This window comes from Macaca nemestrina, chromosome 1 (assembly GCF_043159975.1).
Source record: "Macaca nemestrina isolate mMacNem1 chromosome 1, mMacNem.hap1, whole genome shotgun sequence".
Classification (NCBI taxonomy): Eukaryota; Metazoa; Chordata; class Mammalia; order Primates; family Cercopithecidae; genus Macaca; species Macaca nemestrina.
This window is the reverse complement of record NC_092125.1, coordinates 66,049,643-66,167,442: the sequence shown is the minus strand read 5'-3', so window position 1 is coordinate 66,167,442 and position 117,800 is coordinate 66,049,643. Positions and strand designations below refer to the sequence as shown.

Genomic DNA, 117,800 nt, shown 5'->3' with positions numbered 1-117,800 from the left:
CACAATCTCACAGGGTTACCTTGATTGAGAAATCTTCTGGGAATAGAGCTGCAACTCTGAGAGCACAGTCAGTCACATTAGGAAAATCGAGTTGATTTCTCATGGTGGCTTGTGAAAGGCCTTTACTCTTTGAAAGGAATTTTAAGAATCAGCAAGTCTAGGAGGAACGTGGGTGTGATGTATAGTTAGGATGACCACACACCAAGTCAAGACTTATTCTGGGCTTCCCAGCTTGCCCTGTGGAGAAGTCTGACTCAGTCCTCTCAGAATGCCTTGGGGAGACTGTAGGGAAGGGGGATCCTGGGAAGATCCATGAAAGGAACACATTGGGACCCTGGCCACATATTTCCATACTGGGATTGGGACTTTTGGGAGATTCCCAGTGGAGAACGTATGCTATAAATATATCTGCCTGTATGGTTAAGAATAGCCAGTGACCAGGCCTGGTTTATGGAGAGGAAACAGAGAAAGTGAGAAAAGAAAAATGGAGGGTAGCAGAAGACAAAGAAGGGAGAGGAAAAGAAACCAGATGAAAGAGCCCACAGCAGCCACTGCGCCCTCAGGGCCCAGCAGCGCTACGTCCCTCATGAGTGAATGCATTTTACCACCTTTACTGAGTTCCTACTATGGCCTAGGCCCAGAAGATACAATGATGAACAAAATAGACATAGTTGCTGTTCTGTCCGAGTTCACCATAGTGAGGGTAACAGACATGGAATCAGTGCAATAAAGCTTGCAAGGGAGATGGCAGGTTATAAGGATGAAATTGTAAGACTAAAGATATTGAGGCCACCCCCACCAGCAAAGCAGGGTCTGGCTTGCATCCCTTCTGCAAGGGTACGTAGGTGGGGGAAAATGCACACCAAACCTAAGCCCTGGCTTTGGGCCACAGCCCATGAGTCTTGTGTCAACTGCTGCCCTGCTCGCAGACCCACCTCTCTCTTGGTGCTGTCCATCTCTCAGGATTTGGGTGTCTTTTATCTTGTCATTGCCTCTTCCTCTGTCCACTCAGACTCTTTGGAAATGTCAAGGGTACAATAAAAATCCAACAGCTGGTGTTTGCCATGGGTTTGGAAAAGAGCAGTATCCTCTAGTCTGGCTGACAGAAAGAAGAAAGAAGTATGTCCAACAGATCTCTACATGAAAGACATAGAGGGTCATTTGGTCTGAAATAGACTGAGGCCCAGCATCTGCTCCCACCTTAAACATCTCTTAATGGCCCTGTGCTCCCTTAAACCATGGGGGCTGACTCTCTGGGCTCGCTACAGGGAAGACTCTCAGCAAAGGAAGAAAATGGTAGCTGGGCAATCTGTAGCTCCAAGGTGGGCACTGACCTCAAGTCTACCCAGAGAACCCTACCTGTCTTAGGTTGGTGAGCTTCTTCCCAGCCTGCAGGGAGGCCGGCTATCAGCTCCTCCCCTTCCAGCATTTCAAAATTCCAGCATGGACCATTGAGGCAACTCTCAGTCCTTCCTTCCAGTTCTCAACCTACTTTTATAAGTGAGAGTGTCTTCCTGATGTCTGCCCTAGATCCCTCCTGCTGTTATTTCTTTTTATAATTATAAGCAAAGAGCTAGAGTTGCCCAAATGTCACAGATTCTGGACACGGCATAACACTGTAGCCACATGCCTGAAGGCACCCACTGATCACACTGGTCAGCTGAGGGTGAGGCATCTCAAGTATGACAGAGGGAAGCCAGGGTGGGGAGGGGTCCCCAGAGGCCCAGGCACCCCAAGAGTCGGGGGACGTATCCCAGTGGATATGTCTCCCGTAGCTGGAGCTCCACTGACAGGCCTTGTGAATGCACACCCAGATGAAAAGGATGAGCCCCACCCTGGGGAGATGCCCCCAGCACCAGTCCCGTCAGTGGTTAACCCAGAGCTCCTCTCCGGAGGCCCGGTGTCATGACTTCTCTGGCTCTTGCCTACCCACTTCCACCCAGAGCTTCAGCGTGCATGTGGAGTCATCTTTTAATTTTCTGCTTGGCTCGGTAGATTGCAGATGCTCTCTCCCCAGAGCTCTGGGCCTGTGCACAGCTTCCATTTGTATGTGGCAGTGATGCTCCCTTCTCTCCGCTTTTCCATGCTCAACGAGCACCAAACTCCAACCTCCCCATCAAACAAGTTTCCAGACACTCAGAGGCTGTGTAGTCCCTACTCCCCTGCCCTCCTAATCCCAAGGCTCCCTCCTTAACCCCCAATCCTGAGACTCACCAACGGGACAGCTTCTCAAGCCAAAAGGGGCAGAGAGGGAGCAGGAAGGGAGAGACTGGGAAATCAAAGCCGCGGCCCTCTCCACATCTGCCACCGCAATCACTGCACCCTCCCACCCAGAGCTGACAAAGCCCTTGTTAGAGCCAGTGGCTCCAATGCCAGGCAGCCCCTTGGAGCAATGACAGCCATGTGCTACATTTGCCCAATTCTGCAGCTGGGCTAATTACTGTGGTTCCCGAGCTTAAGGTCCAGCCCCAAACCAAACAAATTAGGACAAAAACCACAGGCTTCTTCATTCCCCTCATTCCCAGCCAGCAATTGCTGCAGGACCCCTATAATTGATGATAATGCAATAAAAAGCCCACCACCTGTCCTTTATCCCGAGGACTTGGCAGCCTGGCCGACAGCTCAGCACATCCTTCAGTGGCCACAGCCACATGGAATTTAGCACCACTGCATCTCTAAGTGCCGCATCACCCCAGGGACAACCTGAGACCTGTTATATCCAAAGACGTGGCCCAGACTGGAAGAAGCACCACAGCTGAATGACTGGATAGGCAGCCTAAGAGCAGGGAGGACTTGGGGCTAGAAGTGCGCACCCTGATAGGCCAGCCCGTAGAGACTGGAGCTGATGCTGGTGCTGAGGACTGTGCAGTCAGCAGATGCAGGAGTGTGGTGGAGAGAACGGCAGGAGCTGGTGGCCCAGGCCCTCCAGATGCACTTGGGAGGAGGCCACAAGGAACATCACAGTGGCTGGGAATCACCTCCCAGCCGGCCATGTTCAGAAATGTGGGGAAGCAGGACCTGGTATCAATGAAGTCTGGCCATCTGTAGAATCCTGTAGCACTCCGGCTCTAGCATCAAGGTTCAGGAATAGAAATTAAAACAAAGATCCAGTGATGTGTGAGGTCTGGGTGCAAGAGAGGACCCCGGTACCTGGAAGGAGGAAGAGGCAAGGAAAGAGGCCCAGTCAGGGATAGGGGACCAGATTTTGAGCCCAGGTGATGTGGACTCATTCTCCTCTAGCTGGAGTCTAAATTGAGAGGAAGCAGGTTCTTTGACAGGTCTGGCCAGGAAACAGCAGGCACCCCACTGCCAATGCTGGACAATGGGGGACAGACCAACAGCCCAAGGTCACCTCAGGGTGCAAGGATCGGTCAAGTCCAGGTAAAGGAAACAGAGAACACTTTGGAACTGGATACAAAGTGAGGGTCCTACCATGGCCACAAAAGTAGTTTTTCAGGAAGGTGCCAGAAGGGTTCACTTAAAGCAGTGATACCAGGACCAGCAGCATCGCATTACCCAATAAAGTGTTAGAAATGCAGATGATCAAGCCTCATCCCAGTTCGCCTGAATCAAAAACTCAGGATGGGGCCCAGCAATCTGTGTTTTATCAGCATTCTAGGCGAGTCTGACTCTAAAGCTTAAAAACAAAGTGCCAGCTCTCAAGGGAGGCATTCTTTTATTAATCAGTTTTTCTCAAACTCTACTTGAAGAGTTTGCTAAAACCCAGATTGCTGGACCCCAGCCCAATCGCTAATTCAGGAGGCCTGGGAAGATAGGGAGTGAGACTGAGAATTTGTATTTGTGACAAGTTCCCAGGTGAAGCTGATGCTGCTGGTCCAAGGACCACACTTGGACAACCACTGATTTAAATATCTGGAAACAAGATACAATCCTCAGGCTGAAAGATGGCTCGTCTCAAACCAAATTTCTGGACCCAGGGGGCAACAGGAAGCCAAAGGAGGAACAATTCCAAAAAGGCAGTTGTTTTAGTCTCTTCGGGCTGCTATCACAAAATACCATAGACTGGGCAGCTTAACAACAGAATTTATTCCTTACAGTTCTGAAGGCCGGGAAGTCCAAGAGCAAGATGTCAGCAGATTTGTTGCATGATGAGGGCCACTTCCTATTCCACCATAACCTCACATAGCAGAAGGGGTGAGGGAGCTCCTCTGGTTTCTTTTATAAGGACACAGATCCCATTCAAGAAGGCTCTACCCTCATGACCTAACACCTCCCAAAGACCTCTGTCTCCTATCATATTCATCAACATATGAATTTGGAGGAGGGGGTGCAAACATTCAATCTAAAGAAGTGATGTTATGGGCTAAAAGTTCATGTCCTCCCAAATATAATGTATTAAGAGACACGATCTGTGAGGAAGTAACACAAGTTAAATTAGGTCATAGCACGTGGCCCTAATCCAATAGTGCTGGTGCCTCTATAAGAAGACACCAGAGCTCTCTCTTTGCCACCTGAGGACACAGCAGGAAGGCAGCTGTCTGCCAGCCAAGAAGAGAGCCCTCACCAGGAACCAAACAGGTTGGCAGCTTGACCTCAGACTTCCCAGCCTTCAGAACTGTGAGAAATAAATTTGTGTTGTTAAAGCCACATAGTCTGAAGTAATTTGTTGTGGCAACCTATGCAAACTAAGACAGCAGATTCAGGGACGAAACAACCTGATTTAATAGTGAAATTAAAATAATAGTAATAATAGAAAGGTCTTCATTTATACCCCCCAAGGGGGCAACACAGATGACTCTCTTCTGGCCCCCAGCTCTTTCAGACCCACCCTCACCTTCTAATTGATCCTTCTTTGTTTTCATGCCCAGACAATCCTAATAAGGGTGCCTTGAAAATCTCTTTCTGATCCCTGCTCCTCTCTCTGTTTCTCCCACATAGTCCCAGCCAGCTCCATCACAGCCCTTCATCACATGCTCAAGTTACTGCCTGAGCCTTTGAGCAGCCCTTTCTGCCTCTGCATCCATCTCCTCTCACCTCTGCCCTCAGCCCGGGCCTGGATTAATCATCCAAAACCATAGTTAGGAGAAGCAGGGGTTGGGCAGATGAGGAGAGGATAGGCCCAGCCAATGAGTCCCTGCAGAGACAGCAGCCGCAGGTCAGGGAGGCTCAAAGATTTATTGGCTACTAAACTAGGCCAGAGAGGGTGGGCTAAGAAGGCAGCACATAATCAAAGTGATACTTTATGTTGCTCCATCTCGGGAAAATAATTGTTCCACTGGAACATCATTACACTATCATTTTTCTACTCCTGTGCCACTTACAGGGAAATAGAAACTCACTTTCTTCTTCATAATAAGCTGCAATTTCAATAACTCAAAAGACCTTATCTGAGATGGAGCCAATCTCCTACCCCCACCTCATCCTCTGATGATGCAGGGGAAGACAGGTGCCTCTTCCAGACTCTAGGCTGAGAGAAAGGCCTCACTGGTTCCTGAGCATGACTATCCCTTCTTAGTGCTCTTCCTGCCTGTCACTCAGGTGACCAACCATCATAGTTGTGTCCCAGGAGGCTGAACTTTCAGTGCTAAAACCAGACTAATATAAGGAAAACCAGGACAGTTGGTCACCCTACCTCCACCAGCTAGGGACAAGGGAGCAGCCCGTCATTCATGCATTTAACAAGGATTTGTTAAATACCTACAATGTTCCAGGCACTTTTCAGGTGCTAGGAATTAGCAGGTTACAAAGCAGACCAAAACATTGCCCTCGCTAGGTGCGGTGGCTCATGCCTTGTAATCCCAGTGCTTTGGGAGGCAGAGGTGGGAAGATCATTTGAGGTCGAGAGTTTGAGACCAGCTTGGACGACATAGTGAGACCCCAGTCTACAGAAAAAATTTAAAAAATTAGCCAGGCATGGTGGCTTGCACCTGTAGTTCCAGCTGCTTGAAGCAGGAAGATCACTTGAGCCCAGGAAGTCCAGGCCACAGTGAGCTATGATCATACCACCACACTGCAGCCCAGGTGATAGAGTGAGACCCTGTCTCAAAAAACAAAAAACAAAAAAGAAGAAGAAGAAGCAAAAGAAAAAAAATGTTTGCCCTCGGGGGCCTTACATTCTAGTGGAGGGAGCAAACAATACACATGATAAATAAGTGCATTGTATGATGTACTAGAAAATGACAAGTGCTGTGAAGAAACATGAAATGGGCAAGGAAGGTTGGTAATGAAGGGCAGGAGGTGTAATTTTAAATAGGGTGGTCAGGGTAGGCCTAACTAAGAAGGTGGCCTTTGAGCAGAAGTTTGAGGGAGGAGAAGGAAGAAGTCCTGAGGATACCTGGGGGAAGGGCATTCCAGGCAGAGTGCTCTGCCAGTGCCAAGGTTCAGAGACAGAGCTTGACTTGCATATTCAAAGAGCCCCCACAGGGAGGTCTGTGGGGCTGGAACACAGTGAGCAAAGAACAAGCAAAGGGGAGAAAAGTGCCAAAGTAGTCAGAGAGACCACATTGTGTAGGGGCTCTGTAGACTGTTGTAGGGTCAGTCAATGTTTTTTACCTGGAATGAGATGGAGGCAGGGACATGATCCAATTTATGTCCTAACAGGGTCACTGTGGCTGCTATGTTCAGAATAGACGATGTGGGGAGAGAGGGAGAGCACAGAGGTTGGAAGAGCAGCCAGGAGGCTATAGCAAGGGCACAAATAAGCAAGGATGGTCCCATAGACCAAGATGGTCACAGTGTAGGGAGTAGACGAAAGCTGGATTCTGGTAGAGCTGACAGGCTTTCCTGATGGGGCTTGGGTATAAGGCATGAGAAAAATAAGAAGAATCAGCATGGCTTCCAGTGCTTGAACCCAGAGAGGCCAGTATTAAATCCTCAGAATAAATTATATCCATTTCTAAGACCCATCCTACCCCAAAGGACGTGCACTTGAGATATTCCTGGATTTAAGTTAGAGACTAAGATGCACTTCAAATAGATCATTAAGACTCTGGAGTGTGGCCTTTACATGCAGAATAGATTTGCATTCATTCCTGGGCCTGGAGTGGGTGGATAACATGGCCACACAGGTCAGCTCTCTAGCCTGCTGACTCCAGATAGCCCATTAGTTAAGAAGGTCGGACCTGCGCTTAAACTCTCTGGAACTCAGTTTTCCAATGACTGGTGTGAGAATTAAGCAAGATCATCCTCATAAACCACTTAGCACAGAGCCAAAACCTTAGAAAGCGATTCGTTCCTGGTGAAGATAACATACCCATTGATTATACTCTTAGAACGCATGGCGTTGAAGCTGACAGTGACCAGCAGAGGGCGCCGTCAGTAGAAGACGGTGGAGCTGCACTGCTGGGGAGACTGGCTTATCTGCCTTGGATCCAACTAGCTTCACACAAATCAGGTATTGGGATTTACAGTTTTTCTGTCTCCCCTTTTTCCTCACCCCTTTTTGCTGAATTTATATGTCCTCTGGATTCTCCCCCTCATTGGAGAGATCTCCTGCTGTGCAAAATGGGTCTTCTGGTTTGAGGTCTCCCCTGCTCAAAACAGCCCCAAAGCCCTGGCATTAGAGGAAAATAACGTTAACTGTCTCCAGCATCGGTCAGCTCATACCTCTACCCCAAAGCCCTGCAGGATACCCAGAGACTGGATGACTCTTCCAGCACACTGGGCATGGGGGGATGGAGACAAGCAAAGATAAGGTTTGTCCAATTTGTTCTGGTCCCAGGAAATTCTGCTTCTTATCTCCTCTCCCATTGCTTCATCACATTGCCAAAATTACCTCGATAGTATATTTTTTAATTTAAGAATTCATTTTCACTTCAAGAAAGAGGAACATTGCAGCCAGATAAGAAACTCCATCTGTCTTCGAGAAAAAGGGTCGTGGATTTGGGTGTCACGAATCCTGTAATATCTTAAATTAAGGTGCCACTTCTGAATGCTTTCTTCATATTTATGAAATGATTATTCTACAGAGGTGCATTTAATATTGTTAAAATAACGATCATGCATGTTTAATACATCAATTTAAGTTATTATCTCCCATGCTATAAAATGCAGATAATTTCATAAATAATTATAAAGCATTTACAAATGGTGACTTAATGCAAAGTGTTCTTGCTAATCCTTTATCTTTCACAAACACAGAAATAACAATTAGATTCCTGGAATGAAAAAGGGAGGTTATGTTCTAGAATGTGTCACCTCCTCACTGAATGCAAATAAGAAGGCAAAAAAAAAAAAAAAAAAAGACAGACCTGGGTAGAAACAGTGCTTCTTTCCTCTTTTTTGACAGATGGCAGATTCCTGTCCACAGTGTCTTTACTCCAGGCTCAGGGACCCTTTTTCTGCAGAGACTGGGGTTGGGGCATTGACTCAGATACGAAGACTTCTTTGAACCTCTTTTGAGGAAGGCTAATTCTGCTTTCTGCTATTGCCTTTGGGGAAACAGAGAAGGTGCAGTACAGAGGCCTGGCCATGTGGTTAGACTAAGAAGCATTTTTCTCCATGCACCTGATATTCTCACAACACATACATAGACAAAGGATGGACAGGATAACCCTAGATTCCTAGCGGTAAGATCCAGACCTTCAACTCTTCCAGAGGATGAATGGAGTTATAAGTCACTAGGAATCAAAAAAGACTTTTTTTAAAAAGCACCATGCATATTCATTCTTCAGTCTGCCTGTAAATAACAGAATTAGAAAGACAAGGGATGCCCTCAAAGAGCTTACACCCTAGATGGGGAGTCTGAATGTTCACGTTCGAAACAATTTGGTACTACTTACAGCACAGGATCGAACTGCAGTTAAATTAGCTCTATTAAAATTAGGTTGATGTTAAGTTTATCAAGGAAAGCTTCTTGGAAGAGGTAAATTGGAGCCAGGTCAGATCAATGAAATAAAATAAATCAAAGATAGGCTGAAGATACTGAGACAATACATGGTTCCTATCATACACACACACACACACACACACACACACACATATATGAGGGGAGCACCGGCTGTGCACCTAAAGCAACTAGTGATTCCAGCAAAAGGGGTTCCTAACCAGCTCATGGGTCACCTTGCAGCTGATCCAAAGCTACCTCTGCAAAAACAAACAGCGTCCTAATTTCAGCGACTGTGTTTAAAGCTGAGATATGGAAAAACAAAATAGGAGAGGAAAAACCTCAAAGGTCCCAACGCTGGCCTATCAGCTTCCTGTCACAGTCTATTGCCAATAATTACATACCAGCAGGTCCAAAGTGAATCCCAGCTGTTGACTGACGCTTCAAATATGGGGAAGAGATGCAGCAGGGGGAGTTGATCAAGAACAGACCACGAGTCAGCGGACCAGCAAGTTGGGCTGTATGAAGCTGCAGCCCTAAAGAGGAAGCTGCTTATAGTTCCTGAATGGGCAAGGGGGCAGGCTCCCACTACAGGTCAGAGGTAAGGCCCTCAAAGAAGCCACAGGGCATCTCCTTCAACCCTGTCAGTCCCATAGCAAAGCAGGGAAAGCCATGGGACAAGGCGGCCTGAATCCTTATAGCTGACCAAGTTCCTGATCCCTCCTCTGCAAAAGATGGCCAAGAATTCATCACTAGAAACCAATGCTAATCGCACCTTACTCCTCCCATACCTGCACCCCCCACCTGTTCCACCAGCCCCATAGCTTCCTCTCTTCAGGGCCTCGCCAGGTTCTCAACACTCAGTTCTAGTCCCAGCTCTGGGAACAAGTTGCTAGGTGATAAGCCATAGGCAAAAAAAAAAGTTAACTTCTCTGGCTCTCACATATTTCTCTCATCCTGTGTCTCTCCCTCCCTCCTAAATATGTCCTCTGTCCTGTAGTCACAGCAAAATCAACTTACCTAATAATGAACCCATGAAAACAGGATATTTACATAGCCTCAAAGCATCTCCCCTCAAAATAGATATTAACTACTTGGTGATTTTAACATATCTCCATAAATTCTTTACTACTCTTTCCTCCAGGACTGGGAGTTTAATTTCCATCCCCTTGAGTATGGGCTGGACTTAGTGACTGGTGTCTAAACAAACAGAAGAAGGAAAAGGAAAATAGTAACTTTTCAGTGGAGAATCCAGACATGGCAAAGTATGCAGCTTTTCTTCCTTTTTTTAAAAAAATTATACTTTAAGTTTTGGGATACATGTGCAGAACGTGCAGGTTTGTTACATAGGTGTACATGTGCCATGGTGGTTTGCTGCACCTGTCAACCTGTCATCTAGGTTTTAAGCCCCACATGCATTAGGTATTTGTCCTAATTTTCTCCCTCCCCTTGGCCCCCACTCCCCAACAGGCCCCAGTGTGTGATGTTCCCCTCCCTGTGTCCATGTGTTCTCAGTGTTCAACTCCCACTTATGAGTTAGAACATAAGGTGTTTGGTTTTCAATTCTTGTATTAGTTTTCTGAGAATGATGGCTTCCAGCTTCATCCATGTACCTGCAAAGGATATGATCTCATTCTTTTTTATGGCTGAAATGTGCAGCTTTTCTAAAGCAAGAAATCTTTTCTAGTTTATCTAGATAATAAGGTACATCTTAGGCAGGAATGCTAGATTATTCTGGAAAATTAGGCTGAATCTGTACCAAGAGAGAACCTTGCAGAGCTGGCTTCTGCAGTCATGTCATGTGGATGTCATTGTGTCTCCTGATACGATAGAATGAGAAGGGCACTTCACCTCTGTCACATTCTTCCTAAAAAGTCATCACCTCACTCAAATCATAAGAAGACAATGGATAAGCCCAAACTAGGGACAGTCTACAAACTATCTGATTGGTGCTCCTCTGAACTGTCAAGATCATGAAAAACAAGGGAAGGCTGAGAACTGTCATAAACCAGAGGAGATGAAGGATGACTAAATGTAACATGGTATCCTGAATTGGAACCTGGAACAGGAAAAATAACATTAATGGGAGTACTAGAGAAATTAGCAGAAAGTCTAGAGTTTACATAATGGTATTGTACCAATGTTAATTTCTTCATTTTGATAAATGTACCATGGTTCTGCAAGATAGTAACCTTAGGGGAAGCTGGATGAAGGGTACATTGGAAGTCTGTCTTTGCAACTTTCTGTAAATCTAAAATAATTTCAAAATAAGTTTTTGGTTTTTAAAAAGAACTCATTGTTTTGCTCCCTCCTCATCAAAATAAAAAGTTTTTAAAAGCCCTCCCCACCCTAACATTATTGTTGATGCTGCTTTGTTTCACATAGTCAGCACTTGGAGCTATTTCCCTTTCCCCAACACAGCAGGCTCCCCTTGTCCTCTGGAGCTGAGCTCCTCCTGGCCCTCCTAGCTGTGGGCCTCCCTCTTAGCTGCCTTCCTGTTGACTCCACTACGCCAGCCTTTTGAGGCCAGCCCCAGGCTCACCTCAGTGGCTCTCCCACAGTCCACACTCCCTCCGATGGCTCTCTGGGCATTTATTGTCCACACTACTCGTTTGGATCTCAATAACCAGAGAGTCTTTTTGCAGGATTAACCCCCAACTTGGAAACATCCACCACACACCCTGCTTGCTGCTTGCCCCACCAACCCCTCAGATATTGCTCACGCCCAGCCCTGGGCTAAAACAGAGCAACAGTGCCTCCTGGTGACTGATCTGGAAATCTGTCTAACTCGGCGTTTCCTCCACATTCCCTAAGCTCCTGTCAGAGCCTGGGCTTCCAGGTCTCTGTCCCACACCCCTTCTCAGCAATCACCCCTCATGGCTCAGTTAATTTCACCTGGGACAATCTCATTCCCACATAAACATACATCCTTGTCCATGCTGGTTTTCTCCCTCGGCTCTCTCCTGTCCCAACAGCCCACCGTTTCTTTATTATTTTTGTTACGTGTGTGAACAAACTAACACCCTTAATTGAGACCAATAAGAGTTGGCCTTTTTCTACAGCAAAAAGGGAGTGGGAGGAGCAGCCTCGAGTTCTGAGCAGAACTTAGATCAAATAGAGAATCAGTCCCATCGGCTTCTAAAACCCTGGAAAATACTCAGAAATTCCATTCCGATTTTCCATTAGTCTCTCTCTACTTGCTCATCCTTTTGTAACCATTTTTCTTCAAAACTCCAATATTCTAAATGAAAAATTTTACCAATACTATCATACTTCTCTTCTAATTACTAGCCTTGCAAGAGTATTGTTTTCTACTATTTTTCATGGCAAATGCACAGTGTTTAATCTATACTATGGGTTAAATACGTTTCTGGCAGCCTGCCCAGGAGCCTTGCCAGCACTGATATCCTTGTTGTTATGAGAAAAAGCTTCAGACAACTAACTCAAATGAATTTTTGGAACTAAACCTATTTATAAGTCAGAAACTGCCTGTGCTGCCTTGGATGGTTATTTGATTGGTGTGGGGATGTACGTCTTTCTTGTTTCCCAAATGAATTCATTCAATATGCAACAAATACATATTAAGGTCTATTACAAGCAGGCCCTACACGAGGCCCAGGGGATGCTGTGGTACACAGGACCCAGTTTAGTTTCTGTCCTCACTTTCTAGTGAAGGAGATGGTCAGGAAAGCAGGAAAGTCTATGAGCAGATGCAATGGGATATGTATCCATCGGAGTTCATCAGAAAAACAGAACAAATACAGCTAGGTAGATCTTAAGGAACTGGCCCATGCAATTGTCAAGGCTGACAAGTATCAAATCTGTAGGCCAGGCCAAGAGTCAGAAACTCAGGTATGGTTTCTGTGTTTCAGTATTGATCCAGAATTCCTTCTTCAGGAAACCTTAGTCTTTGCTCTTAAGACCTTCAATGGATGAGGCCCACCCACATTATGGAGGGTAATCTGCTTTATTCAGTCTATTGGTTGTCAATCTAAAAATAATCTTCACAGGCCAGGCGTGGTGGCTCATGCCTGTAACTTTGAGAGGCTGAGGCAGGTGGATCACTTGAGATCGGGAGTTCGAGACCAGCCTGGCCAACATGATGAAACCCTGTCTCTACTAAAAATACAAAAATTAGCTGGGTATGGTGGCATGCACCTGTAATCCTAGGTACTTGAGACGCTAAGGCAGGAGAATCGCTTGAACCAGGGAGGTGGTGGTTGCCGTGAGCCAAGGTCACACCACTGCACTCCAACCTAGGCAACAGAGCAAGACTTTGCCTCAAAAAATAAAAGTAAAAATAAAAATAACCTTCAAAACAATATCTAGGCTTGTATTTGGCTAAATAACTGGGTATTGTAGCCTAGCCAAGTGAACACATAAAATTAACCATCACACAATAGAAGCTTAGTAAGCCTCAGAGCCCAGAGAAGAGGACTCCTAACCCAGTGTGTGTCTGTCTGTGTGTGTGTGAGAGTGTGTGTGTGTGTGTGTGTGTGTCTGTGTGTTGGCAGATGGGGTGTAATGTATAAGCTGGAGCCTGAAATAGGCTTTAGCTAGTAAATGGTAGCAGGGAGAACTAGCACATCCTTTCACATCCCCGGGTGGCCCGTTTTGTGACAGGGTCATAGAATACTATGCTGTATTTTACTCAGCCCCACTCTGCAACATGAACATGCCCCCCACTGCCTCAAGATCCTAGGAGGGGTCACAGCCTGCCTGTCTGCTCTGATTGCTATCGGCAAGTTCAGCTTTGATCCCTGGGGCATTGGCATCAGGCCAATCACCCAACTGGGCAATGGAGGAATGAACATCTCCCCCTTCCTCTCCTTCCAGTGGGACTGGGGGACTCCTTCCTGGCATCCACTTCACATTCACATTCAAGAATGTGAATCTCTCCATTTGACCCCTTGTGAACCCAGTCCAGACCGGCCCCATGTGCACCAGCCTGCCTGGTGGCCCCCCTGGCTGCCTCCTGGCCCTGTGGACCCCTCCCCGCCTGCCCCTGGCAGAGGGTGTGTGTGAGCATCTGGCGCTGCTGCCTGAGCAGTCCATCAGCCTTCACACCGCTGTCACCAGGAGACGTGGTGGAACGAAAACAAAAGACGTGACAAATTTGTCCTTTTCTCTTTATAATTAACCAAAATATCACAGCATGTAGCAAAGCACGGCTCCTAATTAACAGACAGGCGAGAGGCGATTAAGAAAAAAAGCCGTAGTCCCTTCTCATCACCCCTCCCATATGCGCTCCCCCCTCCCCCATGTGGCAGCCCACCCCCTACCCCCATATACTCAGCCCACCTCCCCTACCCCGTAATTATATTTGCAGGAGAGAATGATATTCTGGTCAGACACGACAGACAGAAAGAGCCCAGTCCCCAGTGAGGCAATTAATATTTCACACCTGCCAAGGCAAAGTGGCAACTGCAAGGGGAGGGAGAGACGCTGGAAGGCGACTCACATTGTCACCAGGCCGGGGTTTGCAAAAGCCAAGTAAGGACGGTCCTTCTGTTGCGCTACAGGAATGGGCAGGCCAGGCTGGCACAGAAAACAACTCTTTAGGGTCTGCGTAGAGAAGGGGCAGGGGAAGTCATTGAACAGAACAAAGAATCTGCGACTGTATGCGCTCCTACTTTGTTCCCTAACTCCCAGCTCACTTCCATACTCCGCACATTTTCCCAGCCCTACTGAGAGTGTAGCTTGTGCAACCCTAAGGGGATGGGGTGCAAGTGAATGCAGAGCAAGTGGGCATAAAACACCCACCTGCACCGCCACCCCAGCCCCACTCCCACTGATTCATCGGCCACCAGTCCGGCCTACCACCCACAGACCCTCACACCATCTCCCGTGCTCCCTATGGGGCACGCATGTGTTCACACACACTCTCATGCTTTTACACACTCACGCTTTTACACACTCCCATACAACCATCTCCAAGTCAAACAATCAGGTAAGAGTTACTGGATACTTATTAGGGTCAAGTTCGTGGAACCTTGAGAATCTAGCATTAGTTCTGGAAATAGAACTGCCTGAGATTTTACACAGAGGAACTAACAATACAGAGCCCTGACTGATAAGGGACACGTGTGTGGTCTAGTAGCTTCCTAGCATGCATCAAGCACTTACCAATTGTCAGCCATGCTCACCACCCACTTCACATGCCTACAAAACTAGTAAAGGACAGATTAGACCATTGTGTTTTATATCTAAAAAATCTGAGACTCCTGAAGGTTAGGCGTCTTACCCAAGTTAGAAAGTTAACAAAGCTGGGATTTAAACTCAGTTCTGTTTGATGCAAAATGTGTGTTCCCAACAGCCAAAGGTGGAAAAACCCAAGTGTTCCACCATGGATGAATGAATAAATAAACAAAATGGGACATATACATACAATGGAATATTATTCAGTCTTAAAAAAGAATGAAGTTATCACATATATTACAATGGAGATGATCAGGGCATTACACCAAGTGAAATAAGCCAGTCACAAAAGGAGAAATACTGTAAAGCACTGTATACTGCTTAGATGCAGTACCTAGAATAGCAAATTCATAAAGACAAAGTGGTTACCAATGGCTATAGGGAGGAGGGGATGGGGAGTTACTGTTTAATGGGTATAAAGTTACAGTTTGGCAAGATGAAAAGAGTTCTAGAGATGGATAGCAGTAATGGCTACACAACAGTGTCAATGTACTTAATGCCACAGAACTGTAGATGGCAAATTGTATGTGTTTTATCACAATATTTAATAAAACTTGTGTTGTTAACTATCATGCCAAAGGAACCGAGAAGGAAGAAAGATTCCTGTGTGCTTGGTGACCAGAGCAAGATGCTTGGAGGTGAGAGTTGAATGGGACCTTAAAGAGTGGGGGGATTTGAATAAAAGGAGTAAGGGTGGAGGAGGACAAAATAAACAAAATGCAAGAGAGACATTGATGTCTACTTGGAAGACGGAATCTGTGGAGACTGTTTCAATCCAGGGAAAATAATTTTTTTTTTAATTGAGATAGAGTCTCACTAGAGCTGGAGTGCAGTGATGCGATCTCAACTCACCGCAACCTCCACCTCCCAGGTTCAAACAATTTTTGTGCCTCAGCCTCCCAAGAAGCTGGGACAACAGGTGTGTGCCACCACACCTGGCTAACTTTTTTGTATTTTCAGTAGACATGGGGTTTTGCCATGTTGGCCAGGCTGGTCTCGAACTGCTGACCTCAGGAGATCCACCTGCCTTGGCCTCCCAAAGTGCTAGGATTACAGGCATGAGCCAACGTGCCCAGCCCAGGGAAAACACTTTTGTCAGAGATGGTTCTAGCAGGGATTCCTGAATCGGATGGGAGGCTGGATTAGGTGCCATTTGGGTATCTTCCAGAGTGACGAGTCTAAGATTCCATGACAACTGAGTCCTCTCTGAAGATGGAAGTGGGTAAATGAGTCTGCCCGAAGTGTAGGGGACCTGAGGAGGAACAAGGCCACCAAGGCTAGAAGAGTAGGAGTGGATGGGGAGAGCTTAGCTGAAGCTAAGCTGAAGAGCTTGGATTGTGTCTCTAAGCAATGGCAAGCCCTTGCAGGGCCTGAGCAGGGAGTGGCTGATGACCTGTGGCTTGAGGAGACGCTCCTACAGAGAGGGAGGAGAAGGTGGTGGGGAGTGGAGTAGGAATTGGAGCATGAAAAGGAAGGCAGCCTCACCCAGGAAGGAGCAATGCTCCTGGGGCTACACTGGACAAAAGAGAGGCAACAACAGACTCCAAGGCTTTACTCATGGACAAACAGCAGAGTGGCAGCACCAGGGACACTATCACCTTGAAACAAAGGTGCACAAATAATGGAAGGCATGTTTCACCTTGGAGTGTAGTCCAGCCCAAGGCCCCCAGTCAGGAATGATGACAATCACCCCTTAAGCTGGCAAACCTTGTTGATTCTGCCTCCAACACGTGTCTCAATCTCATGCCTTCTCTCTAACTCCACTGTCACCACCCCTGTCCCAGGCGCAGCCCTTCTGCTTCCCTCTGGCTACATTGAGGGATAGATGAGTACATCATCGTCCCCAGTTGACTGGGAAAGTAACACCAGTGAAGTGATATTACTCATTTAAAAGATCACACAACTATTACTGATGGACTCTATTCAGAAATCTGAGTCTCCTCTTTCAAAATCAGAGCAGTTCTGGTGTCCAAGGACCTGTTCAAATGTTAGCCATCATCCATTCTCACGGAGCTTACAATCAATTTGGGTTGATTGAAAATGCACATAGGTAGAGAAAAATAGTGCCCATGACTGTAGGATGAAGTAAGTTTATGCCAAGGCAATTTGGGGAGTAGAGAGAGTGTACCTTTTCGTGGCCCAAACTCATAGCTGGAATCTCAGTGTGCTTTCCACAGTGAGGCCATGAGATCACGATCCCATTACTTAGTAAGCCTCATGGATCTGCATAACGGCTACACATTCTTTCATTTATTCACTTCTTCCATTCGTTCATTCATTCATTCATTCAAAAGTAAACATTGAACAGATCCCATGAGCCAGGCATTGTGCTAGGCTCTGGAGATAGAGTCCGGAACATGACATGCAGGGTCTGCTCTCATAGAGCTTATATTCTGGTGGGTGGGAGGCTGAGAGACTAGAAAGAGGCCATGCTGTAGTAGAGGCAGGAGAGGACAGTGGCTTGGATTAGGGTGGTGGTCATGGAGACAGAGAGAGAGAATGAATGTAAGTTATGTATTGGAGGTAAGAATCAGCAGAGTTTGCTGAGAGATTGGATGTTAGAGCCAGAGGAAGAGAGGGGCAGAGGACAGTAACTCTTACTATGAGAATTAGAAGAGTTGGGCACAGTGGTTCACGCCTGTAATCCAAACACTTTGGGGGACTGAGGTGGGAAGATCACTTGAGCCCAGGAGTTCAAGACCTGTCTGGCCAATACAGTGAGACCTCGTCTCTCATTAAAAAGAGAAAAAAAAATTTAAGAGAATTAGAAGCAACACATGTAAGGTGGGCAGCATAGTACCTAGCACACAGTGGTTTTCAAAGATGGTCACTTCAAGTATTACGAACACTGAGGGAATTAGAAATTAATCACAGAGAGGTTTCTACAAGGGAGGACAGAGGGGAAGAGTAATGGAGAAAGATTTCTGGAAGGCATGAATTCTCAGCCAAGTCTAAAGCAGGGGAGGGAAGTGGATTGACAGGGGGTGGAAGAGGAGGGTGTCAGGAATTTCTGGTGGGAGGTAGGAAGGAATAGACCAAACACAGGCTTGAAGGGGGGAACTGTGAGTCATCAGACTTCAGAATCAATTAGGGTTGTGTGTATGAAGATTCTGCTTATAAACAAGAACACTTGACCCTTGAACAATGAGGGGTTTAGGGGCACCAATCCCCCCACAATTCAAAATCCATAGAAAAGACTACACATTGGGTACAGTGTATACTGCTTGGGGAATGGGTGCACCAAAATTTCAGAAATCACCACTAAAGAACTTATTCATGTAACCAAATATCACCTGTTCCCCAAAAACTTACTGAAATAAAAAAAAATCCATATATAACTTTTGACTCCTCAGAAACTTAACTACTAATAATCTACTGTTGACCAGAAGCCTTACCAATGTCTATTAACACATATTTTGTATGTTATATGTATGATATACTGCATTCTTACAATAAAGTAAGCTAGAGAAAAGAAAATGTTACTAAGAAAATCAGGAGGAAGAGAAAATATATTTACTATTCATTAGGCAGAAGTGGATCGTCATAAAGGTCTGCATCCTTGTCGTCTTCATGCTGAGTGGGCCAAGGAGGAGGAAGAGGAGGAAGAGAAGGGGTTGGTCTTGCTGTCTCAGGGCGGCAGGGGTAGGAAAAAGTCCTTGAATAAGTGGACCTGTGCAGTTCCAACCAGCTGTAATATGTATGTAAGATTTTACTGAATCCAGATCCTAAAATTAATTCCTGTCTCCTCTTCAGATCCACAAGCCTAGATTAGGAGATGACTTCCTCCACTTACAGAGTACCCCTTTCTATGCATCTAACGGAGGAAATGAAAGCTCCGAGAAGCTGAGGGGTGAAGGCTCTGGACCAGGCGGGCAGGGCTGGTGCCCTGAGCCACCTCAGCACACCTACAGCCTGTAGACTCCTGAGTGTCTTTTAAGAAAATAGCCCCCAACCCAGTGTCCATGCTGGGTTCCTCTTCCAGAAACTGCTGCCCCAGACAATCTCCCCTTCATTTTCAATCCCCACTCTCCACTGAGGCTGTGTCCTCTAACCTGCACAGGCTTCAAATGAATGGCCTGGACCCTGGCACACCCCCAAACCTGACACTGGCCCACGCCTGAGCATGCTGCCATCTGTGTGGGCAGCAAAAGCCCAGCCCCCATGAGGGACGTGGAGTAGAAGCTGGAAGCAGCTCCTCCGTCAGGTGGGCCTTGCGGTCCCCGGCCTCATGCCATCTACTCCTGATTTTCTCAGTGTGGCTGAAGACTCCAGGGTTCCCCGAGACACTTTCAGGGGACCATGAGGTCAAAACATGTTTATAATAGTATTAACACATGATTTGTCCTTTTCACGGTGCTGACATTTGCACTGGGGTGCAAAGGCATTGGTGGGTGAAACTGTTGACACCCACATCAACCAAGTGAGAGTACAAAGTCTAATAATAGTCATTTTATTTTCTCCTCACCACACACTCACAGTTTTCTAAAAGCCATTTCTATTTATGAATATTCTTTATAAAGCAGTAGAAATCACTAATTTTATTCCATCTCAACCCTTGAGTACACATCTTTTTAATATTCTGTGTGACTACCTTAGAAGTACACACACGGCATTTCTGCTGAAACGTGATGCTTGTCTCACGGAAGAAACACTTGTGCAATTGTTTGAGCTTTAAGCTGAGCTGGCCACTCCTTTTACAGAACACCATTCTTATTTGAAAAAACAACTGACATGCCACAGTTATTAGGACTTGTGTTTTTCGTAGAAATTGTCTTGAAAATGAACAAAGTGAGCCTGTCACTTTAAGGAAAACGATTGACAGATTTGTGGCCAATGATAAAATATGAGCTCTCACATGAAAATTAGAATTTCAGAAAATTTGTGTTCACCACCATGAACTTGATAGCATCTCAATACTTAAGATCTTTCCGGATGAGATCACTGGTAATAGTAACAAATCTGTTTTGGCTTAAAAAAAATTTTTGTATAATGAAATGTGTCAACATTTGGAACATCTACATAACTCAGTGAAATAATACTTTCCAAATGTCCAGTGCATGATTTACAAGATTATGCATGGATAAAAGAATCATTGGAAGCTGTAGAACCACCGGTGTATTTTCATGCATTTTGTACAGTACATAAAATCAAGTGTAAAAGTTCGTCGATATGGTTTCAAATTCCACATTGTAAATAATCTTTAAGAAACTACCATTTATTGAGTTTAAGTGCAGAATCAAAGACAAATAGCCACAATTATCTGAAACAACTATTAAAAACTCCTACCTTTTGCAACTACATATCTGGATGAGGCCAGATTTTCTTCCCATATTTCAACCAAAACAACATATCCCAACAGACTGATTGCAAAAGCAGGTGGTGGGAAAATTCTGCCAGACATTAGAGAGATTTGTAAAGATGTATAACAATGCCACTCATCTCACTGATGTTCTTTTGTTTTGGAAAATGTTACTTTTCATAAAAATATGTTATTTATATTAGCATCTAATAAATTTATTATTTTCTTTTATTTTTGAGACAGGATCTCACTGTGTTACCCAGGCTGGAGCGCAATGGTGCAATCACGACCCACTGCAGTCTCAGCCTCCCGGGCTCAAGCAATTCTCCAACCTCAACCTGCTGCGTAACTGGGACTACAGGTGCACGCCACCAGGCCCAGATAATTTTTGTATTTTTTATAGAGATGAGGTCTCACCATGTTGCCCAGGTTTGTCTCGAAATCCTGGGCTCACGTGATTCTCCCACCTCAGCCTCCCAAAGTGCCGGGTTTACAGGCATGATCCACCACGCCCAGCAATTTTACGTCCTATTTTTTTAGTGACAGGGTCTTGCTCTATCACCCAAGCTGAAGTGCACTGGCAAGATCATGGCTCACTGCAACCTCAAACTCTTGGGCCCAAGCGATTCTCCTGCCTCAGCCTCCCGAGATTACAGGCATGCTCCGCCATGGCTAGTTTTTTCCATTTTTTGTGGAGACAAGTTCTCACTATGTTGCCCAGGCTGGTCTCTAACTCCTGGCCTCAAGTGATCCTCCTGCCTTGGCCTGTATTTTTTTCTTTTTTATTTTTTGGGAGGGATGGAGTCTCGCTCTGTCTCCCAGGCTGGAGTGCAGTGGTGCTATCTCCGCTCACTGCAAGCTCCGCCTCCCAGGTTCACACCATTCTCCTGTCTCAGCCTCCCGAGTAGCTGGGACTACAGGCCACCACATCCGGCTAATTTTCTTTTCTTTCTTTCTTTATTTTTGTTTGTTTGTTTGTTTGTTTTTGTTTTGTTTTGTATTTTTTAGTAGAGACGGGGTTTCACCGTATTAGCCAGGACTTTATTTTTAAATTAATGGAAAATAAGTATTTAAAATTTTGTTGTCTTAATGTCTAATACAGGAAATACTGTTTGAAATTCAACCCAGTTAACAAAAACTCTTTGGAGTCCTTCATAATTTTTAAGACTGTAAAGGGATCTTGAGACCAAAAGTTTGAGAGTCCCTGCTCTAGCTCACTGCTCCTCACCACTATCTCCTTTTTGGGGCCTGGAGCCCGAATGCTTCTCCTGTGTTCAAGTCCCAGCGTTAAGTTTCTGAGCCATAGCGCCAGGCCCAGACTATGCCAGCCCCCTCCAGGGATTCCATCTTGGGGTGGCCCATGAGAGCTTCAGTCTGCTGGTGTCCCACTGTCCTCACCACCTGCCCCTGCCCACACAGACACACACGTGCACACACACACAGAACAGTTGATCCTATATGGAGTGAAAATCAAAATCTTCCTAGTGGCAGGATTTTCACCCTGGGCAAATCAACCTTTTAGGGCTTATCTTCCTCACCAATAATACATGGTTGTTAATACTAAAGTCATCCTTGTTGGGCTGTTGTGAGATTGAAATGAGACATTGGGTGCGTACTAGATATTCTGCATCTGCCAGTCTCCTCTCCTCCCTTCCCCAACATGCTCTGGCTCCTTGAGGCTTCCAGTTGGGTCTGCCAGGAGACTCCAGAGGAAGATTAGAGGGCTGATCACCCTGCTGCATGCATGCATGTGTACACATGCGTACACACACACACACACACACACACACACACACACACACACACAGTTTGGCAATGCAACTAGGGGTTGAACAGTCCCGGTCTCATGCAGAGTAACTCCTCCATCCTTGGTCCCAGCATGCCCAGGGATGGAACTTTGCTTTTCCCAAGGTGCCTTACCCCACTTGTTGGTTTCCTTTAATAGCCACACCTTTGTAAATAGCAGTCCCTTAAATTATTCTCAATGGACTTGTCTAAGTATGTCATTTATTTCCTGCAGCAACCTTGACTGCTATAGGATCTGCAATATTATAATCTTGAATGTGTCTGTATCAATGAAAGACCTGTTTTTTTCTGAGTTAATGTCTTCTATGACCACTGGGCACCCCCACTTCTGAGGGATGCAGGAGAAGATGGAGATTTTATTCCACTCGGCGCAGTTTATTCTTAGCACCACTTACGTTCAAGGAACTATTCAGAGGGTTTGCAAAGATGCCCAAGGAACAATTCCTGCCCTGAAAGGGAACAAATGAACATCCTGCACTTTCCCATCTTTATGCCTTTGCTTACAGTGTTCCCTTCACCCTGAATGTTCTCTTTCCATCAGTCTAAACCCTCCACTATTACCTTCTTAAGAAACCATTCCATATCCCCAAACCATAAATAAAGTCTTTCTCCCCCAAACACTTCTTTTAAAGCACTTATCTCTTTTTAACTTGTATTATTCAATTTGGTTCAAAACACATTTATCTGGTGCTTATTTTATGCCAAGCCCTAGGCCAGATGCTGAGAAGTGCAAGGAAAAATATTATACAGTTTCCACCCTAAGAGAGCTCACTCTCTAGCTGGGGAGACAGAAACATAAATACTGATGATGCAAAGGGAGAGAGGTCGTAACAGAAGTTTATACAGAACTCTACAGGTTTTAGTTAAGGGAAACACTGTGGAAGCATCTATATAGATGTGGGGCAATTAAGAATATTAGAAGGATGGCACTACACTGTCAAGTGTAGGTTGGGGAGGCTGGAAGCTTCAGCTTAACAGAAGTCCATCACACAGGCACATCCAACCTGGCACAGAGCATACAAACAGCGATTGGGAAGGTGCTGGCTACATAAGCGAGCATGAGGCTGTGCTCTTGTTTCCCTGCTACATCTATTGATGGCCTGCAGGGGTGGTATAGGATCACCCATGCCCTGGTGCCTGGTGGGCCATGGACCAGCTGAAGCTTGATGCCTGATGAAAGGGTTCTAGCTGCTTCCCATCTAGAGTCACAGACCAGACCATAAACTCTGACAGTGGTGCCAGCATAATCCCCCAAACAACCAAACCTCCCAGGGTCATGGGGCCGAGCACAAGCCCAGATCGGCCATTCTGCAGGAGAAAGCTGGGCAATTTGACATGATGTAAATTCAAGATATCCTTCTCTCCACAGCTGCACAAGGTCTTGTAAACTCACTACCACAATGAAGAGGACCAGGGAGAGGGAGAAGACATTTCAAAGACTGAGCATTTACCCCCCCAAAAGAATGAGTCATTGTTTTCTGACAAGATGGCCAATGAGCATAGGCTACTGCCCCCCACCCCCTCCAAAATTAATCTTGGGGAAAACACAGCAGAGAAAATGTACCATGGATCTGACAATCCAAAGATAAAAGAGTGAGAAATTCCAGGAAGATCAAAGGCTTCTGAAGACGGAGATTCAGTGTGTGTGGAGGGGATGGGTGGGTGGATGAATGGGAATAGAAAAGGCAGAAGCCCCAGTGGGATATAAGTTGCTCTAAAGTTGTGGTCTTGTACCCCCTCTACACACACACACAAGCGCAAGGTGACCATTACCTATCTAGAACAAGCAGCATCAAAACCAAGTCCTCAGAGATTCCAAGAGTATAATCAGAGAAAACCAAAAACCCTATAAGGATAAGAGCTAATGGGACAAGAAATGGACTTCTGTCTGCCCTTGGGTATTCATTCATCCATCCTACATCCCCTGCTGCCCCTTTAACCCTGAAGGCTGCTGGATCTACTAAAGGGATGGCCACCTCCCAAGTCTGCTTCTTTGAAAGGAAAATACTGGAAAGAGGGGTTGCATAGTAAGAAAGTAGCATCTAAAAAGGATCCTAAATTGGGAAGGGGGATAGCAGGTTGTTGGAACATATCAAGAGGGTTTCTGTGGAACCAGGGGCTCTCTGGCTTGGAGCTCATTCCCTCCCCTCTTATTTAAATTCAGCAGGAAGTAATAGACTAAGATTTCAGACGCTCCTTCACTACACATTACTGCCCAGAATAACTGATAGCCCCAAGGGAACATAAGTTTATGGGCCAAATTAATTTGACCTCAAGGAATGAAACCACTTCAAAAGAAAGGCAACAAACTGAACAATACTCATCCCTTGAACCGGGATAATTGAGACAGATGCACCAAGATTTTAAATAAGCGTAATAAATATTCTCAACAAAAGAGATGATACTAAAATATGGAACAGGTAGAATAAATTATAAAAAGGAAACAAATAGAAATATTGTATATGAACGATTTGAAACAAACAGAAGGGATAAATAACTGGATGGACATGCCTGAAAGCAGAATTTCTAAGCTGAAAGATCATGTTGAGATGTTCTCCCGCAGGGCAGCAGCAGCAGATGAAAAGATAGAAAATATGAAAGAAAGTCTAAGAATGTTGTGGCTTACATTTACTTATAATATGGTTGTAAGTAAACTGAGGTGCTAATATCCAAACAATGAGATTCCCAGGAGATGAGGAAAAACATGGAGGGGAGGAAACATTTGAAGAAATAAGAATAAAAGACAAAAGACCTCAGATTGAAAGGACTTACACAGTGCCAAGAAGAACAAAGAAAAACCCACACCTAGAATACTTCAGTGAAACTAAGAATATTAAGCATACAGAAAAAGACCAGGAGCGGTGGCTCACTCCTGTAATACCAGAAGTTTGGGAGGCCGAGGCAGAGGGATCACTTGAGGACAGGAGGTCGAGACCAGCCTGACCAATATAGTGAAACCCCATCTCTACTAAAAGTACAAAAATTAGCTGAGTGTGGTGGCACATGCCTGTAATCCCAGCTGCTTGGGAGGTGGAGGCATGAGAATCACTTGAACCTGGGAGGCAGAGGTTGCAGTGAGCCGAGATCGAGCCATTGCACTCCAGCCTGGGCAACAGAGCAAGACTCTGTCTCAAAAAAAAAAAAAAAATCAGAAGAAAATTCTAAAAGTTGTCAGAAAGATAAAACAGTCACCTAAAGAAAAGTAAAGAGTCATAATTTATCAGATTTCTGAAGAGTACATTGGGCATAGGAAAACATGGAGAAAAATATGTTCCAAGTATTAAAGGAAAAAGAACGTTGAACCTGGAATTTCATCTCCAGCCAAACTGTCACTTACATGCAAGAATGCCGTGAAGATATTTCCAGGAATATGAGGCTTCAGAAAGTTTGCCACACAAAATCCCAATCTGAAAACACTCTTGGAAGAGTACCCGATAAAAAGAGACATAAATTCAGGAAAGTGCTGAGAGAGAAATATGATGGAAGAATGGTCAAATTACTTGGTAAAACTTATTGTGTTAAAAAAAAAGCAAGGATCAAACAAAATATAAGAGAAAAGCATATCCAAATGACAAAAAGAAAAAAAAAGAAACAGAAAAAGGCATATCTATAACCTCTCAAAACTAAAATTGTAGACATTATCAAGACAAATAAATATAATTGTAGGTTTTGGATTAAAGGCAGCCACCATAATAAAAAAGTAGAAGATAAAACTTTTAAATAAGCATAAGAAAATTTGATCTATCCAATAGAAACCATAAAGAAAACAAATAAAAAATAAAATAAATGTAGAATAAAAATAAAATATAAAATAACATAGCAGAAATAACTCCTCAATTAATAGAATTTCAATACCCATACAGGGACTTAGTGCATCAATTAAAACACAGCAGCTCTGTCCAAAATTAAAACAGTGTGGTACTGCTGCACTAATAGGCAGACTAATAAAGCAGGAGATAAAGAAATAGAGTAAGTCCATAAGAAACGTATTATATGAAAAAGGTATCATATCAAATCACTGGAGAAAAGATGAACTTTAAAATAAATAATGCTAAGGCAATTGGATAACTATTTGGAAAAGGATAAAATTGGAACAATACCTCACACCCTATCCAAGAATAAACTGCAAATAGATCAAATATGTGATGCATACAAGAAACCACGAAAGATTAAGGGAAAACAAGGTGCTATGGTTTGGATAGTTGACCCCTCCAAATCTCATATTAAAATCTGATCCTTGATGTTGGAGCGGGAGCTTACTGGAAGGTGTTTTGAGTCATGGAGGCAGATCTCTCATAAACGGCTTGATGCCTCCTCATCGTAATGAGTGAGTTATCACTCTATTAGTTCCTGAGATACCTGGTTGTTAACAAGAGCCTGGCCCCTTCCTCCTCCCTTGCTTTTCTCTCTTGCCTCCACTCTCATCATGTGATTTCTGCACAGGCTGGCTCGCCTCTGCCTTCTGCTGTGAGTGGACACAGCTTGAAGCTCTCACCAGAAGTAGATGCTGGCACCATGCTTCTCCTAAAAAGCCTGCAGAATCCTGAGCAAAATAAACCTCTATTCTTTATAAATTACCCAGCCTTGGTATTCCTGTATAGTAACACAGACTAGGACACAGGTGAGTTATCTTATAATCTGGTTGATTAAAAAGTCTCATTGTGACTCACAATTCAGAGTTAATAAAAGACAATATTCATTAATACAACTACATTAAAGAAAACTTTCACATGGCTGAAATCACCATAAACACAGTCAAAAGGCACATTATATACTGGGAAAATATTAGCAATTAGCAATGCATGTCACAGATAAAGGATTAACATCCCTATTACACAAACAACTCATAAAAATCAAGGGAACAAAAAAAGACATACAAATCATCTATAAATATGTAAAAAGACCATCAGAATAAGAGAAATGCTAATTAAAATCACATAGATACCATCTTGCAACTGCAAGTTTGGCAAAAGTTCAAAAGCTTCACAAAACATTCTGTTGACAGGATATGGAAAAATTGGCACTCAATTTCAATGCTGGTGGGAATGCAAAATGGTAGAACTCTACAGAAGGGATTTGGCAATATTTAATACAATATCTAATATTTGGCAGTATCTAACACAACTATGTATGGATTTAACCTTTCATCCAATAAATGATAATATATTAATTTACTTTGAAGAACCATATCCTAAAATATGAAACAAAATATGTACAACATCATTTATGGTACACGTTGAGTATTCCTTAGCTGAAATGCTTGGGAACAGAAGTGTTTCCAATTTCAGATATTTTTTGGATTTTGTAATATTTGCATATAAATAATGAACTATCTTGGGTGTCAGACCCAAGGCTAAATATAATATTCATTTATGTTTTATATAGATGCTATACATGTAGCCTGAAGGTAACTTTATACAATATTTTTAATAACTTTGTGCATGAAACAAGGTTTTGACTATGACCCATGAAACAAAGTCTGGCGTGAGATTTTCCACTCATGACATCAGGTCGGCACTCAAAAATTTTGGATTTTGGAGCATTTTGAATTTCTGATGTTTTAATTAAGATTCTCAACTTGTAGTATTATTTATAAGGACAAAATATTGGCAACAATCTGTTATGCATATATGAATGATAGATTGGTAGAATAAGTCATTGCATATCCATTCAAAGGCACAATACACAGCTATAAAAATGAGAAATAGCTCTGTAAATTGACGTGAAGTGATTGCCAGGATATTTTAAAGTAAAAATCATAGATAGTATGTTATAGTTTTGTATGAAAGAAAGTAAAATAAGAATATATGCCCATTTTTGCAAAAGAAACGTAGGAAGGATAAATCAGAAGCCAGGGAAATTGGTTTCTGGCAGGGAGTGAGTTGAAACAAGAAGAAAATGCTAAGAAAGAGGAACAGTTCTCTAAATGTACCTTTTGTTTAGTTTTACTTTTTGACCCACCAAATATTTTTACTACACATGAAAATAAAATTAAATCATCAAATGTTTTCCTCATGTTTGATGAGGAAAATTGTGTAAACAGAAACAAATGAATTTAATCTATATACCTTTGGTAGTTGACAAGGTGTCTATACAGAAGGGAAACATCAATCCAAGTAACTCTTGAACATAGTATTTGAACTGTACATTCTCAGGGGAACATGTTCTAAATAAAATAAGAACTGCAAAGAAAGTTTGAACTTTGTTTTGTTTTGGTAATGATATACAATAACGGTTCCCAAACTATTTTGGCAAATGACTGTATATGCTGATGTTGTTGAGAACCAGGGAGGCTAAGAACCTTTTGGAGAGAATCACTGTGGAAGAATGAGATACAAATAAGGAAAAGAAAAAGAAGAGGAAAACTCCTGCAGTATTAGATTGAAGTTAGAAGTAATAGTAAGTACTTGTTACTTTTTTTAGGCATTTATTTTTTTCCAATCTTACTGAGTTATAACTGAAGTACACTAAACTCCATATTTAAAATATAGTATTTGTTGAGTTTTGACAATCGTACATTCAAAAAAATTGCCATGATAAAGACAACAAACACTTCCATCACTTCCAAAAACGTATTTGTGTTCTTCAACATCCATGCCTGCCTCCACCTCCATTTCTAAGCAACCACTAATCTACTTTCTGTCACTATAAATTAGTGTGTATTTTCCAGAATTTTATATAAATGAAATTATATGGTATGTGTTATTTTTTGCCTGGCTTTTCTTTACTAAATACAATGATTTCAGATTCACCTACATTATGTATCAAAGTTCATTCCTTTTTAATGTTTTTATTTCCAGGATTGGAATGGCTCTGTTACTAGATTCATATACATTTATAATAGCTATGTCTTCTGGATGAACTGTCTCTTTTATGGTTATGAAATGTCCCTCTTAATCTCTAGTGATACTCTTTGTCTTGAAATCTATTTTAGCTGATTTAAAATAGCCATTCCAGGCTTTTTATGCTTATTATTTGCATGGTATATATTTACTTTAAACCTATCTGTGCCTTTGCATTTGAAGTGTGTCATTTGACGGCAGCATATAATAACGACTTGCCTTTTGATTCACTCTGTCAATCCCGGCCTTTTAACTGAAGGGTTTAGATCATCAGCATTTAATGTACTTATTCATATTGTTGGATTTAGTTCTACCGCTTTACTTTTTGATTTCCATTTGTCTCTTCTTTTTAATAGTTTTTCTTTTTTTGAGACAGTGTCTTGCTCCATCACCTGGACTGAAGTGCAGTGTCACCATCATAGCTCACTATAGCCTCGAACTCCTGGGCTCAAGTGATCATCCCCCCTCAGCCTCCTGAGTAGCTGGGACTACAAGCGCGTGTCATCATGCCTGGCTAATTTTTTTTCTTAATTTTTTCTAGAGATGGAGTCTCGCTATGTTGACCAGGCTGGTCTCAAACTCCTGGGCTCAAGCGATCCTCCTGCGTTGGCCTACCAAAGTCCTGGGATTATAGGCATGAACCACTGCACCCAGCCTCCCTCTATTTTCTTTCCTCTATGCCCCTTTTTCAGCCTTCTTTTGGATTACTTAAATAATTTTTAGTACTCTGTTTAAATTTATCATTAGCATTGTGGCTAAATCTGTTTGTATTTTTTTTTTAGTGGTTGCTTTAGAGATTACTATATATATATTTTTTTTTTCACATTCAAGTAAAATATAGAAGCTTTGCAACCACATAAAGGTCCTTTAATATTCCCTTCAAATGACCTATATGTTATAATTGTCATTTGACTAGATCCTCACACATTAAATACTCTACCAGCTAATGTTATAAATTTTGCTTCCAATGGTCATAGGCGTTTTTAAAAACTTTTTGTAGAAGTCTCTTATATTTACTGAGATATTTACCACTTCTGTTGCTCTTCCTTCATTCCCTAAAATCCAGCTTTCTTTTGTTATCATTATCTTTTAGCCTCTGATGAATTTCCTTTATCATTTATTACAGAAAATGTATTCTGGTAACAAATTATCTCACTTTTCCTGCATCTGAGAGTAGCTCTATTTTGACTTCACACCTGCAGGATATTTCTGCTGGATGTAGAATCCTGAGTTGACAGTTCCTTCGTTTAGTACTTTAGAGATGTTGATCCCATCTTCTGACCTTTATGGGACAAGAAGAAACCTGTAGCCCTCAGAACTTGTGTTCCCCTATATGTAATGTGTAGCTTTTCCTCTAGCAGCTTTAAGGAGTCTTTCTTTGCTTTGATTTTCACCATTTTGACTATGAGATTACATGAGGTTTTCCTTGAGTTTATCCTGCTTGTGGTTTACTGAACTTGAATCTTAAATCTACAAACATGGAATAATATTAAAATGCAAGAAGATGTTAATAGAAGCATGGAGCAGATACAGTGACTGCCCAAAGGAGGAGCAGTCACCGCTACCAAGGAGGGGAAGGGGAAGGGATGCCAGGAATGTATGAGACATAGAGTATGGGACAGGCCATCTAGGCACAGGGGACAATGTGAGAAAAACTATGAGATACGACAAATACAAAACCCAGTTCCCCATTCTCCACTTCTTTCTCATGTCACGTCACTTTTTTTTTTTAACAGCTGGTTTTGTTTTGTAACGTTCTTAATGACATCTTCTGGACAGGCACATTTTCTAACTCTGCCTTGTCTTTTTAAGGACAAAAATAGTATTCTCACTTTCCTTGTATCTTTTGAGGATGTCTAACACAAGGCTTTTCAAATTTAAAGAAACAAAAAACCGACAACCTCCTCTTTGGACAGCATGTGGGAGGCTAATGCTGGTTGTGGCTCTATGAAAATGAAGTGATAGAACCAAGAAACTCAGCTTTCACTGTTAAAAGAGCACAAAAGCTGCCTCTTTAGACAGAACAAGTTAATTGATTGAAGCAGTTTGAGACTCTCAAATAATAGGAAAAAGTTTCATTTTATTACCCAACCGTACACCTATTAAAATTAACCCTCCAAACCTTAAATGATCATCCAGAATTAATTACTACATTTAAGGGGCTAAAATTGAGTGCTTTGTTGGTTTCTCTAGATAATTTACATATCATTACTTTACAATTCATGTTGTAATAATTTTTATTAAAATTAGTAAATGAAAATGGAATGATATTACATCCAAGTTTATAGGACCCTAGAATCAGAGTCACTAATCTTTTTTCTCCTTTAAAATTATAATTGTCAATTTAAAATATATACATATGTAGAACTTAATCATTTATTTAAAAAAGAAAAGCATGAAACCAAAATGAGTTAGTATTTACAATTTCATTGAGATTGTATAAAACCCACAATCAATGCTGTAGAATGTAGAGAACAAGAGGAAAAAAAAAGGAAAAACAGAAAAAAGCGGAGAAAAATTAGCCAAAGTAGAGAAGAGATGGAAAGCAAAGAATACCAAAAAGTAAGTCAGGAGAAGAAGGGCTGTTTAATTTTGTTAACTCAGCAACTTCCAAATTTATTCAACTCTGGAACCCAAATAACAGTCCAAGCACCAACAGTGCTCCAAGAGCTACAGTCCAGTCTGGAAAACCTGGTTAGCGTCATCCTCAAACTTCAGCCAGGAGTAGCATGTACCATTGGTACAAAGAGCTGGGAGTTGCAAGACAAAGATTGGAACATTTGTTGGAAGTCCTCCTGTGTCTACCAATTCCCAGCAGAAACAAGTGGCCCTGGGAGCCCACACTTCAGTCCACAGCATTTCCTCCCACAGTCCACCTCTCTGGAAAAGCCTAACCAAAGGTAGTCTGCAGTCTGGGGGGTGGGTGTGAAGTGTTTGGTAAAACACAACCCACCTGTGAGATTCCTGCTATTTACTCAGACCCTGGGCACTCAGTGCACCTCCACACAAAATAGCGAGTGCGTCAGGAATGTGCCTTACTTTGGAGGCAGCACCCCCTCTCTCCTCCGGAGGAAACAAGGCAGTAGAGACTAAGGGAGCAGAGATCCCCAGACCCCAAAGCATTCCCATCCATGCTGGAGGCAGGAACTGCGAGCTCTTGCCATGGACTTCTGTATTTCTTTTATTCCATCTCTCAACATCCCTTTTTTCTGGCCCCTCGGCATTTTCCGGCGGTCTCCTCTGCCTGTCTTCCTCCCCCACGTTCATTTTTATTTTCTATTTATCTCATTGAGATCCTTCTGGAGAACAAGGTTCTTCTGGCCGGGTGGGGATCTTCCAGGACTTCCCCTGGCTCTCTCTCCCACTCTAAATAAATCCACCCACCCGCCATGCTCTCTTCATCTCCTCCTCAAGTCATCTCAAGCACAGTGACTGGAGGAGCCTTAGGAAATCCTCCAAACAGAGAGGGAGTGGAGCAGTGTTCATGTGTCCCTGTCAGTATCACCTCTGAGCTGGGAGGGGATGGTCAATTCTGGAGCAGAGTCTACCAGAAACCCTGACTCCACTGCATCCCTCCACAGGCAGGAATCGGCCCTTGGGACATTCCCTGACAGCTCTGACAGGCCTCAAGGAGATAATTAACACCTCACAGCTGCCTCTAACAGGAAAGGTGCTGGAAGACACGGGGGGGGGGAGGGGGGGGCGGGGGAACAGGGAGGGAACTGCGTAAATTTGCAAAAAGTTATAAAGCAACAGGAGAGATCAGGGAGGGAATTGAATGAGAATCTTACTGAACAAATTTGGCTTGGAATCTCCTCAAGGGCTGGTCCGAGGAAACCAAAGGCAAGCTTAGGAACACTGCAGAGCTGGGCTTGTGGACGTCTCTGCAATGGACATAACTTCTGGAAAGAAGACGAAAGCTGGAGAGAGGCCTGTCCCTGGCCTGGAATCCTGAGATGTGGGTCCTTGAACCTTGCTAGCTCCCACGCAGGACCAAGGGGCTGTCGAAGGTTACAGGTGCCCAGTTTCTGGGGCCAGGGAAGGGGAGGGCAGCTTCTGAAAAAGTGGTTTCTGACGAAAAGGCAGACAGACAGGGAGATGGAAGGGTCTCCTTTCCCAGACATCCCCACGATTGTCTGGGCAGACAGATGGGCCTTTCCTCCGGGCTTTATAGATTAATGCATCCTTCTTATCAATTATGGAGACAAGAAAGTGTAATTTTCTCCCCATGTTTATACTGTTCAGGATTAATCTGGCTGTAAATGGATAATCTGTCAGCTTTCTGAGACACTGAAGTGGGGAGGGGGTGGGGCGGGAAACAGGGAAGAGATTTACCAGCGGGTAATGCCATCTGCTTTATTAGGTTGTTTTATAAACCTGACATTCAATTTGTTCAGGAGGACTTCGTGACGGATTATTCTGCAAATTCCCAAATAATTACAATAACCAGAGAAAGGGAGAAAAGGGAAGAGGTAGGTGGGTTTGGGGGAGTAAGGGTGTGCAGCATGTTCGTGAGTAATGGTTCCAAGGGCAACATCCGTCCTCAGCTATTACCAAGGGTACTGAGAAAGGCTGGGCCTTAGAGGCAGGGGATTGACAAAAAGGGCCCTGACAGCCCTTCCACTCTGGGTCTCATATAATGTCCTTTTGTTTTCAAACCTTAAGACACCTTGCTCCCCTCGAGATGGTGAATTCAAGTGAGCAGGGATTGTGTTATCATATTTTTAGACTTAAATATGCATATCATATTCTTTCTCCTGTCCCTGAGTCTAAATCCTGCTCCTCTCCTTACTAGCATATGAACTTCGGTGTTACTTAAACTCTGCCTCGGTTTCTTTGACGGTCGAATTAGGACAATAATAGAACTTACCTCCTGTGGCTGCTGTGAGGATCAAATTAGTTCTTATATGTAAAGCACTTGAAATAGTGCTTGGCACACACTGAATGCTAGATAAACTATTTGCTGTATTCTCATTATTTGTATGTTTATTCCACAGTGGAGAGCCTAGTGCTGACGAGATAGACAGTACACTCTCAGCAGATCTCTGATGGTTGAATCTGAAAAATCATAATGGTAGAATCAGAATCTCAGAGCTGATGGGCCCTTGGCAATCACAGGACCTATCCCTCTTCTCCGTCCTCAGCTTAAACAAGGGGCTCCCTCTAACATCGATGCCTCATTCCATCATCGGACTTTTCCCATGACTCCTCAAATAATCCTCACAAAGCCAAAGCCTGCCCTTCCCTAGTGCAGCCCTCCCAAAGGGTTAAAGCTGCTGGCATCCTGGGTTTGCAAAGGGAGATGGGGAAGGCCCCTCCACTAAAGCATAGCCTCGATTATGGGCTCTGAGAGCTCATTTTTCAGCAGAATGCTATTCAATTACCCCATGCATGTTTATCTTTTACATTTCTGAATGCTGCCTTCTGTGGCTTTCTGTAATCTTATTTGTGATTGAGTTGGGACGGGGGTAGCTGGGGAAAAGAAGGCCACATAGTGCATGTCCCAAGACTCACCTACCTGACACCTGTCTTTGTGTCCTCAAGGACCATGCTATGAGCTACAAGCATGTGATCATGGCATCCCATGCATGGAGAAAGAAGGAGAGGGGTTGAGAATCCCTACTGCCTGCCTTTTTTTTTTTTTTTTTTTTTTGTGAGACCAAGTCTCACTCTGTTACTAGGCTGGAATGCAGTGGCATGATCTCAGCTCCCTGCAACCTCCACTTCCCGGGTTCAAGTGATTCTCCTTCCTTAACCTCCCAAGTAGCTGGGACCGCAGGTGCCTGCCACCATACCCAGCTAATTTTTGTATTTTTTAGTAGAGACAGGGTTTCACTATGTTGGCTAGGATGGTCTCGTTCTCTTAACCTCATGATCCGCCTGCCTCACCCTCCCAAAGTGCTGGGATTACAGGCAGGAGCCACTGCGCCCGGCCTGCGTGCTCTTTCTGGTGAGCTCTGAGCCTTTCCAAGGACAGTAATCTGTTACCCCAGTTGGCCACTGGGTATTGAGTCTCAGGGAATGGAGCCACTTACTCTGTGGCTTTCTACAAAGGAAATGTCTGTACCATGGGATCCAGTAATGGAATACCCCCTAACATCTCAGGGTGCATTCTTGACCATCGGCTTCATGCTATGCATTGTGTAATTATAACATAAATCAAAACTATGACCCCTCTTTCAGATGAAGAAACATGCATCATGAGGATAAGTCATTTGCTCCATACAGTCATACATGGAGTTAAGGCTTAGAGGATGTCATAGGCTGCAATTGTGCTGCCTGTCCAGAGCTGATCTCCCCACTTCTTCTAGTAAAAGATTTCTGTGGGGAATCCATTGCCAGTGGTCTGGATGGCATGGCCGCTGCCCCTTTTCAGGGATGCGCACAAGACCCTTGCCTGACCAATCAGAATACCTCATGCCCTTGGTCACAGTGATTGGGTTGGGGTGGTCATGTGACCCAAACCCAGATAATCAGATCTTCCTAGAGGACTTTTCTGCCAAAGCTGGTGGGGAAGGACCTTTATTCTTCCTGGGGTTGGTTGCTAACTGGTAGGATGTGAGTCTTATGCTACTACCCAGCCATGCCCAAAGCCACACCTACGCTCTGGACTTTCCACTTAGATTAGTCAAAATATTCCCTTCATGCTTGGTAATATGAGGCTAAAAGTATTTACTTTATAGCCTCATTAATATAGGCTATAATTGGCATCTCCTCCCCATCCTCAAACTTCATCTTGTAAATTCAAGGTGTTTATCAAGGAAGGACTGGGAGCTAGGGTGGTCTCCTGCATCTCAACAGACGCTGGATTATACAGCTTTGTAGGACCCTCTCAGTTTCCGGATGCTTCCCTTGTATGAAAACCCCCTTTCCTATTATTGTCCTTGTGTGTGCTGACAGGTGTGTTTGTAAAGTTTCTCCTATCCCCCGCCCCTCACCCCCTGTAAAGGCTTCTGTCTCTATCAGTAATTGTAAACTCCTGAGGGTAGGGCAAGCAATCATTCCTAGGTCGTCTTTGTCTCCATCAGTTCCTGGTCCAAGGCTCTCAGGTCTCTGATGTGGCTTCTGGTGGTTTGAGGGTATAGGAGTGTTTTATGTGTATATAAGTGTGTAATTGGAAAGATGGGGAAATGAAGAGGAAAGAACTGCCAAAAAGCATAAATGCTGCATGAGAGAGAGAGAAAGACAGAGAGAGAGAGAGAGAGAGAGAGAGAGAGAGAGAGAAAATAAAAATCTGAGCACAGAAGCCTCCTTGAGTTTGCAGCATCTGGGAGACTGCTCAGTAAGTTCAGTTGGCTTTATGTCATCATTTATTCAGGCCCCACCTTCTACCAAGAGAGAACTGAAGGAATCCACAACTGTGGCTACTGAGATACAGACAAGGATGACATAAATTCAGTGCTCACTTTCTTAATTGTGTCTTGCCCTCCCCAGGAAAATTTGACAGGCGTGGGAGTTGTTGGTTTTGTTTTTTATTTTTTGTTTTAAGGGACAGTGTCTCGCTGTGTGGCTCAGGCTGGACTCGAACTGCCAGACTCAAGCCATCCTCCGGCCTCAGCCTCCCAAATAGCAGGGATTACAGGTGCCTGCCACCAGGCCTGGCCTTCTCAGGAGAATGTACCCGCTGCCGCTGTCCCATCTGCACACTCACACCATGGCTGGCCCACAGAGCAACATTTCCCCACAATAGCACAGGCTTTGGCAGCTTAGAAGCAGACAAGGGCAAAAGACTGAATAGTGTATTCCCAAGATTGGAAACAAGGCTCAAATGTCTACCTTTTTAAAACATATATTTAATATACAACTGAGGTTCTACCTAGTGCAAGAAGGCAAGAGCAATAAGTGAAAAGCATAGGTTTTGGAAAAGAAGAAGTAATGTTGTGTATATTCACAGATGTTGTGATTTGTGTACACAGAAAATTCTAAGAAATCTAGAAAATACCACTAATGCATGAATTTAGCAAGCATACAGGAAACAAAACCAATATGTGAAAATCAATTGTATTTCTATATAGTGGCAAAAAACAATTGGCAACTGAAATTTTAAAAGCATTTTTTATTTTAAGTACTTTAAGAAAATATTTAAACATTTTATGTAAATCATTTATGTAAATCTTGACCACCCCTGACCCAATTACTGTGGTCCAGGGCATGAGGTATTCTGATTGGCCAGGCCGGGGTCTTGTGCACGTCCCTGAAGAAGAGCAGTGGCCATGCCCTCCAGACCACTGGCAATGGATTCTCCACAGAAATGAGAGTTGTTGTTGTTGTTGTTGTTTACCAAAGGCCCTGTGCACCCTGAATGTGGGCCTGATGTATACATCCAACATACCTGGGTGTCTTAGTTTCTAGGGCTATCACCATATAGCACCATGAACTGAGTATGAGATCACAGAAATTTATTCTCTTACACTTTCGGAGTTAGAAGTCCAAAGCCAAGGTGTTGCAGAGCCACGCTCCCTCCAAAGCCCATAGGGAAAGGATCCTTGTTTCTTCCAGCTTCTGGGAGCCCCAGGAGTTCCTTCCCTTGTGGCCACATAACTCCAATCTCTACCTCCATTCCCCTGTAGCCATCTCCCTTCTGTGTCTCTGTGTCCAAATTCCCTCTTTTTTCGAGGACACCAGTCACATTGAATTAGGGCTCTCCCACCCTATCCCAGCATGACTTACTTTTTTTTTTTTTATTGTTGCCATTACCTTTAGTTTAAAAAAATTTTTTTTATTTTATTATTTTTTATTATCTTAACCAGTTTACATCTGCAAAGACCCTATTTCCAAATAAGGTCTCAGTCACATGTACGGAAAGATGACTTCCAGTACACATATTCTGTGGGGGGACATAGTCTAACCCATAACATCAGGTCTCCGCCTACACTAAAATGTATCTGTGAGGATGTTTAGCTGTACACGTGTCCGGGCTTGCCATCACACGGGTCTGTGCGGTGCCCCTGCGGAGCACACCTCCACGCTCTGTCTGTGTGGACCTGTGCATTGGGTTTATATCAAACATGGAGGTTTCTTTGGTACTAGTCTGGTTTGCTCCCCGCTCTGTTCTAAGACTCCTCACCTGCCTACAGGGTGCTGTGCTCATATACAAAAGCAAGGGTTTTCAATGACTTTCCACAAGTAAAAAAGTTATTTCCTGACAGATTTCTTCCTCCAATTATATACTTACCTCTCCCAGTGGCTTAGCCAGGAGCAAAGACAAAAGGCTCAGGACTCAGGCTGACTCAGGGCATGCACACACACACACACACACACACACACACACACTTACTTTCACACGGACCCCACGGTTCTTCTTGAGTGAGATAAATATATGCAAAATGCCTCACAGCACCGCAACCACTAGGGTCTTCTGCTCTAGAACTGCATGTACATTTAAAGGCACAAACACTAATATCTGAAAATATTCTTTGCAGATAAAAATCCCAATAATAACTTATCCCCCCGCCCCTTCAAAATTACTCTAAGGTTGCCACTGATTTCCCCACTGGCAAGTGGGAGCAAGTAGGAGAAGGGAATAATATAGTCTTCTTGCCTGTCCTGATCCCAACACCCCCAAGAAATGGGGGTTCACAGACGGAGTTTGCAGACCCAGAATCATTGGGGCAATCATTCTGTCTGACCTAGAAGTAACTGGACAGGAACCTGAAAAGCAACAGATCCCCTCTGCCTCTTTTTGGTGAAATATGGTTTATCAAAGTGGGCAGAAAGTTTGAGGCCATATATCAACCTTCCCATTTTACAGATGGCGAGACTGAGGACATGGAAGTCATTCAGCATTGCCTACACCCACAGATCCAGTGTCTCCTGCCTCCTGGTGCAGTATTCTTTTCCCATCCCCTCCTGCCTCACCTCCTGCCCCTATCTTTTTAGACTTTGGGAACAGCAGTGGTGAAGAGGGAGGATAGAAGGAAGAGTATTTCATGTCCAAGGAAGGTTAGCAGGAGAGAGCCACAGAAGAGCATCTTGTAAGGTACTGAAATCCAGCTGAGGCTTCCTCCACAACCCAGACTTCTCCCCCCAAAAGTTCCATGACATCTGCTGACTGCCTGTCCTTCGCTGATCTGTTGAACCCAGAGACACTGTGATTGCTCATGTGCTTTGATCCTGCAGGCGCCGGCAGCTTTTTGTTCTATTATTCACTGCAGGGCGGATGCTGAGTTGTCTCTCCTTATTACAGGCAGTGGTTGGGCTGCCCACCGCCTCCCCAAGGCCACTGGATGATAGCCATCAATAAGTCAGTAGCAGCGGCTGGCTTTGAGATGCCTTTTGGGAAAGGAATTTGTACCATTTCAGAATCATCGTTTTCTACAAGCATCCTTTTTGGGAGAGATCTGGAGAGAAAAACAATTAGCATAAAAATTACAGAAATCCATGTAAAGATACTAAGAGGCATACCTTATCTGCCCAGCTGGTGGCAGCTTTTGAAGACAGACCCTGCCTTTATGTCTGTGTGCCCTGCACAACATCCGGCACATAGTGGGGCATCCTCTAATGTTTATTTAATGACCCAATGTGTGAGTGAACATCTCTTCTCAAGCCTCGAACCCATTCCCTTCAAAAACAAGAGGAAAAGAGGCACTGAGTATCATAAAAACTTTTAACCATGTGGCATTCTGGATAAATCTGTTTATTTGTTTATCCACAATCTCCACACATACACATTACAAGACACAGGCTCCATATAGGCACTTTATATATTCCTAGCACCTACAACAGTGCCTAGCATACAGTAAGTCCTCAGGAAACATGTGCAAAAAATGAATGAACTGGGTGTCAGGAGACCTGGGAATGAATTCCAGCTCAGTCACCAGCTGGCTGAGTGACCTGGGCCAGTCATTTCTCTCTGGATCTCAATTTGCCCCTCTGTGTGGCAAGAGCATCGTGCCAGATCTCTGATAGAATCAATCACCTAGTCTAGACATTTCTTGAAGAACATGGGACATTGTGTCACCCTACCAAGTCCATGCTGTGAGCCTTCCAGATCCATGTTCTGTCCCCAACTTCTTCTTCCACAGTCATGAGGTGCTTTGATAATCTATACAGATGCAATGTGACCGGGTCACACGGAAAAATCCAGGGGCCTGCAGCCAGAGGGAATGTGTGGAGGCTACGGAAAGGAATATCTTTGAACGGAATGCATGACTTCTGCGAGAGTCATAGCTTCATTTCTGCACTTGCTCTCCTCCCACCAATAATCCAGGCACAGAAACCCTCCCCCGCCCTCCTCCCCGCGGGGCACAGGATAATATCCATGGATGAGACGGAGTCTGGAGCTGAGAGCGCATGGAAAAGAGGGAAGCCCTGAAGAAGCCACCTCCCAGACCTTCTTGGGACATAGAAGTGGAATGATCGAGCAGCCGGCAAGCACTTCAGCAAGGGCACAGTGGTGTTTTTCATGACTAATCTTCAAACCCCGGACAAGAGGAAACACATTCCAAAGCGACTGCTTGAGACAAGAACAGGGTGGGACGCAAAAAGTTAACTCAGAATCAGGAGATAGGAGAAGCCTCAGGCACGCCCAGCTAGTGAAGATGAATTTAAAGAGAACTCTGCGTAGTGCGGCTCCCTGCGTGGAACAGGACACATGATTCTCGTGCCAGAGTGTGGGTTCACCCCTCTCACCTAACCCTTCCGTTGTGGGGTGTGCCCTTCACATAGTTATGCCTGGGTGGGCCCCGAGCAACCCCTCCACTTTCACGCCCCCACCCTTGCAGAAAGTTAGCCTCTCTGGAATGGTGACTTGTCGGGGTGTACGATGTCTTCCTGAGGTGGGAAGAAGGGGTGAATTCCCTGTTTGCAGCCCCTGGGGTGGCAGGCGTAGGTTGGGCCTAGCTGGCTCCTATTCCTGAGTCTTGACACCTCCCCCGCTGCCTGCCTCCTCCTCCTCCCTCTCCCCTGAGCCGCGGAGCTGTTTGGCTCGCGGTGCCGCGTTCAAAGTCAGGGCCAAGGCCAGGGGAGGGGGCAGGCGGTGGTTCCCAGCACTGCCCTCACCTGATATTTGCTTTCCAGGCTGTTGACTCCCAAACAATACAGTGCATGCCGATTTGCAGGGTACCTTCCGTCTACTTTCCCAGTAAACCACTCCCACCAAGTAAACACGCAGGGTTCCCCTGGCCCGCGTGGACCTGGAAAAACACAGCGCTTGGCTGGCCTCCCCGGCTGGCCGGTCCGGACCCGCAGCCTCCCGGCCAGCGCCCCTCCGCTGCGCGGAAGCAGCCGTACCATGGCGCCTCGCGGCCACGAGAGGGCAGCCACCGGCCGCAGAAATCCGACCGCGCCCGGCTTCCTCGCCCTGCGCCTGCGCAGACCCGGGGCGATCGCTGGCCCTGCGCCCGGCCAGCGCTTCCGGCTGCCCAGACTGCAGCTCTGAGCGTGCTGTGGCTCTGCGGTCCCGGGAGGGAACAAAAGGCGGATTTCAGGCCTCCTCCGGGCCGTGCAGCCTCCCTCTGAGGCCCGAGAGGCGCGATAGAGGGTGAGATGCGGCTGGAGCTGGGAACGAATTCCCCGGCCGGCGGGGAGGCCGCCCAGCCGGGGGCGCTGACCGCGCTCGCCCTGCCTTCATCCTTCGGGTCGCCTCTCGCACCCCGCAGCCGAAAGCCTCTCCGCTGGGTCACGTTTCTCCATCCCGCTGCAGTGTGAGCAAGGTCGTCTTCATCCTTTATAGACAGAAGTTCCAATACCCGGAGGCCCGGAACCTGGGAGAGGGCCATTGGGAACGTCGCGTTTGCAGAGCCCCAGTAACGGGACTGTGGACCGTCCTCTTGCTGCTTGAAGTTTCAGGCTCAGAGCAGGAAACGACTCGAGAGCTCAGGCAGGCACCGATGAGAAGAAAAACAGGAGAAGCACATTGCTCAGGGCCATGGAGCTTGCCAGTGAAGAGCAAACCAGGCCACGTTGGGCCCCTGCTTGGGACCCTGTCCTGGCACCCCCACTCTTGGAGAAAGTCCGCGCTCCCAAGGCCTCCAGGCCCTCCAGCGTAGTCTGGCCCTGATTGCCCTCCACTATACCCCACTCTCCACTGCAGCTCTTCCCCTTGTCCCAGCTGTGCACATCCGGCCCCATGATCCCAACCGCGCCCAGCTTCACTCTCTGCCTAGCAAACTCTTGCTTGTCTTCTAGGTGTTGGCTTAGAAAACATTCTCCCTGCAAAGTTTTCTAGGCGTTCCCTGCACCTCTCACACAACCCTAGGCAACACTGTATTCCAGGGTAGCCCATACAGAACCTCACCTATCTGACCCAGAATACGAAAGGCCCACACTAGCTCTTAATTAATATGTCCCCTACATCCGAGCTGCCCCGTCCGACTCCCCAATTTCTGGGCCCATGTACTTTTCACCGTGCTGCCCACTGGCCCTTTCACTATTGTAACTAAAATAAGCAGATTTATGGCCTAGAAGAGTCTATGCTTCTACCTCAGAACAAGAGCCTGCTCTTTTCCAATTCTTCGGAGAATATTATGACAATTCTTGCTTCTGAAGCCTGGAGAATAATTTTCAACATGACAGTCTCCCTACTTCTGTGGTCCAGAGGATACTTTCTAACTTGAGTTATTCTCGTTATTCCACAGTGTTAAACCATGCAGTAGGATTTACAGAGGTTGAGGGACTCCGTGAGTTCACTTGAACCAGAGCAGCACGATTTTTATTTTTTTATGTAGGAATTTCTTTTGGGGGGGGAAATAAGGAGCCAAGAATTCTATTAATGCTTTTAAAATGGTTTAAGTGGGAGGAGGGTGTAGGGACAGGGAACTCTACTTTCTGCTCAATATTGCTGTGAACTAAAATTTTTCTAAAAAATACAGTTTATTGATTTCTTTAAAAAAAAAAAAATGTTTTCGATATCTACTGCACCAAAGGATTATAAAGTAAAGCAGCTGAAGAGCTGTGGACAATTGTTAACAACTAATCATTTCCAAGGGCTCTACCTACATTCCCAGTGAAGCACATATTATAACTTCCCAACCTAGGGAGCCTTTCCCTACCCTTTTATGTGGAGTCTATTTGGTGTCACCTATTGTTTCTTCTTCCCTGACACCAGGGAGTCTGATTTTTTATGGGTGTAGTTAGGAACTGAAAGTTTTTTTTTTTTTTTTTTTTTTTTTTTTGTCTTTTTTTTCAGAATTTGTTACATTTATAGAAAAAGTTTCTGTGTTACTTCTTTGAAGAAGAAGAGTTGAACCTTTTATATTTCTCTTTTAAAAAATGTTTTGTTTGAGGCCCTAGGGTTTTTGGTTTTTTTTGATAAATGCTCCCTCCCCCTCCCTCCAGGTCCTAATCCCTGGAACCTGTGAAACTGCTGCCTTACAAAGCAAAAGGAACTTTAAAGATATAATTATATTAAGAGTCTTGAGATGGGGAGAAAAGAGTGTTAGGCAGAGAAGACATGTCCTCAGAAGCAGAGGTGGCAGTGATTCAATGTGAGAAAGACTCAGCTGGTCACTGATAGCTTTGAAGACGGAGAAGGGGCCACAGACCAAGGAATGCAAGTGGTCTCAAAAATCTGGAGAAGTCAAGGAAACAGAGTCTCCCCCAGTGCCTCCAGAAGGAACAGGGAACAGTCCTGCTGACACCTTGATTTTAGCCCGGTGAGACACATTTTGGACTTCTTACATACAGAACTGTAAGATAACAGAAGTGTTGTTTTAAGCCACTATGTGTGTGGTTATCTATCACAGCAGCAATAGGGAACTAATACAAACACACCCCAAAGGGAAAAAAAAATCCTGCCACAGATCACACAGGTGGTAAGAAGGAGGCTAATTGGAGAGGGGAGACAGATTGGCTAGAGCTATTGTGAAGAGAAGGAGTTCTTGCAATAGTAGTAGAGGTACCCAGATAGACCTGTGTCTATTCTTTGTTATTACAAAATCAGTATGAGTTGGCACCACGTGGGCATATTGGTGGAGCATTTGCATGCCCTGTTTTATATTTTAACTCTTTGTATAGCCATTCGTATTTCCCCTGCCAGCCTGAAAGATTCCAAGATGGCATTCATCTTTGTATTCCTGTTGCCTGCAGTGGCTTCTGCGAATAATACCACCTTATGTTTATGAGGCACTTCGCACTTCCCAGAGCACTGTGTGGCCATTATCCATTTTGAGTTCTTACTGCAACTCTTGTGGGGTCAGGCAAGACTGGTGGTGGCATTATCAATAGATTCCATTTTACAAAAGACTGGCACCCAAATTTCTCTGACACTCAGGCCCTCCTCTCCCCAAGAGTCCACCCATTTTCTCTGCAAAGTGAATTCTAAACACAGATAAGAAAGTTGAGGCACTGCTGGCCTCCTAAGAGCCCAAACTGGGCCCTAGGGGTCTCAAGTTACTGTACAGACCTTCTTGGTCTTCTTCCCACTCTGAGCACAGGAGAAAAATCCTCTTGTGCAACTGGTAGTGGAGGAGAAATGCCACAACAGTGACACCACCTTGTCTCTCAAGGACATTGAGCAGTGTGGGGTAGAAATGAGGATGGGAAGGGTCCAGGTGGGAGTGGCGGGCAAGGCTGACCCAGGGGTCCCCAGTCCCAGACCCTACCTCTTGCACTCTGACCCTCCTAGGGAAGCGTGGTTGAGGAGATAGGGAGAAAGAAAGGTCATGCTTTCAACCTGGACTTCAGGACCTGGCCTGAGGACAGGTCAGAAGAGAATGGTATCTGTCACCATCTTACAGTTTTAAAATTCTTTGTATGGCGTCAGTGTTCTCACTTACAGAGAAACTACAGTCTCTGGAGTTAGAGACAGGTTCAAGTCATAGGTCTCCACTTACCAGTGGTGTAACCTTGGCAAGTCATTTTCCCTGGCTGAGATCCCATTTCTCCATCAGCAGAATATGGCCTGCAAAATCGTTGGAAAGATAAAAATAACATATGTAAAGTACATGGAAAATAATAAGCATTCAAATGGTAGCTATAGTTATTTATAACCAAGAAACAGGGGGAGTGGATTTCTCCAGGTTGGACAGCTAATAATTAGTGGAACCAAGATTCCAAACTACCCCCAGAAGCTTCAGTTCCTTATCCCAAGGCCCCTCTGCTCCCCGGAAACTAAGTCTTATACTTCTGTAGCCAGGTGCGACCCTCCAAGGCAAATCTCTGCCCACGGACTCACAGAGAGGGAGCCCCCACCAAGAACCCGCTGGAAGCCTGGCACCACACAGCTGCACATATCTGGAACTTCGCGCTACTGCAGCCCTGTGGGGCGCGCCCAGACCCGAAATGGTTCAAGAGACTTGAGGACCGGCACGTCTCCTTTCTCCGGCCCCAATCCCCGACTCCCGCCCCAGCGCAGGGGGGCAGTGCCGGGGGAGGGGGAGAGCTGTGGGTCTGGGGCTCCGGCCTGGCCGGTGCCGCCCCAGGACCCATCCGCTTGGTGTTAAGGCAAGGGGTGCGGCACGAGGAGCACAGGGAGCCCGGAGTCCCAGGCGCAGACCCAGCTGCGGACCCCGCCGTGCAGTCCTGGTGTTGCAAGCGTGGACCGTGGACGTGAGGCCCCGGCGGGAGGCACTCAGCCCGGCCGCGGCCGGGTCTGCAAGTTCCTGGCGCGGCAGATCCCGGCCCGCCCTGGCCCGCGGCCCACAGGGTTCAGACGGGGCCGAGGCAGCCAAGCCCGGTTCGCTCTCGCCAGGCGCTGGAGCCAAGGCTGACGGGCGGTTCTGAATCATGTTTGGAGGAGCGGCGCGGCCCCCAGGGCTCCGCGAAGACGCGCTGCAGGGCGGCCCGGGCCCTCCCTCGGCGACGCGGCCACCAGTCCGCTCCGCGTCCTCAGCGGCGGCAAAAACTCCGAGTCCCGGGGCTCTCCCGGCCGCCGGCACTGGAGGGCATGAGATGCTGGCTTCCCCCGGGCTCATCACCTCGGGGTTCCACAGCACTTACGAGGGATGGGGACCCCGGAGTAGACCGCGGACGGAAAGTAACGGTGGTTTCATTCTCTGCAAAAGAAATCCTCGCGCGCACACTTGTGCCCGGGGCCAGGCAGACCTCCAGCAGAGGCCCCCAGGTGGGGCGTGCAGACCTGCTGAAAGTGGGCACCTGCTTTAGGAGGTTGGCAAGCACAGGGAGCCCAGAATCACCTGTGCCGAGCCCTAAAGGGGGGCTTCCCACAGCCCTGATGTGCCCCCTTACCGCGATTAAGGCTGTTTGCGAGTCCTAAAGTACTTTGCGTTATGCAGGGCACTTTCAACCAACCGTTCCTCTATGTACAGCGACCTGTGAAGCTGGCAGGACCAGTACCTTTATTTGTTTTACAGGTGAGAAAGCAAAGGGGTGGGAAAGCCCTAGGTTCTGTGCCCGGCTGCCTAGTCAGGCTCTGCCAACCAAAGATTGAAGTCCCTTCTTTCTCTCTCCTGCCAGGAGGCGAGGAAGTGTCCACCCTATCTATTGGGAGACCTCTAGTTTAAGAATTAAGCCAGGCAGTCGCTGCTGTGTGGAGGGGTGTTGACAGCAAGTGACAAGGAAGCAAGTCTTTATCGCAGGAAAAATTACTTAAGTGGATTCCTTAGCAGCCTCCCTTCCATTCGGAATGAAGATTAGCACCCCTAGCCCTAGAGCTGTGATTCTCAAAGTGTGGTGCCCAGACTAGCAGCAGAAGCATCACCTGGGAACTAGTAAGAAATGCATCTTAGCTGCCCCCTCCTAGGCCTACTGGATCAGAAGCTTTGAGGTAGAGCCAGCCCAGCAATATATATATATATATATATTGCTATATATATATATATATATATATAGCAATATATATATATATATTGCTATATATATATATATATATACATTCTAGATATATATATATCTAGAATGGATCAGAGAGAACAATCATCAAGGATATGGGTACCAGACACAGGGCAGAAGGTAGCCAGAAAAGTATGCCTTAGGGAAGTTAAGGACACTAGCCTCATTCCTACCTTGTTTCAATAGCTAGACCTAGCATAAATAGGTTACTTTTCCATTATTCTAGCTTCCTCTGCCCCGTCTAAAAACATGGCACAGCCGGCTTGCCTTGCAAGGCCTCAGCGGAAGGACCCCATTTACAGGCCAGTACAGCAGTATTAGGCTAACCAGAAGGATCTCATCCCCATATATGGTCTCATTCCAAGTCTATGGCCGAGTACCTTCATTGTTGTGTGCGAGATGGTTCCATCGCTTGAAAATATGGCTGCTTCAGCATAAAATAGTTAAATCTTTATAATGATCGATTATCTCACCCTACCCCCTTTTACACGCAGCTGAAAAATGACAGGCTAGGGACATAGAACATTGTGGACTTTATACCATTAGAATCGCTGCCCATTAAATGATCACTAGGTAATGGTCACTAAATTTACCAATTAAGGAAATTATCTATAGAATACTGCAAAGACACGGTAAAAAGACTGAAGTTGGCCCATTTCTGCTCAGGAAGTCCCTTCACTCCTAAGCTTCATATGTTGTCCTTTTGAGCCCAGCAATTTTTAAGGAGCCCTTTGAAGAGATTGTCTGATGCATGAAGAAGTTTTGAAAACCACTGTTCCAGAAAAGCCTATGTATCAGCTCAAAGCAAGCCCTGCATCAAAAGACAGAATGCCATCACTGCTTAGGAGGCCCAGGGAGGCAAGAAATGAACTGGGAAGCCCAGAGTTAGGAGTGGTGTGATAGGTTCATTCCTTAGAGTCTCTGTTGTGTGTGTTTGGGGCCCCATAAAATATTACAAAGCGATGGAAACTTTAGGGCTCCATATAATATTGTATTTACATGACCACTCAGCTCTCAACTACTGTCTAAGAGTACCTACTGAAGATCATGTCTTCAACTTGCTAAGTCTGATCTGGGTATTAGCCAACTCTCTGAGTTGAAGGAAACAGATGTAACCAGGTCATCTCATGAAATGGAGCTCTATTGTTCAGTAGATAGGGTAGTAAGTGGAGCAGGCACTGCTGTTTGCCTTCTCCCTAGCTAACAGAGGGCTGACATTGACTGGGTTAAAGGATAGAGCTACCCTGTGCTTCAGGCGGCTGCATTCCTCCCTGCTGGCACCAGTGATTGATTTAGGAATGGGTAGAGGGTGCAGTTCTGACCAATGAGATGTGGGAGAAGCTTGCTGGGGAGTTGGTGGGGCATTTTCCTTTTGCTTTAAAAGAGGCGCAGGAAAGGTGCATTCGCTTTTTTCCCTTTTTCATCTCTGGATGTCATTGCCTGGAACTTTTGCAGGCTTCTGATACCATGAGAAAAAGTAGGCTAGAAGGACAAGCAAAATAGAGGGTAATGAGAAGAAATTCAGGAAACATCTGGGATCTTCATGACATTGTTGAGCCACTAAATTAGCCAACCCAGGGAGTGGGGGAAATGCTTAGGATTGTCTTGTTAAGTGAGATGATTTATTTTTCTTATGAAGACTGCTTTTAGTTGGGTTTTGTGTTACTTGCAGCCCAAAGCATCCTAATTGATGTAATTAAAGAGACTAAAATCTCACTGTAATACCAGAGTAGAGACAAAAATCCAGCCAGGTGTCAGAGGGAGGTGTCAGGAGGACATTTGGGATCCCTGGCCGCTCTAAGCATTGAGCTGCCTCATCTCCCTGATCCATCTCAGGAGTTCCCAGTTTCGAGTGTTTCACCATGAATGTGGCCCCATTACTCTCATGTTGTCTCCCTTTTTGTGTCTGAGGTTTTCTCTTTCTGCCAGCTGCCTGTTCTCTCTATAATCTCCAATTGAGATTTCCAAGAATGAGAACTTGATTGGCCTAGTTAACCACACTGCATGTGGTAGGAAAGAGACTCCATGCCTGGCCACCTTACAGGTTGCTGGTCAGTCTATGGACTGGCTGTCCTTGAATCAGTTTCCTCCTTCTTGTCTAAGGTAAGAAGAGTAGATATAGGACCTGGCCAGCCCCACTCAGCCTGAGGCTCTGGCAGAGGCCAGGGGCTGGGAAGGTTCCCCTAGAAGAAAACAGTGCTCTTGGCAGGTGCTAAGACTGATTTGCCAGCAGAGCCTTTCTTAGAAACAGTGAAATGGCAGTGCCGAGTCTACCAGGGTCAGAACAAAGGAATCTACTCCTACCACAAGCCCTTTCTGTCGTAGATCTGTTCTCCCCAGAGTAAGAGGTGTTGGGCCAACATGTTTGCCTGGATACCTAAAGCTGCCCCCAAACACAGTCATACTACTCAGAAAATATCCCTGCCCCCAGTGCACCCACCCATGCATCCATACAGGAAGCAGACATTCTGCCGCTGCCCAAAATGTGCACGCCACACATGATGTTTGCATATGGCACTTTATGGGACACTTTTTAAGAGATGTTTTGTTGTTTGAGTCCCTGTGAAACCCTTCGCAGTGCAGCACTTTGTTGGGATGTGCGAGCAGCAGCCAGAGTGACGGAACCAGATGCAGAGTGAAGAAACGACTGCCGCAGAATGTTTCCTAAAACAAAGGTTTTAAAAAACACATGGGACCCAAGCGTCGAGGAGCCCAAGTGTGAGAGCACAACACCGCTTTCTTTCACTGTGTTCTTGGCATCCTCACAGTGTGTGTGATTCTCTAAGAACAAGTAGTCACGGGAGTGGAAGAGGTGCGAACTGTGCTGCTTCTGTCACTTATTAGTTCTATATCCTTAGGCAAGTGGTTTGAACTTCCTGAGCCTCAATTTCTTCATTGGTAAAATATGTCTAAAAATACTTCCCCTGTAGTATGGTCATAATCCTTGTATACAGTAAGTCAGCGAAGAAAATATTGAACATGTAATACAACATGTTAAAGCTGTCATTTTAAAAAATCCCATTCCCTGAGGCAGGTATTCTACCTTATTATTTAGAGGGAATCATGGTCAGAAGCACCAGACTATGATGTTGACCAGATCCTGTGATGTCTGTCACCCAGCTCAACAAATGAGGTTTCAGTGAGAATTCAGTGAGGTCCCATCAGAAATGGGAAATGGCTGGGAGGTGCTAAGTGGGTGGTGGGCAGTTGGGAGGATGACACTTTCATTAATGTTAATGTGTCCAGGATATGGAAAGAAAGTCACAGTAGCTTCCAGAGCCGAGCCCAAATATAATGCGTTATCGTATGCTACATAGAAAGTGTGATAGGACCCAGGCCTGATACTGGCTAGGACCCTAAAGAAAGACACTCAAGTTCCCCATGGAGCAGACACCACTGTTATCAGTTAGTGATTGCTGGCAAGCCACCCAGCACAGGAAGGGATGGGTCAGGAATGAGAGTAGGATTTTCAAGATTTGGGAGCCAAAGGACCTTTGGCAGCATGTAGAAAGGCAGATTTAAGAATTCTTGGGGCTAGAGTCAGGAGTGGTCTATTACACACCTGAGAGCACCTGAAAGTCCAGTGAGGCTGTCTGAGGCCTCACTCACAGAGGAAATCAACAATTAATGTTGGAGAGGTTTTAGGGATCCCTATAGGCCTTACTTAGGGGTTCTAGAGCCTGTGGTGTTACTTAAGATGGTAGAAAAAAAGCAGAGCCTGTGTCCCTCAAATAATATTTTCTCCAGAAGACAGAATTCTAAGATGTTTCCTCCCACTTCCCACACTGATCCCCGTGTACACACCCCACATAATCCCCAGGACTATGAATATGATGGGTTTTCGTCCCATCATCAGGTTGTATTAATTTGGCACAGTTAGCGTTAAGATAGATGATCTGGGTGAGCTGGACCTAATCATCTGAGCCTTTCAAAAGCAGAGAGCTTCTTTTACCTTGTTGCAGAAGAGAAAGTGGAGATCTGAAGCATGAGAGGGATTTCAGGCTCAACTGCTGGCTTGAAGATGGAGGGGAACGTGTGTTAAGAAATTTAGGTGGCTCTAGGAGTTGAAAGCAGCCTCTAGCTGACAGGCAGCAAGAAAACAGGAATCTCAGTCCTACAACCACAAGGAACTGAATTTTGCCAAGAATAAGAATGAGCTTGAAGTAGAGTTTTCCTCAGAGCTTCCAGATAAGAGGCCAGCCTAGTTAACACCTTCATTTTAACCTTGTGATACCCTGAGCAGGTAACGCAGCTATGCCATGCCAGATTCAAAACCTGCCTGGCCCACAGAACTGTGAGCTGATAAATGGGTGTTATTTTAAGCTTCTAAGTTTAGGGTGATTTCTTATGTGGTAAAAGAAAGTGAATACAAATCAGTAAAGAAATATGTGGTTCAGAGTTAGGGCTAGAAATGCGTCAGTCTTCATCAGATTTGTACTTTGTTTTTCCCCACATTTATTTCCTTTTTATTTTCCGTTAGCTTCTTTATACATTTTTTTTTTAAATTCACTATCTGATTACTAGGAATCAGAAAGAATTTGACTATGTCCAAGTGCTAAAAATAAAAATAAAAAAATAAGAAAAATATAAGGTCTGCATCCTGCATCTGCCACTTAGTTTGTCTGGTTTTGGGAAAATGACTTCACCTCCTTACATCTTAGTTCCTCATCTATAAGATAGAGATAATAATGTTTACTTACTGTATTTAAGTCAGACTCAAGTCAGATAATGTATTTCAATGTGCTTTATAAAATAGACACCTGCATATATTAATAAATAAATGTGAGCTACTATTTTTATTCAGATGGAATAACCAGCAAGATGCTCAGGGCAGCAGGTGAGCCAGAGGCAGTGAAAGTCCCAGCTTGAAAACCTAGAAACCCAATAGAGAGGAAAAAATTCGTAAGTAGAGCCCCTGAGAGAAGGCAATGGGGAATAGCTGCAAGGGCTAGTTCTCCTCTTGAGTGTGCTTTCATTATGCAAGTAAAAATGAAAAAGCAGACTGAGAAACATGCTAGACTAATTCTCAGCCTCATCGAGAACAGACTTTAAAATCCTAAGCAGACAAAAAGTAATATGACCCCCCAAATGGCCAACTAAATTGCTTAGAGAGCAAAAGAAAAAAGGAAGCCACAACAGAATACATTCTGTAATAAGGACATTACACAAAACGAATGAATGGAATCAAACACCCATAAAGCAGAGGAGAAGCAGAAGTCTTGCAGGAGATGTTATCATCGGCTCAAGATTAAATGTGCTTGTGCTTAAACAATGGTGTGTGAAATGTCTTAAACAGGAAAGGAATCCTCGGAAAGAAAGGCTGTCAGCACTACGAAGCGGCATTTGGAAATTCAATCTATAATATAACAAAGAAAATTGGACAAGAGATGAGTGACAAGCACACCCAAGAAAGACAAAAACCCACAGCATTCCAACTAAGAGGATGTTTACTGAGCATCAGATTACAGTAGCTCTACAGAGAAATACTTTGGGGAAAATTCAAAAAAGGGAAAACCAGCATCAATACCCAATAACAACAAAGTGTTTTGTTTCCTGTGTCTTCCATTGTTCACCGACAATGAAGGTGCATTTTAAAAATATGAACCCAGGTAATATGACAAAAACCCACAAATAAAAAAAGTAAAATACCAAATATAAAGAACTAATTAAACACTTTCACAAATACACAACATTTTGTACTCCATCTGCAGATGGACAAAACTAAGAGCCATTTCCAACATGTAAGACCAGGTATCCCCATGCCACAGAGCAGATCCACGCTTAGGGTCTTGAGTTAACTTGACAATAGGGACAGGCTTGAGTACAAAGCTCAGCTCCTCCATTTGCCATTTGTGAGATGCTGGGCATGTTATCTAGCCTCTCTGAGCATCAGTTTCTTGATCTATAAAACTAAAATAATGAACACGGCATAGGGTTTTGGAGAGGATTAAACAGGATAATGTATATAAAATGGCTACCATATATAGTCCAAGCTCAAAAAATGATAATTAATTTAAAATTAATTATCTCCCCAGTTGTATAGTAAAGGAACTAACAAAATTCTCTGCAGGATTCTTTCCATCTTTAAAGTTTTGTGGTTTTGCCAATATTCAGCTTGGTGATTCCTCAAAAGGTTACACACAGAATCGCCATATAACGCAGCAATTCCACTCCTAGGCGGTTATACAAAAGACTTGAAAGCAGGGACTCAAGTAGATATTTGTACACCAGTGTTCATTACAGCATTATTTACAATACCAAAAGGTGGAAAATACCCATGTCCATCAACAGATGAACGAATAAACAAAATGTGGTATGTGCATACAATGAAATCTCTTTCAGACGTAAAGGAAGTTCTGATACATGCTACCACACGAATAAACCTTAATGACATTGTTCCAGGCAAAGAAGCCAAACACAGAAGGATAAATATTGTGCAATTCCATTTACATGAAGTATCTAGAGTAGGCAAATTCATAGAGACAGAAAGTAGAGGTTACCATGAGCTAGGGAAGGAAGAATAGGGAGTTATTTCTTAATGGGTACCAAGTTTCTGTTTGGGCTGATGGAAAAGTTTTGGAGACATATAGTGGCGATAGCTACACAACAGTATGAATGTCATTAATGCCACTAAATTCTGCACTTAAAAATTGTTAAATAGCATATTTAATGTTCTCTACATGTAAAACATGTGGCTATGTTTATAAAACCACAAAAAGTTTTGTAGTTCTATCTCGGACTCTTTCCCTGCAATATGATAACATCCAAATTAAAGAAATGAAAGCTACCTGCATTTTTATATTTCCTGCAGTGATTAATGTGAGCTCTAGGATCAGTTTGCTTGGGTTCAGATCTACCCTCTGTCACTTACTACCGATGCCACCTGGGGCAAGGTACTCAAAGTTTTTGAGCCTAGTTGCCTCATCTGTAAAATGGATATAATAATACCAACAACACAGAGTTGTTAAGAAGAAGCTGTAAAATGCTTACATTGTGTCTGGTACAAAGCAAGTGCATACGAAAGACAGGTTATTGTTATTCCTTGATAAGCATGCTCAAGTGGTAGTGGAAGGTAGAGGGAGTCAGACAGTAGAGTGCCAAATGACACTGGGGCAAAATTTCCTATCACCCTTGACTCTGAGTTCCTAAGATGCTCCCACTGACATGATCCGAAGGTCTTGATGCTCTGACTCTAGCCCCAGATGATCATAGACAACAAAGTACTCCTTGAAGCTCTACCCAACCTACACCATCCTTCCAACTTAAGGCAGAGATATGGCTCTAATCCTTTAGTAAACAGCACACACTGCTCTTAGAATCAAGTCCAAATAGTTGAATAAGGCAAGGTGCTTTATGATCTGGCTTGTTTACATCTTTCATCCAAACTCTCACCTCACCTCATCCTTTATGCTCCAACCTTCCTGACTGCTTACAGCTCTGCCTGGAAGGCTCCTACCTCGCCACTTCACCTGGCCATCCCTTCTCCATCTTTAGGGTCTTCACTTGGATATCATCTCTTCCAGGCAGGTTTCTCTGACTCACCTGAGCTGAGTTAGATGCTCCTATGTGCTTGCATAATGCTGTCTTCTACTCCCCATCATTGCATACTGGTGTTAATGCCCATTTTCGTGTGTCTCTCCAATAAGACTACAAGCAACTTGCACTATTAGCCATTTCATCTCCAGTATCTAGCCTGCAGTGCCTGGCTCATAGAAACACCTGGTAGTTGTATATGAATGAACCTGAATGTATGGAAGAATTGATGGATGGATAACCTGGTATTGGTTCTATAAGTGGGATCAGGTTTTGAGATGGCAGTGTCAGCTCTTTTGCCTCCTTCAGACCTTTATCAGACTGTTAGGGAAATCTTGACATTGTGTCAATATTAATGGGGAATAGTAACTGACAGCATAGGTCCCAAACAAGGCAGGCAGGGTGTCTGCTAATTTTTTAGGACCTTTGCTGAACCCAACCATCTGCTTTCAAATAGATTTATATACAAGGTTCCTTACCCTCTACCATCCAAACCTATCTGGTTCTTACCTTTCCTACTGCTGCTGATTAAGGCATCACCTGAGCTGCTGAAATGTAAAATCCCTGTCCTTTTCATCTCTTTCTGTAGCCCCAAATCACTATGGTCCCTCAGTCCAGTAATTTGACTTCCTATCTACACCCACTTTTCTATTCCTACTGCTACTATTACAAAGTGCTTTGTATAGAAACAAAGCTCTATTAAAGAATAAGTTTCCTCCACATTGTGAAATCATCAAGGATAGCTGGGTAATGTAACATCATTTAATACATAATACAGACCCAGGCTAGCCTCCTGTTTCTTTAGCATCTCTAGGAAACCAGCAATGTTAGACGAGTCAGATTTTCATAGCAGATACAGAACCAATTTTAAATGGCCTGGCATGGGGCATTGACCTAACACTGCTTCTTTTTAAATCTTTCTAGTACTAAGAAAACTAATTTTGCTGGTGCATGTGTCTCTGCCATAGGAAACAGGAAGGCCAGCCTTTCTCCTTTGAACGAGGGGCATTGTTTTATTGTCTTTGTCAAGAGAGGTCTTAAGGAGCAATTGAATTTGTAGTTCAGCTATTGCCAGAAGGAACATTAATAATGTTAATTATGCCATAATTAAATCATAGAAACAAGTAATCATTCATCCACATTTAAAAGGGCAGTTTTAAACAATCTTCTGCAACTAGTTAAATTGAATTATTCTACTATTTAAGTTACTTTTTCACACTTTTACTTATTTGTGGTATCTAATAGAAGCCTTCTTCAGAAAAAAACCAACAGAACGGTAGAGAAGTTCTCTTTGAGAAGGTGTATACAGGTGGGAATGTCAAGGCCAATGACTTGTCAGACTAAAGTCACGTTTTCATAAGTAGTTTGGACTAGAATTCTTAGGCCTCTCTATCAATATTGTGCTCTGGGAAGAACAGTAGCTTTGAAGTCAGGCTACTTGGATAGGGCCTTTAATTTTCCAATTTCCTAAGCCTCTGTTTTCTCTTCTGAAAAATGTGGACAATATTTTCAAACAGTGCCTAGCATATAATTAAACTATTATTCCTACTCCACCCAGCCAGGGATGTTTTATGTAGATACATATCACGTAAGTGTAGGACCTGAAGTGGTCAGTCTGTCTGGTCAGGATTACAAATTGAGGTCTTAACTTTCCAACACACAATGACACATTTATTTCTTTGCTATCTTGTACCTAAAGCTTACAGCTCTCATAAACACTGGAAAAATCTGTATTGTTTAGGGGATTTCCTCATTATTTACAGGTATTTAGCATGTGACTAGTGATTGTTAAAGAATCTAGTATTTGAGAGAATTGCACATAAATTAGCCATCAGAGAATCTCCAAGTTCTAATCATGATTTTAGGTCTTAAAGGAAGCACAGCATTATGTTTTTACAGCCTTATAGAGATGATTTAACAAGTATCAGGTTAGTATGTAAGGGCATCTGCTCTTATTTAAGAACAATATGACAACAAAGTATCTGAATGACTCTTCTGTGTCTCATAAAACCTGGGTTAGATATTTTCCATGTTGTTGTTCAATTCCCTTTATTAAAGGCTCATGCAATCAATTCCTACTTAAGTTGTCTGCAGCTGAATTTTATCCATCTTATTGTCAGGAAACAAAAACTATGCAATCCAACATGTTTAGTTTTTGCTTTGGCTGCCAGAAAGCTTACAGTCAGTTTATTGCCCACGTGTGCCAATCAGTTTAATTTCAGTGCCTCATTGCCTACTCTCTCTTGTTCCTTCAGATGTAGTCTGCAGAACTTTACTGCTAATTATCTTATCTTGCCCTGTGTCTTAATCTTGAGTCATTTCTAAAGTAGGAGGCAGGACAATTTTTAAACCTCAAATGAAGAGAGTTAAATTAATTAAACAATAGCAACAACAACAAAAATATTGGATCAGCATTATAAGCAAATGTAAGTAAATCACTGTGTAGATATTTAAGATTTCAGAAAGGCTTAACAGTAAAAACTAATAATAATAATAATAATAGGGATTTTGTTTGTTTTCAGACAGTGTCTCACTCTGTTATTCAGGCTGGAGCACAGTGCCACAATCACTGTTCACTGCAGCCTTGACCTCTCAGGCTCAAGTGGTCCTCCCTCCTCAGCCTCCTGAGTAGCTGGGGCTACTGGTGCATGCCACCACACCCTACTAATTTTTGTAGAGACAGGGTTTCGCCATGTTGCCCAGGCTGGTCTTGAACTCCTGGACTCAAGAGATCCACCCACATCGGCCTCCCAAAGTGCTAGGATAACAGGCATGCGCCTAGCATATAATTAAACTATTATTCCTACTTCACCCAGCTAGGGATATTTTATATAGATACATATCACACACGTGTGTAAGAGCAAAGAAATCAAATCTAGAGTCAGACCTAGATTCAAATCTAGGTTTGAATCTTAACTCCACCCTTTACTAGTTGTGTATCCTTGGTAAAGTTATTTATCTTCTTGCTGCCCCTGGTTCATCGTCCCCAAATTGCAGATAAAAACAACCTCAATTAATTTTGCTTTGAGGATTAATGAGACATTTAGGATATGGTAAGCTCTCAATAAATACTGACTTTTACTCTTAAAACTTCCTTTTCCTCATTTACGATAACAATGTATCCTGACAATGTTTAGAAGTCCAGTATTCAAAAGTTGAATAGTAGACTTACCGATTTTAAGGTGGGATGAGGTATCCTCCCCAAATGTAAAATATTGGAAAATCCTTAATTTTGCTTCCTGTAGAGACTGCCTTACTCAAACTTCAGTAACCTAGAACATATAAAAATCTTTAATAGGCACAACTAGCCAGGGTAGAAACTGCTGCGATTATGGGAGACGGGCTTGAGGCTTCTCCTTAAGGTAAGGTCCTAAGGTAATCCTTAGGACCAGGGGAGTAAAGCTATGCAGCCTCTTCCCTTACCCTCTGTAGGACATTCCGATACACAGGGATTGGGGGCAGAGGAAGGAGATCTCCCTTCCTTATTTCTGAAAAAAACACCAAATGAAGACTTAGTCTGCTCTTCCCCACAAGCTTACCCTTGAGCAAGGCCCTCCACTCAGTGGCCAGCTTTCTCTATATATGTGGTCAGAGAAGAGGAGGCCTAGCAGGAGGATACCAGCTTAAGATGCTGAGTCCATGTGGTGAGCAAGCCCCAGACACCCTGGCAGTCAAGAGATGGGTTTATGGGTTGGGGGAGAGGTTGAGGGCGGAGACATCTGCTGTCTTAGAAGTCCAGTCTTGGCTCTCAACCATCAATCTCCCGGAGCAGCATCAATCCCCTCATCCCCAGCAGCAGCAACAAATGGACAACAGCACCACCCTCTTTTGGCTCAAAATCATCAGCAATCAGATGACAGAGCGAAAAAACAAATAAGCATGTGAATTCTTATGTTCCAGACATTGTGCTTCGTGGTTTACATGGAAATCTTATTTGATATACCATGTTATAAAAAAATGTAGAAAGTAAGAAAGCTAGATTTCTGCAAGTTGAGTTTTATTCTTAGTTTATATTGCAATTTTATTACATCCTTATTTAGAGGAGTCACAATAAATAATAGCTTAATCATGTTTTTAAAATATCTGTTCATGTGTGTTTTTAAATATTCACTCAAGGAAACGGAATCAAAATTCTTTTAAAAAGGGCTTTTTAGACTGAGTTAGGTGCCTACCAGGTCTAGTTACCACATAATTAGAGGCTGCAGTATCCAATATGGTAAACACTAGCTACCATATGGCTATTGAGCACTTGAAATATGGCTAGTTCCATTGTGGTACTAAATTTTTTTATTTTACGTAATTGTAATTAATTTACATTTAAAAGCTGAAACTGCGTAAACTAGTTTTCCAATAACATAGCTTGATCCCTTTGTAGGTTACCATTTCACTTTATTTCTCACGTAAGATGTTATTGTATTATAGTGTATATGTAAAGCTCATGCCTTGTTTCTAGTACTACATGTAAATGCATCATTAATTTAGTTCATGTCCACATAGTGATCCAGTTTAAATAATTTTTTGCTATATAGTGATGTAACATTATAATATGTTTATTTGAATCTTTTATGTAGACAGCACAATTAGAGTGACACCTATATAAATCATAGCAGGTAATGAAATGAAAATATTATTGTAATTGTAACGTTTAAATTATTTTTCTAGTTAAAAAATAAGTATGGATAAATTTTAAAATTCAAAATGAAGGCATGTTACAGATGCAGAATTGCACAGAGGTGCAGAAGCTAGTACTATGATGAGAACTGAAAAAAAAAGAGAGAAAGAGAGGACACTGGAAAAAGGACATTGCAAATTTCACAATGAATAGCATTGCTATTTGCTAATGTGCAAAATGAGAAAGCTGCTGTATAAAATTTATTTAAGTATAATAAAGTACAAAAATATTGAGATGTTTTTGGCAACTATATAGTAAATTTGATAAATTTTCTCTCAACATTCAAAAAAGAACCAATGGAATTTATTACCTGAAATTAGAATTAAATATCCAAGAAAAAATTAAGACTTTTTACAGATCCCAGCTTGTCACTTTGGCCAAATATATTTTTGCTTTGGTTCTTATATATACATATACACACACACATGTTTTAGATGGAAGGATAATAAAAGAAACTATTTCAGTTATATAATTTTTTAAGAAAATTATAAGATAAAGACAAAAAAAGATATTTCACAAAAGTAAGAAATTCAACTAAGCCACCAAAAAATCGCTTATAAAATACAAGATCTCTTTAACTACAACAGAGATCAGCTGATTCAAAATCTAAAAAACTGCAACTTTTGTGGTGGTTGTTTTTAGCTTTTGATAAATCATGAGATATAAAATACACTGCCCAATTAGTGTTTTGGGTATATTTTGTCCCTAACCACTTATTAAATTGCTAATAATTGTTGTCTATTCGTGGCCTAAAATATCAAACTCATGGCATGAGTATTTTTCAATATTTTACATCTATTGAAGAATTTCAGCTAGTTATTAAAAAATTAGCTTCTAACACAACAAACAGTTTTCCATCTATGTTATGCTAAAAATCAGACTTACTGGAAGTTTTTTAAAGGGACTGATGTTTTCTTCATTTCTTTGTTTCACTATATGATACATCTTAAAAATATTTATGCTCATTTTCTGAAGCGAACTCCATGAAATGTGTCCTGGATACATTGTTAAAATCATTCAGCGCATACATGCAAGTGCAATGAATCATCACAAGTTTATAGAACTGTTGAAAGAAATAGAAGACAATGAGTTCGATGACCTCATGCCTTCTTTGACAGTGCTCTTTGGTTGAGTCGTGAAAGAATTTTACAAAGATTTACTATACTGTTCATTCCAATTCAATATTTTTTGAAAATAAAGAAAAATTGCCAAATATTCAGAAATCAAAGACAAAAGATGGCAATGTGATTTAAGTTTTCACACTGATATCACACTGCATATAAATGAGCTAAACTTGAAACTCCAAGGAAAGGTAATGCTGATCTATGACCTCTCTGGACAGATACAAGATTTTAAAATGAAATAAAAACTTTTCATAATTTAATCAATAATAACGATCTTTATCATTTTCTTATATGAGTCAATATGCAGAAGACTATAATTGTAATTGATAGCATTACTTAAACTGGCTACCAAAACTGCAAGAAAAAGTGTGAAGAACTCATTGTGGATACTTATAGAGTTGCTTTTCAGTCTATCAATATCATTTTGAAGTCAATATTAATAATGCCGAGTTCGCACAAGAGTTAATAAATTAACCTTGATGGTTTTGAAACTGATAGCTTTTGCTTTAAATTGAGTTTAAAGTAATTATGGTTAAAAGAAAAAAAGCTGGACCAGTTTTGTACATATGGACGCAAATATTAAAGGAGAATGATTTTTCAGTTAACGGAAAACATTTTAAGTATATTTGGAACACCTTATGTATGTGAATATAGTTTTCCAACTGTAAATTTTATAAAATCATACACTTCAACTCAATTATTTCCCGTAAAAATTGAGCATCTGCATTTGGTGAGCTGTGTCAAGTACGTTTAGTAAGGAGAAATAAATCTAAAATATCTCAATATTTTTTAGATTGATTACACATTGAAATACAATATTTTGAGTGTATTAAGTTATATAAAGTTATATTATTAAAATTAATTTGTCTTTTTTTAACTTTTTTTTTTTTTTTTATAAAGGGTTTCACTCTGAGACTCTGAGACAGAGTCGCCCAGGCTGGAGTGCAGTGGCAGTGATTTCGGCTCACTGCAACTTCCACCTCTCAGGTTCAAGTGATTCTTTCACCTCAGCCTTCTGTATCTCAGTAGCTGGGATTATAGGCGCACGCCACCAGCCAGGAGAATTTTTGTATTTTTAGTAGAGACAGGGTTTCGCTGTGCTGGCCAGGCTGGTCTCAAACTCCTGACCTCAAATGATCCACCTCCCTCGGCCTCTCAAAGTGCAGGGATTACAGGCGTGAGCCACCTCGCCCAGTCCCCACCATCCCTCCGCCCACCCGTTTTTGATAACTTTTAAAAATGTGGCTACGATTAAGTTTTAAATGACAAATGTGACATGATATATTTCTAGGGAGCACTGGTCTGGGGAGTATATATATATATATATCCTCCTCAATAAATACTGCACTTAAGGGCTGTGAAAGACAAGGAGGGTGGGGCACGGTGGCTCACGCCTGTAATCGCAACACTTTGGGAGGCCGAGGCGGGCTGGATCCGCTTGAGCTCAGGAGTTCCAGACCAGCCTGGGCAACATGGCGAAACCCGACCTCTACTAAAAATACAAAAATTAGCCGGGCATGGTGGCACACGTCTGTAATCCCAGCTACTTGGGCGGCTGAGGCACAAGAATCTCTTGAACCCGGGAGGCGGAGGTTGCAGTGAGCTGAGATCGCTCCACTGCATTCCAGCCTGGGTGACTGTCTCAAGGGCAAGGAGGGGAAGAAGCCAGTCTGACCCTGACTACTGCAAGAAATCTTTGCCCTGACTGTGTATGTAAGTGCTTGTCAGTGCTTGCCATTGTCTTCCTGCTCTTTCCTTTTTTTTTTTTTTTTTTTTTTTTTTTTGAGATGGAGTCTCACCCTGGGTTGGAGCGCAGTGGCACGATCTCGGCTCACTGCAAGTTCCGCCTCCCGGGTTCAAGCGATTCTCCTGCCTCAGCCTCCCGAGTAGCTGGGACTACAGGCGCGCACCACCACGCCCGGCTAATTTTTATATTTTTAGTAGAGACGGGGTTTCACTGTGTTAGCCAGGATGGTCTCGATCTCCTGACCTCGTGATCCGTCCGCCTCGGCCTCCCAAAGTGCTGGGATTACAGGCGTGAGCCACCGCGCCTGGCCTCCTCTTCTAACTATGAAAGAAAAAGAAAGAGGAAGGTCACTTCTGAGAGCTTAAAGCCAGATTTCCTCTGAAAGTCTAGCCGGCCAGTTAAAATGCGTCAGAGTCTATTCATGGCAGCAAAGAGTAAAACAGAATGCCCTTTCTCTAGTAAGGGTACGTAAATAACCACCGGCTTCTGACCCCAGAACTATCAGAAGTCCTGAAGCAGAGAAAGAAAGAGAGTCTAGTTTCTGAAACTCTGAAAAGCTAGGACTTCGTGGCACTGGACACTTAAAAGATTGTTTTTACAAAATAGGAAAAACAGAGTTAGGTAAAGAAATGGTTAGAACTAAAGTTGAAGTTTAATGGGAGGTAGATACAGGAAGTTTGCACTTCCCTGTTTGTATTTCTTTATATTTTGCTCTAAAATATATAAGCATTATAAACAAGGGTAAGTAACTAATAGCGACCTAAAAATTGATATTCTTATTTTAATCTTATTTAATTTAATTCTTATTTAATTAAAACCACGTTTTGGGAGAATATCAACATAAATGACCAGATTCCTATTTTGTCTTGCTGGTTATGGTTGGAGAAAGCTTTTGTTTGGAGAGGGGAGTGCTGTGGAGAAATAACCCATTTACCTAGTGGCAGATACAAGGCATCCAGACATGGAAACTGGGAGGAAACAAGCACTTTCCGGAGCGAGCTTACAAGCTCAGCCTTGGTGCTCCGTCTGCGTCATAAGTGGCTCCCTGCCTCCAGTGCCTGGCGCCGTGCCTGGCACCACGTGGGCGGCCAGCATCATTTGTTGGACTGAATTGTAAAATGAGGTCATTTCCACAAAGGGATTTGTTGTCTGATCAGAAGACAGAATGCAAACCATCAGAAAATAAATATAATAATTTGTCTTCCTTTTTGTGTTTTTGTATTTTTTTGGTATATATTTTGTTAATTAAAATTTTTTTCACCCAGCATGTTTTAGACAAGACAGTAGAGGCACAGAACACAATATAGATAACTCTCACTGCCTGAATTCTCACTCTACAAATATTCCCTGTAATGGCTTGCATCCATTTTTATCCCACATGCAGTACCCTAATTGAAAACCTATAAAATATCTGCATGCTGGGGCCAGTGAAAACTTATAATTTGAACACAAGTTTGGGCAGGAGGGCATAGGGTGCCCTGCAGTCGGATCTAGCTGCTTTGCCTGCAAGATGGCTTCTATCTTGCTTGCATTGCTTGTTGTGCTGTTTAAACCTGTGTGTTATCATCGTCATCTTCGCCACATTGTTAAGTGAAAACGTTTTCTAAAAAAGTGGAAAAGTCTGTGAAGAAAGTATAGGAACCAAAAAACCTAATCACTAAAAAGGAGATTGAGAGTGAAAAAGCATTTTGAGAAAGGATAATAAATAAAAAAAAGTATAAGCAGGTAAAAGGACAACCTAATTTGTATTAGATATTAAAAATGGTATTTTTGAACGTAGTATTTGTCTATACTCACTAATTAGAACTAATGAGAATTAAATGTAATTGGCATTTTAAATACTTTATACCTTTCAGAAACCTTTATGGATTATTACATAGATTTATGATAGTGTAAGTGAAATTTGGGGAAATTTCTTGGGGTTTTAAAAAATGCATTTTTATTTTTTATTTACAGTAATTATTGCTTCTTTGATTTTCTTATGTTAAAATTAAAAAGAGTACTAAATTTTTTTAAAAAATGAAATATAGGCTCTAGTTATCTAAAATTTCGAAATCTAAAACATTTTCCAGAATAAATTGGATTTGAATGTCTCAGGATGCCTGAGGTCACAGACTGAAAGCAGAATTAAATGGTGTTAGGAGCAAATGTTCTTTTTCACATCTAGAAAGGCCTTTTAACTACAAAGAATTTAATTTTTTTGTTGCTACTTAGAAATATTTGGCAAGCAAATGACTCTAGATAATGTGTCTAAGAGAACTTCAAAGAGTCCTCTGATACTGAAGTAAAGTTTGAATCCTAAATCAAATTTTAAAAAAACAACGCACACATTTGAAATAGTTGAGACCTTTACAAATTACCTTTCTCCAAAAAGAAAAAAAAAAATGAATGTGAAAGCCACAGTTGGTCCATGGACTATTACAGTTGTTCCTAGCTGGTTTCTCTATCTCTGGTCGTCCCTGTCCCTCCTTGTCTCCATGGTCAATATATAAAGCTCTCAGAATTCTCTGGTGAAACACTATTTGATCATAACAGCTTCAGGTTCAGGAAATATTAACTCTCCATTTTGTGTGTGTGTCAAATTAAAATGTCTCCTTCCAATGATCCAATTCCTGCCGTGTTTCCAAGCCTCCTTTGACTATAACCTGTAGGCGTGCCCTTCCTTATATGTTACTTTGTGGTTCTCCAAAATCTTGTGTTGGCAGACCCTCTTGTGCTCAACTAGGGACACTGCTCAAATCTGCTTTATTCTGTTCAATTAGCTAGTCCTCTTGGACATATGTACAATAGGGACATATCCCTCTATACCTTCAAGCACAGGGTACACATAGGATTAAATACTGCTTGTAAAATGAATGGATCAGTATAACATTATCTGCCTAAGTAACCATTGCCAGTCCTGAGAGACATCCATCCTTTTAAATACAAAGCTGAGCTCTCAAAATGTAAAAGAAATCCCTAAAGGAATAAGAAATCAGATTTATAAATCCGTGCTCCATGCCAAGCTGTCCAGAGGAATTTTTTCAGTTGGTCAAATAGAAGTTTTGATTTAAACCATAATAAAGAGGAAAAGAAATAAGGCCTTTTTTCTGTGGGACCTGAACCAAGACCTCCGGAGAACACTATTGGTGGAACCACAGGGCCACACTTCCTGAAGAACCATGCTTACTCACCGAAGGAGAATCAGAAAAAATGCATGCTACTTCTGGATGCATACAAGGATTATTTTATCATTTACTGTTATCCCTTTCTGAAACCCCATTAAAATGGGAGCAAAGAAAATTTTTAATTCACAGGAATAAAGAGGTGCAGGAGAAAATCAGTAATGGTAAAATACTGGAAGCTTAAAAACATATCAAAGAGCAGCAACTGACTTAGAAGAACTCAACAAGGGTGAATCCTAATCCTATACTGGGGAAATTAAAAACAAAACAAAACAAAACAAAAAAAACCAGACTTTTAATTTTAAAATCTCCCAAAAGCTTAGAACTGGCAGGAGGAACCTCTAGGAAATGAAGGTAAAGTTAAAAATGGAATAATTGATTGCAAGTCATTTTAAGAAGCAGTTAATCTCCACATTTCCACCTCCCTCCTACTTGTTCCTCCTCCTATACCATAGGTAACTGTCCCTTCCCAAATGCAGAAAAGTGACCAGAGATTTAGTCACTGAAGGATGTAAGACAATCACGAGACTTTCAGACATCAGGCCCTGCTTAGGACAGGTGCATAATTCTGAAAACGAGCATCAATTGAATGCTGAGATCCTTAGCCTGTTCTCTCACTAGTTCCCAGGACGTATGCAGCTAGCACTAAACATCCCAGACAGGAGAATGGAAGACTTCCTGGAGCCTCTGACAAACACAAGAGGAAGATCCAAAGCTACTGATGCCAAGGAGTTCCCCAAAGATATGTCTCAGCCGCAACCCAAACCCTCACTCTCAGAGCTTCCAATCAGGTCACTGGTGCTCCCATAGCCAGTAAATATGAACAGACACTCAAGGGCCATTACATATCAAAGAAAGCCTCTATCATGATGCATCTAAACCAAATCAAACAAACAAAAACCATGTAAACAGTGTGGTAAAGCAACTTAGAAAAAATGGAGACTATGCAGGAAGAAAAAAACATTTTTTAGAAGAACTATCATTAATATTCTCACAGAGATGTGGAAAGATACTAACATATTTTCTTTTCTCAAAGGGATGAGAGAAGAAAAGATATTACCAAAAACAACCCAGAATGCCAAAAACAAAACACAAAAAAGAAAAGAAACAACATTCAGAAAACAAAATGTAATAAAAGAGTTGAAAATCACCCAGGTTAAAGTAAAACACAAGATGGAAAATATTATTGAAAAGAAAAGAAAGCCAGAGGGCTAGTTCAGAAAGTTTCAATACCCAGACAACAAAATAGTTCAAGATATTTTCCCCTATTAAATTCAATTAAATTTGGCCTAAGCTGCCTCCGTATTCTGAATTCTTACATAGCAAACTGCAACCTCAGCATGTACACAAATGGCAACCCACCTTAAGAATATTCTTGCAACAATTAATAGTCACAGGCTGCCAGCTAATCAGACCATGTTCAAATAAGGCAAATGCAGTGCTGTATCCAAGCAAGCTATCTCTGTGTGTCACTTCCTCCTGTCTATAAAGAGCTCCACTTTCAGAGAGCTCCACTTTGCTCTCTGTGCTACCTCTATTGATTCTAGTTACTGCCTGACTCATGAATCACTCTTGCTTAAATAAACTCTGCTGGCCTGGTGCAGTGGCTCACGCCTGTAATCCCAGAACATTGGGATACAGAAGCGGATGGATCACAAGGTCAGGAGTTCGAGACCAGCCTGACCAACATGGTGAGACCCCGTCTCTACTAAAAATACAAAAAAAAAAAAAAAAAAAATTGCCGGGTGTAGTGGCACACACCTGTAATCCCAGCTACTCAGGAGGCTGAGGCAGGAGAATAGCTTGAACCCCGGAGGTGGAGGTTGCAGTGAGCCGAGATCACGTCACTACACTCTAGCCTGGGTGACAGAGTGAGACTCCGTCTCATATTAAATTAATTAATTAATTAATTAATTAATTCTGCTAAATTGAATTTGTCTAAAGTTTTTCTTTTAACACCCCGAATGGCCAGATATGTGTTTCCAGAGACAAAAGACTTATCAAGCACTCAGCTATATAGATGAACAAAACCCACACCAAGTAAAAACTCAAGACTATGTTTATTAGCAGGGAAAATAAAAAGTAGTTCAGAAAAGGCAGAAAATATTTAAGTTACTTTATTCACCTTTAAATAGAGTTTGTATAATTTAAAATAGTAAATGCAAAATAAAGATGGTCCACATCAGTATTAGGATATAACTGTGCAAAATGAACTATCTATTGTCATTTCTGGAATTAACTTTGTGGGGCAGGAGAGTGAATGGTATAATGGAGGAGGTAAAGCAAAACAGCTAAACCTGGTCTGCCAACCTCGGGAATTTACTTGTAACGACTGAAATAAAATATCAGGAAGTGGTAATGTAAGCATGTTTTTAAAAGAAATATGGAGGTAAATGCCAAAAATGTTTGTAAAAAGAGAGGAATGTGGTTGATGCAGACAGGGGTAATTAGAAGGTATGCTTTTTTTTCTTTTTCTGCTTTTTTTCCCTTTTGTTTTTAATAATCAGCTCTGTGAAAAATAGGAGTCTTTAAACTACATAGGGATATATTTTTATAAAATCTGTGTCTGTTTATATGCACACATGGATATGCACACATACACATATATGTATATATATTTTACAAATGTGTGTGTATGTGCAATTTAATTGTTTATTTCCACTTTTATTTCTGTCAGTTTATATAAAGATAAATCACAAGAAAAGTTTTCTTTTTGCATCTGGACTTCCGGGGTGTGGTGGGGTAGGGACAAAAAAAAGTACCCCTAGAACTCTTAACTATAGGCTGACCTCATAAGGGTGGGGGTTAAGAATTCTTATTTTAGAAGATTTTGTTTACTGATGTATTGTGTGCCACCATGACAGTGTTGGCATATAGTATGCACTCAATATATATTTGCTGATGAAAAACGAATGAAAATAGATCTCAATTAACAGAATACAATATCATGTAAGACAAAAGGGAAAATCCTTGAATGTTTGAAAAAAAATGGAGGTATTAATTTTGGGCTTTGTTAAGATTAATATACTGCTAAAAGTTTAAGTCTAACCTCTCAAATAATTGAAATAGAACACTGAACTTCCAAATTACGGTAAGAGGAAAAAAATTGAATTAAGAAAAATGACCTATCTAAAAAAACAAAAATAAAGAAAGAAGAGTGTTTAAAAGTAGGACAAATAGGAAACATGAAATACAATGGTAGAAATAAATCTAAATGAATAAATAATTATAATAATTGCAAGTAGACTAAAAACTTACCAATTGAAGGACAGAGATGATTAAAACAAAAAGTCAGCTTTATACTGTTTACAAAAGACACATCTTAAATGTAAAGACACAAGATGCAGAAATGTCAAAAGTAAGAGGCAAGTTAGTAATTCAGGCAAATATTAATAGAAAAAAACTCATGTATTTATATTAATATCAAACAAGAAAGACTAATGCAAAAAGCTTACTGAAGATTAAGATAATTAAATATTGTTTTAATTCTATCCTATTCTATACCTAATAATATAGTTTCAAACATGTAAAGCAAAAATTGACAGAGCTATGAAAAGAAAACATCAAAAATCTCCATACTTAGTGAAATATTTTAATGCAATCACCACAACAATATTAAATTAATAGATTAAGCAATCAACTACCAGTAGATTTAAATGATATTATCAACATTTATTCCAGTAGCCATATATAGTACTCTGAATCTACCAATTGGCAAATGTACACCTGCTCAAGTAAAGCAACACTTATGAACATGTATTATTAGGTCATTAAACAAGTCTCTGTAAGTAGGAAAGTTGTCATATCATAGATACTATCTATTCTGACCAAAATGGAACTAAGTGGTTTTTTTTAAAAAGATAACAAACCCAAGATTTTTGAAAATTTAAAAATGCTTCTAAAAAATCCATGTACTGAAGAATAAATCAAGGTGGAAATCGGAAAAAACATAAGCTTAAATGATAGGAAAATACTACATATCCAATTATGTGTAACACAGAAAAGGTGATATTAGTGGTGATTTTGCAGACTTAAATATTTATATTAGAAAATAAAAAAGAATGGAAATGAATACGTTAAATGTCTTAAGAAATTGCAAAAAGAACAACAGAATACACACAGAGAACAAAGTCAAAAGTTGCTGTTTTGAGATTTTAAAGACTGACACTTTGTAACTAGATTGATTTTGTAGCAGGACGAGCCTTGGACAAAACTCCTCAGACACCGGGTTGAAGAAGGAAGTGACTTTATTCGGCCGGGACCTTTGGCAGACTTGCATCCCAAAAACCAAGCTTCCTGAGAGAGAAATGCCTGCCCCTTACAGCTCTAAGGGGGTCCATGTGAAAGGGTCGTGAGCTATTGAGCAAGCATGGGGTACGTGGCTGGGGCTGCATGCATTGGTAATCAAGACAGAACAGAACAGAAAGTTTCACAATGCTTTCTCATGCTTTCACAATGCTTTCACAATACCTGGAATCTATAGATAATACAAGCAGTTACGTCAGGGGTTGATTTTTTAACTACCAGACCAGGCCTGGGGTGCAGCACCGGGCTGTCTGACTGTTGATCTCATTTTTGCCTTTCTTTAACTTTTACTTCCTCTTTCTTTTTCTGAGGTATGAGGCATTAAGAGAGGTGGTCTCCTTCCTTTAATTTTTTTAAAAAAGAAAGAAGGAAAATAATGAATATTGGAATTTTAAAATCACTCATAATTATAGACATAGAAGATAGTTTTAAATATCGAGACTATTGAACAATTACATATGTTAAAGTTTGAAAACTTCAGTCAAAGAGAAAATATTGCACATCAAACTGACTAAAAAATAAATAGAAAATCTGCATATTGCTATAATTATTAAATAAGTTGAATAAGGATAAAAATTTACCCACACAGATACATTCTCACCTAAGACTCAGACATTTTAGTGGTGAGTTCTGTAAAACAGTCAAGAAACAAGTAATTCCAATATATATAAATACCTCCAGATAATAGACAAAGAAGAAATACTAACCACTTATTTTACCAGGCTAATAGAACTTTGAAGCAAAAGCATACTAGGACAGTAAGAAAGAAAAATCACATATCAACCCATTAATAAGCAGAGATACAGAATTCAAGACAAAATACTAGAAAATCGGCCAGGTGTAGTGGCTCACGTCTGTAATCCCAGCACTCTGGGAGGCCAAGGTGGGTGGATCACCTGAGGCCAGGAGTTCGAGACCAGTCTGGCCAACGAGGTGAGACCCTGTTTCTACTAAAAATGCAAAAATTAGCCAGGGATAGTGGTGCACACCTGTAGTCCCAGCTTCTCAGGAGGCTGAGGCAGGAGAATACCTTGAACACCGGAGGTGGAGGTTGCAGTGAGCTGAGATGGTGCCACTGCACTCCAGCTTGGGTGACAGAGCCAGATTCTGTCTCAAAAAAAAAAAAAAAAAAAAAAAAAAAAAAGCCTAGAAAATCAAAGCCAGCAATGTATTAAATCTTTCTCTCTCCCCTCTCTCTCACACATACACAAAATTGAAAAAATGTACTACCATCATTTTCTATACTAACCAATTAAAGAAAAAACTATGATTACCGCTATAGATTCTAGAAAAAATTTAACAAAGGTTAACACTGGTTCATGTTAAAAAGAGTATTGTATTAATTAGAATTACAATCATCTGCACATAACAGAAATCTCCTTCAAACATCAAGAGAAAAAAAAATCATTTCTTTCTCGTGCATGTGGCATTCAAAGGCTAACAACAGTGATGGTATAGTGATTCTATGGCATCATCAGGGACCTAGGCTTCTCTCTAGTTGGCCATCACAATGTTTGGCTTCAATTTCATGGTCCAAGACAGCCATCATACATCTGCTTCCCATCCCTCCTGTGGCAGTTCCTATTTTCCAAATATGGCCACAGCAATATCTCTCATCCTGAATGTTCTTCTGCAATGTGACCTTTCCATTCTCCCACCAAAGAATAGAGTTATTTCTCTACTCCCATGAATAATGAAAGATTTTCTGCCTTGACCAATAAAGTGTGCAGAAATGACACTGTGCCAATTCCAGGCGTATCCCTTAACTGGACTCATGGCTCCTGCTTCCTTCCTCCTAGCAACCAGGCTCAAGCTGACTATTCTGAGACCACCATGCTGTGGGAAAAGCCCAAGCTCCATAGAAAGGCCCTGGAGGAAGAGAAGTCACGTGAAAAGAGATCAAGGAGCACAGAGGTGCCAGACGTAAGAGTGAAGAAGTCATCCTGGAAGTGGACGCCCCAGCCGTAGCTATCTCAGTTGACACCATGTGGATCAGAGATAAACCATCCAGCCAGACCCTTTCTGAATTCCTGATCTGTGAAACTGTGAGCAAAGTTAAATGTTTGTTTTGAGCCTCTGAGGTTATGCAGTTTCCTTCATAGCAATATATAACCTGAACATCTCTCTTTTAAGGAGTCTTCCCAGACATCTCACACAAAACTTGGCTTTAATTTTCTTGGCCCAAACTTAGTTACATGGCCACACTTAACAATAAGTAAGTCTGGGAATTGTAGTCTTTTCCCTGGGCTGCAATGTTCTCAACTAAAAATCAGGGTTCTGTTACCAAGGGGGAAGGGAAGAATAGGTAAGAGAATTGAAAACAGCAGTCAGTCTCCAACAAAATTTATGTCTAATCCAGTGAGTCTCAAAATGTGGTCCCTGGGCCAGCAGTATCAGTAGCACCTGGAAATTTGTTAGAAATGAAAATTCTCTGATTCTACCTGAGACCTACTGAATCAGGAATCATGGGGCTGGGATCCAGCAATCTGTGATTGTTGTGATTCACTGCTCAAGGAAATTCTGATACACACAGAAGTTTGAGAACCATTGGTCTAAACTTAAAGGAAATGATTCTTCCTGGTGAAATGTCGGAAACATTTCGTTTAAAATCAGGAACAGACCAAAGATGTCCAGATTCATTGCTTCTATTTAACATCATGCTTTCTGTTCTGGCCAGTGCAGCAAGAAAACAAAAAGAAATAAATAAATGTAAAAGAAAAGACAAAACTGTCATATTCACTGTTGATTTGATTTTGTATGTTTAAAATAAATTCAAGTTCCAAGTTACTGATTGTATGAATGTACAAAAATTGGTTTCTTCCTATACGGCACAACAAATTTTTTAGATACCATTGGTAATGGCAAGCAGTAGTTACCCAGGAATGAATCTAACAGCAAAACTGCATTTATTTGGGGTAGAAAATGATAAAATGTTTTGAGACATTAAAAAAGACTTAAACAGGCCAAGCGCGGTGGTTCATGCCTGTAATCCCAGCACTTTGGGAGGCCAAGGCAGGTGGGTCACCTGAGGTCAGGAGTTTGAGACCAGCCTGGCCAACATGGTGAAACCTCATGTCTACTAAAAATACAAAAATTAGCTGGGCATGGTGGCCCACGCCTGTTTGGGAAGGCTGAGGCAGGAGAAAAGCTTGAACCGGGGAGGTGGAGGTTTCAGGGAGCCAGGACGGCACCACTGCACTCCAGCCAGGGCAACAGAGCAAGACTTCATTTCAAAAAAAAAAAGACTTAACAATTAGCTTTATGATGTTCATGTACAGATAGACTTAATATCATGAACTCTCCTGCATCTCCAATTTAATCTTTTTATTTGCCATAATTATAATTTTTTAAAGCCAGCATGGTTTTTCCGGGTAAGTTCATTCTAAAATTTATATGAAAAAGTGAAAGTTCAATGATAGTCCAGATATTTTTGAAGAAAAAGGATGAAGTGGAGGGGATTGCCCCTACCATCTATATATCAAGATTTATTTCGAAGCTATGGTCATTGAGATAGTGAGGTATTGACACAGGATAGAAATATAAATGAATGGAATAGACTAGAGCATCCAGAAATATACATACATGGAACATTTATCTAAGATAGGAATGACATTTAAGATTGATAAAGAAAAGACTGACTCTGATAGGCACCCCTCACTTTATTGTGTCTCTCCATATTGATACTGAGTTTTTTACAATTTAAAAGTTTGTGGCAACCCTGCATCCAGCAAGTTCATTGGCACCATTGTTGAGCAGCCTGTGCTCACTCTTTGCCTCTGTGTCACATTTTGAAAATTCTTGCAATATTTCAACCTGTTTCATTATTATTATATCTGTTGTAGTGATCTGTGATAAGTCATATTTGACGTTACTAATGTCGTTTTTGGAGCATGTCATCAACTGTGCCCATAAAAGACAGAGAACTTAATGGATACATCTTGTGTGTTCTCTGACTGCTCCACAGACTGGCCATTCTCCCTTCTCTCTCCCTCTCCCCAAGCCTCCCTATTTCCTGAGATATGACAATATTGAAATTAGGCCAATTAATTACCCTATAATGGCCTCTACGTGTTTAAGTACAAAGGAAGAGTCACACATGTCTCATATTAAATCAAAAGCTAGAAATAATTAAGCTTAGAGAGGAAGGAATGTTGAAAGCTGAGAAAGGCCAAAAGCTAGGCCTTTTGCATGAAACAGCCAAGTTGTAAATGCAAAGGAAAAGTTCTTGAAGGAAATAAAATTGTTATGCCAATGAAAAGTGAAACAGCCTTATTGCTGATATAAAGTTTTAGTGGTTTGAATAGAAGATCAAACCAGCCACAACATTCCCTGAAGCCAAACCCTAGTCCAGAACAAGGCTATAACTTTCTTCAATCCTGTGAAGGCTGAGAAAGGTGAGGAAGTGGCAGAAGAAAAGCTGGAAGCCAGCAGAGGCTGGTTAGTGAGGTTTAAGGAAAGAAGCCATCTCCATAACATATATACAAGGTGAAGCGACAAGTACTGATGTAGAAGCTGAAGCAAGTTATCCAGAAGATCTAGGCGAGATCACTGATGAAGGTGGCCACACTAAACAACATATTTTCAATGTAGATGAAACAGCTATGCATTGAAAGAAAATGCCATCTAGGGTTTTTATAGCTAAGTAGAAGTCAATGTCTGACGTCAGAGCTTCAAAGGATAGGCTGACTCTTGTTAGGGGCTAATGCAGCTGATGATTTTAAGCTGAAGTCAATGCTTCTTTACTATTTTTGAAAATCCTAGGGCCCTTAAGAATTACGGTAAATCTGCTCTGCCTGTACTCTGTAAATGGAAAAACAAAGCCCAGATATGACAGCAGATCTATTTACATGATGCTTTACTGAATATTTTAAGCCCACTGTTGAGACCTACCATTCTGGAAAAAAGATTACTTTCGAAATATTACTGCTTATTGACAATGTACCTAGTCACCCAAGACCTCTGATGGAGATGTACAAGGAGATGAATGTTTTCATGCCTGTTAAGATAACACCTATTCTGCCGCCTGTGAATCGAGCAGTAATTTTGACTTTCAAGTCATTATTTAAGAAATACATTTTATAACCCTATAGCTGTCATAAATAGTGAGTCCCCCGATGGATCTCAGCAAAGTGAATCGAAAACCTTCTGGAAAGGATTCACCATTCTAGATGCCATTAAGGACATTCGTGATTCATGGGAGGAGGTCAAAATATCAACGTTACTAGGAGTTTGGAAGAAGTTGATTCTAATCCTCATGGATAACTTTGAAGGGTTCAAGACTTTAGTGGAGGAAGTAACTGCACATGTGATGGAAATAACAAGAGAACTAGGATTAAAAGTGAAGACTGAAGATGGGACTGAATTTCTGTGATCTCATGATCAAACTTTAACAGACGAGGAGTTGAGTTGCTTCTTGTGAATGAGCAACGAGAGTGATTCCTTGAGATGGAATCTACTGCTTGTGAACATGCTCTGAACACTGTTGAAATACAGCAAAGGATTTAGAATATTACATAAACTTAGCGGACAGAGCAGTGGCAGGGTTTGAGTATTAACCCTAATTTTGAAAGAAGTTCTACTGTGGGTAAAATGTTGTCAAACAGCATCTTATGCTCCAGAGAAATCTTTCCTGAAAGCAAGATTAAATCAATGCAGTGAACTTCATTGTTGTCTTATTTTGAGAAATTGCCACAGCCACCTCAACCTTCAGCAACCACTGCCCTGATAAGTCAGCAGCCATCAATATCAAGGCAAGACTCTCCACCAGCAAAAAGATTACTACTCACTGAAGGCTCAGATGATCATTAGCATTTTTTAGCAATAAAGTATTTTTAAAATAAGGTATGTAGATTGTTTTTATAGACGTTATGCTATTTCACATTTAATAGACTATAGTATAGGGTAAACATAACTTTTATATGCACTGGGAAACCAAAAAAAAAAGTGCGACTTGATTTATTGAGCTATGTGCTTTACTGCAGTGGTCTGGAACTAAATCTGCAATATCTCTGAGGTATGCCTGTCACTAATTAATGCTGGACCAATGAGCCTCATGTAAAGTAGTAATACTGGATACCAACATCATTACAAAATCAATATTAATTCCAATAGAATTAAAGACAAAATGTAAAAACTCAAGATTTTTGGATAAAATTCTAAGATCATATTTTTAAGATTACAATGTAGGAAAAAACTTACACCAGATACCAAAGGCACAAATCATAAAGGAAGAGACTGATGAATTAGACTACATTAAAGTTGAAAACTTCTATAGAGCAGAAGAAATCATGTTTAAAAAGGACATATGACAGACTGAGAGAAGATATTACAATATATATCTGATAAATAATCTGTACCCTAAAAATATAAACATCTCTTGAAGCAATCCAATTTTGGAATCCTGTACCCGTGTAATGTATTTTGTAACATAAAAAATCAAGGATTAGAATTAAAATATATGATTTAAAATAAAGTACAACTGAAGAAATAATTAGTTGAATGAGTAAATGATAAAATAGATAATACACTTGCTCTTAACCAAAAGGTGAAGAAGTGATAAAACATTAAAACAAAAATAAAGGCCAGGCACAGTGGCTCATGCCTGTAATCCCAGCACTTCGGGAGGCTGAGGTGGGTGGATCACATGAGGGCAGGAGTTTGAGACCAGCCTGGCCAATGTGACAAAATCTGTCTCTACTAAAAGTACAAAAATTAGCCAGGCATGGTGGTGCAAGTAAACCCAGCTACTAGGGAGGCTGAGGCATGAGAATCACTTGAACCCGGTAGGCAGACATTGCAGTGAGCCGAGATTGTGCCACTGTACTCCAGCCCGGGGGACAGAATAAGACTCTGACTCAAAAACAAAAAATTGAAATGAAAAAATTGCTAAAATGCAGCTCAGATATTCAAAGAGGTAGAAAATATGAAAGAGAAGTTAAGAGATATAGAGGACATATTGAGGAGTTCTGATCAGTATTCAATTAGAGCTCCAGAATGAAAGGATGGAGGATATGGGACAAAGGAAATATTTGCAGAGATAACTGCTGAGACTTTTCCAGACCTGATCAATAGCAACAACCACACCAAAGAACAATTTGTGAATTTAGCTTTACTGAAACTGAGCATATTCACTTGTCAACAACTCAGCAATCTTACCTCTAGGTATGTATATACCATAAATAATTTCTTGCATATGTGTATGTGGTAACATGTACAAGAATGTTCATTATGTCAGTGTTTGTAATTGAAAAATACCGGAAATATCAATAGGTGAGAAATAAATAAATTATGTTATATCCACATAATGGAATGCCACGCATCAGTAAAAATGAATAAACTGGAGTTACATGTGTCAGCAAAAATCAATTTCACAAACACATTGAGGAATAAAACCAAGTTGCAGAATATACAGTATGATGTCATTTATTTAAAATATACAAAAGTGTAAGACAATGTATATATCCCTTAGAGATAAGTGCAAATATACGTTTTGTATAAAGAAATGCTCGGGAACAATAAACAGCAAACTCTGGATGAGGATTCCCTTTGAAGATATTGGGGAGGGGAGAAGTCATGATCAGAAATGAGAGCCAAAGGATTCTTCACTTCTTTTGGTAATGTTGCATTTCTTAAGGTGAATGGAGGATTCATAAGTACTTTACATTGCTCTTTATAGCCTTTTTTATGCCCAAAGTATTTCAAAATACATTTTTTAAGCAGCTAAAACACCTTTGAGACATAACTGAGAATGTCCAAGCATTGAGGCTATTTTAACTGAAATGCTATTATTATAATAGTTTCTGGAGACATTCAAAGATACATAAAATTCAGTTTATCCACCTGTTGTTCTTGACGCTTAATCTTCCTCTCTCTCCTGGAATACACTGAATTTCCTCTAGACTAGCAATATAATACATCTTCAATGACATGTATTTTCTTTTTCCTCTCAACTTTCATCTTCTCAGCTTAGAAACATATTTTAAGTCTCCGCTAGCCTTAACAAATAAATAAGCAACACCTGTTGCTTATACACTTGTGACTTTTTTGCTTCCCTTCTCACCCAGGTTCTTGGAGGAACAGCCCAGGCTTCCTATGTCTAACCCATCACTTCTACTCACTCTGCAAAACACTATAATCTGACTCCTGTCCACTTGACTGGAAGGGCCCATTTTAAGGTGTTAACATCGCATTGCAAGTCAAATTCAAGGTAATTTTTCAGCTTCATAGACACCTACTGTATTTGACACTGTTGATCTCTCCTTTCTTCTTGAAGTTCCTTCATCCCTTGGGTTCTGTGATACTCTTTTCTTCTTCTCTGCACACCTGTCTATTGCTCTTCTGTATTGTCATCATCTCTGAGTTGTCACCTTTGACATAAATCATGTGACCAAACACAGATAAGCGTGTTTCTGACTCTGTTCTGTTCCATTCATCAGTTTGTCTATCCTCATTCCAAAACCACACTACCTTAGTTACTACCTCTATGATAGATCTTGATTTATAAAAATATAAATATAAGCATTGTTCTCTTCAAGATTGGCTTGGCTATTATTGGCTCTTTGAATTTACATAAAATTTTAGAAAATTTCTTTCTTTTTACTTTTCTAAGAGACAGAGAGAGTGTCTCACTATATTGCCCAGGCTGGTCTTGAGCTCCTGGCCTCAAGAAATTCTACTGCCTTGGCCTCCCAGTGCTGGGATTACAGGTGTGAGCCACTGCACCCATCCTAGAAAATTGATTTTTTAAAAGTATTTTTCCCTAGATTTGTCCCCAACATTTTTTGGAAATTTAAAAAATTCCAAAGTCTGAGAATATCTAACCTAGTTATTCTTACTCATTTTGAGACTCAATTAGGGGCGGCTTCCTCAGAAACCTCTCCGTCTGCCTCACAACAGGTTGTTTAGGTTCCCATCTTACACTTACCACTTATTGCCCTTGTAACTACCTTGTAATTATCACTGCACATTTTCCTTGAGAGATCTTTCTGGAAATAATAACAACAATAATTATTATTACTTATGTGGTACAATTACTTCTATTCAATATCTTCCACAGCCCCTATGCAGTAGATATTAATAAACTAATAGATTAGAGTACTGAGATATAGAAAGATAAACCACTTGAGATCACACAACTGAGTAAGTTTTAAAGTTAGAATTCAAACCCAGTTCTGTCTGATTCCAAAGCCTGATTTTTTTCCCACTATGTAATCTCCCTCTGCTAATGATGTAATACTTAATCGTGGAATTTAAATTTAATTTGTTAGAGATTTGATGCTTACTTTTTCTTTTTGAGATAGTGTCTTGCTCTGTCACTCAGGCTGAAGTGCAGTAGTCTGATCATAGCTCAACGTAACCTCAAAATCTCAGCTAATTTTATTTTTGTAGAGACAGGGTCTCGCTATGTTGCCCAGGCTGGTCTTGAACTCCTGGCCTCAAGCAATCCTCCTGCTTTGGCCTCCCAAGTTGCTGAAATTTACAGACAGGAGCCACTAGGCCCAGCTGTTGATATTTACTTTTAAAAACCTAATGGACTAATAACTGTGTAACAAATAAATAATATGTAATAATATGCATAATATTTAATATATGTAAATAAGATATATTTATCAAGATAAATGTTAAGGTTAATTTTTATTTTTTTAAATTTATTTATTTTTTGAGATGGAGTTTCACTCTTGTCGCCCAGGCTGGAGTGGAGTGGTGCCATCTCAGCTCCCTGCAACTCCCACCTTCCGGGTTCAAGCAATTCTCCTGCCTCAGCTTCCTAGTAGCTGTGATTACAGGCATGTGCCACCATGCTCAGCTAATTTTATATAAAGTTTAATTTTTAAATATGACATTTAAAAATTTTTTTTCATACGTATTCTGCTTAAGTACCATATTTATTTTTTAAACTAAATAAAAAAATAATGTTTATGTTTGAATTATTTGTTGCTGAGGAACAAATTACTTGCTCTATGCCAGAACTTACTGGCATAGAACAACAAGCATTTTATTCTCTTCATAAAGTGTGTGGGTCAGAGCACAGCAGGAAGGGCTTGTCCCTGCTCCACCATGCCTGGGGCCTCAGCTGGGAAAGCTGGAATGGTTGGGGGTAACTTGAACAACTGGGAGGTGGAAGCATCTGGCAGCTCCTTCGTTTACATGCCCGGTGCCTGCGCTGGGATTACTGAAAGGCTGGGCTCAGCTGAAGCTGTCAACCAGAGCGCCTAGGCAGGGCCTCTCCTGTGGCATGCGGCAGCTGGGATCCAAGACAGGGAGTGTGTCAGGAGAGCAAGCATTCCAAAGGAAACAAGGGGAAGCTGCAGGGCACTTTCTGCTCTGGTCTCAGAAGTCACACAGCAGCATTGCTGTGTTACTCAGTTGAAGCAGTCACACACTAGCTCAGATTTAAGGGGCGGGGGACCTAGAGCCTGCCTCTCAATAATAAAGGCATCAACAAATTTGGGGCCATATCTTAAAACCACCAAAGCTTACAAAAATATGTGGCCTTTAGTCATGTGTTGGATATCTGCACTTCACCGTTGGTATTTGCTGTTCACATTGGGCCTGAAAGTGTTACCTTCACAGCATCCACATTCAGCAGGAGAGATGCCACAGTTCAACAAGAGTTCCCACCACTCCTCACATCAGGAGGATTTGGGGGCCGTAAAATTACCGCTGAACTATATGCTATGAGAAATACATTCTGAATCTTCTATTCCTCTCTTCTTCCTAATGTCATGGACGATGAAAAGAACTGGCCTCATATGGTACCCTTAGAGATGTGGTAGGGAGTGCTTCCCTGACTTAAGACATTTTCTTTTGACTTATGATAATGTGGGGAGATATTTGAATGAAGATAAATGACCATGTTTCACATTACATTTGAGTAGTAATGGGTACATTTATTGAGCACTAAACTTATTTGCTAGATGTGTGCTCAGCACTTAGTTGATCTTTCAACATCCTACGACCCTGCTGCTCAAAGTGTGGTCCTCAGATCAGAAGCAGCAGCACCACCTGGGAGCTTGTTAAAAATGCAGAACCCCAGGCCCTAGGCCAGACCTGCTAAGTCAGAATCTGCATTTCTGCAAGATTCCCAGGTGATTTGTTCATAAGTTAAAATGTAGAAGTACTGCTTTATGAAGCGGGTGCTATTACTATCTACCTTTTACAGAGTAGGCAACTCCGAAGGGTTAAGAAACTTGCTGATCACATTCAGAGAGAACAGAAAAAAGAAACTTGATGAAGAGTACACAATTTGTGAGTTAGAAGAGCTAAAATTCAAATTCAGGTCTGACTGACTCCAAAACCTATATTCCTCACAATATTCCATCGTGCCTCTCAGTAAATTTCACTGCATTAGCAAATGTGTTCCTTTACAGACAGTTATCATCTGTTTAAAGGGCGGTTGTGAAAGTCTCCAATAATCTGAAAAAGAGGCTCTGGAACAGGTATTGCCACCAAAACAGCATTATTCCATCACTTCACAAATCATTTAGCCCTCTGCCTCCACTTGCTCAACTGTGAGTTCCTTAAAAGACAGGACTGTTGTCCTGTTTGTTGTTAAATCTGCAGAAATTAACCCAGAATCTGACACATAACAGAGTATCTGCCCCTAACAAACTCCTTAATTAATATACATTAGGCCTGTTTTTTCAAGTGAGTTGTATAGATTGTGGGCAGTTAACTGGGTACTAAGATTATTCTGCTATAAAAGAGGATGCAGGGTTCCTCCCTGGGGTTTCCTGCAGGCCAGGACTTCGGCAGCAGAAAACCACCAAGGCTGCTGCTCCCGACCCATCGGTGCAGCTTATCTCTCCGTCCAGGCAGCCCCCAGCCCAGCCCAGCAACGGGACTTCCTGAGAAAGGTTCTCCTTTCTTTCCTAGCCCTGGAGCACAGCTTCTCTGCGGCTATAATTAACTTCCTTCCACATGATTTATGCAGAAAGGACAGGACATGTGAAATGCAGGGAAGCTTGGTTATAATCCCTGTATTTCTGTGGTGCCACAATTTCTAAAGTGCTTTTTTAATTGATTGCATCTCATGTGTTCTTATTGAGAAATCTATGGAGAGAGGAACACAGACACTCAGCAATGTATAGTGGCTAGAGCAAGAAGTCCTGGCTTTCCCCGGACAATCCCCACTTGTGCACGCCATCCTGGTGTGATTGTTAACAAACAGCCTTTGTTCATGGTCAAATGTGCCCCTGTTTGGGTGATAATTATATGGTCACCTTAGTCACTGGGGCTAAGTAGTGGTCCTGATGTCACCTCAGGAGTCAGAACGGGGCCAGTCCCTGATGCAGATTTGCTTTCTGGACCAGTGAACCATCTGTCATTAGGGCGTTTCCCCTAGTGTCGTCTTCAGGCCGCCTGCTTCAGAGCCAGCTGTGAGCTGGGTGTCCACGCAGGTGCCCAGACCCACCTTGGTCCTACTCAGAACCAGAAGCTCCTTTTCGCTCTGAGCCTCAGTCTGATGCTCCCTCCTCTGACCTCAGCTTACCTTGAAGTCCCTGATGACTTTCTCTTCCCTAGGCACCCATTCTCCAACTCTTAGCACTAGGAACCATTTGATTTCAGTTTGAAGGCCTCCATCTTGCCAACCCTTAGAAGGTGGCCTGAATACCACCCTGCCCTGTATCCCACAGCACTATTATTAGATGGGAACGTCAGAGGCTAGAGCTGAAATCCCTGGCAGCCCTTTGTCCCCAGAGCGGAGGAGAGAATCGCCGGAAGGGACAGCCTAGCCTGAGGTTAGGCAGTCCAGTTCTCTTTCCTCTGGGCTCCGGAGGACTGCAGGCCAGCAGGAAAGAGCTGAGCTATTCTTAGCCGAGGTGTGGGAGCCTGGCAGGAGCTGCAGGCGCTGCCCCGAGGGTCAGAGACAGGAACTGGCCACCCACTCTGGCTGCTTCCCCTCTCTCCCTTGGCTGCCCCTCACACAAAGAAATGACCACCCTACTCCCTGCAACCAGCAGCAGTGCATGGCTCAGACATGGGTCACCCGTAGTCCCCTCAGTAGAAAGCACAGCTCTGCCTCCCTTTTATATTACAGTTTGTGGGTATATTTAGAGCTGAGCGGGGCCTCAGCCATCACCTCACTTTCTTCTTAGAACCCTAGCATCCTGATAGGTCAGGACTGAGCCCCACAGAAGGAAAATGATTTGTCCAGGGCCACACAGACATTCAGAGTCACGAAGAACTCTACTAAGAACTCTACCAGGGCCAGGTGGGGTCATAGTGTGTACAAGCTGTAAGTTTGGGCTAAGGTTTCCAAGTGTCAATCAGCAGACAGGCGCTATTTGTGCCAACATCTTTGCAGGTCCTCATAAAACAAAGACCACTTGTGTCATATTACCAACTGTGCTTTCATGGAAAGGATTTTACTTTTTCTGCATTTTTGCTCCTCTTATCTTGAGGTTGCAAAAAGACCTTGCTTTATGAAATGACTCTAATAGTATATGACAATCCTAGGTCAGTCCCTAACGTTAAAACTTTTTTTTACTGATGTGTGAAGTAAAATATGTATTTAGGAAGCAATAGAGTGGAGAATACTCAAAAGAAAATAAAGATACACTTTATTCATTCATTTAATAAATGTTGAAAGTCTATTTTTGGCGTACACTGCACCAGAGCACAAAATACACCTGATTTCTACCCTCATGTTGCCTACAATCAAATGGGGAAGACAAGAAATAAACAAGTCAATGTCACTGTAAAATGTGATAAGGGCGATGATGAGTTTCTAAAATAAAATACTATGAGAGGGAATAAAGGGAATGGTGAGATGCTTATTTTGAATTGGGTGGTTAGGGAAGACCAGAAGAGGAAGGGGAGCCACTTTGCAGAAAGTGAGCAGGGCAGAGAAGCAATTTGACAAAGGAACAGCTTGAGTAAAGTCTTGAGGTTGGAAAAGAGCTTGGGGAGTTTTAGGAGCTGGAGCAAGGGGGAGGGTCTACCAGATGAGGTGGGAGAAGCAGGTTGGAGTCCAGCCTCTTTAGGTCTTATGGAGGCTGAGAAGAGAAGAGTTTTTTATTTTATTTTCAAAGAAAAGGAAGTTATTGAAGGGTTTTCAGCAGGTGAATGAGATGGTCCAGTTTTAATTTTAAATACAAGGGATTGGCTCCAAGATTCCCTCCCCCAACTGTGGGTAACAAAATCTGCAAAGGCTCAAGTCCCTGATATAAAATGGTATAAAATGGCATAGTATTTGTATATAACCTATGCATATCCTCCTGGATACTTTAAATCATCTCTAGATTACTTATAATACCTAATGTAATACAAATGCTATGTAAATGGATATTATATTGTATTGTTTTGGGAATAATAACAAGAAAAAAGTATGCACATCTTCAATACAGATGCAATATTAGGGGGAATATTTTTGAATCCACAGATGCAGAACCCAGAGAAACGGAGGGCCAACTGTACTTTTCTCTACCTGCTGTGTGAAGAATGGACAGGAGCAACTCAAGAATGGTGCTAGGGAGACCAGAGTAGATACCAGTGATATTCCAGGTGAGAAGTGGTAGGTTCAAGACCTTCCTAGAGAAGATAATTTTCTATTTGTTGAGAAAATACACACACACATGCTAAATGAGTCAGGTCATCTGTCAAATGTAGTAAAGTCATATGTTTGGACACAGAGCTTTGGAAAGGAGAGCTGAGAACATTCCAAGACCTTCCCAATCCCTCTCTAGCTCCAATCTTTTACCCTGGGGTCTTTAGCTGGTTGCCGGGCTTGTTCCCCATAGGTTAATACATCCTCAGAGGAATTTCCGAGGCCCTGTCCCTAATGTCCCCAACCAACCCTCCCAAAGCTCTCCAGTTTGGATATGACCATTTCTGCAGAATGCACACATCTGGGAAGCAGCTGCCTGGCCACTCTCACAAAATCATCTCCCTGTAATCCAGTTAAAGCTGGAGTAGAGAGGAGGCATGGGGGACTAAGGAAAAATGTGAAGTCTGCCCAAGATGGGATCTGGGTAGATGTCAGGGGTACCACCCTGATCTTTGTAGACAGGCCTCCAGGGTAGCCACTGGGATTTCAACTGGCCTCTGTGTCTTCTTCTGATCCCCGCAAGACCAGATGTGTCCCACAGCTGTACACCATCTGCTACCCTCTACCCTAGAGGAAGCTACAGTTTAGAGCTTAAAGAAGTGATGGGGAAGACAGTAAGCTCTCCCTTGTCTATAGACAGTTAATTGTGGGAATAAAGAGTCTAGACGTCCCATGAAGTGGGCAAATGGTTTGGCTTTCATCTGCACAGTGGCTCCCCAAAAATGTCCTGGCATGGGAAAAAATTTCAAAGAAAACTTAATGTCCCAGGGTTTCTAACTCCCTTCTTACTCAATGTTTCAGAGACTCTAGCTTACAAACTTGATCTTTCCTATTTGCTCTGCTCTGTGCTCCTCTTCTTTCCTCCCTACCCCAAACACTGGCACCCCGAATTCCCAATCTGGGTCATCAAAAGCCTAACAGCATCTATTCAAGCTGACATCTAATCCTCCCCAGAGGAAGGGAACTGCACTCCCATCCAGCAGATGATGTTATTGGCCCCCTCCCTGAGCTCAGAGGCTTGGTGCAGCCCAGACATATGGATCTTTTTAGAGACTTATGCAATTTGGCAACCCTGTTTCTCACCCTCCAAGCCCTGCTGCTCAGACAGTGCTTTGCAGAGAGAGCACCCGGAGAGGGAGGGAGTGGATCCCTGCATGCTCTTTTATTCTTTCCTTGTCATTTCTCCTGGCAACTCTCTACTCAATTTGGAAAACAAAAAGTAAAGTGTTCTTCTCCTGGCCCAATCTTTGACTGAAAACAGGAAAGAGAAAAAAAAATCAAATAAAAAGAAAAAGAGGAAGAGAAAATGAGAAAAAGAACACAGAACTGCACCATGAATATTCTGATCAATTCTCCAAGACAAAGACTGAGAACCCCTGAGCCAACAACACACTGTCTTGCTTCTCCTCTTCTCCATCTCCTGTGTATGTGAATAGACATAGATTCCAGTCTATATGGAGCTCCTGGATTTGTGCAGTGCACAACCTGAGCACCATCTGCTGCAACCCTACCTTCTTCAACACTTAATTCATCCTGAGGCTCTGATGGGTGAACTTGACCTTGCTCTGTGTGCCCAGGAATGATGTATAATGCTTCTACTGAGGCAAAAACATCTCTGACACTTGGCAGGCTCACCTTTGCCCCTTTGTCCCCTCAGCCAGATACACAGGAGACTGGCGTGTCTTTGAAAAATAAGGAACTTTCTTGCTGCCCATGGAAGAAAGAATGGCTTCTCTGCTTAAGGACCAACAGACAGAACCACCAAGAAAATTTTGTAGACTCCCCAGTCAGGACTCACCAAAGGTCTGGTGCTAGGAGTGTAAGACCTTCTAAGGTCCCAAGACCTTATTTCCAAATTGAGACCTTAGCACCAAGACCTTAGAAGGTCTTACTCTCCTAGTACTAGACCTCTGGTGACTCCTGGCTGGGGATTCTGCAAAATCTGAACCTTAAAGGGTGGGGCCATTTTGGTTGAAGATGTTAAACTAGGAGGGGTCCACAAAATTCACAGGAATTAGGTTGTCCTTGAGCCATCCCCCCATGCACTGCCTCTGAGGTGGTCTCTTCCAGGCCATAGGCCCAACTCAAAAGGCAAGAAGCAGGAGAAATGTGAAGTAAGGAAGCTTTGCCCTTTTCTTTCAGAGCCAGGCCAGGACCAAACACCTTATTTTATTTTTGATGGTTTCATGATAGATGGGACCTCTATATAAAGCTCAAGAGAATAGTTTGGGACAGATGTTTCCTTTCCAGTCACATTTTCCTGCCTCAAGTTAAAAATAGCCATCCTCTTTGCTTTGGCTTCCATAAGATGTATGCCATTAAAGCTCTCTATTTGGGTTCACGGAGACAAAGGCTGTTAAGTCCCCAGCTTTCACAGCCTTTCACAACCATGAACTGATGCAATATTGGGTTCAGGAAGAACCAGCCCCTTGAGGCAGATTCCTGGACACTTTAGTGAGAAAAATTATTTTCCTATACCTACCTTTAGGTAGCACCAGAAAGAGAATTTCCAAGTGGGGAAGGACATTTCGCAAAGTAGTTCTGTTTTTGTTTTCCTGAATAAATCCCTCATTATGGAGTTTTCTTGAATCAACGACACCCTCACCCCCAGGGTAACCTGAACCCCCTTTGGTATCTGGCTTTAATGGAAGCATAAATGCTGTCGGTCATATTCATGAGCAATGTTGACTTAGGCTTCACCATCAGGAAGATCAATTGAAAGCCTAGACACTACAGAGGGAAATAAGCAGAGACAACACCAGAATTATAGACACAAATCCACAAACAATGGATTTCTGACCTGTTCTCAGAGAGCTGCTTCCCAAGGTGTAAGGAATCTTTACTCAAGTCGCCTTTATCACTGACACATTAGCCCTTTGGCCAAGCTGTTTCCACTGTCACCTGACAGCTCCTGTGGACAACCCAGGACCTGACAAATCCAAAGAAATGAACTACAGTCAGTGCATAATTGCCACATCTTTTCCTTTTCACAGTACAATAGCTTTATGTATTTTTGTTTCTAAAAGTAGCAGTTTATTGTGAAAAACAAAAGTGTTACATACTGGAGTGAGAACGAAAGTGAAAATTACCCACAATTCCAACACTGAGACAAATCAGTATGTGTGTATATGAGACATGTATTGCCACCGACACTGACTTTTTACCTCTGCCACAACAAAATAGCATCATACTGTGACATGCTTTTTCTCCCCACTTATATGTCAGATCACCAGGTCTTTTTTTTTTTTGAGACAGAGTCTCACTTTGTCACCCAGGCTGGAGTGGAGAGGAGTGACCTCGGCTCACTGCAACCTCCGCCTCCTGGGTTCAAGTGATTCTCCTGCCTCAGCCTCCCAAGTAGCTGGAACTACAGGCGCGTACCACCACACCCAGCTAAGTTTTGTAATTTTTACCAGAGACGAGATTTTGCCATGTTGGCCAGGCTGGTTTTGAATTCCTGACCTCGGGTAATCCAGCCATCTTGGCCTCCCAGCGTGCTGGGATTATAAGTGTGAGCCACTGCTTTTAGCTTCAGGTCACTAGGTCTCAATAGCTGTAGCAATGACAGAAAAGCTGTGAATTCTGTAGTAGTCTAGTTGACACAACACATCTTTCTCACTCACTCACAAGCTTGTCCCTTAGGGGGCAAAACTGGGACGGCAGCCCTAGAATGATGCTTGGAGGGGAAGGGGACACAAGGCATTGCATTTTACAGCTCTGTTCTGAACATCATTCCATTTCTGCTTTTGCTGACATCCCAAGGGGCCTATGAAACACACCAAGGTATTATCTTGGGTGCCTGGCACTGGTTGATCAGCCCAAGCTCACTCCCTTCTAAGAAACAGTCCCACCTGCTCAAGGGCAAGAGAAGGGCGTTCTCACAACGTAAGAATCACCTCCGACCCATTGGAAGTAACATAGAAGTATATTTAACATATGTATATATACATGTAAGTAATTTAAAAACTTTTGTAATTTAAATATCTGTAACAAGTTAAGACAAATTATTCACAAACAAGTAACAATACAAATTAAAAAGGGAACACACTCTAGGTACAGATTAACAAACAAATAGGAATTTTATCAACAACAATTTGAAAGGTTTGATAAATACCCAGTTTCCTAGGAAAATAACAAAACTTACTCAAGAAGAAATTTTTTTAAATCTGAGAATTCAACGATTACAAAAATACAAGCAGTATTGTTAAATAATCCCACATTAAATACTAGGCCCAAATGATTTACAGGCAAGTTCCCACAAATTTTAAAAGGAAGTGATTACCCTAGTCTTATAAAAAACTTTTCCTGAGACTAGAAAAACAGGGAAATACTCTCCAACTCATTTTATATGGACTCTGTAACCCCAATACCAAAACCAGACAATGATGAAAAGAAAAGGAAAAATTATAGGGCTGTTTCATTTATGACTATAGAAGCAAAAATCATAAATAGAAGATTGTATTAGCAAATTAAATTCTACAGTGTATAAAAAAGATAATAAACTGACAAAGTTGGGTATAACTCAAGTATGCAAAGTTGATTTAATGTTAGAAAATCTATAAATGTAATTCACCATACTACTATATTAAAAGAGAAAAATCATATGTAATTTTAATAGGTATAGATAAGGCATTTGAAAAAAATCATTAGTTTATTACTAAAGAAAAAATATTTTAGTAAAATAGGAATAGAAGAGAATAAAGTTAACATGACAAGAAGCACATGTAGGCCGATTGCAGCAACTCATTCCTGTAATACCAGCACTTTAGGAAGCCAAGGTGGGAGGATCACATGAGGCCAGGAGTTCGAGACCAACCCAGACAATATAGCGAGACCCTGTCTCTAAGATAAAATAATAATTTAAAAGTGATAGGTAAATAAATAAAAAGTACATTTAAAAAATTAAGCAAATGTGGAAATATTAGAAGTTTGTGCTTCAAAATCTGGAATGAGGCGAGAATGTGCATGATCACCACTCCTTTTTATCCTTAGGTGTTCTTGCCAGTATATTAACTTAAGTAAAACAAATCAATCGCAGAAGGATTGGGAAGGAAACATAAAATCATCACTATTTGCTTATGATATGATCATTTACATATAAAATCCAAAAGAATCTCTAAATACTTCAATATAATAAGAGAATTTAATAAGGTAGCTCAATAAAAGATTAATATAAACAATAAATTATAATTTCATACACCAGAAGCAAAAATAATTAAAAAGAAGATAGTATTTGCCATAGTCTTAGAGGACATAAATTACCTAGGAATAAATCTAACAATAAATTAAATGAATTTATCATTTAACAATAAATGAATTAAAACCATTACAGAGAAAATTACAAACTTTAATGAAGACTCAAACAATGGAGATATATATCAAGTTCTCTGAAGGAAAGATTCCGTTCTCCACAGGTTAATCTATGGAGCAATTTTGATCAAAATCCGTATCGTTGTTTTGGAAGAAATCTGATAAGCATTTATAAAATTATATGTTATTATTATTTGGAAGAACAAAGAGCCAAGAATGGTCAGGGCATTTCTGAAGACAATTTGGGAGAGGAAAACTTGCCCTACAGATATCTGAACTTATTCAATGCTGCAGTAAATAAGGCAATGACGAAGGCACTGGGGTGTCCATACTGACCAATGCTAGAGAGCCTAGAGCCAGACCCACATATGTATGAAATGTGGACACACGACAGAAATAGCATGTCAGATCAGCAGGGAAGGAAGAGACTACTCAGTAAATGCAACTAGAAAAATGGTTATCTGTATGAAAACTACATAAAACTGGATTTCTGCTTGTTATTTATTTTGTCTCCCTCAGCCCAACCTCACTCCTCTGTACTTTTCTCTATGATACTGGCTATAATGTGTGTTTACTCTATTATGTGAGAATATTCAGTTTCATACAGAGGACAAGAAAAGCAGGTAGGTGAAACTCATCAGATGTATTAACTACAGATACAAAGTAAGCAAGTCATTTGTGAGACATAGGCAGAATTCAAAAGATGTGCTAAAAATACAGGATGAGTATCCCTTATCTGGGATGCTTTTTGGATTTTGGAACACTTGCATTACATTTATATGTTGAGCACCCCATTCCAGAAATCTGGAATCCAAAATGCCTCAATGAGCATTTCCTTTGAGTGTCATGTCAGTGCTCAAAAAGTTTCAGAATTTGGAGCATTTCAAATTTCAGACTTGGGATTCTCAATCTATAGTAAGTTAGCAACCTGCAAGACATGTAAAACAGAATAAATGGAATAGACTACAAAAGGATGGAGCAAACAAGAGTGCTACTTACAGGCAGAAAAGGATAGAAAAAAACAAATCATAGGCCATGAGGTATAGATTATGCCACCTTGGGGTTTGTGTCCGTATCATCCCTAAATTGACTATCTACTGGTGGCACATTCCGGCCCCCCATAAGCTCTACCCAAGAAATGCGGGCAAAAAGGATGGATTCCCAAAACACTGACAAAGACCTGTGGCCAAGCCTACCTGCCCTTAAACATCTCTCAATAGAATGAATATACCTTGGTTCCAAGCATCTTCCTCAAGTTGATCCCCTTACTCAATCTCAGTTCTGGTCCTCATAACTATACCACTGCAGAGCGAAACACATGATTGAGGCTGTGAGACTGTGCAGGACTTTTGCCCTGCTTGCATTCCCATGTGTATCAACCTCCCGTAAATCTGTCCCCTTGGTTCTGGCTCTATGCTTCAAATATATTCCATAACCCTTGAGATTGGATCATCGTAATTTGGTCTGAGCCTTCCTGATCTGTGGCCTCTGGAATAGGCTGCCTATCATGGAGGCAAACATTGCATCATGGTGACTTACCACAGGACACTGGTTCCCAGACTCCTTTGTCGGCTGATTTCTGGTTAGGTTCTGCCAAGAGGAGGCGCTGGAGGGAGACTAGAAGGTGGAAAGAGGAAAAAAAGGGACTCGCAGGTTATCACTGCATCAGTCCAACAGCTGAACACTTCTACAGCCAAGGATCTCTCCCTGCCAAACAGTGAAAAAAAAAAAAAAAAAAAAAAAAAAAGTTTGCAATGTGGGAAAAAAGTTTTGGTTCCAAAATATAAAATTGGAAAATCAAAGTTCACAAATTTTTCATTAAATGCCTACAAAACGTCAACTCAGTCAACTTGTAAACTGCAATTCAACTCTTTAATAGTTTCATGTAAATGTAATAAAGTTTGAATTATAAGAACAAAATGAATATATTTTAAAATTCAGAATTATAACAGCCATTTTCCTTACTTTTTTAACATCAAAGACATTATATTTGACATAGGATGAGGGCCTCTTTTAGGTTGATTGACATGATACATGTGTATTTTGGGGAGGGTTGAGGAAGGGGATGTTTAATAGTAAAAGTGGTCATGACCTCCAAGGGTCTATAAAGGGCCTGAGACAGTCTCTCATTCAGTGTATTTCTGTTGTATCCTCCACTTTGTGCAGTGTAGCTAACATTTTTTAGCAACAGCTTATGAAGCAGGAGAGCAGAGAATTGAGGAGCAGCCCAGAAAGGCTAGAACTTTGAAGGGACTACACAGTTCAACTCTATCTGGCCTGTGAGGAAATGTAAGGCTGGGGTCCCTTGGTGCCCTTGTGTCCAGTGGCCAGAACCTGTGTTTGGGGGTGGCTGGGGCAAGGGTGTGTGTGTTTGGGGTGATGAGTCTCAGTGACCCTGGAAAATATGAAGAGTGGCCAATCATTGTCTAGCTTTGTGGTTCTGGGGCTATCCATAGCCTTGCAAGCCAGAGAAGAAACAGCCCTGGTCTCTCAGAGGAAGGGATTTACCAGCCTCCCATATCCTCTACTTCTATTTTTCCTCCCTGAAGCCTGACATCCACTTCGCCCTTGCTCCTTGTACCCAGCATGGGTTCTTTCTATACCAGGGCTTCTTGAACCTCAGTGTGCATAAGTCATGGAGAATACTTATTCAAAGTACAGATTCTGACCCTCACCATTGATTCTGTGTAGACCATGCTTTGAGAAAACTCTGCTCCGTAGAATCATTCTCTCTCTCTTTGCTCCCAAAGCTAGTTAAGAAGTTCGGATACTAAAGAAAGACAAGTTACTTCCCCTGTTTCCCGTGGTCCAGCTATGGGAGACAAATAGTATTTAAAGTAACCAGAAAAAAAAATCTGGAAATGGAGGTTAAAGTGGACCAAATTAGCTTTCATATCTAGCAGGGATTACAACTCCACATTTGTTCACAATCGCACACTGGGTGCCTGAAGCAGACCCAGCGGCCCCTGGAGCTGAGGAAGTTGAGGGGAGTGGGGGGCCTGGCAGTGTTGCAGCTAACTCCTTTTCCCTGTTAATTGGGAGTCCCAAGGACCGATGCCCGATTTTAAAATGCGTGTATGCCGCTCTTTCTGTCCCCGGGCCCTTGACATCACTATGTGATCAGTTCTGAATCACCATTTGCACTTTGAAACAGATTCATACCATTCTGTTATATTCAATCAAATTAGCATATCAGGCCTTTGCTCTGATTGTGTGATGAAAGACTTTGTTCCCTGTTTAAAGGAATACTAGGCAACAAGACCAGAATAAGGAGATTTTGGTTTTGTTTTTAGACCTAGATCCTTCTCCGGTGCAACCCCAATGCATAATAGGTTTGAGATGGACCATAAAGGTAAACCTACTTTTATAATGCTAGAGTGTCGGCAGAGAAATCAGAAATGACCACAGAGTGCTGGTCTGGCTTCTCTTTTTTCCCTTTAGGCTATGTGGCACCGACTTCATGGAAGAGGCTGAACTGAGTATAATTTCACGATTCCACTCTGGATATCAGAGCAGCCTCTCCCAGGTTATGCCTTATCTGATCCCCCACCTGGTGCCATCATCTGCCCAGGCTGGCTTCTCTCTTCTCCAATCTCTACATTCCCAATTCAAGACTAGGCTGCCTACCCCGCTCAGTTTCCTCTATTCAGTTCACCAACACCCAGAAGAACTGGTGAGGAACAGGAAGCTCAAGGATCTATCAAGTGGTGGAGGATGGAGTCACAAAAAGTCCTTTTTCTGATGGGACAGCAAGGTGAAATCCCTAGTGGCTTAGACCCGGGGCTGGAGAGGGGATAACCGAGGAGAAGGCAACCAGGGAAGTCGTTTTTCTTTAGGATGATGGTGGTAGGGAACTATGGAAGGTCACAGGAAAAGTTAACACAAGTTAACAAAAAGTTAACACAAAAAGGTTTGCAGGAAAAAGAAAGAAAGAAAGAAAGAAAGAAAGAAAGAAAGAAAGAAAGAAAGAAAGAAAGAAAGAAAGAAAGAAAGAAAGAAAGAAAGAAAGAACCTCCAAGAATGGTTTGGACAGCTAAAATGAATACTTACAGTCACGTATACCTGCTCACTCCTGATGCTTCACTCACAACACAGCACAGGATCTTGTGGGGCTATCACTAAATGTGTCACATTGTGGTTAAGTTTTACCTGATTAACGAAATGCTCACACTTTTAAACTGAGGTCCTTACAGTAGATTCCTTTTGCAAGATTGTTACTAGCTTACAACTTAAAAATAAAGGAAAATCAAAAGGAAAGAAAAGGGGGGAAAAAATCGGAGGAAACTTGCCCCTGCCCTGGCCACCAGCAAGACTGCCACAAAGGGGTTAAAAGTTAAGTGGAAGCGGAGCTTGAAGAAGTGGGATGGGGCCTCTCCAGAAAGCTGAACGAGGCATCTGGAGCCCGAACAAACCTCCACCTTTTTTGGCCTCGACGGCGGCAACCCAGCCTCCCTCCTAACGCCCTCCGCCTTTGGGACCAACCAGGGGAGCTCAAGTTAGTAGCAGCCAAGGAGAGGCGCTGCCTTGCCAAGACTAAAGAGGGAGGGGAGAAGAGAGGGAAAAAGCAAGAATCCCCCACCCCTCTCCCGGGCGGAGGGGGCGGGAAGAGCGCGTCCTGGCCAAGCCGAGGAGTGTCTTCCACTCCGTGCGTCTCTCTAGGAGCGGCGCGGGAAGGATGCTGGTCCGCAGGGGAGCGCGTGCGGGGCCCGGGATGCCGCGGGGCTGGACCGCGCTTTGCTTGCTGAGTTTGCTGCGTGAGTACCGCCCGCGCGCCGCGGCTGCTTGGCTTCGCCGCGGGGAGGGTCGAGTCTCTCTGGGAGGCTGAACGACAGAGCAGAGTCTCACCGAGAGAAGGGACCCCTGCCCAATCCCTGCACTGCCGCCCACTGCGGCTTCCCCTGGGGCCAGCGCCTCAACTGGGAGCCGACGGGGGTGGGAGGGGAAGGGAAGGCCACCACCCCGCGGGTGTGCGTTAGCTGAGGTGCGAATCGGTCAGCACGACTGGCTCTTGGACTGAGATAAAGTGCTTTGGAGATGCCAGGGTCTCTTCTGGTTGCCAGAGGTGCGGAGTGCGAAGTTGCAGCCAGAACCGGGAGACTGGGGAGGAGAGAAGCAGGAAAAGTTTTGTGGCTCTTGGTTGATTCGGAAAGTATAGATCCGGAGCTGATAGATGGGAAGGGGCTGGGGTGCCCAACTTGCACCGGGACTGGGAGAGCCAGAAGTGGACATTAAGGAATTCGAGGGAAGCGAATCAGGGATGAGGCTCCAGGTCCCAGGCCAGGGGAGTTCGGAATGAACAGTCCATGAAAAGGAAAAACAAAACCAACCGACCAAACAAAATCCTTGCATTTAAGATTAGGAAGCTGAGTTTCAATTCCCACTTCAGCAACCCCACCGCGGAGGTAGAGGTAGACAGAATTTGCTCTGCACCCAGCCTCGCTCCCTTACCAAAAACCGTCACCCTTGCACAAACTCAAAACTTGTTACCTTTTGGAGTTTTCTTCCTCTACCCCCGCTCCAAGTTCTAAAGCTAGTAGATGGGTTAGAACACTCTCCCCACTCACCTACACATACCTTTACTCTTAAGGTCTTGCTCTCACTTTGGAAAAAAAAAAAAAAAAGGCTTCGAGTATACGTATTTATACTCGATTAATTTCCTTGGGGAATGACATTCTCCACCTCATCTCTTTGCACTTGGAAGGTTTGAAACTTTCGAAGCTTTGTACATTGCTCTCCCTTTTGCTTACAGCACTCCAGGGCTCCCAATTCTGTACTCTCACTACATCCTAAAGGCCACCCACTATGGCCCTGCAGAGTGACCTGGACTAGACCTCTTTGCTCCCAGTCTCTTCTGTTGTCCCCCTTTGGGTCCGCCCAGCTGGGGAGAGCTGCCCCTGAGCTGGAGGAAGCTCGGAGTGAAGTTTTGAGTTGCCCTGTTTGGCAGTCCTGGGCATGTGCTTCGGAGCAAGGAAAAGCTATCACTGAGGTGTCAAAACCCTAGAGTGGGTGCTAGACTAGGCCCTCATAACAGGGGTGAGTTGACCGGGCGCAGTGGCTCATGCCTGTAATCCCAACACTTGGGGATGCCGAGGCGGGTGGATCATGAGGTCAAGAGATTGAGACCATCCTGGCCAACATGGTGAAACCCCATCTCTACTAAAAATACAAAAATTAGCTGGGCATGGTGGCGCACACCTATAGTCCCAGCTACTCAGGAGGCTGAGGCAGGAGAATCCCTTGAACCCAGGAGGTGGGGGTTGCAGGGAACCAAGATCCTGGCACTGCACTCCAGCCTGGGAGACAGAGCGAGACTCCGTCTCAAAACAAAAACAAAAGCAAAAAAATAGGGGTGAGTTGGCCAGTGGTGCAGATTCCAATCAGATGCTCCATTCTCCTTTGGCTACACAGCTCATGACGACCTGGTCCTCAGCCGAATGAGGTCCACCCTTTCCTTATTTCTCAGCTGGTGGGTGTCAGTCTCGCCTTGGTCTGCCGAGCTTGGGGTTTGGGGAGCAACACAATCTCTGCAAAACTTTGGACTGATATGCTGAGAATTCTATATCCCAGCTTTGGGTGGGGAGGGATGGGGCACAAGGCCCCATTCCCAGCCTTGCCAGACTACTTGAGCCAATTGTAGTTTTATGCCCTTCCCAAGAGCTTTCTAGGGTTTTTGCTTGGATTTGTTTTGTTTTGTTAATACTAGGAGTCATTTTCTGTCCTGGGATACATTGTGGGATAAATGAGATAACTGAGTGTGCCTTGAAGTGCTACCATAGGGCCGTTGCAGAAATGCTATTATTATTGTAAAATTTAGGGTGGAGGGGATTTCTGTGGTTTGTTTTCTCATCATTTACCCCAACAAATAGCTTGTTCTGGAAAGTTCTTTTTTCTGTCCCTTTGAGAAGGTGGCATGGGCCCAGGCACTGCAACTAACCAGAAGTGGGCTGTCTTTGTTGGAAGTGGGGTAGATCACAGAGCAGAATCGGGGTGGGGGACTCAGGGGCCACCAGGCAGCACTGACAGAGTACTGGCTGGAACAGGAAGCCTTTCAGGTAATTAGGGAACCCCTTTGTCAGGCTCAGGGTATCTATTTCCTCCAAGCTTTCCAAGGCCTGTCCCTCTCCTCACTCTGACAACACCCCCAGGCCCTCCCCATTGCATTCCTCTTCTTCCTTTGGGTCCTTCGTGCCTGCTGACCCCCACACCCATATCCTGTCTAGGGCTACATGTAAGAGGGGAAAAATAAAAGGGAAAAGAATTTTATCAGCTATTTTCCAGAGGGGAGAGGACTCCACCCTTTGAATCTCTGCCATATGGCGACCGAGGGGGAGCAGCCTTGGGGACCTCTGACTAATTCAGTGGTCCCCAGTGCTCCCCACTTATAGACCCAACCCAGCTGGCACCACCTTTGCAGATGCATGTCTACAGCAGCATTCCTGTTTGGCTGATAAAACATGCAGGGGCCTGGGGCCTCTTTTTCTTATCCCTTTGGCTCCACCTCCTGGACCTCCTCATTCCCTTGTCCTCATCTCCTTCCTTCGCAATCTTTGTCTCAAAAAGTTCAGGGCAAGAAGTGCCAAACTGCAGCAGATAAACTCAGCTGCAGAGTCCTACAAAAACAAATAAAAATGAGGAACAAATTCCACTTCTTACGGTTGGTCTCATTGCCTGATTTCCTTTAGACCCTGAGCTGGAGGGCCTGGGTTTACTTTCAGGGCTGGATGGTTACCCAACTCCACCCTCAGGGTACTTGGGCCTCCCTCTCTCATTGACTTTGGTTGATCTAACTAAATGGCTTGCAGTGTGGAGAACTAAAAATGAGAAGGTATGGAAAAAGAACACAACACCACCCTCCAAAAGAAAATTCTCACAGTCGCCAGGGCTGCGAGAATTCCATATTTTTCTGGGCTTTGACTTCTCTAATGAGAACATTCTCTTCCCTCCTTAGCTAATAAATGAAAACATATTATTTATGAGTTTTAGTCCCAGACCAGAGCCGGACTTTGTGCTAAGGAGAAAGATGCATGCATGTTGGAAAGATGGAGAGACAAACAAATAGGGATGCATACAAAGGTGTACTTCCTAGTACCTGTGCTCTTGGAGCCCATCATGGAATGAGTCACTTCTTTCAGATGCAATGGAAAAGGCTTTTGGGCTTAATTGGGAAGTAGGCTTCTTCCTGATTTGGAAAAGTGAAATCAAAACTGATACTTCTTAGACAGGAGTGGCATCTCTCGGCAGCTGATTTAAGAAAATGTCTTCAGGGGTCTTTGGGTGACAAAGCCTAGAACCCCAGACAACCCTGGATGAGCAAAGGCAGGCAGGAACTGAACTGCTTAGCATGATAAAATAAAGTAAAGCCTTTTGTTTGTGTGGGCCTAAGAGACACAAAGCTGAAAGGACTCCAGAGCCCAGGAAGAGCATATAAAGGGCGGCAAGGTGCCTGGAGTCATAGCAGGATAGTGATGGGTGGAGAATGGAAAAGACCTGGGAGGAAATTTTTTTTTTTAATACATGGCTTCATTAGCACAGTAATGTCTAATATTTCAAGGTTATGCCATTGTCTCCCCTGGGCTGCCCTGTAATCTCGTTCCATGCCCTCAACCATTCAGTAAATATTGGCTACACACACTAGCCTTGAGTTAGTGACTCTCCGGGGAGAGTAAAGTAAAGAGTGCTTGGCTAGCTTACGGTGAAGTGGTATACTAGTGCCGACAGGGAGCCATTGAGCCATGGAGTCTGTGGTGCTGGTAAAATGAAGGAAGAGGTGACAGAGAGAAATGTAGTGCCCAGAGAATCTTCAAAATAATCAGGGTTCCACAGTAAGTGGATGGGGTCCAAGACATGCTATTTTATTTATTTATTTATTTATTTATTTGAGACAGAGTTTCTGTTTTGTTGCTCAGACTGGAGTACAATGGTGTGATCTCGGATCACCACAGCCTCTGCCTCCCAGGTTCAAGCCATTCTCCTTCCTTAGCCTCCTAAGTAGCTGGGATTACAGGCAGCACCACCATGCCCAGCTAATTTTGTATTTTTAGTAGAGACGGGCTTTCTCCATGTTGGTCAGGCTGGTCTCGAACACCCGACTTCAGGTGATCCATCCACCTCGGCCTCCCAAAATGTTGGGATTACAGGCATGAGGCACGGCGCCCGGCCAAGACATGCTATTTGAATATAAAACAGAAATCTCGGTACACTGGGAACCCTCAGGCCACTGACCCTTGGTTTATATATACTCACACCTCAGCTTAGCCTTTGAAGCTTAAGAAGGCATCTGCTCAGTCCTTTGTTCTAGTCTAGGATGACTGAAATTCATGGTAGGCCTCAGAGTTGGACAGCCCCCTAACATGGATGCCTCCTGAGTGTTTGCAAGAAGCATGAATGGATCACTTATCTCCCAATGTGGCTTATTTCATTCTTATAAATAGCTACATCATTTTAAGCTTTTTCCTTGGATTGCAGTGAAATTGGCCTTCCCATAACTTCTAATCATTACTTCTAATTCTATTCTTTGGGCTGGCACAGATTTAATCTTGTCCTTCATGACAATACCTGAAGACGTTTCTAGTGGACCCCACTAGATTATAAACTCCTTGAGGGATTGATTTAAATGACAATGACACTACACCTAATGGAGGAAAGAGATCCAGCTCTCATTTTATACTCTCCACAGCACTGAGCAAGATCCTTTGCCCATCACTGGCACTGCAGAAAAATGAGAATGAATATACAGAATGAATATATCCCTTCTCCAAAATTCTTACGACCAGAAGTGTTTCAAATTTCAGATTTTTTCAGATTTTGGAATATCTGTGTAAACATAATGAGATGTCTTAGGAATGGCACCCAAGTGTAAACATGAAATTTGTGTTTCCTATATACCTTATATACATAGCCTGAAGATAATTTTAGACAATATTTTTAATACACTTGTGCATGAAACAAAGTTTTGACTGTGTTTTGACCGTGACCTGTCACATGAGGTCAGGTGTGGAATTTTCCACTTGTGGCGTCATGTTGGCACTCAAAAAGTTTCATATTTTGGAATATTTTAGAATTTCTGATTTTCAGATTAGGGGTGCTCAACCAGTATAAATAACATGAATCTTAAAGAAAGTTATTTATTCTTCCTCCCCAAATTCTTCTTTTCCATATCAGGGGTCAGCAAACTTTTTCTATAAAAGGCCAGAGAGTAAATATTGTAGGCTTTAGGGGCCATATGTGGTTTCCGATGGATGTTCTACTTTGTCTTATCTTATGACACTTTTAGAAATGTAAAAGCCGACCATGCACGGTGGCTCACACCTGTAATCCCAGCACTTTGGGAGGCCGAGGCAGGCAGATGACCTGAGGTCAGGAGTTTGAGACCAGCCTGTCCAACATGGCTAAACCCTGTCTCTACTAAAAATACAAAAATTAGCTGGGCATGGTGGTGCACCCCTGTAATCCCAGCTACTTGGGAGGCTGAGGCAGGAGAATGTCTTGAACCTGGGAGGCAGTGGTTGCAGCCAGTCAAGATCACGCCACTGCACTCCAGCCTGGGCAACAGAGTGAGACTGTCTCAAGAAAAAAAGAAAGAAAGAAAGAAATGTAAAAGCCATTCTTTACTGACTGACCATACAAACAGCCTGTGGGTCAGGTTAGGTTCACTGGCTATAGTTTGCCAACCCCTCATCTAGAGGAAATAACACTAGACCCTCAACAATATGACTTGGTTTCTAGACCTCTCCTAATCCTGGTTATCTTCACATGAACAGCTGCCAGTTTAATTAATTCCCCCTTAAAATATAACATGAGAACAAGACTGCTGTGGCTAGAGGTAGCTGGTAGGAACACACCTGCCACAGTTGTCCTTCAATCCTATTGCTTTTCCTAAACTCCAAGGATTGTGCTAAGCACCAAGAGTAAAACACGTAAGAATAAGAATGGTTCCAGCACTTTAGAAATTTATATTCTGACTGAGGTGACAGTTCGACCTATTCTGAGGAAGCAGCATATATGATTTTGTGGCAGATTAGTCACAGAAATAAGTATCTCATGCCCTCTGAGAAGCAGAAGGAAGAGGCCTGAAACGAAAGATATCCACTATTTCTTGAGCTTTTACCGGACAGGATAACTGCTTCCACTTCTTAGCTCCTTTGTTCCTCAAAACAGCTAAGACATAGGGACTACTTTTATCTCTGTTTTACAAGTGAGGTTTTACAGAGTTGAAGTAACTTCCCAAACCACAGCTAAAACAAGGTAAAGAAGCCTTTCAATGTGACCTGTCTGGCTGCAGAGCCTGAGCTCTTTGTCTCTGGGCTATACTGCCTTCCTGGCAATACACTCTGTGGCTCCCAATGGCCTACTTCCCGGCAGAGGCTGGCATGTCCCTTCATCCTGGTTCTGTAACTCTATGGACTAAGATTCCCAGGAATTCCTTCAAGATACTCCTCTTGATCCAGGTGCTAGAATATGAAAGCATGGGCAAAATAAGACTGGCAGGCTAGGAGATCAGGAAACAGCACCAGGAAAAAACTAAGGAGGACTGTGAAAAGCAAGACCAAGTATAGGAAAATTCAATCTCTTAAAGTATGGAGATTTAGTTATTTAGGTAGCAGAGCTTTCTGGATCGCTGAGGATTTGCAAACTCACTTTAAACAACAAAAGAATCTTCAATTTACAAGTGGCAGGTAGAAATATTTTCAAAATGTATTGCACATGTCTTTGCTTTCTTAGGATACCCCCCGAAAAGGACTATATGACTCAGATGTATCATGAAAATGTCATGGCTATGTGGCAACTCAGTGACATCATTAATGCTTATTAAGGTATAGATATCTAACCTATTCACTCCTACCATAAATGATTCTGGAAAACTGGTGTGAGTTTTCATACTCATGTCTGCTTTTCACTTATTTCTGTTTCTTAGTTTTCAGCTGTTGCTTCTCCTTATTATTTGCTTCTAATAGGCTCTTCCTACGTTCCAACTTTAGCTAGGATATCAGATAACCAGGATTATTAGAATTATGTGTAAAACAAGAGTAATTGCCTCTGAAGAAGTACCTGAAATTTCAGTGCATGACTTTTACTACATGAATTTTGTGACATCTATTTGGCTTCTTAGAATCCTCATTTTACTAATTTCTTGAGACCTTGTCTCCTCCCTTGCTCCAGGTTCACGAGTTGAGATCAAATAGGGTAACTAAGGGTCAAATGGAGTCCCTAGGGAGACACAGTTAATCAGGATGGACTGAGAAGTAAACAACAGAGGAGAGATTTTTATTCAACTTTAAATTGTACTATAATTCTCATAAGCTTGTGGACAGGGGCTGTTCCTTCCATCTAGAATGAAAAGGAGTGGAGGTTTCATCAATTGTCTCTTAGGATCTGACAAGCTCTCACTGACTGGTAGACTCCTGCTATTCCCCTACAGAGTTGAAAGTCAGAAGGTCAGATAAAGAAAGGTCAGTGTTTGATGGTTTAATGCCATGGATGTGTGTGGGAAGAGAGGATAAAAAGAGATCTGTGGTCAGTCTTGACTCTCATAAATGTCGTTCCTCCAGGGCTCTAGAGACTGTAAACCTAAAGGATGTACTCACCCTGCTGTGCTGCAGTGTTTATGCCAGGATTGGCTCCAGGCCCCTGGCTAAGGTGTCCCATTGCTCTGCACCAGCTCAGGCATTTCCAATCACTCTGTTTTGACTTTCTGCTCTCCCACTTGTCCTGTCCCCCTGGTGTCTCAGAGGGTGCTCTGCTCACCCTGGGCTCAAAGCCCTGACTCTGAAGTTGGGGTCCCTTTCTCACTTGCAGGTGGATCCCGCTACTCATTCCACAGTGCTCGGCCTGGTTTTGGGTGGAGGGGCTGCTGCAGCTGGGAGCCCAGCCTCAGTGGATCAGTAGCTGGCTTGGGTCCAGAGTTGCTTTGCTCTTCTGGAACAGGCACCTCTGTCCTCAGAACTAGCAGCAGGTCTTGCTCCACATCTGGAAAAGTTCAAAAGTGTTTGTCTGGGTGAAGGAGGCCCTTCGGGGGAGGGGGTTCAAAAGCATGACATCATCTGAGTCAGGTCCAGCTTCCTCTGGAGAGAGAAAAGGTCTGGGCCAGGGAGGACCAGATGGGGTTCCTAGGAATCAGTATGCTGGGGGAGAAGAGGGAGAGAGCAGGCAAGAAGAGGAGTCTTGGAATGGTGCCTTGAGAGGGTAATCCTTTAATTCAGTGTCTGAATATTGCCCCCTTGGATGAATTCAGATGAATCTGACCTTAAAGTCAGAGTGGTGAGAGGGTCCCATCTAAACAGGAAAGAAACCTGGATTGGCTTCTGAATCAATTTTATTTTGATCAACCCACCTCCTGTTTAAGCCAGATGGGAGCTCATCCTTTTCTCTCCAGAGATGTGGGGGAAGAATTGTGATTTTTTGACAGTTTAGACCCAGCCTAACCTCCTTGCTGCATCTACTCAAGAGTTAGCTAAACCTCAGTGTTCCATTGCTGCTTCCCTTCATGAACTATGGCCTTCTCTTTGGGAGATACCTTGGTCATTCAGGCTCTTCATCTCTAAGACAGAGAGAGTGATATTCCTTCTTCCCACTGCTTACCTGACACATAATAGTAAGACATGATTGCCGCCCTCACCATTAATAGCAATCTACTTGCAGCAGGTTGTGGAAGGAAGCAGATATGAAAGAGTGAAACCCTTGTCATCACCTTTAGGAAAAGCATTCTTGGCCCCAGGTTGATGGCTGTGAAGCCAAAAGTCTAACTTCCCTCTTGATCTTAAGGGAAACAACAGATATCATTCTACCTTGCTGTTTACCTGGAAATTGCTAAAAAGTACAGATCTAGATCCCAATCAGGAAAATTTAGAGACAAGCTTTAGGGTGGCCTGGGACCCTCCAGGGCTTTTCCTTGAAGATGGAACTGCCTTTGTGAACTCCGGATAACAAGTTCACCCTTAACATTTACAAGGCCCAAGGCAAGAGTACAACAGAGGCCTACATACTGTATTTCTAAACATTTCAAAGTTGTAAGTCAGGCCAACTAAGTGATAAAATATCTTCTATCCTATTCCCTTGACAAACATATCTTCATGACCACTTGGAAGGCCGGGTTTGAATTTGGGATTTTGCTCAGATTCTTGGAATTCAGTGCCACAATGCAGCTGAGCAGGAAAAGATGGCTCCTGACCCCAGCCCACTTCCCTTCTCTTCTTTCTACTCGTGACTCTGGCTCAAATTGCAGGGCAATTGCATGTGTGTCTGGGACACCCCACCCACAGGCTTAAGCACTAAGCACTAACTCTTCTCCCTGCAAGCCGTCATCATTTGGCCACCACTGGGCCTTGGAGGTACACACCCTTGTGCTGCAGTTCCCCTTAGCAGGATGAACTGGGAGAAGAGGACCAACGTGGATGTCAGCAAAGTGCCATTTGAGCAAGAAATGCTAGGACTTCTGGTTCCCACAGTATGATCTAGAAGAGAGGGGACATCCTGATTGGTGCTCACAGGAAGCAGGACAGAGTGTGGGCTCTTTGAAGCATAGGGTTCAGGCAAGAAACTTCTCCTTCCTGTGTCTAATGATACTGACTGGGAATGGTGAGTCACATCTGTAATCCCAGAGCTTTGGGAGGCCAAGGCAGGAGGATCACTTGAGCCCAGGAGCTTAACGTTACAGTGAACTGTGATCTCACCACTGCATTCCAGCCTGGGTGCAGTGGTGACAGAGCAAGACCCTGTCTTTTTTTTTTTTTTTTTTTTTAAAAAGGATGTATCCCAAGATATATGGAAGAGATGTGCAAGAACACTCATGAAGATCTTCAGAGAAAAATGAGATCCAAAACATTATACTATAATACTATAATAACTTAGCATTTGGTATCTCATTGATTCTCCCAACAATCCATGTAAGGTAGCCAGAAAAGACCCTTACTTAAGAGGTAAGAGAGCTGAGATACCTGCATGCACTAAATTACATGGTTAGTTATTGGCAGAGCCAGAACGAAGCTTGTCTACCTTCCCACTACATTGATGCAAAACCAGACCTTGTGTTCCCTGGTTCATTAGCTGAATTCCTAGGTCAGAGCATCCTAAAAGCTGAATTCCTCAAGAAAAGGAAAGGCAAATGGGTTTGAATACCATGAGCAAAAGGATGAGGGGAGTTTGGGAATGGGGAAGCCTGAGAAGGATAGATTTTTAAGGGGATCACATAGAGACAGTGTGAGTCTAGTGATTATTCCGAGAATTAGTATACCGGATGGAGAGTGACCAAAAAAGAGGATACAGTGAAAAGGAAAAAGAAGCATGACCTCTTGCACACTTTAGACCTTCGCAATATTTATGCAGGTGTAATTTTATACTTTAGTACGTAACTAAACATACTATGAATACCACCTCATATTTCCACGTTGCTACAGTTTTTATAATTTTTTCTTTCTAATGATTGTTTATATGATTATGTAATGATTGTGGTACATTAAGTGCATATATCACTTATCCTATTGTAATTCATTTAGTTACTCACGTTTCCCTCCTATAATTAATACTGTATGAGACATTTTTATGCATATAAATCTTTCCTTCCCTATGTCCTCAGGGCAAATCTGGTAGTGGGGAATTAGTCCACTGTCCAGGAGTATGTTCTTGTTGCTGCCCCATTGTCAGGGACAGCAGGGAATGTTCTAGACGGATTCTGCCTGAAGTCAGGAAATTGCATCAGGTAATATCAAAAGGCTGATACTTTTAGGTTCTGATTCTTCTTCCTCGTTTTCCTATAGCCTCTGGGTTCACAAGTGCCAACAACACCAATACTGTTACCCCAAAGTCATCTACCCAGGGAACATTTTCAACTGTTTCTACAAATGTATCATACCAAGAAACTGCAATACCTAGTACCCTTGGAAGTACCAGCCCACACCCTGTGTCTCAACATGGCAATGAGGCCACAACAAACATCACAGGTAAAAAGAGCATTTGTGTCAGATCCTTGAGAGGTGCTGGTGATGCTTGGATAAAGCATTTAGGATGTTTTCAGACTGCTCCCCCACACCACAGAGGAAATTATACAAGTCCCTAGTACTAATGGCTTGAGTATCATGCGTAGGGCACCCTGAAGTAAATTCTAGATAATTCTTCCTTCAGTGACAGTTTTCTCAGGCCCATGTCTTGGGAGCTGATCCCGATCAGTAATGCCTCCATACCCCTTCTCTCATGCTGAGTTCAGCTTAGTGATAAAATCAGGATCAGATGACTCCATAGAGACCTCCGATCTCTTCTAAAGGAAAGAAGGTGGGTACAGGTCCCAACTGGGGGTCTTTGGCTTCTCTAAGGTAGACCAGCATCTATTTCAGTTTCAGGGCACCTCTAATACATTCTGGATTCTAGCTCTGGTTCCAACAGCTTGAAATGAGTTTGGTCAGGGATGGGACACGATGTAACTGTTAACTCCCCAAACTCCCTTTTCTGTGTTGAAATGCATGCCCATATCATGAACTAAGATTGTGTGTATGTATGAGCACGTGCACACATACACACCCATGTTTTGTTCTCTTCCAGAAACTACAGTCAAATTCACATCTACCTCTGGGATCACCTCAGTTTATGGAACCACAAACTCTTCTGTCCAGTCACAGACCTCCGTAATCACCACAGTGTTCACCACCCCAGCCAACATTTCAACTCCAGAGACAACCTTAAAGTCTAGCCTGTCTCCTGGAAATGTTTCAGACCTTTCAACCACTAGCACTAGCCTTGCAACATCTCCCACTGACCCATATACATCGTCTCCTCCTATCCCAAGTGTCATCAAGGTGGGTAAATTGGGCCAAAAATAGCAGATTGCCCCTCACTTCATATGTATGCAGGCAAGCTGTCTCTTTGCCTTCACACCTCTCCTCATCTCTGCCAGTGGGATTTGGGTCATGTCAGAATCAGCATGGAAATACACAGTTTAAATATTGTTGAGAGAAGTAGAAAGAGGAGGAAAGGGGTAGAGTTAGGTAGTAAGGCCCATCCAGGCTTCGGGCATTGCATTTTAGGGAGTAGAGGGTAAACGGGATTCTCAGAGATCCAACGAATCCTCTGATTCTTTCTAGTACCTATTGGTGGGACTTTGACCAGGGCACCATTTCCCTCTGGGAATATTTGGAAACTATTGCTCATTTGCTGGGGCTGCTTCTCCCAAAATGGTTAGGACAAATAACATTTCCTCTCCATGAGAGGATTTGGTGGCTGTGCCAGGCACAGAGAGGCAGTAAAGGGGGTCATTGGCAATGGCAGGAACTGGGCAGACCAGGGATGGTGAGCTCAGCCTGGCCTTCTCAGCCTTAGGGCCTATGGCTGTCAACAGCTTTCAGCATACAGGACAGAAAATATGAGGGCCTCAGTCAGGAGATATGCCTGACGGATCTGTCTACTTTCTGTTTTTAAAGGAGCCAGGGCCAGGTGTGGTGGCTCATGCCTGTAATCCCAACACTTTGGGAGGCTGAGGTGGGCAGATCATTGAGGTCAGCAGTTCAAGACCAGCCTGGGCAACATGGTGAAACCTCGTCTCTACCAAAAAATACAAAAATTAGCTGGGTGTGGTTGTGCACCTGTAGTCCCAGCTACTCAGAAGGCTGAGGCAGGAGAATTGCTTGAACCAGGGAGGTGGAGGTTGCAGTGAGTCGAGATCACGCCACTGAACTCTAGCCTGGGCGAGACTCCATCTCAAAAAAAAAAAAAAAAAAAAAAAAAAAGAGCCAAAATGGGAATCTGGAGAGTCCTGGAGGCCAGGAGAAAAACCAGGTATCCCCAGCATCTGCTGGTCCACCCCATTATCCCTGTTTGCCTGTATGGCCTTCCTGCAAGTGTGTGATTGACTAGAGAGAAAACAGCCCAAATGGGAAAATATCCTCCCCTCTCCCATTCCTGCACCATCCAAGCCAACGTTTACCAAGGTTGCAAATAGCAACTTGCCAGTAAGCCCAGGCTAATAACAAAAGTTTTGTCATCTGATGAGGATAATGAAGATAGAGGTGAAATAGAAGAGAGTGTGACTATTAGAAATCTCTAGTCCCCTGACAAATTTTAAATTTCCTTTTCCTTAAAACTTCCTAAGAGAGCACACCGCGGAAAGCAAACTGGAAAAAGGTGGGAAAGAAATGAGGAGCAAAGATGCTGGCTTATTTACTTTGTTTTTCTTACTGTTTTTTGTTTTAATACAGACAGAAATCAAATGTTCAGGCATCAAAGAAGTGAAATTGACTCAGGGCATCTGCCTGGAGCAAAATGAGACCTCCAGCTGTGTAAGTCAACTCCCCATCCAACCTCTTCCTCCCGCCCCCTGTCCCCTTCCTCAATCCCTTCTGAACACCCTTAAACCTTCTTGGATTGCACTGGATTTGAGTAGGGGTCTGGGGAGTTTAGCTTGGTCAACCTGCTTTTAATACCCAGCTTTCTGTTTAGGAAGTAAGAAGCCCCATCTGGTGGGCAAAAGAGGCAAAAACAGTTTTAATTATTAATAAATTTTGTTATTTTCCCCTCCTCTATAGTACTTTTTCCCACTCCTCTATAGTACTTTTAAAATTTTCCCCTTCTCTATAGTACTTTTAAATCTGAGAGAGTCAGATTTAAGTTGCTTTTTGGTTAAGAAAGTCCCTCTCACTCACCAGATATAAACTAGTCACCTAAAATGTCAGTTCATTTATTATTATTAAATATTTACATGTAACTCTTTAATCCATATAGAATTTATTTTGCTGTAATGTTACATTTTCCATGTAACCATTTTTCCTAACATTATTTGTTGAATGACTCCCTCTTCTGTTGCATGGGATGTATCCTTTAGCTTATATTAAGTTTTTATATGTCTTAGGGCATACTCTTCAGACATATTTTATTTGTTCAGTTTGTCTATACTTTTGCCTATTTTAAATTTTCAAAATTATTGTATGTTTTTGCCATAGTATTTTTAATATCCAGTCAGGCAGATCTTTTTTTATTACACTGTAAAAACTGTGAAGTTTTTTTTCTTTTAGAAAAAAAATGCAAAAAAAAAAATGCTTTAAAATTTGAATTGTAACTGCTCTGGAATTTCTTCATTTTTTCTGGTTTTATTTTGCCTCTCTCAGCATCTTGTTTCTTTAGCTTTATTTTTTCTCTAGATTTGATGGATTTCATAGGCCTATTTGTCACATAGATCTCCCATTATATATTCAAATTGATTGTCGCTGATAGGTTAGAAAGTTAATAGAGTTTTGAATAATTATTTTTGGGTTGGCCAGTTTCTTGAATTTGCCTATTGATTCTAGGAACTTTTTAGTTGATTCCTTTCCATTTTAAGGTGAGCTATCTTGTTATCTACCACAATATATTGTTTTTCTCCTCCTGTTTAGTAGTTATGCCTCTTGTTTCAGTTTCATGTCTTACTGCATTGGAAAGAATGTAGAGGGCATTGTGTTAATTTAAATGATTCTGGCAGATCTTGCTTTGTTTCAGTAAATCTAATTTCCTAACAGTAACATGGCTCTGGAGGAAGGACGAGGTGAAGGAAAGAGTGGTATTTACTTACAGAAGAAAACATTTTCTTATCAGTTGGGGATCCATTTAAGGGAATCACATATGTGATGTGTTGGCATGCATAGATTAGAGAGATCACAGTCTGTAGAGGGCATAAATTACTTATTTTTTCCATTCGAACTTGGTAGTTTTACTACAATCATCAGTTGGGTCTCTCAGACTTACAAATTTGTAAAAATTATACCTGAAAGAATTTAACTTAGGACATCTAAAAGCAACCGAAATAGTGATGACATAAGTTTGCATACTGGAATAACTAAATGCAGTCTGCAAAATAGTTAACTTAAACGTAAACATGCAATATACAAGTAACATGCAGTGTGCTTCTGACGCTGATTTTCAACTCAACTCATTAGAAAAAAAATTGTCAAGTTCTTTGCTGATCTTAGCCAAGGAAAATGATGCTTTCCCCCTGCAACTCCATCGACTTGGTGGAGCATACGTTTTGCTGTGTATCACACAGGTATGTGCCAGAATGCTAATTCTTTGTGCCTGGAATTTAGAGTTAACTGCAGAGCCTTTGCCTTTCTGTTGCTCTTCAAAGTTGACATGTAACTTGGGTCACTGTCTGAGAAACGTTCCAGAAACTTACTGCTCTTTTAGAAGTAATTCCTCTTAACTCTGCTGTGGTCTTTGCTGTCTGGCCTACTTCGTGCCACGGCTGAGAAGGTCTCTGCATGTTCTTCTAAGATTCAGGTAGGATCTGTGAGTGGTGATGTGAAAAGAGAGCAGCTCTCCTCCAGTTCCTATGCTAAAGAAGACTTCCATCCACACTGCCCCTTCATGAAGCAACTCAGTGGCAGCTCATATGGCTGCTTTTGTTTCCCTGGTCTTTCCACCAGTGTTGATCCACTTTCTTCCTGAGGGCTCCTCATCCTCAGCCCCCATGTGGCAATGCCTTCTCCTACTCTCCAAGGTAATTTATCCTCAGCCAACTATCCTGTTCCAAAATGTTTAGCCACAGCTCCCGATTGTGTCCGAGACGCCCTTTCCTTCGGCCCTACTCCCTGTTTGTCTGATAAACAGTCTGTTTCAAAAGCTGCGAGTGCTGCAGCGCCTCCTGATTTTCCTTAGGTTGGATTTGTACTTTCGGTGTCAGAGGGCCTTAAGGTATTGGTTCTAACGTCGGGAGCCTCAGGCCCTATGTAATATTCTTGTGAAGAGCAGGAAGGATTTGGTTTCACCGAGCATCACATCCTTGATGTATGTTGGTACTCTCCTGCATCTGATATATGCCCATAACAGGAATATGTGTGCATGAGTCTAGCTATCCAGACACTCGTTCTGCACTGATATATAGTGAGTGCCAATATGTTAGCTCACCTTATGTGAATTCTGTAGGTGTGTCTTCTGTGTGTGCATTCTGTAGACATGTCTATCCCAATCACTCTTTTTTTGCCCCCCAGCCATCACCTCTAGGCAGCCAGCGGAAGGGAAGGTGATACCATTCTCATCTCAAACACCTGTTACCATATCTCAGCACCCTCATTAGCAGTGTGTGTCTTCCTAAGTTTAACTTTCATTCTTCTGGCAGCAGTGTCAGCTTAATTTAGTTTTTGTGGTTGTGGTTCCCCAGATAGTTTCCAAAATGTAAGATTACTTGATACTTTTATGCTATACCCATTTGTCCAGAGGAATCCACCAAAATATTTTTAATTGTGGTAAAATATACATAACATAAGTCATGACTTTAACCACTTTTAAGGGTACCATTGAGTAGTAGTAAGCACGTTCACATTATTGTACAACCAATCTCTAGAACTCTCTGCATGTTCCAAAACTGACACTGTATACCCATGAAACAACTCCCTGCTCTCCCCAGACCCTGGCAACTTTCTGTTCCTATGAATTTGGCTACTCTAGGTACCTCATATGAGTAGAATTATAGTGTTTGTCTTGCTGTGTGACTGGCCGATTTCACTCAGCATAATGTCTTTAAGGTCCAACCATGTTGTAGCACCTGTCAGAATTTCCTTCCTTTTTCAGGCTGAATAATATACCATGGTATGCATAAACCTCGTTTTGTTTCTCCATTCATCCGTTGATGGACACTTGGGCTTTTTCCCCTTTAGGCTAATGTGGATAATACTGTTTTTAACATAAGTGTACAAATATCTCCTTGACACCCTGATTTGAGTCCTTTTGGGGATATATCCAAAAGTGAAATGGCTGGACCACATGGTAATTCTATTTTTGAATTTTTGAGGAACCACCAGACCATTTTACATTCCCACCAGTAGTGTACAAGGGTTCCAATTTCTTCTCATCCTCATCAACACATGTTATTTTCTCGGTTTTAAAATAGCAGCCGTGCTAATGGGTATGAGGTGGCATCTCATGGCAGTTTTGATTTACATTTCCCCGATGATTAGTGATGTCACGCCTCTTTCATGTGTTTATTGGTCATTTGTATATCTTCTTTGGGGAAAGGTCTAGTCAAGTCCTTTGTCCACCAATTTGTTCTTTAGAAATACCTATCTTTAGTACCATATCTGTTTATTTGCAGAGTTTGTAATTACTCAGCTAGCTCACTTTACTCCTATTCACATTGACTTCATCTGAGGCAGGCTGCCTCCAGCCTCCACTAAAGGTCAGTTTCCATGTGGAAAACATAAGTTACAGATGAAAGATTTATGAATATGGTGTGTCTACTGCAAAAAGCCTGCGATCTGGAAGCAATCTCACTTCTTATCTTTGGTTAACTGCCTCCACTAGTTAAGTGACTTGAAACAGGTCTCTCATTATTCCAGTTCCTATATGAAAATAAAGTTTTCACCTGCATTGTCAAACTCACACCAAAATAGATAAAATGATTTTAAAAGGGGTTGGGGGAGATGATTGATCCTAGAATCTCAGCATTGGAAAATATCTTAAAGGTCATTAAAAAAATACCTATCCTTCCCCCACCCCCATCCCCATCCCAATGCTTGATGTTAAGAGTCTTTGCAAAGTTTGAGAATGCTACTCTAGAGAGGTTAGATGGGTTTATTATGTTTGCAAAGAAACATGTGTGAGCTGATGTAGTTAGGAGCTTGTAAATCTGATTTTCATGAACAAAATGGTGAGGCTGTGTCTTCCTCCTGCCCACTCTCCCGTGATGTTTGCCCACAGCCTCTCTTGGGGGAGGATGTTTATTCCAAGCGTCCGGAGAAGCATTGTGCTTTGTTCAGGATCCACCTGCTCCTCTTGGGGCTCAAACACAATTCACTGATGCGGTTGGATTCCAGAGTGGGAGGCTGGCCGCTATTATTCCTTTGAATCTAGTCCAAGAAACTGTGCAAGGGGTGGAGGGACCCTGTGTCGAAGCCAACTGGTTGGGATGTTAAGTTGAACAACAATTCCCTGAGTTCTTTTGTTTGCTGCTATGGTTTGTGCAGTCTGGGTTGTAAATGCTATAATGTACACTCCCCCCAACACACACACTTAGGAGTCTTACAGTCTAGTCAGAGAAAAATGATGATAACAATGCACAGAATGTGATCAATATGTAGACTCTAGATGATATGGTATATAAGGTATAACTATTATTAATAATGATAGTAGCAGCTGCCATTTATCTAGTGCCCACTAGATTCTCAACACCACATTGGACACTTTTTTTTTTTTTTAGACAGAGTCTTGCTCTGTTGCCCAGGCTGGAGTGCAGAGTGTAGTGTTTTGATCTCAGTTCACTGCAACCTCTGTCTCCTGGATTTAAGCGATTCTTGTGCTTCAGCCTCCCGAGTAGCTGGGATTACAGATGCCCATCACCATGCCCAGCTAATTTTTGCATTTTATAGAAGAGACAAAGTTTCACCATGTTGGCCAGGGTGGTCTCAAACCCCTGGCCTCATCTGATTTGTCCATCTCGGCCTCCCAAAGTGCTGGGATTACAGGCATGAGCCACCGCACCTGACTGGACACTTTCATACAATATCTCTTTAGTCACCACAACAACCCAGTGTATAGCTGAGGAACATGACAGTCAGACTAGTTGCATGACTTGCAAGGAATCCAGTAAAGAGCAGAGCAAGGATTGATGCCCAGTCTGGTTGAAGATAGGACGAGCTTCATTGAGGAGGTAGAAACTGAGTTGAGTCTTGAAGGATAGTGAATACCAGGGAGAAGGAAGTGTTCTTCATTCTCCTTGAAATGAAGGTTGTGGAACAAGGCATGCTCTCCCCATCTTGGGCTTCCTGGAGGTGGTGCCTCGATTCCAAATGCTCTTCCCCACTGGCTTCCTCTGCTCACCCTTCAGCCATTCTTCAAGGCCTATAGTGAGATGTGTCTGCTAACCTTAACCAGACGTGTCCTCACCCTCCTTTGTATGTCCATAGCACTTTGGTTGTACCTTTCTTATGGTGCTTACCATGGTAGTAGCTCTGACCTCTAAAGTCTCTTCGCACCTCCATTTCTTCACCTACAAAATTAGTAAAATAGCTCTCCCAATCTTGTAGGTTATGTGAGGCCTAAATGAGTTAATATATGGAAAGCACTCAGAACTGTGCCTAGATATCGTAGGCATCTGTTATTTTATTTTTTATTTCTTTATTTTTGAGCCCGGGTCTCTGTCACCCAGGCTGGAGTACAGTGGACTCAACCTCTCAGAGTGGAGAGACCCTCCCACCTCAGCCCACCAAGTAGCTGGTATTATAAATGCATGCCACCACCCCTGGTTTAATTTCTAAATTTTTTTATAGAGATAGGGTTTCCCTGTGTTGCCCAGGCTGGTCTCGAATTCCTGGGCTAAAGTGATCCTCTCATCTCAGCCTCCCAAAGTGCTAGGATGGCAGGCATGAGTCACCACGCCTGGCTGGCATCTGTTATTTTAATTGCCATACATGCAAATTTCACCGGGTGGAATTCATAGATACCTCCCAATCCCCACCCCCCTACACATGACACATAAATACAATACACACATACATGACACATGCACAGAGGTTTTCACACGGCATCCTATATTCAGGGCTTGATAAATTGTCAAGGTGTGGCTTCTTGCACTCAGCAGGCGTAGGAAGGTGCCATTTGGTTTGGCTAGTTTATGACCTGCAGGAGCCCTGTCCGTCTGCCTCTCTTGGGAAGCAGATCTATTTCAACTGGAGACACTTCAGAAGGCCAGAGTCATCCAGGCAAGAACCCCCCTCCTCCTCATCCAGATTCTTGGTGCTGGGGAGCAGGTGTGCTCAAGGGGAAGCCATGTAAGGCTCCCCTGAGAGAACTGGGTTTAGAGAGGTGGAGACTGTTGATTGGTTCAGTGTGGCATTCAGACTACTTAGTTCAAATGCTGTTCAGAAAAACAGATTTTTCTGGAGGCAGAGTGTCTATCAAGGACTTACTGGGAGACCTGCAGAATTGCTCCTTTTCCTGAGGAATGAAGCAGCAGTGGCCTGAGAACTCATTTCTCTGTAGTCTTGTTTCCTGGGGGTTTTTGGAGGCTGAGTTTGGGCTCGTGTCTCTGTGACCTGGGGTTTGGCTAACCACACTCTCCTGGCTTTATCCAAGCCCAGTTATTTTCCCTCAGCTGCTTCAAATTCCAGCTGGGTCCTGAGGCCAATCTTGACCTTGCTTTGTGTAGGAGCAAAGGAGCCTGGGTTTTCCTGCCTTGGGTCACAGCAGTGGGAAAATACCCAGGCTCCATTCCAACTGGGAGGACCCTGTGGCCTTGTTGCAAGCAGCGGCCCTGCCCGCAAACAGGAAACTTTCTTCTCCACAGAGACCCAGTTCTGATGATGGTCACACACTCCAGCAGTTTTCCCCTAACAGGAAAGTTGTCAGGACTGTTCAGGCATTTCCTTCTCTGCCATCTGCCATCTGGATTGAAGAGAAAGTCTTAGTTTCGATTCCTTCCTTGTTCAGGGGAGGAGGTGACTGATTGGAGGCTGCTGGAATAAATTCTGACTCACTGTTGAAGAATTATCAGAGTTTTTCTTCTGAGTCCGAGTTCCTGGGTCTGATGGCCCAGTCAGCAACCTGGAGAAAAATCTATGAACTTCATTAAAACTGGGTTCCATGCTTTCAATGGAAAAGCAGGGATGGAAGACCAGACAAAAATGCCATTTCAGTTTGAGCAATGCGCTTCATGAGACTCCTTTGGGTAGTAAGAGGGAGGAGGCCACTGAGGTTTCCACTGAGTGTATATTATAGATTCATTCTCTACTCCTCACCTTCCTTGACTTTTCTTCCATCACTGGGACTGCTGTAATCTTGAAACAGAATATTTTCTCTTAGTTATTATTGTATTATTAATATTTTCTGTTGGTCATTTCCTTTGAGTTTAATTTGCATATGTGTACATGGGTGATGCTTCAATTAGACAATTTTTTTAAGTTTGTTTTCTGACATCTTAGATACTAGAAGATATGGATTTTCATCCTTGGAGATTATGTAGGTTTTTTCTTATTGTGTTGTTGCACATATACAGTTAGCAGTATTTTTTTTTCTGTTGGAATTTTAGAAAGAAGGATGCTTCTTGTGGATGGGGTAAGAGTGTGACTGTAATCGGAATTATTGCCTGAGACTCTGGGTGCAGTTTAGAGTAGAGCAGTAATTTCATCTCTTGCTCTCCATGTTTCTCTGTCTTCCCAGGCGGAGTTTAGGAAGGACAGGGGAGAGGACCTGGCCCGAGTGCTGTGTGGGGAGGAGCAGGCTGATGCTGATGCTGGGGCCCAGATATGCTCCCTGCTCCTTGCCCAGTCTGAGGTGAGGCCTCAGTGCCTACTGCTGGTCTTGGCCAACAGAACAGGTAAGGTGCACCTCTGTCTGGGGGAACTGGGAGGGAGTAGGGCTGAGATTAGAGAATCCTAGGTGGAGATGTGGCATCCCAGATCCAGAGAGACCACAGGTGCTGGGGAGAAGGGCTTGGGTGACTTTGGGAGAGATGCCCCTGAAATGGACTACCCTGACCATCAGAGCATCTTGTAGAACAGGATGGGAGGGTGGAGCAGGATAAGCTGGTTTCTCTTCTAGATTTAGAAACCCCTGTTTCTAATTCTAGAAATTTCCAGCAAACTCCAACTTATGAAAAAGCACCAGTCTGACCTGAGAAAGGTAAGTTCTCTGAGATATGGGTCTCAGAGGGAATGCCGGGGCAGGGGGGCTCCCTGGAATAAGAGGGGAAGCCATTACCTTCCCCAGTTCTACCTACCCTCCTTCTCTGAGTCTTCTCCTTTCTAGTCTCGAACCAAAAATGGTGGGGTGTGACTGAATTAAGAGATGTCAGTCTCAAATCCCATTTCAAAAATTCCTGAGGTCAATGCCCTCAAGCATCTGTTCACTGTTGAGTTACACACAGGGGGCTGGAGTGGGCTGGGCTCCACTTTTGGCAAGTGACAGGCTGTGTCTTATGTGTCTTCTTTTCAAGCTGGGGATCCTAAGTTTCACTGAGCAAGATGTTGCAAGCCACCAGAGCTATTCCCGAAAGACCCTGATTGCGCTGGTCACCTCGGGAACCCTGCTGGCTATCTTGGGCATCACTGGCTATTTCCTGATGAATCGCCGCAGCTGGAGCCCCACAGGAGAAAGGCTGGTCAGTTCTGGGGGCCAGGGCAAAGGAAACGGGAAAGATAGTGAGTTTCCAGGGAGTTCAGTGGATGTCATGGAGCAGGAGGAGAAGTACCCGAAAAAGTCCTCCTGTGAGCTTACATAAAGACATGCACGTGTGCACGCACAGTAATCAGTGGAAGATTCAAAATATTATGTAGCAAACTGGGGAGGGGACAGTAAGGGTGCCAGCCCACCTACTCAGTGTGGTAGCAGATGATTCATGTCATCTATTCATTATGTTTTCTGGGATAGCTCAGCTTGGTGCCACCAGAACAGCCTGTTAAATCAGCCACACTGTATTTGTAACCATGTTAAATGCCCAGTGGGTGCCCCTTTGCTCAAAAGGAGGCATATGGAAGGAGAATCTCCTTTTGCCATTCTGGATGAGGGAGGAAAAGGCTGAGGTCTGAATCTTGGCCTCTGGCCTGTCCCCTACCCTGGGGAGGTCATCCCACCCTTCTTGGGACTGCCCGTTTTCCTGCGGGAGCTGGCTGCCAAGCTGCGGTGGCATGGTGTGGTGCCTCTCCTATGTCCTTTCTTCTCTAGGAGCTGGAACCCTGACCACTCTTCAGGAAGAAAGGAGTCTGCACATGCAGCTGCACCCTCCCTCCCATTCTCCCTCTCACCTCCCCCCACCTCCCGCCCCTGCCCCCACTTCCTGTTTGGGCCCCTCCCCCATCCAGTGTCTCACAGTCCTGCTTACCAGATAATGCTACTTTATTTATACACTGTCTAGGGCGAAGACCCTTATTACACGGAGAACGGTGGAGGCCAGGGCTATAGCTCAGGACCTGGGACCTCCCCTGAGGCTCAGGGAAAGGCCAGTGTGAACGGAGGGGCTCAGGAAAACGGGACCGGCCAGGCCACCTCCAGAAACGGCCATTCAGCAAGACAACACGTGGTGGCTGATACCGAATTGTGACTCGGCTAGGTGGGGCAAGGCTGGGCAGTGTCCAAGAGAGCACCCCTCTCTGCATCTGACCACATGCTGCCTCCATGCTGGAGGTGACATCTCTTACGCCCAACCCTTCCCCACTGCACACACCTCAGAGGCTGCTCTTGGGGCCCTACACCTTGAAGAGGGGCAGGTAAACTCCTGTCCTTTACACATTCGGCTCCCGGGAGCCAGACTCTGGTCTTCTTTGGGTAAACGTGTGATGGGGGAAAGCCAAGGTCTGGAGAAGCTCCCAGGAATGATTGATGGCCTTGCAGCACTCACACAGGACCCCCTTCCCATTCCCCCCTCCTTTCTGCCTCATTGCAGGAACCCCTAGGGGAAAGATGGGCTTTTCTAGGCTACAATTTTCTCCCAGGAAGCTTTGATTTTTACTGTTTCTTCCCTATATTTTCTTTCTTTACTTTGAGGAAACCAAAGTAACCCTTTGCACCTGCTCTCGTGTAATGATATAGCCAGAAAAACGTCTTGAACTACTTCCCTTATCTCTTCTCCAAGACACTGTGGACTTGGTCACCAGCTCCTCCCTTGTTCTCTAAGTTCCACTGAGCTCCATGTGCCCCCTCCACCATTTGCAGAGGCCTGCACAGCTTTCTGGCTGGAGCCTAGAACAGACCCCCCAAGTTTTAGGACAAACAGCTCAGTTCTAGTCTCTCTGGGGCCACACAGAAACTCTTTTTGGGCTCCTTTTTCTCCCTCTGGATCAAAGTAGACAGGATCATGGG

General features: G+C 42.9%; 1 protein-coding gene and 1 long non-coding RNA gene across 5 annotated transcripts; one reads left to right on the top strand and one right to left on the bottom strand.

Moving 5' to 3' along the window:
- Positions 1 to 37,004: 37,004 nt before the first annotated feature.
- On the bottom strand, positions 37,005 to 86,910 carry LOC105484881 (uncharacterized). Of its 3 annotated transcripts, XR_011613529.1 has the most exons (4): positions 86,554 to 86,910; positions 57,366 to 57,465; positions 39,896 to 44,771; positions 37,005 to 39,270 (listed from the first exon to the last, which is right to left on the bottom strand). It is a non-coding gene; the product is annotated as an uncharacterized lncRNA (long non-coding RNA). The 3 variants fall into 3 exon arrangements; XR_011613527.1 differs by lacking the exon at positions 37,005 to 39,270 and having other exon boundaries at positions 39,294 to 44,771; XR_011613528.1 differs by lacking the exons at positions 37,005 to 39,270; positions 86,554 to 86,910 and adding an exon at positions 57,733 to 58,087 and having other exon boundaries at positions 39,294 to 44,771.
- Positions 86,911 to 93,590: 6,680 nt separating this feature from the next.
- CD34 (CD34 molecule) lies at positions 93,591 to 117,138 on the top strand. 2 transcript variants are annotated; one of them, XM_011746980.2, is made up of 8 exons: positions 93,591 to 93,817; positions 104,816 to 104,998; positions 105,594 to 105,847; positions 107,243 to 107,323; positions 115,164 to 115,320; positions 115,573 to 115,625; positions 115,939 to 116,103; positions 116,667 to 116,791. In XM_011746980.2, exons 1-8 carry the CDS (start codon positions 93,739 to 93,741, stop codon positions 116,679 to 116,681), a joined length of 987 nt encoding a protein of 328 aa, XP_011745282.2. In that variant the 5' UTR covers positions 93,591 to 93,738; the 3' UTR covers positions 116,682 to 116,791.
- The last annotated feature ends 662 nt before the right edge of the window (positions 117,139 to 117,800 follow it).

What these genes read in the sequence shown, in the direction of transcription:
- CD34 (XM_011746980.2), top strand. Translation starts at nt 93,739, where the DNA reads ATGCTGGTCCGCAGGGGAGCGCGTGCGGGGCCCGGGATGCCGCGGGGC. An exon ending in GGCCACAACAAACATCACAG is followed by an intron (nt 104,999 to 105,593) that starts GTAAAAAGAGCA and finishes GTTCTCTTCCAG; the next exon opens with AAACTACAGTCAAATTCACA. An exon ending in CTATCCCAAGTGTCATCAAG is followed by an intron (nt 105,848 to 107,242) that starts GTGGGTAAATTG and finishes GTTTTAATACAG; the next exon opens with ACAGAAATCAAATGTTCAGG.